Below are 141,476 nucleotides of genomic sequence, written 5' to 3'. Positions count from 1 at the left end.
AATGTCAACAGTTGTTATTCTGGTTGGTGGAATTATGGCTACTTATTTTCTTTTTTACTTTTCTGTACTTGCTAAATATACTACAATTAATGTATTTCTACAAGGTAGGGGAAAACCCCACAATAAATATTTTTATAAAGCCATCTTCAGTCAGTCCTGTTTTCTACAGGACAAAGTCTAAAGGCCTCCTCCCTTCCATTTAAGCTTATCTTTAGTTCCTCCTCAAGATAAACTGTCTTTTCCAGTCAGGCTAATACTCTGTGACCCATCTGTGCCAGTAGGGTTGCCAGATTGAGCAAATGAAAAGTACAGGCCAGCCAGTTAAATCTGCAATTTCAGATAAACAATAAATAACTACAGTGGCAACCCACTCCAGTATTCTTGCCTGGAGAATCCCATGGATGGAGGAGCCTGGTAGGCTGGAGTTCAAGGGGTCACAAAGAGTTAGACACGACTAAGTGACTTAACTTTCTTTCTTAAGACATTATGAAATTATCTGAAATTCAAGTTTAACTGAGATGCCTGATTTCTAGCTGGCAATACTACATGTGTTCTTTCCTCATCTGCTGGAATAATCTTTTTTCCATCTTCCCAAACCTTTCCAATTAAGCCCAAGGGTGGGGAGGAGGAAGAAGAGGTGGGTGGAACAGAAAGCACGCCTGTATAAGCTCAGTCAGCTCCTATATAAGGTAGTCAGGGGGTGAGGGTGGGCCACAGTGAGGGGCTCCCCCTTTACTGGGACTTGTGACTCTCCAGAAGATAAAGAATGCACCTTTGATCAGAGGGCCCTGACCCTGGAGTCAGGTAAAGAGATGAACGTGCCAAGGCTCTCAAATTCTCTCCCCAAAAGAAACTATTTTAGTTTAAAGGACATTTGTTCCAATCTGCTATTTTAATTCAGGTAAAATGTCCTTAGTAACTTTTTTTTAACCTAAGAGTGTTAAAAAAAAAATTACATTTTGCAATGCCTTTTTTTTAGATGTTGAATAACTTGAGGCTTTTAAAATGAACAGCTTTTGTTCCAAACAAGAACACATTTCCATTTGTCTGACCCACACATTGCCCCCTATCCTGTTCCTTAGCTCCACAGGAACCTGAGAGCACCTTAAAGTTGATCTGAGTCAGATTATTCAGTTGACTCAGAGATTCTGCTAAGTCTGCAGAGGGAAAGCTAATACTCCTCTCTCCCACGAGACAGCAAGGTGCTCTGGCCCGGACCTGGCACAGAAGAGCTGCGGCGCCCAGGCTGCCAGAAACCCCCGGGCTCATCTCCAGCATCTCCAGCCCACAACAAATCTAATGCTGGCCGGCTGCTCCAGTGAGTCCAAATCACAAGAGATGGGGAAGCAGCTGGATGAACACCCAGGACAAACTCTAGAAAACCCCTCCCAAATCCACGTGGTAGAAAAAAATTTCCCCTTAAGACAGTGGGAACTAAACGTCCTTACTCATGGCTATGTTTTTCCATCTTTATCACCTCAGCACTTAACCTGGTGCAAGATAATTTTGATGCCATATTAAACTGAGCTGATTTATAAGGGCTGTATGTACTGACAAGACAAAGATAGCTAGGCTATACTGTTAAGTGAAAAAGAACATTATTTGGCAGGCAAAATTTTGCTTTAAAAGAGGGAAAAGTACAAATATATATATATAGTATAAATACTCTTGTATTTACTTCTACCTACATAAACATTGAAACTGTTTACCCCAGACTGGGACTTGAACCCATGTGCTGGGACTCGAACCCAGCCAAAATCCAGTTTGGGACTCGAACCCACATGGCTGGGACTCAAACCTGGCCAAAACCCTGCTTGGGACTTGAACCCACAATCTTTTAATTAGAATCACTCACCCAATGTCCAAACTTATGAGGTTCAGGTTCTTTGTCTCAGAGCAGAAGGAATTCAGTGAGAGGCAAGGTGATAGGCAAGAATTAGATTTACTAATATAGGATGCTTATAAGAGATGCGAGCGGGCAGGCGAGGTAGCTCTGCCCTGAATTGAGTGGGCTACAATTTATAGTGAAAAAAGGGAGAGGGGAAAAGACCATTTTCTTCAGGAAGACATAATGCAGATGATAAGGTATACATCATTAACTCCTCCTTCACTAACTCCTCCTTCATATTAAGTAGGAAACTGTCTGACTCTTTGAGGTCAAACTAGGATTATCATATTAGTAGAAGGGTGGGGGTCTTCCATCTAGTGGCGTGGGGCATATCTTGTGGTTTTGTTTATGGTTTTGTAATTAAGCAATACTGTAATTAAGCAATTAATACCAATAGCTTTTCTGAGCCATCAATGATTTACAAAGGCCTCCCAAAGTTTCCTAGATTTCCTTCTCTATCTATAGGCCCCTTTCGGGACTTCTACAACTATGTGTATAACTATCCTATTCTATCCCTATCAAAAGGACACACAAGAAACTAGCAAAAGTGTTTACCTGTGGGGCAGGGGTGGGGGTGGGTAGTGGCAGATAAGATGAATGGGGTGGATGGTTGCAAATCTTGTACGCATTTCTTATATACTACTTTTTGAACAGGATGAATGTACAACCCTTAAAAATTATATATTTCAAATTACATGCTTTATTTTTTATGTCATTCTGTGATATCAAAAGCTGAACTGGAAACAGGAACTACTGTCTCCAAATCTGTGTGATCGTCACAGATATGTTGTAGGAAGGGGGACCCCTTCCAGGGCCCAAAGTTGGGCTCTTGTCTAACACTCGGAAAAGAATTGTCGGAGGAGACACGTGCTGACAAAGCAAGAGATTTTATTGGGAAGGGCACCCAGGTGGAGAGCAGTAGGTAAGGGAACCCAGGAGAACTGCTCTGCCGCGTGGCTCACAGTCTTGGAGTCTTGGGTTTTATGGTGATGGGATTTGTTTCCGGGTGGTCTTTGGCCAATCATTCTAATTCAGTCTTTCCTGGTGGCGCACGCACAGCCAAGATGGATGCTAGCAAGAGGGATTCTGGGAAGTGGACGGACAGGTAGTGTCTCCTCTCGACCTTTCCCGAACTCTCCTGGCTGGTGGTGGCTTATTAGTTCCGTATTCCTTATCAGGATCTCCTGTCATAAAACAACTCACGCAAATGGTTACTATGGTGCCTGGCCAGGGTGGGCGGTTTCAATCAGTGTGCTTCCCCTAACAGATAGACCAACAAAAGTACGACACTTGAGTCTCCATGACCTCATAACTTCTTTTTAACATCTGCTATGACACTTATTAAAACTCCTGGTTCTCTGCCAGATCTTTCAAGTCTGGCTTGTATCTCCTTGAACACAGCACAAAGTTGTTGGTCTCTGCCTATAATGGCAGTGACTGAAATCCCTGTGAGTCTAATTCTGTCGTCCCTGTTTTCCTTACTGGTGGGGTTTCTTGTCCCTCTGGTGCCTGGTTATTTTTGCCTGTGCGCTAGATACATTTGAAGACATATTTGTAGAAATAATTCAAAGCCTAGGATTATGTGAGCTTCTTCCCAGGATTCTTCTTGATGCTGCAGCCTAGAGTCACCTTAAACAAGTTCAACACTTGATATTTTGGGGGCTTGGGACTCTATTTCTAGTTCTGTAAGCCTTTAAAGTCTGTCAAAAATGCAGTCTGGGAGCTCAGCAACATGCAGGATCAGCAAATGTTCCCAGACAGAAGCAACTTTTAAGTTCTGGGCTCAGATTCACAGATTCCTTTCCCAAACTTTGGCCCAGCCATTCTTTACTGGCCCTTTGAATTTTTAAGATGCTTGAAAAATAGTTTATCCAGCTTTTTCAGTTATCTTCACCTGGAAGAAGTCTGAACTACTCAGTCCACTAATAAGAGCAGAAGACTTTCTGATCCAGGCCTCAGTTTTTGCAGTGGTCTGCTCTTCTCTGAACCTTAGCTTTCAGAAAATGTACTTTCCTTTTTTTTTCCTTTTCCCTTTAGTAATAAAGTCTATGTGGGCTTTTCTTGCTGGTGCACACACACATTGCCCTTTTACCCCCAGACACAGCTGAAATAGAATCTTGCATCCTGCACACCTAATATTCCAAAAAGAGCTGGAGTCAGAGCAGCCCTCCTTACTAGGCTCAGAAACAAAAAGTCTGTTCCCGCATATTGTCAGGTTGGTGCCTGCTTTCATGGCGGCTGTGAGAATTCTAGCTTCAGTGCAACATAAGAAGTTGCATCACATACAGCATAAGGGCTCCCGATAGGTCTCAGTTTGCAGACCAGGATGTGACAAGAGATTGGAGCTGCAGCCAGCTCTAGAGGCAGAAGAGGAGCCAAACAGAACACTCTCAGAGATAATGATGCATTTAAAGTGTGTAAGACAGCTATGGTTTCCGCAGGCCTCACTTCTAAACAAAATTTTTTCATTCCATTGGTTTGGGGTGAGCTGTGTGCCCAGAGCGCTTGCTAAATGGGTCAGCATAGGGCCATCTGTAAGGACTGAGGGTCCTGTAGGGGAAAAAGTTCCGAGGCGGGTTTTCTGAGGCTGCCTCTGTGGTAGGAAATCAAGTGTTAATCCTCCCACGGTCAGTCACTCACAGTACATGCTTTTGGTCACCACTCTCAGGGGTCTTCGGGGCCCGCCTTTCAGAGCCTTCGGTTTCTCCACGGGCAGAACGGAGACGACTCCCCGGCAAGAGGTCGGAGGACCGAAGTGGGGCACCCACGCCGGCACCCTGAAATCCGCAGGGTCAGGAAGAGCCCGGAGCAGGCCGCGCGGGGACTCAGACCACCCGGGGGTGATGTGAAAGGGGTTAGTTGGGTGCTGGCCGCGGTGACCCGCGAAGTGAGCGGAGGGGCGGCTGGGCTGGGAGTGTCCAGTGAGTGGGGCGGCTCGGGGGGCCGTTGGGGACCGTTAGGGTGACTGGGGCGAGGACGGCCGGTGAGCGCGCTCTGGAATGAGCCGGGGCGCGCGGCGCGCACACGCCCTCACATGGGAATGAGCGACAGCGTTTTTAAAAAAGCAACCAATCTGGTGGTTAATCCTGATTATATTGTCTCAGTTGAGGTGGATTTTTTTTTTTAATTCCAAAGCACATTTTTGACCAGGAAAGCCACCAAAAAAAAAAAAAAAAAAAGAAAAGAAAGAAAGAAAGAAAAAAAAAATTTTTTTTTTTTGGAGAGATGGTTGGAAACACTTGAAGGCTCAGTTGCCTGTTGGTGAAGGTTTTCTGCAAATCCCGAGGTCCAAGCCTTGCTTCTGGAATTCTGGAATCTCTGCAAGGAGAGGAACCCAACCAGCCTGAGCGCTTGGAGCCTCGGCCCCGCCCGGGGGACGGTTATGAACTTGCCGCAGGGACTTCTGCGTGGACCGGCCGTCGGGCACACTCGCCAGGGCGGGGACTCGCCATCTCACCTGTCGCTCGGTCCGCGGAGCCTCGCAGCCACTGCTCCCGGGCAACTTCTTTTACTGTTCAGGTCTCCTTTACGGCTTCCTGATGGAAACCTGCGCCCACCTACATCACACCATCACTGCTCCCCACCCCCGGAAAAAAAAAAAAAAAAAAAAAAAAAAAACGCTCCTAGCAGGGATGGGGAGGGTTGGGGGGATTGGGATGGTGGAGGGTGGGGGAAGTGAGGGAGTGGGGCGTTAGGTTTGTGGAGCCTGAAGCTCACACATTGTTGGGGCCTCTTCGAGGAAAAGGACACAAAATTAGAGATGTAACATTAGGAATCAAAGTGAATATTTACTTAGAATGAGAAAAAAGCAATGGCAACAAATTACAAGGTTTAAAAAGCTGACATATCATAAACATCAAAAAATTCAAATTTTTATTTTTTATTTATTTTCAAAAAATTCAAATATTTTTAAATGACTGGTCACCACTATATTTTCCCTGTATTTTTATAATTTTTTTTTTAGTTAGTTGCTCAGTTTTATTTTCTGCAATCACAATCATTTAATCATCTCCCTCCTCCAGCAACAAGGAAATAGGTGGGCCCCAAGCCCACAAGAGCTGGTATAGGCAAAAAAACAGTAGGCTTCAAGAATGAAGTGGCATCTACTGCAGGAAGCAATTCCTTAGGAAAGGAAGCATTGTCTGACATGGAACAGAAGGCTGGGCCTTTTCCCGGTAGAGACTTCAGGGGCAAACAGGGGCCCAAAGCAAAGAATAGGCCTCAGTACCAGGGAAAGGTGGTCAAGAAAGGAAGTGAAGGAAATTCAGAAAACGCCGGGCATCTTCCATCTCACAACTGGGAAGCTGCCATTCACCCACAGTTCCTTCTGAGTGGCCTTTCAGGTGAGGCTCCTCATGAGGAGCCAGGGACTGGCGGGTCATCTCTGCCTCTAGGGAAGACAGGAACAGGCACTCTCAGGGTGGATTCATGCAAGATATGGACCCAGGGTCTTCTGGCTCAGATGTGGGTTCTTGGCCTTGCCCTCACCCAGGAGGGGCAGCACCAGCACCACTGCTTGTGCCCGCACCTGGCCATGCTGGCCACCTTGGCCTCCTGCCTGACCCACATCTCTGGAGGGGTCGGCCGGGGCCTGCATGTCTGCCACAAGGCCCCCTCAGAGGCCAATGCAAGATGAAGGAGATTGAGGTTCTCAGGAAGCCTCGCCCCTTCTCTATACATTTGTCTCCTTCATTTGACAACAACTTTGTAATACATTTTCTCTGGTGAGAATTAGTCATTTTGATAGGGACAGAGTAAAGGACAAAGAAGGTGATTAAATAGTTAATCTTACTAGGGGACTGTAAGTAGAAAAAATATGAGACCCCTGCAGGTTAATAATTACTCAAGAAAGAAGGTTTGCTTCGCCACAAAACCAAGCAGGCTTGTTTAGCAACAAAACCATGCAGCAGAAGCACTGGAGACATGCCCCCCAAATGGTGGCATGAGCCCCACATCCTGCCCAGTGAGCTCAGGAAGTTAAAGATCCCTAAGACATGTTCTCCGCATACATAAAAAACAATAATCTGTGGACCAGCTTGACCACATAGGGACAAGAAAACTCCCCCGCTCAACCTGGAGGAGGAGCTGATGATGGAAGCATGATGTCTGTTCAAGAAAGACAAAGAACTTTTCCCCTTCCCCACTTTTCTTTTGATTATAAAACTGTAGCCCAGGAATTTCTTAGGGCATTGCATTTCTCGTCCATTCTCACCTGTCCGCTTGTAAACCTCACAAGCCTCCTATCCTAATAATCACTTCTTATCTATCACTTTGCCCCTCTCTGAATTCCTTTCTGCACTGAGTTATAAAGCGCTGTGGTACCGGAACTCCTTGGGGTCCCCAGTGAAACAACACCCAGTGGTTTCAATTTGGTGTTTCCTCTAGCTTGGTTAATAATTTTTTAAATTGAAAGTTAAGAAAAATTTATTTCAGTTTCACAATCATTTTTGATAATAATGTGCCAATTTTTAGGTCATTAACTTCGGGGAAACTTCTGTTAAGAGTTTCTTCTGTGAGCTCTAAGATTTCAAACACTCCAGTGATTAATCTTAAATAGCTCTTTAAATTGCTAAAGGTCACTGACCTGTTTATTGCTAATTCCTGTTCTAAAAAGGTATTATGAGTTATAAGATTCTACGTGCCAATATTTCATACCAAATCAACAAGAAATGAAAACTAAAAAATAAAAGTTTTTAAAATGTAATGTGTTTATAGGTTTATTCTTTGCCAATTGATTGTCAAAAAATCTAGGACTCTATTCTTTACTTCTATTTAAAATTCATCTCTTCCCATCATTTATTGATTTTGGCTTGATCCGAATTTTTTTTCTTCCAAATTGTTTTTGATGTCAGAATAACGTCAATTGATTTCATATAGAAATATGTTAAAATAATTTTATTTTGTCATATATACATATTACATATATGTTACATTGTTAAATATATTCCTGAATAAAAGAACTTCCATTTTGACTAGACCTTAGTGAGACTAAATCCTACACTTAAAATTTTCTACATCTAGGGGTGTAGAAGGGATTTATTGACTTCCCTGTCCACAGACGTCTGGTACCTCATGTCACAGAACAAGTGTCATGACATATCCTCTGACCCTGCACTTTAGTCTCTGATGTCAGGTGAGCTGTCTCAGTGGGTGGTAGAGGTGTTCCTGGAAGCCATTTCTACATGGAGGACACCCAGCAATAACTCATGAACTTATTAAGCAATAACTGATGAATCTTAACAAACCTGAACAATGGAAGCCCAACTTAACTCGTCCTTAGCTAGATCTCACCCCTGAAAGTCACCTGATACCAGGAAAGAGACAGCAATCTTACCTACGGTTAAAAATATATTACTTTTGCAAATTTTACAGAAGAGTGTGGCCCTGTTAAAAAACTAGGGCCTATCCCAGAGCACTGGAGAGGGCCAGAGCAGGTAAGGAGCTTCAGGATCCTCCTCTGGGATCCTGTTACTGCGGCAAGATTGTCTCTAAAGTCTCACTACTGGGGTCTCACATCCATCTGCCCCTGACTCTCCATCTCACCTAATGTCACTCTCTGCTCTCGCTGGCTCCTTTTCATTCTTCTTCAAGCCTCAGTGAGTTTGGAAGGTCATAAATTCCCCTATTTTGTTTATCGTATAGTTCCATCCTTTTGTTGAAAACAGGTGTGTCCAACCAAGTACCGACGGTCAGTCAGTCACGTGTACACCTTCCACGCAGGGTGGATTCAGCCCCTTCTGCCACCTCAACAACCAAAGCATCCATACAGTTCCATCTGGCTGTGCTTCTCAGGAGAAGTCTTTCTATAGGACTCAAAATAAGGACTCTATCAATCTGAAGAATGACTAATAGCCTCAGTACATTTCAGGCTGTTTCCTCCATGCCACTGGGTAGAATCCAGGAGGTCCCAACTATAACATGTTACTTTCACTAGCAGCTCCTAAGGCCTCTGCTGCATTCTCCTTTTTTCCTGAGTCTCCAGTCTTGAGCTCTTATTCCCCCTCTTCCTTTTCCATAATCGTGGAGCAGCTAGATTAAGGTTCAGCATTAGACATTCTGCACTATTAAATTCTTGGCTATTTCTGCCATCAGATATCTTTCACTGGCAAACTTTCTTTCTTGGTCCCTGCCTTTTGCTGCTCTGCAGGCTGTCTCTCCTGGGCTATACCCCTCTTCTTATATAGTTTTATGCCCCCTTCTCCTTCCCTCCCTCTTCCTGAATGTGCATATATCAGAGCTAACTTTCCATAGCCAGGTATGTCGTGTTCTGAGGAATTACAAGAGCAGATTTGAAACTCATTTTTTTTTTTTTTGAAACTCATTTTAAAATGAAAAGTCCAGGGGCCCTGAGTCATTCTGCCTTCCAAGAGGTGAAAATAAGATGCGTCGTGTCTTGGGAGACAGCGCCACCTACTGCCCAAAGAGAGACAGCTGTTTAAAGCCTGTTCTGGGTAAAGTTAGTGGTTCAGTCGTGTCTGACCCTTTATCTGAGCCCACCAGGCTCCTCTGTCCATGGGATTCTCCAGGCAAGAATACTGGAGTGGGTTGTCCTTTCTTTGTCCAGGGGATCTTCCCTGCCCAGGGATATAACCCAAGTCTCCTGCACTGCATGCAGATTTTTTTTACTGTCTGAGCCACCAAGGAAGCCCTGTTCTGGGTAAGGTGGCAAATAATCCAGGTAAGAATAATTTAGAATTGAAGTTGAGATGGTAATGAGACATACAAGGATGTACAGGAATTTTAACTCGGTAAGTACATCAAGACCGTAGATAAAGATCTGGATGGCAGTGGGGCTCAGGGAGACTACAGGACCTGTAGGTTCACAGCTGCAAAGTGGTGGAGCAGAGATGGGAATCTGGCCCATCTGCCTTCAAAGTCCATGCAGCTCCACCTCATTGTGCTAGGATGGAGTGGATCCCCTGTAATGCATGGTCAGAGACGTGAAAGGGAATCCGGGAGGCAGCAGAGATGAGAATTTCACGGGAAGGACTGCTTATGCTCTCATGTTTCAGAGTCATCAGTTTGGATGTGGGCTGAGAAAACATCCCTAAGATTTAGTTGGAGCCTTGAAAGAACGGCTTAAGATGCCCATCACTGGGCTAGGCATCGGAAGGTATGTCTCCCACAAGGGAAGACATAGTCCTGTCCCTCTCGGAGCTAAGTATGAGCCAAAGTCAGAGAAGTTGGCAAAAATTTAATGGTAATAAATTAAGAGGTGGCTTGGGGACTTCTCTAGACTTCCCTGGTGGCTCAGTGGTAAAGAATCCACCTGCCAGTGCTGGAGACATGGGTTCAATCCCTGGGTAGGAAAGATCCCCTGGAGAAGGAAATGGCAACCCACTCCAGTATTCTTGCCTGGGAAATCCTACAGACAGAGGAGCCTGGTGGGCTACAGTCCACGGGGTCTCAAAAGAGTTGGAATTTACTTAGTTACTAAACAACAACGAGGACTTCTCCAGTGGTCTGGTGTTAAGACTTGGTGCTGTCAGTGCAGGGAGCGCAGGTTAGATCCCTGGTCAATGGCCAAAAGATAATTTTTTTTAACGAAATTAGGAGGTTGCACAGGAAAAAGAGTGATGCATATAGACCTGCAAGCCCCTCTGACACCTTTGTGCAAGTTAGAATGGACCCTAAAAAGAAAAGAATAAAAAATTTAAAATTTTTAAAAATTTTAAAAAAAGAAAAGAATGGATCCCTCCCCTTTATCAGGGGCAGTGCTGCTATGGGCTGCTGAGGCTCATGGCTCTGTAAGTAGACTGTGGGCTGGGTCTCAGTCCCGACTCATCCCATCTCCCAGGTGTTCCTGTATAGTGCACACCCTGCCCAACTCTAAGTGGAGGCCCTGGAAGGATGAAGATTGAGTAGTTAGGAAGGTTTCATGCAGGAAACTAGAACATGAACTGAGCTTAAACTGATTCTAAGAATTTAAAGCAAAAAAAAAGAATTTAAAGCAGCTACAAGAAGAGGTAAGGAAGCTTCTCTGCTGGAAAGTGTCAGAGCAGAGCCAGTGAAGGAGAGGGAAAAGATGCAAATCACTGGGCCCCTGGCTCATCTCCTGCATTAGCAGGTAGGTTCTTTACCATTGAGTCACAGGGGAAACCCAGGTGACAGTCTCACTTGGTTCCGAATTTAAAAGGTACAATAAGAACATAAAAGAAAGTCCCTTTCCAACCCCAGTTCTCCAGTCATCCTGCCATCTAATTTCAGAGCCATTTTAATGTGCAATTTCTTCATGTAAGAGAGTTTGAGCATCTTTTCACATGTTTTAGAGTCTTTTTCTTTCTATGAAGTGTCTGTTTATATCTTCTGTCCAGTTTCATACTTGTTAATTTTTGTGTGTGTTAGAGAGTGCTCTATGCGTTAAGGGAATTAACCCTTAGATTTTTTTTTTTTTTTTAATAAACTACCATTTTTATTTTATTTTATTTTTAGCTACAGTGGGTCTTCACTGGGGCGTGCAGGCGTTTTCCAGTTGTGGAGCACGGGCTCAGTAGTTGTGGCTCATGGGTTTAGTTGCCCTGCAACATGTGGGATCTTAGTTCCCCAACCAGGGAATTGAATCTGTATCCCATCGCAAGGCAGATTCTTGACCACTGGACCACCAGAGAAGTGCTAACTCTTTGATTTTAACAATAATTCTAAATATGTTTTATTTTTACATTTTCATTTTGTCATTTGTCTCTTGACATTCTTTTGCAATTCCCCCACACACATGCAGATCTTTTAAAATATGATTGAATTTACTTGTCTATTCTATGACTTATATATATATATATATATATTTTTTTTTTTTTCCCCCTTTTTGGCCATACTACAAGTGTGGCATGTGGGATCTTATATCCCTGACCAGGAATCAAACCCACATCCTCTGCAGTAGAAGCCTGCAGTCTTAACCACTGGACCACCAGGGAAGCCTGACTTCTATATTTGAATTATTCTTAAGTTGGCATTAAGTGTGTCTCTACCTTCAAGTTGCTCAATAATCTAGCAGGAAAATCAAGAAAAGTACCTAAATAACTGTAGAAGAAGTTACCATATTGTCAGTAAACCAAAGTGGTACAAAGTGCTATTTTTCATCTATTTATCCAGAATCTAATTATCAATCTATCTGACAATTCATCTTTCCATTTATTAAGACTTTATTGATCTCTTTGTAAGGGCAAGGAACGGTGTGAAAAGATGACATTTTGTGGTGAAGAAGCCCATGGGCTAAAATGACAGACATCCAGATCTAAATCCCAACTCCCTGTTTACCCGTCTGTGGCCTCAGCAGGTTACTTAATCTCTCCACATTTTCCTTTCTCATATTATCTCATGAGACGTGACAAATGAGGAATGTGGAGGGGTCAAGGATTAGAGATTGATGACCAGATGAGGTAGTAAGAAGCTTGGGAGAGAGATGTAAGACAAGTCTGATGCCTGGATTTGTGACTTCGGGTGGTGAAGTCTGTTCTGACAAGGACCAGAGAATGGTCACCAGGGTGGTCCCCAAAAGGAAAGGTCACTGGATGTGAGCAAGTCAAGGGGCTGAAGGGCGTTAGGCCTGGTGGTCAATTACATCGTCCTTGAAATCACCCAGGACGATAGCAGGATTGCAAGGTAGGGCAGGGAAGAGCCCATAAGTGTCATTCACAAGACTCAGTGGCTCATCTGTAACAAATCGGGGGAATTGGCTCTGTGGAGGACAGCAAGGCAGAGGGAGAAGGCGGACAGCCAGAGCTCCACACACAGGTATTTTTATCTGGCTCTGGGGCATCCCGCTCAGGAGGTGGTGGTATGGAGTGTGTAAGATGCTCACTCCACCTGTCACCCCGAGATTTGAGGGAGCCATCGCCTTTGATAAAAAGGCCAAGTAACTGTGGCTATGGTGAAAGTGATTTTTTTTTTTTTTTAATTTTTATTATTTACTTACTTTTGGCTGTGCTGGATCTTCATTGCTCTGCGGGCTTTATTCTAGTTGCTGTGACGGGGGCTACTTCTAGCTGCCGTGCTAGGGCTTATCATTGTGCTGGCTGCTCTTGTGGAGCACGGGCTCTAGACACACAGGCTGCAGTAGTTGCAGCACATGGGCTTTCTAGTTGTAGCTTCCCAGGCTCTATAGCACCAGCTTCATAGATGTGGCACACGGGCTTAGTTGCTCCATGGTATGTGGGATCTTCCTGGATCAGGGATTGAACCCATGTCTCTTGCATTGGGAGGCAGATATTTACCACTGAGCCACCTAGGAAGCCTGGGGAAGTGACTTTTTTATAGGAATCCCACAGCAGACAGTGGCCAGGTGGGATTGAGGAAGGATAGCATGGAGTGAGATTTGAACAAGAATGTTGGACCTTTTAACAAAGCCTCAGGAATTCCCTGGAGGTCTAGTGGTTAGGACTCCATGCTTTCATTGCCAAGGACCCCGGTTCAGTGCTTGGTTGGGGAGCCAAGATCCCACAAGTCTCACAGGGTGGCAAAAAAAAAAAAAAAAGCCTCAAGCGGCAACTCTTTTTAGTGTTATTCCCCATGGGCTCCCCCAGGGTGAGTGCTGAGACCAGCCTGACTGGAAGACAGTGGGTGGGCACCTGGTGTTCCGGTATCATGAGCAGATGCCACGGTTCTGTGTCACCCACACCGACCACACCCGGATCCCGAAGCACCGCAGCTGGGCTCTGGGAGGTCTTCACTGTGTGTCCTGACTCTGACTTCATGTCATATTTACATCCGAGGCACCAAGACTTTCCTCCTTCCTGTGTGCAAACACGCCACACCTTTCGCTGACCAAAGTCCATCTCACCCCTCCGTCAGTCACGCAGCTGTGGGGAGGATGGGCCTCATCACCTCTGCCCCAGTTTTACTAACACGTGAGCATATATAATTCGCACAGTTTAAAAAGAACCAGCTGCCTGCTGGCCATCGCTCCAGATCTGGACCATGAGACATGACCTGAAATCACCACGGGAGAAACTGAGGTAGGATACAAGGGGAGCTTTTCTGGAGGAGGACTAGACAGAGGCTTGGGGATGAGGGATGAGAATCGAATGCAGTGTTTTGAGGGAAATAGGGACGGGAGAGTACTTTCTTCCTTGGGTCTTTGGAGGTGGTTTGAAAGGAAGGGAAAAGGTCTCTGGACTTTTCTCTGTCCTTTTCTTCTTATCTGTCCCTTTGATTGTGGAATTTGTATAACCCTGAAAGAGATGCTGGTTGGTAGAATGAACAGCTGACAGAGATGCTGATGCAAATGTCAAGTCATAATTAACAGCAGTAGCCAAACTCTTAGAGTGTGACCACAAGCCTTCAAGTATCGCAGTGTGCTACTCGACCAGCTCCTGTAGTTTCTCTCAACTGAGAGCAAATCAGAGACTTTCACCTTTGAAGTTTATGAAGCTCTGGCTTCTGACAGGGACACTTTGGCCTCTTAACTTTGAGCTGTAAAAATATTCACAGAAAGCTCTGAAGAGGAAACATGGTCTTTGAATCACCTGCTTCCTCCAGGTGTAGGAAAAAGAGTGATTTTATGTCTACTAAAGACTAGGAAACCAGAGGGTAATGTGAAAGGTGATGTGTTTCTTGAACTTGTTACAGAATGCTGTTTTCTGTGGTTTCCGTCCATGCAATGCTCTGTTGAGGAAGGGCGGGCAGTTCTTGGAATTGGAGGGCTGAGTTGTGTCCTCTGAGCCTCTCCGGGGCTGTCTCCTCCTTATCTGGACTGTCAAGAGCGGCAAGCTGTCCAAAGTTCTTGTGGGGAAGGAGGCCCTAATAGTCAGGACGCTGGCAGTGTGGGGTGGAGGCCATGGGCCCCCTGCGGGAGGACCGCCAGGAAGAGGGCATCTGCCCCATCTGTCAGGAGTGCCTGAAGGAGGCAGTGCGTACCGACTGCGGCCACCTCTTCTGCCGGGCCTGCCTGGCTCAGCATCTGGAGAAGGCCTCAGCCTCCGGAGTCCACAGCTGCCCCCTCTGCCGGAAGCCCTGTTCTGAGGGGGTCCTGGGGGCTGGCTATACCTGCGACAGCCACCAGAAGAAGGTGTGCTGGTTCTGTGAGGAGAGCAGACGTCTTCTGTGCATGGAATGCCGGATGACCCCTGAACACAAGTCTCACCGTGAACTGGCCATTGAAAATGCCATCAGCCACTACAAGGTAACGTGAGGTCATCGTCGCTATCCCCCTGCCCCCACCTTCCCAAGTCACTCCTTTCTACTCCCTGCCCTTGATCCCGGGCATGTCACAGAGGTTCAGTAACTGACACTTGTCTTCCTTTCTTCTGCTTTATCCTGTTTTGGATCTTTGTCTTCATTTCTCTGTGTATATCTTGCTACTGATGTTAAAGTTTCAATATATTAGTAGGAGTCTGAGAGGAGACACTGTCCTGTGACATCAGATTCCCAGGAAGCATGAACTCCTCACATTTCTCATCTGTAGTATGAAGGAGCTGGACTAAATAAGGCAAAACCGTTTTAATATTAATACTATATGGTTCCCTTGATTGACAGTACTAGAATATTGGCCAGAAACGTAATCAGGTTTTGTTGATGTTTATTCGCTAAGTCATGGTCTGACTTTTTTGCAACCCCATGGACTGTAGTCTGCCAGGCTCCTCTGTCCATGGGATTACCCAGGCAAGAACACTGGAGTGGGTTGCCATTTTCTTCTCCAGGAGATCTTCCCAACCCAGGGATCAAACTTACATCTCCTGCTTGGCAGGGGAATTTTTCACCACTGAGCCACATTTACATATGTTAACAGTTATCCTGTAAATACATTGAAACTTGGAAATTAGTACATGATTCTCTCTTTTCCTTCTTCCTTTGTCTTTTTTTCCTTCCTTCCGATAGTAAGTATTTTTATCCTATTTTAAAAAACTTTTGGAGGGGGAGGAGCTAAGATAGCGGAGGAATAGAACCGGGAGACCACTCTCTCCCCTACAAATTCATCAAAAGAACTTTTGAACGATGAGCAAACTTCACAAAACAACTTCTGACTGCTAGCAGAAGACATCAGGTGCCCAGAAAAGCAGCCCATTGTCTTCGAAAGGAGGTAGGACAAAATATAAAAGATAAAAAGAGAGACAAAAGACCTAGGGACGGAGACCCATCCCGGGAAGGGAGTCCTAATAGAGGAAGTTTCCAAACACCAGGAAACCCTCTCACTGGCCAGTCTGGGGGAAGTTTTCAAATTTTGGAGGGCAACCTAACTGGGAGGAAAAATAAATATAACCCACAGATTACATGCCTAAAACCAACTCCCAGCAGAAAAGTACCCCAGACGCCCGCATCCGCCACCAGCAAGTGGGGGCGGAATGGAGAGGAGCCAGCGGCATTGCTTAGGGTAAGGACCGGGCCCGAATGCCCTGAGGGCAATCGGAGGGAGCTAATGCGAGATAGCAACTTAAACTGTGGGATAGCAAGAGAGAGAGAGAAAATTAACCGGCCGGAACACACTGCGGGCCCCTTCGCAGAACAAAGGAAGAACCGAGTGATCCCAGAGAAGAGCTCGCAGGCTGCAGACCGGCCCAGCCCCACCGGAGGCAGGAGGCAGCGGGGAGGGGAAAGGGGCAAACTCGGCCCCAGAGATGGCACCCCTACCAAACTGCAAACAGGCTCCCAGTTTCTAACCTAAGACTTCCTGAGATTCTGGATGGCTGACATCCGCCAGGAGGGTCGTGGCTAGAGGCCAGCTCCCGAGAACAGACACAAGGCGCACCCGACCTGCGCGCGAAAACTGAGGCTGGGACCGCGTAGGGGGAGAGTGCGCCAGTCAAGCTCCTGGCTGTCTGAGCTGCTCGGGCCGGGGAAGGCACAAGACGCAGGCCCAACCGAGTCCGCGCTTTTGTGGAATACCCGAAAACTGGAACCGCACGCAACGCAGGGCCCGCGCCATATAGAGCAGCCGGGAGCCTGAGCAGTGTAGACGGGAAAGCACACGCCTGTGAGCGGGGGCAAACCCAGTGTGGCCGGAACACTGTGAGTGCTCCCCACACAGGCCAGTGATATCCGTCTGCAGCGCCCCTCCCTCCCCGCAGCACGACTGAACCAGCGAACCTAAACAAGAGACCATCTCCGCCTGCCTGTGTCAGGGCGGAAATTAGACATTGAAGAGACCAGCAAACAGAAGCCGAATAAACAAAGGGAACTGCTTCAGAAATGACCCGTGCAACAGATTAAAATCCCTGTAGGTAACACTGACTACACCGGAAGGGGCCTATAGATATCCAGACGTGTAAGCTGGAACGAGGAGCTATCTGAAACTGAACCGAACCCACACTGACTGCAACAGCTCCAGAGAAATTCCTAGATTTATTTTTACTTTAATTTTTAAAAAAAGTAAAAAACTTTTATCATCAAAGTGGTACGTTCAGGCAACATTGTAATGTATAAAGTCAAAACTAAAAATCTTTCTTCCTGTTTTCCCCTATTCTCAGACCCTAGAAGTAACCATTGTTAGATTTTTGTGTATAATTCTTTCAAAAAATTGTGTGTATGAACACACTGTCTAAAACACAGACACACAAGGATTCTCTACATATCTTTCTGTAACTCATTTTTATCATCTAAAAATACATCTTGGACATTATTTCATTTTCCCATCAGTACCTTTGGATCTTATGAATTCAACAACTGCATGGTGTTCAGCTCTATGAATGTACCATAAATTGACTGATATTGAGTTATCTATAGGTTACTGTTTTGTTTTGAGATCACAAGAAATGTTGCAATGAGTATCCTTCAACATTTATTTTAAAGGGCTTAGAATATCCAAGATATATTTTGATGAAAGATTAAGATAGCTTCCAAATTATGATCAGTTTTCCTGTCATCATTTACTACGGAATAACCCATAGTCCCCCACTGATTTGAATCCCAACTTTATAGTATGCCATGGGTGCATATAGACTTGCATATTTTCTTGACTCTATTCTGTTCTGTTCTAGTTCTGCCTGGGTGTAAAACCATTTTTAAAACTGTCCTTTTCCAGTGTATTTTAGTGTCAGGTAGGTCTTAGAACTGTCAGAATATTCTTATTTTTCAGAATTTTTGTGGATATTTATATATGCCTATTTTGCCAATTAGCTTTAGCGTTTTTTAAACCAATCTTCCCCCTCTCCCACCCCCAATTTAGTTTCCATTTGATTGGATGGAAAATTGACATATTTTCACCATGGTGTCTTTCTATCCAATAATGAAAGATGAATTTCCAAAGCCTTCTCTTAGATTCTTGACTTTTTGAACACATTTGAGACAGAATGAGAAAGTGAGGAGTCCAGATCAAGGGTGACTATGGGAAGGGAGAGAAATAACTCAGAAAACCAAAAAGGCCAAGTTCTCTAGTTCTAACATCATTCCCTCTAAGTGCAGGGGATCACAGGAGGGTAGAGGGTGGTCTCCCACCTGCTGATGGGCCAGTGAATAGATGGGAAAATCTATTCACTCACTCAATGATTTATTCAGGTCTGTGCTTTGTGTATGATGTCATGCCAGGCATTGTTGGAACTATAAAGATGATTCATAATCTCTGTCCTCTAGTCTACCTTTAAATTATGACAAGGAACCTAAAGTAAATAAATAACAATATTTGTTTAAGAAAGACTTGAGTAAGTTCCTGCAGTGTATCAGTAACTACCATACATGCTAGGAATACAATGCTGAACAAGTCAGATGCCATCCCTCCTGCCAGGGATTTTCCAAAGAAAGACAGGCAAGAAATCAAACAAATGACAAGTCTTGTATGATCTAGGAAGAAAACAAGCAGGAGTCAGAGATGGAGAGTAATGGGTGACCCATGTGGTCAGTGAGGGCTTCACGGAGGAGGTGGCACTGGTGCTGAGACCAGGGAAAAGAGAAGGTGGCCAGTGGAAAGACTGGGCAGAAGGGAATACAGATTTGGGAGCCCCAAATCTGGACATGTCTTGTTGCACTTGAAGAGTTTATAATTAGAGTGTGAATTGACAGCATCTACTGACAAATTAGAAGTGGGGTGAGGGAATGAAGGGAATCAAAAGATGACTTCATGAGAAACTAGATGGATGATGGAAAGAAAGATAAGGACTGAGGAGAATAGGTTTGAACGAAACATCAAGTTCCACTTAAGACAAGTCGAGTCCAAGTTGAGACACATCAAAGCAGAATCTTAGATATGCAGCTGGCTAAGAAATCTGAATCTCCAAAGAGAGTCTGGGGTAGTATTCCCAGAACCTAGGACAGGGTGCCATCAGAATAAAGATAGTATTTAAGGGAATTCCCTGGCAGTGCAGTGGTTAGGACTCCATCCTAATCCTCCCTGGTCAGGGAACTAAAATCCCACAAATCACGCAGAGCAGTCAAAAAAATAAATGAAAGTAAATAAAATAATTTTTAAAAGATAATATTTAAAACTAAGGGAATTGCTGCAATATCCCAAGGAGAGAGTCTAGGGAGAAGAGAGTTTCCAGGGCAAGGTCCCAAGAAAGGCCATCACTTAGATGCAAGATGGAGGGGGACCCAGTAAGGGAGACTTGGGCTAAGGCACTAGCAAGGCTTGAGAAAAGCTGGGGAAGTGGTGTTCCAGACGCTAAGAAGCGACTACAGAGTACATTGAATGATGCTGAGCCATCTAGTTAGATGGGCGTCAGCAAAGAAGTGGATGCTGGGCTGGGAGGAGGCACACTCTTTCCATTGAAACAGTGGGGAACAAAAGAAGGCATCTGCAAGGGGAGGGAGTCTTGCAGTTTGGGAGGTGACTCACGTGTCTGGATTTATTTCCTTGGTAATATGTGAGAAAGAACACCAGCTGTGTGGTTAGAGGCGGGGATGTGAAAGGTTTGAAAAGAGTGAAGCTGTGGTAGGTCGAATTTGGAAAAGTGAACCTATCTATGAGTGAAACCGAGTGGGACTGGAATGCAGCATGGAGCACCAACTTGATTTTTGAAACTAGGGATTTAGTGTTTTCAGTTCGAAAGTTATTATGCAGTTTTGATACTTATTGCTTTTTGGTTTATTTTTTAATGTAGAGCATCTTCACCAAATAGTAATTTTTGTAACCTGATGTTCTTGCTGTCTTTTCAGAAGGATTTTCTTATGCAATGTTTCTAAGCATTATGGAGAATTCCATGACATTTTAATTGGTATCACACTAAATTTGTTGCCTGCATTAAGAATTATTACTTTTATGGGCCTACATGGTCTTGACCAATAGCAGGATATATTAATATCACTAAGTGTTTTCCTTTATGTTGCTGAATCAGATGTTACATTTCTTAATTTAAATCTCATATTGAGGGTAGCTATATATTTTATAAGAGTAATTTTTTTGGCAATTGGTACATTGTAGATCCAAATGAGAGTCTTTGCTGAATTCATATATCCTTTAACTTAATTTCCTGACATTTTCTATATGTATGATCATGTGGACATTGTCAGGTTTAGTCATCAACACTATTTTTCCTCATAAAATATAATAGATTATACCTTTCTTATCTATATTTTGGGACTTGTTCCGTAAGGAGCATGTTTTTTGAAAATTGGTCTTTTTGGTTTTTTGGTAACTATATTGGGAAATGTAACTTTTTGCCTTCTAACCACTTTTTCTTTGATGCATATTGTTAGTAAGCCATTTGAGAGGATTTTCAGTGTTGCTAAGTTCTCATGTTTCATCACTACTTACTGCTCTTGTCAAAATTTTTTTATTGCAAAATCACATTTTAGGATCACAGACTTTAAAAAAGTATTTATTAATTCAAAACACAGCTTGAACCATTGCTTATCTTTCAGTTTGTCTTTTTTTCCCTCAAACTCCCTGAGGAATATTTTAGTAAGATAAAAGTTTGTGGAATTTTGCTTTTTAATTCTAATGAGTACCTTGTTCACATAATATGCACGCACTAAATATTATCTTAATGCAAAACTGGATGTAATAAACATTTTTCTTAAAAAGGACTTTACCTTATTCATTTTGAATACTGTAAATGATAGATCTGAATTATCTTCGATTATTTCATGCATTTATCTTTATTGTTGCTATCTTTGCATCCTTTTTTATTTACACAATGTTCATAGTTGACTGTAAACTTTTCATTAAATTTTAAGCTACTCCAGAAGACAGGACTGTGACGTTTTGAACCAGATCTTAGGAACAGGCTTGACTTTGACAGGCAGAAACAGATAGCATTCCTGGCAGAGGGAAGTGAAAGAGAGGTGTGGCTGTGTGGGGTGTGTTTGGGAAACCACAAGCAACTCCATTTGGCTCCTGTGAAGAACAAGGAGAAAGTAGGGAGATGGAACACAGAAAATATAATTGGGTTATGGGGGAGAGGTCTTGGATATTGGGTTAAGGAGTTTGGGCTTATCTTTGACAATAAGAAACTCTTTTGAAGACAGGAGTAAAACAGGAAAAAGACAATATATGACTGAGATTTCAAGTTGGATGACAGGCAGAGTAGTGGGTCCAAGGACAGAAATATGGCAGTCAAGAGTAGTGGATTGCAGAAGAGGGTGAGGAAGAGGAAAAGAAGTTTGATTACTCCAGACTGAGTTTGATTACTCCAGACTGAGTTTGAACTGCCAATAGGGCAGTAGAAGATACTTAGGTCTCAGCTAGAAATAGGATTGACTGTTAGGACAAACATCTTTCAGGAAATTATGATAAAATCTGAAGCCTGAAATTAAGGACATAGTTCAGCAAAAGAAACGGGTTAAAGAAAACCTCACAAAGGTCAAGGAAGGACAGGGGGTGGGAGGTGGGGAGAGTGGGGTGGGGAGAATCACATCAAAGAAGAGGAGCCTGAGAAGAAGGCACCTCTGAAGTTTCTTTCCTGGAGTTCACTGGTGACCTTGGAGAGAGCAGTTTCCAAAGAGTGATGAGAAGCAAAGGCAGATGCTGGGGAGCAAAAGGGCCATGAGGATGTGAAGACAGTGAGAATCGCCTACTCCTTCAAGAAATGTAGTTGTGACACCAGAGAGAGTAAATGGAAGGGGTAACACGGTGCAGGTTATTTGCTTGTTTCAACTTTGTGAGACCTGAACTTTCATTACACAATTCCCCACTCCACCTGAGCCTCCACCTTCACCAGCGAGGCCCCTGAGTGAAATTCACATGCCCTTCCTTCTGTTTTATTCCTTCTCTGCTGGGAAATGCATGCAGGTAACACCCAGTGACATGACAAATTTTTAACAATTTCCTAGTGACATCACTGTCTCTTCTGCTTACTCTTTGTCTGCATGAATGTCCTTGCTGATGCCTCACCCCTAGACCCTTGACTTTGGTTCCATCTTCTGAATCTCAGGGCCAGAAAGAACTTTCAAAGTCATCTGGTCCAACCCCAGCCTCCTGTATGTCTCCAGTGATGCAAGACACTTCTTTTCCGAAGAGGAAGTGAAGCAAAATGACAGGGGAAAGAAAAAAAGAAAGAAATATCCCCCATGAACAGCCAACAATAACAAAATCCCCTCTCCCCCATTTTTTTTTTTTTTTTTTTTTGACCTGAGTTGAGATGGATTTACTCACTGAAACACACACTCTTTGGTTAATAGCACACTCTTATCTTTAGTCCAGGCTTCCCTGTGGCTCAGTTGGTAAAGGATCCACCCTCAGTGTGGGAGACCTGGATTTGATGCCTGGGTTGGGAAGATCTCCTGGAGAAGGGAATAGCTACCCACTGCAGTATCATGGCCTGGAGAATCCCATGGTCTGTACAGTATTCTGGCCTGGAGAATTCCATGGACTGTATAGTCCACAGGGTCACAGAGTCAGACATGACTGAGCGACTTTCACTTTCTTTGTTTAGTCCACAAATCCCGTTTTTGTTTGTTCCATTTAATTTAATCACTGTTCCTTTTTCTTCCATGGGTAACTACTTAGTGTTTGTTATATTTTTATTTGTAGACAGTTTACAAAACACACATTGCTGCACTGTGTGTTTATATATTGAATTAACAACATTACATGATGGGACTCATTCTATTTCTTCCCCCCCCCCCTTTTTTTCCGCCTCAACTGGGCCCTTTGTGGGATCTTAATTCCTGAGCAGGTATTGATTGAACCTATGCCCTCTGTGGTCGAAGTGCAGAGTCTTAACCACTGGACCACCAGGGAAGTCTCTACTTCCTGCTTTCCATTCTACCATGAATTTGAGATCAGTTCACATTTTGTGGGTCACGTGGTCCATTGTTTCTGATAGCTGCATAGTGTTCCGCAGCAGGCACCTTCCTCATTTTACCCATCCATTTCACAGGAATGGACTTTACGTGATTCCAACTCTGTTACCACAAACAGCGTTGTAGCGTACATATTATCTTAGAACCTGAGTGAGGAATTCTCTGGGATTTTTATTCAGAAACAGGACCACTGGATCATAGAGGAAAACACACCTAGGTGGCCAAGACCCTCAACAGAATGCTATGCCAGTGCACACCTCAGGAGCCTGCAGTGTGGTCCTCACACCCGCGTACATCCCACCTTTCCCAGGCATTACCCAATTGTCTAATTTTCATTCATCTGATGAGGGTCAAGTAATATTCCATTGTATTAATTTCCATTTCTCTAATCACTGATGAGTTTGGGCATCCCTTCTTCTGTAAATTAACTGTTCATATTCTTTCCAAATTTTTCTTTTGGTTTCCTGTCTTCTTATTTATTTCTCAGCTTTCATTTTATTTATTTATTTATGTATTTATGGCTGCACTGTGCGGCTTGTGGGATCTTAGTTCACCAACCAGGGACTGAATCCAGACCCACGGCAGTGAAAGCACTGAATCTCAACCACTGGACTGCCAGGGAATTCCCTAGGCTTTCCTTTGATGTTCTGTATATAATAAGTCTCTTGTTGGTTTTAGACATTGCAGATATTATCTCCTAGTCTGTCATTTCTCTGTTAGTTTTGTCCATAGTGTTGTTACTGAACAGAAATATTTAATTTTTAAGGTCTTCAAATTAAATCATTGTCTCATGGTTTGTGCTTTGGGGGTTTTATTTAAGACAAATTTTCCCTACCCCCAGGCCACAAATTTATTCTTTAACATTGTTTTCTATTAACTTCATAGTTTTCCTTTCATGCGGTCTTTAGTCCATCTAGAGTGCTGGATAGGCATCTGGCTTTATTTTTCTCTGTTGTTGTAAGCCGGTTTCTCAACACCATCTCCTACAGATTTTGTCTCCTCTCTTACTGATCTATATACTACTTTTGATTTTATTTTATTTCAGTTTTATTGAGATATGATTGACAAACAGTAGGATAAAGGTTTAAGATGTACAGTGTAATGATTTGATGTATATTCATAGCAATATGATTATTACAGTAGTTTGGTGAATATCCATTATCTCCTATAGATATGAAGTTAAAAAATTTTTTAAAAAATTTCTTGTGATCAGAACTCTTAGGATTCACTCTCTTAACCACTTTCATATATAACATACAGCAGTGTTGATTATATTTATTGTGTTGCACATTCATTTCTAGTACTTATTTATCTTATAACTGGAAGCTTGTACCTTTTGACTGCCTTTATCCAATTCACCCTCTTCCTATTCTCTACCTCTGATAACCACAAATCTGATTTCTTTTTTCTGTTTGTTCATTTTGAAAGTGTAATTGAACCTGAGTGAGGTTAGCTCCTCTTACACAACATAGTGATTCAATATTTCTATACATTTCAAAATGATCACCAGGACAAGTTTAGTTACAGTATGTCACTATACAAAGATATGACACAGTTACTGACTATATCCTCCACACTGCACATTTCATACCTGTGACTCATTTCTTTGTACTTTTTCTTTTTAAAGTCTTTTGTAAACATGGGTCTCTCCCTGAGCTCTCTCTTCTTTCATTTTCTAAATGTTCTTGCCCCAGCACCATACTGTTTTATTACTACAGCTTTATATGCCCTTTTATCTAGCAGGGCAAATACATTTTGTCACCAGTCTAAAAAGGGATGACAAGGAGATTGTTTCCAGAATCTTTCGCTGTCACCCCCACCCTGTACCTTTCTTCCATTTTGAGTCATTAAAGGCCCGTGTTGATATCTGTATCAGCTGTGTTTATTTTTGCTTCCTACATTGTTTTTCAAAAACCTGAAAGTAAATTTTTTAGAAACCGAAATCATTCATTATATCCTTAGTTTCCTGGATGCAGTGACCCATCCAGACAATTATTTAAGATTAAGAGAGAGGTCCCATGCCTTCCTGGGCTACAGGCTTACCTCTAATAAAGGATTCTGGTCCATTCCAGCCAGGGTTGGGGGCCTGGTGCCAGAGGCTTTGCATCTCCTCTCTAAGTCAGTTCTAGCTAGATTGGCTTCACTTGTTGATGAGAAGTAGTAAGAGTTGCCAGTGATCAGCATATAACTTTTAGATGTTGGGAGAAAAACACCCTGAAGTCAGAGTAGAAAAGGTTCTGTTACTATCTGTTATTCCTGTGTAGGTAAGGCTTAAAAAAACAATCTCTTTTCACCATCATCATCCATTAACTAAACTCTTGTATTTCTTCCCCCCAGGATGACACATAGAAAGCTGCCTCTTTTTAGGCAGAATTTTCCTTTAGCCTCATCCTGGGTTTAGGACACCCACCACCCTCACCCCCCAACCATGTGTTCCTTGGGCATCACCCTTATCCGTGGTCTGACCATCAAGCATGTCTGTCTCCCTAGGAACGACTCAACCGCAGGATCAGGAAGCTCAGAAAGGACATCTGTGAACTCCAGCGACTCAGAACTCAGGAGGAGGAGAGACTGCAGGAGATGAAGGTGGGTTTCTTAGAGTCTCAGGAAGGACTCCAATCTGGCCATCTGTCTGTCTGGAGCAGCCTGCTGCAGGGGAGGGCCTGGAGGCTGAAACATGGGTGCTGGGCTCCGTCTTAGGGTTTGCTGGCTGAGTGGCCTGGGGCAAGTCAAACCCTCTGAACTTCATGTGGTTTATATGTTCAATGAAAGCCAGTCCTGCTCCACCTGGTTCAAGGTGAAAATCAGAGACAAGCAGACTGTCAGTTGAAAATTACTCTGCAAACCATAGGTCTCTTTCTCTGTCTCTGACCATCTACCTTTCTGTCTCTCTTGCTCACTTCAGTGTGAGGTCTCTCCTCACCTGATGACCCGAGAGGGTTAAAAGGCAGTGGGAAGATATAGCAGAGTCTGTGTATATGTGTGTGTGTGTGTGTGTGTGTGTGTGTGTGTGTGTGTAACATGACACGTGTGGATGTTCACAAGGGTGTTAGGTGGGGAGAAGGTGTCCCTGCATTTTTGAAGAACATGGCTGCCTCTTTAATACCCATGACACATAGAGTCAATGTTATGAAGGGAGGAGGACTGAGAAATCAGCATTCTCACTCAATATTCAGAGGCCGAGGGCTAGGCGGAGCCTTCTGACATCAAATCTTACAGAATTCCTTTACTGGAGTTTCAGGCAGATCATGGGACCCACAGGCTGGAGGCTGAGCAGGAGCAGCAACCCCAAACCAGAAGACAGCAGGATGCCCCTGCTCAGTGGTGGCCAGACCAGCGGCAGGATGTGTCAGCAGAGCTGTCCAGAATGCCTGGCATCTCCAGGGCATTACTTCACCTCAGCAGCCTGGTCACTGATCTGGAGGGGATGGCCAAGAAACTGGACACCAGCCTGCTGAAGGTGCATATCCTGGGGTGCCTTCCACAGCCTGGAATTCTCCCCAAATAGTGGGCAGCCTACCTGTTGTATCCCTCTGGGAGGTGTAAGAAGAGACTTCTCTGTGACACGTGGTGGTGACCTGTCCAAGGCTGCCCAATGCTGCTGCACCCCTTCTGTGTACCCCTCCGGTCCTCAAGATGGCAGTCCTGAGTGCCACCCACTAGTGGGGTGGGGAGGGGACGTGGAGGAAACAGGAACCTAGGAACCAACTGTGACTCTCACTCTTTCTCTCCCCTAGGATGCTAGTGACCTATTGAACAGGTATGAGCTATCCCATCTCCCTTCCTACATGTGCTTCCACACACAAACCCACAGCAACCTAGATGTGTGAGTGGGCTTTCTCAAGGTCAAGGAGTTCCACTGTTCCTTTAACCTGCATCTTCATGCTACATGGACAGTGGAAGAGTCAACAGAATATGCTGAAGGATTTTTTGTTTCTAGGAGCGCTCCAGAGCAATTAGAGGCTATTTATCCCAACTTAGAGAAAAGAATCAACGAATCACTTGTCCAGCCATCCTCAGCGGCTCTGACCTCTTCATCCCTGGGCCATCTCATCTCAGACTCACCTCACCCTCCTGGCTCTCCTTCCCCCAACCTGTCCAGCCTCCCATTAGGTCTGCCCGGTGGCCCCTCAGATCTGCCAGCTCCTGAACATGACCTCCATTCCTCGTCGCTAGAGCTGCGAACTGATGCCTGACCCCCGGACCCCTGGACAATAGTCACAGCCTCTCTCCTGAACCAGGCTTGTACTCTGGCTCCGACTGTAGCAGTCAGGATCCAAGACCTTCGTTTTCCTGTGAACTGATGGTAGCACCCATCTCTCACCATCTCATATTGAAATGGGAGCATCCAGACATTTGAATGGTACGAGCTCACAATGGTGAGACCACCTCTGCATGTGGAGCCCGCACATCTGTTGGAAGGAACATTCCTTCTGAGCTCCTGTAACACCTGGTGTCTGTACCACTCGCCTGGCACTTTGATTATTTTTGTGATGGACAGACTCTACAGTGACCTCTCATAATTCTTCCTTCATGGTGTTCATACCCTTGTGTGATCCCCTCTCCCTGAGTGTGAGCAGAACCTGTGACTTGCTTCTAATCAACGGAATATGGCAAAGGGGATGGGCTGGCACTTCACGGACTGCCTTACACAAATGGGACGCCTCCTTGTTAACACGCTCACTCTTGAGATTCTCCTTGCTGAATTGATGATGTGAGTGAATCTGCGGCCAGCAGGCAGCCTCCAGGAGCTGAGAGCAGCCTCCAGCCTTCAGCCAACAGGAAGCAGAGGCCCTCAGTCTTGCAGCTGCAAGAAAATTAATTCTGCCAACTGCCTAATTGAACTTGGAAGTGGATTTTTCCCCAGTCAAGCCTCCAGAGGAGAACCCAGCCCAGCTAACACCTTGATTGCAGCCTCATGAGACCCCAAGCAAAGAACCCAAACTTCTGATCCACAGAAACTGTGAGGTAATAGATGTCACAGAAACTATAATATAATAAATACAGATCAATGAATAGTACCTTTATATATTAATTATTTGTGCATCACTTCTTTGGGTGAGTAATAACAGCTATCCAACCCGCATCTGTCTCACTTGTTTGATGTATAAAATGGGACTATTTTTTAAAATGGGACTATTAAAGATACCTACCTCATAGGGTTGTTGTGATCATTAAATGAATTAATATATAAAAAAATATTTATTTACAGTGACTGGTCAGAGTGAGCTCTATATGTGTCCGTTATTATTACTAACATTTTTTAAATCTTCAGTTCTTTCTTTGGGAACTACTTGTGTCCCCCCCACCAACCTCACCATAGCTTCCCATGAAGCTTGGTTAGTGGTGGAAGAGTCCCATTTTCCTTATTTACATGTCCAATCTTATAATAAACTTTCCTATTATTTGAACTAACTTGAGTGAGTTGCCATTCCTTTTAATAGAAAGAGCTGCTACAGTGTAAAAAAATCACGTAAATGTGTGGATGTCCCAACAAGTGTGCACAATCCTTTGGGGTGTTGGAGAGAGTGATGGGGAGCTTGGGGCTCTGGACTCCATCACTTCCTGGAGGAGGGAACCTTGAGACCAGACTGTGACAAGCAGAGTGTGGAGGCTCATGGAGCTACCTTATCTTGAAGTCACCATGTTTTAGGATCGATCCACTTCCTCTGCACTGAGTCCACACTCCAAACAAATGAAGTTCAATTACCCTGCAAGTGCTGATAGACCAACATGAGTATTTTCACTCACTAGCAGTTTTATTTCTCAGTGTAAGAAATATAAATTGTCTTTCTGAATCCAAGTCCCTTGTTGAGAGCATGCCCAATAGTAAAATATTCACACCTACCGGGGGACCCATTTCTGAACAAGGTAGCCTGGTGGCTAAGAGCTCTTGAGTCTGACATAAATCAAAATCCCAGGTGCATGATTTTGGCTGAGCAAGTACACAAAATTCACCAGGCCTCAGCTTTTTTAACTTTAAAAGGTAGATAATAATAGGAGCTACCTGGCAGGGTTACTAAGATTAAGTGACATAATATATGCAAAGTCTTTCAACAGGCCAGAATCTCTCTTTAAGTTCTAATGTATATATATAATTTTAATTGGAGGATAATTGCTTTACAATGCTATCTTGTTTGTTTACAATGGGATCTTCATACATTTACCCAGAGGCTAATAGTCATTTTTAAAAACACAACTAAAGCCAGTGAAAAATAAACAGAAAAAGACAATCCACTTTTTGGTGGAATCTCAGGTCTGGGTACTTGTGGTATGTTTTACCATTATATAAGGACTTGAATGTGCCTTTTTTTTTTTTGACTACACATTTTACATGCAATACTGAACACTCCCAGAAAAACCAATTGTACCTTCATTTTCCAGTTCCTCGCTCCTGATCTCCCCATGTTTTCTACTTGCTAAACTGAGGGCTTCCCTCATAGCTAAGCCCATAAAGAATCTGTCTGCAATGCAGGAGACCTGGGTTCAATTCCTGGGTCAGGAAGATCCCCTGGAGAAGGAATGGCAACCCACTCCAGTAATCTTGCCTGGAGAATCCCAGGGACAGAGGAGCCTGGCAGACTACAGCCCATGGGGTGTCAAGAGTAGAACACAACTTAGCGACTAAACCACCACTAAACTGAGGATAAACAACAGGGAATTCCCTGGCAGTCCTGTGGTTAGGATGCCAGCTTTCACTGCCGTGGGCATGGGTTCAATCCCTGGTTGGATAACCAAGATCCTATAATCCTTTTGGTCAAAAGAGGAAAAAAAGAAGAGGGTAAATAACAGAACTTTTGGGGTGGCTTCTGAGCCTGGGCCTCAATACACTGTGCTCATCTCCCCTTAGAGTTTGCACCTGGATGGTTCACTCCTCCCAGAGGCCCCAGTGGGGAGATGATAGAACGTTTTACTTTATGTCTAAGCAGATTCAACAGAGACAGTATTAAAGTGAAGGATACATTCAAGCAGAATAAGTGACACCACCACCAAGAACTAAAAATAAAATATAAGACAATGCTTTTGTTGTACATAGGATTTAAACTTCCTTGAAATGACAGAAATCATCTTACAAACTCAAGGTAGCCACATGTTAGTTCTTGTCCCTGAACCAGCACCAGGCAGGGTGGCTTCTGGAGTCATGAACACTCAGCTTCTTCACACCACGTGCGGCCACAGCTTCTGCCAATACAACCTGCTCCCCTACAAGGTCTCTACCCAAATCCACACATCTTTACAAAGTCCTGATTCTCTCCCTTCTGCCCAGTCCCTCAGATGACACTTCTTATCCAGCCTTGGAGCAGTCCCAGTGCTTTGGGCTACAAGTCACGGGTCCCCCTCTGTAACTCCATCTGGGCAATTCACTCCCTGCCTCTGTCTGAGATTCCTTCCCCAGTACAAAGTTTATGATGGTGCTATCTCTGCCCCCACAGCTGAGCTATTTGGGACTTATTCCTGTTCACCATCTTATTCCTTTCGTCTCATTTCTCAATGTCAGATGGTGATCAACAGATCAGGAAGAGGATTTTCCTGATTTTCCAGGGGATGAGTGTGGACCTCGGGTTGTGGCTTATGTCCACAACTTCCCTGACCCCTTCCCACCAAGGCCCTGCATTTTCATCTCAGCCAGAAGAAGGCATTGAGTGGTGTCAGGGGTGGGTGTCACACGCAATCAGCTCATGAGGACAATGCAAATGACCCAGTGTCCCATGGGTCACAGATCATCCATCCACTTTGCTGCCGCCCCTTCTCCCTAAGATGCTTTTTCCCCTTTTTTCCTCATTGACTATAATCATCTTTTGGTTTTATTTCTTTATTTTTGTCCATACCCTGAGGCATGTGGGTTCTTAGTCTGCTGACCAGGGATCGAACCCACATCCCCTGCATTGGAAGCATGGAGTCTTAACCACTGGACTGCCAGGGAAGTCCCACTATACCCATCTTTTAGACTTCCCCTTTCTAGAAAGCCATCCCCAACTCACCTCCTGCCTCCTAATGGGTTATACCCCTCCTCTGGGCTGTCCTAGTGCCCAGATCAGACTTGTATCACAACACTGTGCTCTCCTTTCCTCCTTATGTCTCTGTCTCTTCTCATGACCTCCTTCAGATACAGGACAAGTTTTGTGGGGATTTTATTGTTTATTTGTTTCTTTTCCTTTTCATGTCACCAGTGGCTACCATACTGCTTGGCTCATAATTAGCACACAACAAATATTTCCTAAGGATATGAGTAGATGAACTCTAATATTTTAGGGGAGAAAACAAGATGAAGAGAGGTGAGATGCCTAGTTTAAGATCATATAATAAGTTGATTACCAGGCTGGGTCTAGAATCCAAGCCTTCCTCCCTCAAATCCAGTATTCCTGCCTCTTACACAGTACTTCTGTGCCTGGTGGGGATGGTGGTGAGGAGGGCTGGCAGTGGTCTGAGTCCCATCCACCCAGCGTTGAGGAAAGGGCTTGATCAGCAGACTGAAGGTCATCCCACCTTGTCCCTCTCCAAAGTCCCAACTCTATCACATCATCTAAAGCAGTCATTTCAAATCTCAGGTGACCCAGCCAGGGTCAAGTCCTTAGGTCCTCTCTTTGAGCCCTGTGCTTAGGACAGGGTATCTGCACCCTCTTGGGAACTCAGGGAGAACTTGGACCCTCGGCCCCAGAGCCCAAAGAAGGGAAAGACCTTCTGGGTGAAGGAGGCAGTGAAGGTGTAAATGGGTTCCTGGGTGACGGCGTTGGCAAAGGTCACCCAGCCCACCTCGTAGTCAATGGACACCCGCACCTGCTGGGGCTGCTCCTCCAAGGTCAGGCGGGTGGGGAAAGAGCTCAGGGCTGAGACGAAGCCCCATGCCAGCCTCACCGCCCACACCCCCTCCTCTGGCCGCATCCGCAGCTCCCCCTTCCGGCGGATGTCCCTACTGACCACGCCCAGGGTGCAGCTGCCCCCGTGAGCCAAGTCCACACTGACCACCCACGTGTGTCTGCCCCCTGTGAAGCCACCGTGGGCCAGGACACAGGTGGCCCGGTCAAAACGCTGGGGGTTGTCCGGTGACTTCTGCCACTTGTAGGAGAAACGAGCCTGCTGGTAGTCCTCGGACAGCAGGAGCTTGGGGTGGGAAGTCCGGGGGTCTAGAGAGATGTGCGCTGTGGGGAAAACAAAAGGGATGCAGATGTCAGCAGACGCGCTATCACCTTCAAGAAAGGTCTAACCACTCCCCTTGGCATTCACGTTAGCATTACTCCCAACAACGTGTAGCGTGCCTACAAAAGGCAGCGTGGGTATCTCCTGGGAACTTGTTAGTGACACTCTCAAGCTCCACCCCAGACCACCTGAGACGGAATCTGCATTTTAGCACAATCCATAAATGATTCCTGAACCTGTGAACGCCTGTTTCAGAGGATGTGTTCAGTTCAGTTGCTCAGTCGTGTCCGACCGACTCTTTTCTGCGACCCCATGGAGTGCAGCATGCCAGGCTTCCCTGTCCATCACCAACTTCCGGAGCCAACTCAAAACTCATGTTCATCTCATCAGTGATGCCATTCAACCATCTCATCCTCTGTCGTCCCCTTCTCCTCCTGCCCTCAGTCTTTCCCAGCATCAGGGTGGTGCTGATGCTAACTTTTCCAATGACTCAGTTCTTTGCATCAGGTGGCCAAAGTATTGCAGTTTCAGTTTCAGCATCAGTCCTTCCAATGAATATTCAGGGCTGATTTCCTTTAGGATCTCCTTGCAGTCCAAGGGACTCTCAAGACTCTTCTCCAACACCACAGTTCAAAAGCATCAATTCTTCGGCGCTCAGCTTTCTTTATAGTCCAACTCTCACATCCATACATGACTACTGGAAAAACCACAGCTTTGACTAGACAGACCTTTGTTGGTAAACTAATGTCTCTGCTTTTTAATATGCTGTCTATGTTGGTCACAGCGTTAGTTAGTTGGTTAGTGTGTTGGTTTGGACATGTGGGCTCTCATCTGGTTCTCTGCAGTCCCCTGAAAAGCACTTCTGCTGCCTGCAAACTGGCTGATGCCCAGAGCTGTGCATGCCTGCTTTCATCTCCTCCTCTGCTGACACATCACATCCTACCCATCCTGTATCTCAGAGGGCGGGGACATCCCCCCTCCCCCCTAGTCCAAACTTCATGATCACTCCCTGGGTGCATATGACTCACACACCCAGGCTTCTTCGCTCCTGTCCGGCTGCCTGACTCACCCTCGGGGTATTCATTCTGCCTCAGTAATTCTACAACCAGGCCGTCTGAGGACCACTTTTTGACATCAAAACTTCTGCAGACCTTTGCATTGTGTTACTGTTAGTATCCATAAGTTGAGACAAATACATGAATTCTGTTATGTCCATGAATTAGAGTTGCTTCCAAGAACCCCATGACTTCCCAGCGTCTTTGGCTGATAGAGTAGGAACAATGGCCTTGAGAGGCGTCCAGTCTTTATTCCTTTCCTGCCCACAGGTTGCACTCCTATCATCCATGAAACAACACCCGAGAGAGAGTGGGGGGGGTGGGTCCTGAAAATTCTAAGAATGCGATTTTAAATCCAGATCAAAGTTCCCCTCACCCAGGAAGCCCTTCCTGATAGACCTTGGCCCAGGCTGATTTAATCTTTCTATCTCGTCAAGTGCAGATCAGAACCTGAACTTCCTGTCAGGTATGTGATATGAGTGTGTGAGTTTTCCTTCGTCATTGTTCTCCTGCAATCCTTATAAAGGCAGTGACATGTATCACTGCCACGTGTTTCATTATGTGTGCATGTATATTTATTAATACATATATGATATACATGTATTTGACTATTACATTGCCCAGTGTGGAACTCAGCAAAATTATCCGTCCTTTTCAACTTTAGATTCCTCACTCCCTCCCATCCTGACAGAGGCAACTTACCTGGCTCATAATCCAACTCAAAGCTGAGTTTTTCTGTAAAGAGGAAGTAAAACAAGATGCAATTTCATTAGTCTTACAAAACCGCACTGATAAGACTGAGGCCCCAGGAAGGGAAGGGCCAAAGAGAAGAATGGCAGGTGGAACCCTCTAGACCAGTGGTTCTGAACTTGAATTTGCACCAGAGCCCCCGGAGCACTTGTTTTCGATTCAAGTGGCCCAGGGTGGGGCCGAGATTTGCATTTCTGGCAAGTTCCCAGGGCATGCTGATGTAGGCTGGGACTTCGTTTTGAGCCTCACTGTCTAGCTCTAAGCAGGCGGAGACCATGTTTACCTTCAATGCCTCACACAGAGCCCAGAACATAGTAAATCCTCAAGAAACATCTAGTTAATGAACAGATAAGTGGGTTAATTTGTCTCTCCTTCTGCTTGGAAATAATTTAGGGGAGAGTCAAAGGTCAGCCTTTGATGAGAGTAAAATTTCCTTCTCTGTTAGGCCACTTACTTGCAGGAAGTGGACTTAGGGGAAAACTCTTCTAAGGTGACATTTCTTCATGGGCAGGTCATTTAGAACTAGGTGGCATCATTCATGATGTCATGTGGGACGAGGGGGAGGTGTTGGCAGCAATCCACATTTCTGACTCTCATTTCAAACCCTCCACGCCCTCACCTATCACCACTGTCCGGGAAAAGAGGGTCATGGTCCCCACATGGGCAGTTCAACTCTGAGAACCAAGCTAATGGGGGAAAGCCAGGGAAAGGAGGAAGGAAAGTCAGCTACCACAGAGCACAGAAAAATACTCTCAGTGGTTATTAATTAACAATTATAAAAAAAGCTCATCATATATTACAAATGCCCCTGTGGCTTTTTAAAATTATTGACAGTGACCAACTTTGTTAATCATTATCTTACATGTCACTTCATGACAAGTGATTAGATCGGTTTCATTCTTTTTCAAAATAGTTAAATTTTTCTGGAAAGCTTCAGCTTTATCATCTCACTTCATTGTCACATTATTCTGAAAGCAGATTTTATAAAGATCGGCAAATAAGGAAAACAAGGCACTGGAAAGGTTTGAGCCTTGTCAAAGGTCACACCAGCATAGGGAAGCATATGGAAGCCATTCATAAGCCCAGGCTTCATGGCCACCTGTGCTCCGTGGGGTCCTCTTACCCAGAAACAGCTTCATCTCCCTCCGCAGCGGGAAGGCTTGCTGGGGGAAGTCCCGAATCCTCTGGCCCAGCTCCGGAGATATAGCCACTGGTTTCCGGCACCTTCTGGTTTCACATCTAGGGGCACAGAAATGGTGGGGTCTGGGATTTATCCTCCTTAGCGGTGCCCCCAGACTCAGTTGATCATCTTCTTCTAACTGAGCTCAGAGGTGCCAGTCCCCATGGGCAGACATCATTCCTCTAGGATGGACCCCCTTCCTCTCCTCACTGCCCACTCTTGGGTAATGTGATGCTGGGTGTGTATCTATGGTTATACATGGAAATGCAGTTGAGGATGTGAAAGTTTACATGTGAGTTTTATCTGTAATGTGAGAACGTATGTTTGGCAATAACCAGGCATGTGCTGCCGGTCTGTTTATGTATGTGGCGAAAGAAGAGACAAACTTACCTGATTAGAGTGCTTCTGATATCCTAGGAGAAAGACAGAAAGCAGAGATTTGGTTTCCACTTCTCCTTCCCACAAGAAAAGACAAAAATACCGTATTCTCAGTCCTAGATAGAAAAAGGACACCAGATCCATGGGGTCACAGCATTTTAGGGTTTATGAGGCTTCAGGGATCTTGGAGCCCAACTCCTTTATTTTATAAGATGCAGACAGTGAAGTGACCTGGCCCTCAGAGGCAAAGACAAGTTCCATCCCAAGGTCACCTGCTTCTCAGTCCCAAGTGTGTCCCGCTAAATCATGCTGTCTTTGTGATGCCATATTGGGACCCCAGTATCTCTCTTCCAGCAAGGCAAAGTGAAATAGACTAGAAAGAACTTCCTGACTGGAGGGTGGTGACACAGAGAATGGTTTGCCTTGCAAATAGCACCTGACATTTGTTGGCATAGTGCATGATGCTTTTCAAAATGCTACTTTCACTTGCATTTTACTGTGGGATCCTCACAAATAAAGTATTTGTGAGATAAATAAAGTATCTTCCCTATCTGAAAGGATGGTAGGATGAAGAGATCACAATCTGGGAGCAAAGTGACCAGGAGCTCTGGGGGAAGCAAGGACTCTTAGAATTCCGAACTTCTGGTCCTGTGACCCATCTTTCACTTGGGGTACAAAGATCTGTGAGTGAAGAGATGGCTCATATGGTAAAGATGCCACAAAGCCTAGGTGAGCACAGGTAGGTGGGGGCAGGCTCAGGTCTCACCGTCAGGAGCTCCCTCGCCGGCCTCTCCTTCTTCTCCTCCAGTTCCTCAATGAGGGTGTTGAACCGGCCAATCTCCCCAGTGACCAGGACATCAAACTCATCCCGATGCTTCAGGATGTCCTCATCCAGCTTCTCCAGCTGGGCTAGGAGGATGCTCTGCTGCTCTTCCAGGAATTGGCTCAGATGTGCAAACTCAGAAATCACCTTTTGTTTCTTGGTGGCCACCTGAGTCTGAGAGGACAGGAGAAGAAAGAGGCCAGGAAGTTATTCCTCCTCTTCTTCCCCTTCCTTTTCCTTCTTTTTCCTTAATTCACTCCGGTCTCCCTCCTGGCCCAGATCCACATGTTCCAAGGTTTGGTGGTACAGTCAGAGCCCCCTGGTCTCCAGGTCCCCAGACAGACTTGAAACCATGGCATAGTTTCCTTTCCACCTGCCCTGCCATTTCTGGGAGGAGATACAGGGAGGGGGTGAGGACACCCTACCTCCTGCCATTTACCAAATGCACACAACATGCGTGTCACTAAAGGACAGTCATTACAGCAATTCAGTGAGATAATGATGATTTTTAATCTTCACTTCACAGAAAAATAAACTGAGCATAGAGAGCTGTTTGAGGTCATAGACCTAGTTTGTTTCAGGATTCAAACTCAGAAGGACTTCAAAGCCCCTATATGCGATGTTGCCTTGGTTTCAAATAGGCACTGGAGCCGAAGGAAGGCAAGAGGGCCAGGAAAGGAATGATACCTACCAGGAGGACTTGTATCCTTCGATTTTCCCTTGACTGAATTTCTTGAATCTCCTCTCTCTCTTTTCTTAGACACTCAAGACACTTCTGTATTTGTTCCTGGAAAGAAGGGGCATAAAATATCTAAGATGGAGGTGGGGGAGGGATAAATTAGAAGTTTGGGATTAGCAGATACAAGCTACCATATGTGAAACAGATAAACAACAAAGACCTACCATACAGCACAGGGAACTAAATTCAATACCTTGTAATAAATTATAATGGAAAAGAGTTTGAAAAAATATGAATCACTTTGCTGTACACTAGAAACTAATACAAAGCTGTAAATCAATGATACTTCAATTAACTTTTTAAAAATATTTAAGATGGAAATAATGATTTAAGAAGTGTCATCTCTGTCTCCTGGAATAGAGTGACCCAAAGGAAGGAGTTGGGTCTCAGCTGACAAAGCCTGGGCTCTTATTGTCCTTAACAGCTGACTCTCTTTGGGTCTTTTTCCTCTTGTTTGGCCCTCCAAGAATTTTGATCAGGGCTTTCCCCCTTTAACCTGTGCCATTATAGGCTACGATTCCATGTTCCCACCTGAGCCTTCCTGTTATCAGGCTGTGTAAGCGTGTGTGCTCAGTCGCTTCAGGCTCGTCTGACTCATTGCAAATTTATGGACTGTAGCCCTCCAGGGTCTTCAGTACATGGGATTCTCCAGGCAAGAATACTGGAGTAGGTTGCCATGCCCTCCTCCAGGGGATCTTGCCAACTCTGGGATCAAACCCTCATCTCTTGTGTCTCCTGCATTCAGGCAGATTGTTTACTGCTGAGCCACCGGGGAAGCCCTGTCATCAGGCTAAACACACTCTAATTTCTTTTGCCTTTAATAAATGGTATCTAGGGTCTGTCCTGAATTTGATATGCCCTTCTTTGAAATTATCCTAACTTTCTCACATATCCCAAGAGGAACACCTCCAAACAACCTCTGTTATGAATGGAATCAACTTTCTGAGTATGATCTGGAGGGAACAAGAAACAAGGATAATGCAAAAATAATCAATGACTTGTTTTAAAAACTTCTTGTTCTTGGGGACTTTCCTGGTGGTCCAGCGGTTAAGACTTTGTGCTTCCACTGCAGGGGGCACAGGTTCGATCCCTGGTTGGTGAACTATTAATAAGATCCCACAGGCCACACCATGTGACCAAAACACCCTCCCAAAACAAACAAACAAAAAATTTCTTGCTCTAGAGAAGAGTTAGGAACAGTTCAGTTCAGTTCATATAAATGGCCATAAAAGTACACTGCAAAACATATTTAGAACTCTTACCAATACATGCTAATTAACTAGCTGACACATATACATAGACATCTACTTGTAATAAAACAAGATGCATAAACAACTAAAACCAGCATACACTCATTTAATGACAGAGAAAATTACACACTATATGTATCTACCCAAGCTGCATATATGTAAACACTAATTTACTCACAAACATGAGCACTCGGTTACACATACACACTCAAATTGTCAGATTCCCCCAAAGATACTGCATCCACTGGGAAACATGCAAACATTAATACTAATACACACTAGGCAATCACTTCCTCAAGTGCAAACCCAGACATCCTCAGACACACCTGACTGATCCAGGGCCCAGACACACAAGCTCGTGTTTTGGTGACTCATTCATTCAGCATGTATTTGTTGAGCTACTATTATGTGTTGGCCATAAGGAAACAATATAGGACATGCTTAAAACATAAACACGTGATCTTGCATACCTGGGCCTATTGCCTGGCTGATGATAAAATAGAGAGTGGCCCAAATTACCCATCCCTCCGCTCTGCTTCTTTCAGTCTAGTCCCATGGAGACCCACCCCCGGAAACCCCTCAGTTTGCCCTTCGTACCCGGTAGGGCCCCGCTGCGTCCTCCAGGAAGCGCACGGTGTGGGCGCGGTGCTCCCAGGCCTCCCGGCACACCACGCACAGCTGCATCTCATCGTCCTCGCAGAAGAAGTAGACCTTCTCCCCGTGCTCGGGGCAGACGTCCTCCTCGTCTGAGTCCATCTGGGTCACCAGCTTGAGACGCTCAATGTTCTCCACCACGTTGGCCAGCTGCCAGTTGGGCCGGAAGTTCCCTGGACGGAAAGGCTCCTTGCAGAGCGGGCAGGTCGGGGGCTCCTCGGGGTCCGGGCTGGTGATCTCCAGGTAGCGGGTGAGGCAGACTCGGCAGAAGTTGTGGCCACAGTCGATGGTGACCGGTTCTCTGAGGGTCCCTTGGCAGACGGGGCAGTTGACCTCATCTGCCAGGCTGGTCACGGAAGCAGCTGAGGCCATGGTGCTGCTGCTGCTTGTGACCTCTTCAAGGTCACCCTCTCTGCTTGGCTTGGGGGGCAGGGCTGGGAGAACAGTGAGGACACACAGCGCACACTCACGCACCCACGTGCACACACGGCCAGACACAGGGGCATCCTACATACCCAGTGACAGCCTCATGGTCACACACATACACACCCGCACTTGCACACAAGAGCAAGGAACCCTCTTGCATGTCTGGCAGCCAGGGTTCTGCTTGCCCCCTCCCAAAGGAACAGACACACACCTCCAATGGCAGAGACAGAGAAATAGCAGAGGAGGGGGAGAAGAAGGCGTGACAGCCTCCCAGAGATGACCTCAGTTACTGTCTGAGCTGGTGCCCGTGACCAGCAGGTTGCTGCTTCGTCCCATCCATCCAGAGACGCTCACGGTAGAAGGAAAGTATCTTAACCACCCACGGGTGGAAGAGACTGTTCTTCTTTGGGGAGCAGAAGGGAGACTGGTCACAGAGCAGTGATGCCACCCAGCCTCCCTGCAGTAGGACCAGCTGTCTCCAGGGAGATTGAGGGTATCAGCCAACCCAGGGGAGTGTGGGGACCCAGATAAGGGTGTTGTGCCCCGGGCGGGGGCGGTGGATCAGGGCACAAGCAACTTCACCAGTGATGCTCCAACCGGCCTGCCGTCGGCTGCCCAAAGGGTTGGAATGTACTCTGTGTGGGGGAGGAGAAAGAAAAATAACACCAGCCAGCGTTTATTTACGATAACCATATTCCTCATGCTGACATAAGCAGTTTAAACATGCCATCTTATTTATTCCTCCAGTCTGCTCCATAACATCAGGGCTATTAGGATATTAGCTGGGCTCAGCCAGGTTACTTAGCTTGCTCAAGGCACACAGGTAGGGAGGTGAGAGGCCATAATTTGCACTCAGATTTGTGAGTCTCAGAGCCATGCTGCCCACCAGAAATATCATGTGAGCCACACATGGAATTTTAAGTTCCAGTAGCCATATTTTTTTATAAGTGAAACTAATTGTTGTTGTTCCGTCACTCTGTTGTGTCCGACTCTTTGTGACCCCAAAGACTGCAGCACGCCAGGCCTCCCTATCCATCACCGTCTCTTATAGTTTGCCCAAGTTCATGTTCATTGCATCAGTGATGCTGTCCAGCCATCTCATCCTCTGACACCTTCTTCTCCTTCTGCCCTCGATCTTTCCCAGCACTAGGGACTTTTCCAATGAGTTGCCTGTTCGCATCAGATGACCAAAACACTGGAGCTTCAGCTTCAGTGTCAGTTCTTCCAGTGAATATTCAGGGTTGATCTCCCTTAAGATCGACTGGTTTGGTCTTGCTGTCCAAGGGACTTAAAGGAGTCTTCAGCCCCACAGTTCAAAGGCATCAATTCTGCCTTCTTTACAGTCCAGCTGTCACAACAGTCCGTGACCACTGGAAAGACCATAGCTTTGACTATACGGACTTTTGTTGGCAATGTAATGCCTCTGCTTTTCAATACACTCTGAAGGTTTGTCATCACTTTCCTGCCAAGAAGCAATCATCTTCTGATTTCAAGGCTGTAGTCACCATCCACAGTGATTTTGGAACCCAAGAAGAGGAAATCCGTCACTTCTTCCACCTTTGCCCTTGCCATTTGCCATGCAGTAATAGTGCCGGATGCCATGATCTTAGTTTTTTTAATATTTAGTCTTAAGCTGGCTCTTCCACTCTTCTCCTTCACCCTCATCAAGAGACTCTTTAGTTCCCCTTTGCTTTCTGCCATTAGAGTGTTGTCAGCCACATATCTGAGGTTGTTGATATTTCTCCTGCCAATCTTGATTCCAGCTTGTAACTCATCCAGCCCAGCGGTTTTCATGATGTGCTCAACATACAGATTAAACAAGCAGGGTGACAGGAAACTAATATTTAGCCCCAAATAGTACCAACGTGTGTAATCCATAGAGAAAATTAGTCATGAGACATTTTATATTCTTTTTATTTGGTGCTAAAGTCTTTGAAGGGGCTTCATTGGTGGCTCAGTGGTAAAGAATCCACCTGCCAATGCAGGAGACATGGGTTCCATCCTTGGGTCATGAAGATCCCCTGGAGAAGGGCATGGTAACCCACTCTAGTGTTCTTGCCTGGAGAATTCCATGGACAGAGGAGCTGGGCAGGCTATACAGTCCATGGGGCTGCAAAGAGTCAGACATGACTGAGCAAGTAAACAACAAAGTCTGAAATCAGGGCGTATTTTACACATATGGCACATTTCAGTTGGGACCAGCCACATTCAATGCCCAACAGCCTTGGGCATTTGGAGGCTCTTGTGCTGGACAGCGCAGCTCCAGGGACTGCGCTCTTGGGGGCAGAGGGTGTAGGTGGGGGGAAGGGAAGTCGATACATGAAGTAGCTGGAGTGGAAAGGGAATGAGACAGGGTGGAGGGCTGATCTCCAGTGGGATGATGGGAGGCGTTTTCCTTGGTTTTAGGCACAGATGCATGTGAGCGGATGAAGACCCATGACTGTCTGATCCCCTTGTCCTGGCTGGGAGTTCAGGAACGGCACACAGCTAGAAGCCGGGAGACCTGAATTGACTGCAGCCTTGCAGCTTTCTAGCTCTGTGACTCAGGAAAAGTCACTTTACCTTTCACTTTACATTTCCTGTAATCATCACCTGCCCTCAAGGGCTCTTATCAGATTGGATGTAATAATACAAAAATACTAAGCCTTAGATAAATGTGGTTGAACCTGTTCATCTTTTTTTTTTATTAATTGAGTTTTCTAAATTGTATCAACACAGATCACTTGTATTATGCTTTCTTGCCTTCTCCTTGCTGCAGTTAAAAGCTAAAATGGAAGTACAGTGTTACCTCCGGTGGGGATGCTGATGCTGGGAGGTGGTGGGGGCAGGAGTTTAGGAAAGACCAGCCAGAGTCAAGGAGGTGAGACAGGGAAGAGGGGCAGAGGAGGGGACCTGGTGAGTGATCATCACACCTGCAGCATTGAGCAGAGCCCCCGGCACAATGTCCCGGAAGTGAGCACTCCCACTCCGGCTGGACTTTGCTGCTGTGTGCACACCTCAGAGCCAGAAGTTTATGGCTCCCACCTGCTTAGCCGGAGAGGAAGCAAGGTCTCCTCCCCAACTCTCCCCACCCCACAGCGGTCAAGGGAAGGATTCCAGGAAACCCCATCTCCCTGTGACCTCATGGGGTGCGCTATGTTCCCCACCCCGGGGGCGGGAAGGACTAGGACGAGGGGAGAAGGCGCTGCCGGGGCCGCTGTCGGGGAATGCTGGGTAACTCGAGATGCCCTGGAGTTTGAACCCACTCAGCTGATAAGTGGTGGCCGGGACTCTGGGAAGCACAAGGGGTGGAGCCCGGTGGCTTTTCTGTCCGGACACCCCTGCCTTCCCCTCTCTCAGCCTCCCATTCCTTTCCTCTGTGACTCATGTAAAGTGATTCAATTTCAGGGAAAGAGGTTCATGTGGACTGAGGCAGAGGCCTGAGAGGACGGGCTGGGGAAGACACCGTGATGCCCTCGACCCCCTCCCACAAAGGGGCCGCCTGTTCCAAGTGCAAAGGGCCCCTGGAGGATGCAGTGACCGCCGCCTGCGGACACACCTTCTGCCGGCTGTGCCTTCCTCCACCCTCCCAGATGGGGGCCCAGCCCTCCGGCAGGGTCCTGCTCTGTGCCCTCTGCGAGGAGAAGGAGCCGAGCGAGACCCTCCTGGTCCCCATGCCCCTGGGCCCTCTCGGGGAGACTTACTGCGAGGAGCACGGCGAGAAGATCTACTTCTTCTGCGAGAACGACGCCGAGTTCCTCTGCGTGTTCTGCCGGGAGGGTCCCTCCCACCAGGCCCACGTTGTGGGCTTCCTGGACGAGGCCATCCAGCCTTACCGGGTAAGAGGCGTGGGGTCAGCTCGGGCCATCTGGGGCAGGACAGTGTCCTGAGGTGGTGAAGGGGACGGAGCCGAGAGCTCCAGGAAGAGTCATGGCTGGATATGGCCATGGTCCGTATCAGGAGACCAACCAAGGCTGCTGGGACCTGGGGCAGCCCCGGGCTGAGTGGGACGTGGTTCCTTCCACTTGGATGTGTGGCTGTTCACAGTCTTGGAGAACTTCAGCTCCAGCCCTGAGGGGACCCCACAGTGATGGAGCACAGAGCATTGTAGCCACGGCTTCACTGGGAAGGAAAGCAAGCAGCTGTCCTCCTGCAGGTCACGGGCAGGGTGGCCTTGGTCTCCCCAGATCCAGACTGGGTATGGGATCTAGCGGCCCTGATGGCTGGGGCTCAGAGGGAAGGCAGGATGGGGAGGGAATCCTACAAGCGCTGCTCTTCTTTTCAAGAAGTGGGGTGTGGCAGTACAGTAGTCCCTCTGGTCCTGGGACACTATCCACTCCTATCTGTTCCTCAGGTCCCTCTTGTCACCCCGTCACCAGGCCTGGAAGTGGCCTCCCTGGAACCATTTCTCATCTTTCCTGTGGCATATCCCCACAACCACCACAGAATCCAGGCTGTCCCCGTCTGTCACAGAGGCTCCATCAAGGGCCCTGTCTGCACTCTCACCTTTCCGGTCACCCTCCAGTCTGTTTCGAGGCAGAGCCTCCCAAATCACAAAGCCCATCGTGTCGCTCCCCTGCTCACAACCATCTTGGGGGTCCTGATTCTGTGTCTGAAGAAAGCCCATGCCATTAGCTTTCAAGGCCACTTGCATTCAGGATCCTGGCTTTATCTGCCAGCCGCCTTCTCCAGGCACAATGTGTCCAGACAGACTGACCGTTATGTACCTGCTGTTTGCTCAATTAACACTCTTTCCTGCTTCTAATACTTTTCAGTAGTTTCTTCTTCTTGGAAAGCTTTCCACTCCCCTTACTCTTTTTTCCCCCCCTTAGTGGTTTTTTTTTTTTTTTTTGTATTGGGGTATAGCCAACTAACAATGTTGTGATAGTTTCAGGTGAACAGTGAAGGGACTCAGCCATACACATACATGTATCCAGTCTTCCCCAAACTCCCCTTCCATCCAGGCCGCCACATAACATTGAGCAGGGTTCCGTGTGCTATACAGCAGGTCCTTCCTGGTTATCCATTTTAAATATAGCAGTGTGTACCTGTTGATCCCAAACTCCCTGACTATCCCTTCACCCCACACTTCCCCCTGCCAGCAACCGTAAGTACACTCTCTAAGTCTGCTTCACTCTTTTTTTTTAAAGCGATTTTACCAAATTTTAAGTGTACAGTTCAGAGGCATTAAATACATTCCTCCCCTTCTCTTACCTAACTGAAAACTTGTCTTTCATGGCCCATTGTAACTGGTAGCTGCTTTCTACAACCTCCCCTTGTCCCTGGAGGCAGAATTGTCCCCTCTGCTGTGCACCCATCTCACGTGTACACACCTCAATTATTGCATTTGTCTGTATTTCATTCACTTGCGACAGACTCCATCTCTATATGGTGGTCTTTTTTTTTTTTTTTCAATTTTTGAGCTGAGCAGCATGGCTTGTGGGATCTTAGTTGCCCAACCGTGGATCAAACTCAGGAACCGGGCAGTGAGAGAGCCAAGTCCCAACCACTAGACCAGCAGGAAAGTCCTGATGGTGGTCTTATACAGGCAAGAACTGGGTCTTTTTTTACCATTGACTTCTTCAGTCAAATTGTGAACTAAGCCACCTCTTTCTGCCCATTCTTCTCTCTGCAGGACCGTCTCAGGAGTCGGCTAGAAGCTCTGAGCACAGAGCGAGATGAGATTGACGACATGAAGAGCCGGGAAGACCAGAAGCTCCAAGTGCTCCTGGTAAAGGCCATGTCCCCATAGGCTGTCTTCTCCTTTGGGGATTTTCTTTTCTCATTTTTTGTTCATTCTCAACTCTGTTAATTTTCATCTCAGTTTTCACAGGTATTTCTATTTGGTTGTTTTCCAAATACAGTTTTCCAGTTCTTTTTTTTTTTTTCTCCTCCATATTAAGTTTTTTTCCTATTTTTCCCATGTCTTTAAACCTTACTGTTAGTATCTGAAGGTTACGTGATGTTTAATTTCTTTTAACCCTTCATCCTGGTAACTTCTTTCTTTTTTTTTTTTTTTTGGTAACTTATTTTCTTGTGAGCTTTCCTGTGGTTCTCACATTTGGGGGTCCCACATCTGGGGTGGCTCTAGTCAGCACCTTTATTTGTTTATTCCAAGGGGGCAGGGTGGGGGACGATCCACACGGGAATGAGGGCCATGTGATCAGTCAGTATCTGGATGGAGCCCTGGCCTCTCAGTTTGATCGCTCTTCTGGATCCTGCTCTTAATAACTTCTGGTCCTGAGAAGTTCCCCAAGTTTCCCATCAGCTCCATCAGGCATTTTAAAGATCTTGTAACCAACCTTTGAGAATTTTTTGTTGTCTGCATTAAACAGCTTTTGGGAATAAGTATAATTTTGTTCTAAATCATCAAATATCCACCTAGCATCCACGAATAAAATATCTCACAGAGACATTTGGGGCAGAACAGCGTCTCATAAGAAATCCTGATTTTCTTCATTTAGAACACCCCACCCCATATATCATATAATAACATCATTTGTAGAGTGTAATTATTTTCTCTATATTTATTTTTGGCTGCCCTGGGTCTTCGTTGCTGTGTGCGGGTTTTCCCTAGTTGCGGTGATGGGGGGCTGCTCTCTAGTTTCACTGTGTGGACTCCTCTTTGCAGTGGCTTCTCTTATTGTGGAGCATGGGCTTAGTTGCACTGTGGCATGTAGGATCTTCCCCAACCAGGGACTGAACCCATGTCCCCTGCATTGGCAGGCAGACTTCCAACCACTGGACCACCAGGGAAGCCCTGTAATTATTTTCTTAATACTTGAAAGTGTTTTTATGATTTGCACAAATTTCTGATGTGATAATCCTCCACGTTAATGAATAAAGCATGTACATGGCCTGAATTACTGTTTTTCTTTTCTGTATTTAAAGGGTGCATTTTCTCCTTCCACCCCAGCTTTTATTAAGGTATACTTGAGAAATAAAAATGCATATGCCTAAGGTATGTAACATGATGTTTTGACCAATCTATACACTGTTTCCTGTAACATTAAGGTAGTTTTGGTAGAAGTAGGTGATTTATCTCTAGTCTCAATGCTTCCTCCTTAGCACTCCTTTGACTCTGCAAAAGTATTATTGGTTTGGATTTGCTATTTAATCCAGTAGCTATTTAAAATGATCCTAAATTCAATTTTCTTGCAGCTATTTAGTACTTATTGCATGCATGCATGCTAAGTCACTTCACTTGTGTCTGACTCTGTGTGACCCCATGGAGCCCACCAGGCTCCCCTGTCCACAGGATTCTCCAGGCAAGAATACTGGAGTGGGTTGCCATTTCCTTCTCCTATAGAACTTATTATCTATATATTAACTGATATTTTTATTATCACTCCCAGTGCTGAGAAAATATGACCTATAGGATTTCTGCTGTAGGATTTCATTAAGCTAATGATACATTTTTAGGCCTAAAACCTTGCAATATTAAAATACTATTCTCTAGTACTTGAAAATTATGTCCATATTCTGATAAGTGCTCAAAAATGCTTCTCATAAGTCTACCTGACTAGTCAAACTTTAGAATAAAGTTATTTAACACTTTGTGTTTATTTGTTTTTAAAACTTACTCTATTTAAACAAAAAAAGTTTACCCATTTCTCCCACTTGGAAATCCCCATTTAGGGGTTTTCTTAGCAGACTCTGGGGCAGCTTGTTGTCTGGTGTCCACTGTCTGGCTAGGAAGAATGGGCAGACTGTTCTTATTCACCTCCCTGACTTGCCTCTGCCTCTGCCTCTGCAGAAGGGCATTTAGGAGCCAAGGTTGAGGAATCCCTGAATATCAGAGCTGGAAGTGGTTCTGATGTCTTCTAATCCAAGGTCCACCTTGCCAGCCATTATGTTTCAGAGCAGAAAATTGATGTCCAGAAAAGTGATGCTCCCAAGGCCACATGGCAAAGTCCAAGTTCATGATGAAATGACTAAAACCTGGTTCTCTTAACCCTTAATCCATTGCTCTTCCCATTACAGTCTGTCTACCTGAAAGCATTGCCTTCATATAGGAAGCTTGGGGCCAGAAAATATATACCAGTGTCTCTATGCTAGGACTGATCACAAGGCTGACCCTGAGGACAGTGGGCTGATGGTGTGGCGATATCTAGCTCCCTCCCATCTCTTTTCTTGTGCTACAAAGTTCTCCAGGAGGAAATCCACACTGTGGGAATCTCTGACCAAGGAGAGAGAGCTTGGGGATGGGAAGATCTCCAGCATCCCTGAACTCCCATCAAAACATGCCCTGTAGTTAGCGACCTCGGTGGTTAAGACCAACGCCACACCGTTCTTCTGTCATACAGTGCGTGCATGTTCAGTCATGGACACGAACCCATGAACTGTAGCCCACCAGGCTCCTCTGTTCATGGGATTTTCACAGCAAGAATACTGGAGTGGGTTGCCATTCCCTTCTCCAGGGGATCTTCCCAACCCAAGGATTGAACCTGTGTCTCCTGTGTCTCCTGCGTTGCAGGTGGATTCTTTAGCGCTTGAGCCATCGGGGAAGCCCTCTCTTCTCATAAGCTGTGCTCTAATCACAGCCTCCTCTAGCTTCAGTTGCTCTCTAAGAGATCATCTCCACCTGACTCTAGAGATGGTATGGGAGGGTTAGGATGATATTGCAGTTGTGGAAGGATGTTTGAAAATCCTGGCTCTGAGAGCATGATGTGCATTATTATTAGAATCTCTAGGTGAGATGAGAGCATGATTCTCATCCTTGGAAACTTTATCCTGACACCTACCTACTTGTATTAATACCATAATGTTATTTGGGAGGATGAATCTTGGAACTACTTATTCTCTGTCCCTTTTAATCAACAGTAAGTATACAGATGAGGCTCCGGGAACCCAGCACTGTGAGTTTCTCCCTAACCATGCCTGTCTTTCTACCCCTTGCAGGCTCAGATTGAAAGCAAGAAGCAGCAGGTGGAAGGGGCTTTTGAGAGGCTGCAGCAGGAGCTGGGGGAACAGCAGCGCCTCCTGCTGGCCAGGCTGACGGAGCTGGAGCAGCAGATATGGAAGGAGAGGGACGAGTATCTCTCCAAACTCTCTGAGGAAGTGGCCCGGCTGGGAGCCCAGGTCAAGGAGCTGGAGGAGAAGTGTCAGCAGCCAGCAAGTGAGCTTCTGCAAGTGAGAGACACCCCACCAGCTCGTGGGATAGGAGAGGGAGCCCACAGGAAGGGGGGCTGGAAGATGCTGGAGAGAGACAGGAAAGGGAAGCGGAGATGATGTGTGATGAGAGGCACTAATGGTTATTGGAAGCCCAGGGAGGTTACAGAGATGAAGTCCCAGAAGGGCTGGATGACTTTCCCATGTCACACATGGTGGTCATGCCAAAGGCTATGGAGTCTGATGGTCTTGGGCTTCAGTGTCAGCTCTGCCAGCTGTGTGACACTGGCAAATCTCATAACCTCTCTAAACATGGGGAGATGATAGTACCCCCCTCATGGGGTTGTTGCAAAGGCCATTAAAATTTTTTTCAGGCAAAATGCTTACCATAGTCCCTGGCTCACTGAAAGGACTCAGAAAAACAGTGCCTGTTGTAATTATCACTATATTATCCTGTTTCATATCTTCTGGCTGGTAACTCAAGGCCTGGTCCCTGCTCTCCACCATCTCCTAATGGTTGGAGGCAGAACACACTCCTAGGATGAGGCTGAGACAGAGGAACCAGCTAATGAAGTGACAACACAGTCCCATGTGAATAAGGAAGCATGATGTAAATGAACAGTCTATGAGCAGGTGATTAAACAGATCAGCTCTCTGGAGGGGAGAGTTTTGAGCTGACATGAAAAGGAAGAAAGGATGTACAGAAGCCCTGACGGGAAGGATGTATGGAAACTAAGTGCATTTTTTTTCTTTTGTAGGATGTCAGAGTCAACCAGAGCAGGTAGGGCCCACTTTCCCTGCTCTGTGCTTGACAGTGAGACTGAAGGGGGAGAGGCACGCATGGTGGGACTGAAGGTGCAGGTCCTACACCTTGCCCCTACAGGTGGTTACACGGAGAAGCAAAAGCACTTCCATAGACACACTCTGTCATCCTCTTACACATAAACAGCCCCAATTTACTCAGGTCTGTATCCTAAGGTTCCTTTTTAAACTAGTACTGGGGACACATTTTTCCCCCCTTAGAAGCGAAGTTATTAATAATAATCATGGGGAGTTCCCCGGCATAGAACTCCATGCTCTCACTGTCTAGGGCCCGGGTTCAATGGCTGATAGGGAAACTAAAATCCCACAAGCCGTGTGGCACGGTCAAAATAATAATAATTTTAAAAATTAAATAATAATTTTGTTGAACTAATCCAGGAACATCTTATTTAATTCCTGAAATTATTAGTGTTTGAATCAGTATTTAACACCATGTAAAATGTCAAGGAGAAATATTTAGTACAGAATATGAAAAGCACAAAACTTGGGAAGACCAGTCTATTCTTTCAATCATTTTTCCCACTCAACTTGAGACACAGTGACTAGGGAAGAGTTCTCATATATCGTTGCCCATGTGTGTGTAGGGGGGCTGAACTCAGGTGCCCATGAATCAGGAAGTTCTCTAAACATACTTCCAGAGAGTGTCGGAGATTTAGATCTAGAAGAGTTTTTCTGAGGTCTTCAGGTCTGATGAAGACGCTAAGACCTAGAGGAGAAGTGCTTGTTAGTCACACAGAGACTGACAAGAAAAGACTGAGCTGGAACCAGCACTGAGGGCTTTCTCACTGAAGTATAGGATTTCTTTCACCTCAATTTTTCCCTCCCTCCTCAACCCCTTTCTCTTTGTACCAAATATTATGCAAACTAGATTGGTTAAGGCTGTTTTTCAAATGGCACTGTACCGCCCTCTAGAGGCTAATAGGGGTAGTGATCTTTTCTCTTTTGGTCCCTAGGGGTACATTCTCTTAAAGCACCTGTATCTAATTCTTGAGGAGTGGTTACCATTAGTTCCTCTTAGGTCCAGCTGAAACACTCCTTGCTTTAGTAGCTACACATTTCCAGCAAAGATAAGAGATGTCACTCAATCTAATTATTCACCACAGATGCCAAGATTCTTGAGTCTGATTTTAGCCTCATTCGGGCTGGATGACCCAAACATTATTTTTGGAATTAGAACCTAACTGGTTACCAACTTGTCTGCAGGTGTGAGATGAAGACTTTTGTGAGTCCAGAGGCCATTTCTCCTGATCTTGTCAAAAAGATCCGCGATCTCCACAGGAAAATACTCACCCTCCCAGAGATGATGAGGGCTTTCTCTGGTAAGCGAGAGGGGACAGCAACTTCCCCCATTCCCATCAGTCTCCCATCTGCCTACCAAGAAGCTCCATCTTCACCTTCCCAACCTGGCTCAAGACGTCTCCCATCCCTTAAGGCTTCCCTTAGTGATCCTACTCTGCCCAGAGAGACCATTCCTTTGAGCATCCCCTCTCCCCAAGGATGGGCACGGCAGAGTCAGGAAGGTGAGGACGTCATCTCTTTCACAGCAGAAGACATCTCTCTTCTGTCCCTGTCCTCACATTGTTCCCAGGACACACTGCCCTTATTTATTTGAAATAAGAACTAATAAATCCTATAAGTCTAATAATAATAAGGCCTATAAGAAATAATAAGTCACAGATCTTTCTGTTCTTGCTTTCCTCAGAAAATCTGATGCATCATTTGGAAACAGAATCAGGTAAACACTTGGGGGCTTTGGGAGCCATTCTTTCATTTATCCCTTCGTACATTCATCTGTTCACTCCAAGACAGAAGGACAGAACAATTAAACATATGAACTCTAGAGCCTGGATGTTTGGGTTCTCTGTTCTAGCTTTTGCTAGTTCTGAGACACTGGCAAGTCATTAAGCCTCTTTGTCCCACAGTTGTATCTGTAAAATAGAAAATATAATAGTACCCATCCCATAAGTAGTTGAAGGTAAATGAATTTGTGTATGAAAAATCTTAGTATAATACCTGGCACATAGTAAGTGCTCAATTAATGTTAGATGACACATACATATTATTTATTTAAAATACTTATCAAATGCTTGGTCTTTTTGCCGAAACTTGTACTAGGCTGTTTATTAACCTGGACAAATATTGTAACAATTCTTTGAATAGCATTTACTTTTAAGCTTCCCTGGTGATTCAGATGGCAAAGAATTCGCCTGCAATGCAGGAGACCCGGGTTCGATCCCTGGGATGGGAAGATCCCCTGGAGAAAGGAATGGGAATCCACTTCAGTATTCTTGCCTGGAGAATTCCATGGACAGAGGAGCCTGGTGGGCTGCAATCCATGGGGTCATGAAGAGTCAGACACAACTTTTAAATTGTTGTTTCATTTAGAAACTATTTCCAAAAGCATCACCTTATTCTGCTTCTCAAATTTAACTTGCAGAAAACTCAACTGGGGGGTCTTAGTAAAATGCAGATTCTGATGCAGTAGGTCTGGCTTAGGGCCCAAGATTCTGGATTTCTAACAAGCTCCCAGGCAAGTGGATGGTCCTGATTCATGGACCCCACTTTGAGAAGCAAAGCCTTGCAGCGCTCCTTGCCGGTCAGGTATAGATGTCATCCTCTGCCTCTTGGAACAAAACTGAGGTTCTGAGACGCGGGACAATGACAGGCTGCACAAGGCGGATGCTCTTTGTACCTCACACGCACAGCCGCCAGTTCTGATGTGCACGCCTTCCTCCTAATAGGGGTCGTCACTCTGGACCCTCAGACGGCCAGCGGGAGCCTGGTCCTCTCCGAGGACAGGAAGTCTGTGAGGTACACCCGGCAGAAGCAGAACCTGCCCGACAGCCCCCTGCGCTTCGAGGGTCTCCCGATGGTGCTGGGGTCCCCCGGCTTCTCCTCGGGGCGCCATCGCTGGCAGGTGGAGGTGCAGCTGGGGGACGGCGGCGGATGCACGGTGGGGGTGGTCGGGGAGGAGGTGAGGAGGAAGGGGGAGCAAGGCCTGAGCGCCGAGGAGGGCGTCTGGGCGGTGGTCCTCTCCCACCAGCAGTGCTGGGCCAGCACCTCCCCGGAGACCGACCTGCCGCTGAGCGACATCCCGCGCCGCGTGGGCGTCGCCCTGGACTACGAGGCGGGGCGCGTGGCCCTGCTGGACGCCGACACCCAGGCGCCCATCTTCACCTTTACCGCCTCCTTCTCCGGCAAAGTCTTTCCCTTCTTCGCTGTCTGGAAAAAGGGTTCCTGCCTAACCTTAAAAGGCTGAAGCGGGCCGTCCGATGGGCAGTGCGGCTCCCGGGGATCCAGCGCCGACACCTGGATGATTTGTTAGGACACGGGATCTCCGAGTCCCTATAGTTTTGTCATTTTTTTCATTTTATTTATCGTATGTCTTTCAACTCCCAGAAGTCCCTGGTCACCCCACTGACGCTCCTGCCTTCTGTGCATCCCCGAGAGGAGAACCAGAGATAGGCAGGTTGCGACCAGGACAATCAAGTTGAGTAGTCAGTGGGTTTTTTTGGGGGGAAAAAAAAACCAAAATAAAATTTTTTTAAGTTTCAAAATAACCGTCATGGGAAAAGCCAGAACTGTGTGGAACTTGCATTAATGTATCCGGTTGACTGTTTTTATTTGGACATACACATGGAGATGCTTCTACCTCTCCGATCTTAGAGTCTCTTCATCCAGCCCCAAGTGGACCCAGGTCCCCTTTCTTTCTGGTCCTTTCTCTTGTAGGGTATGTCCTAATTTAGTGTGCAACCCAACCATCCTGCGTCTGGAGTGTCTAATCGGTGCTGATGGGGACAGAAAGGCCAGTGGAATCTCTGTGACCAATACATATCCTGTCCCTTTTACTTAGGATTTGCCTGAGGGCAGGCTAGCCAGACCCCACTGTTCAATAAGAGGAGGCTTGTGTTCAGTTCCAACTCACCTCTTAAACATTTATTATTGTTACTGTTGTTATTGGACACAGAATCTGACTACACATTCAAGTAAGTTCACAAAGTGTGAATCTCTGTAGTAATGACGATGATTCACACACCACCACCATCACCACCTCCACTCTACTTTCTGATTCTAGCTCTCTTTCCTTTCAAGTTTAACACTTATTTTCCCATCCTCCCAGCCCAACCCTGGAAAAAAATCTACCTTCTTCCCCTATCAGGGTCTCTCTAGTAGAAATCTATGTACAAGATTACCTTTTGTATCCTATGAGCCCTGTTCCTGAATGTGGGGTCAGATATTTTCAAGATACTCCAAGTGCTTGTACCCTATGTGAACTGCATTACAAAGCTGTAATATGAATCATTGCTATGTGAATAATTACCGCCAATTTCAGTAGATTAATATAAGTCCTTGATACAAAAGAAGCAAATCCGAGGTTTTCTGTCATCACAGGCAGAACCACTCTGTGTATAACCCAGAAAAAAATCAAATTGTTTGATAGTTTAACCTAGTACTAGTGGTAGGGAAATATGAAAGCTGAGTTCTATTCATGGAGCCGAAGAATGAATCCTGCTAACTTGCAAACACTCACGCAGGCAAAGTTTATTTTAGAAGTTAGAGATACAAAGCCCTCAGTATAGACACTGAGAGGGGTAAAGAGCCCCCAAAAGGCAGAGATTACAGTAGTTTTGTATCTTTACTAGTATTGATCTGTACATTTTTGGTTGGCTCATGACTTTAATGTATGTCATTTTTGACCAACTGTTTAAATGTCTCAATGTCCAGTTTGTCAATTTATGGTTTTCTTGGATCCCTCAGTTTCTCAGTTTCTCCAGACATTGCGACGCCATCCCTTGACACTTTCTCAAGACCCCAGATCTTTAGTTAGGGGCCAGATGTCTGTTTAGGAGCTAATTGTAGCTAATTGTCTACCTGGAGTTTTTCTCTTTGATAAACTGCTGCTGCTGCTGCTAAGTCGCTTCAGTTGTGTCCGACTCTGTGCGACCCCATAGATGGCAGCCCACCAGGCTCTACCATCCCTTGATAAACTGGACAGCAGTTAATGATTGTCTTGTCCTGGGTCTGAATGTTTTATGACGCTTCAGACCAGGGAGGCATTCCTCTGAATGCCCGGAAATTGAGTGAGATGCTTACTTGAGAAGAGAAAAATTGAATTGAATAAAAATGAATTGAGGTCTCAAAATCTTACACTGTCTAGCAATTTCTGCCTCAGTCGTATTACCTGATGTTTATTATAAAAGTAGTATCAATATATACTCCTGGTTTTTAAAAGATTCAAACAGTTCCAGAGAGTGAAAAGTCCCACTCTTCTCCTCACTTCCTCTTATCACATCTCATGGAACCCTGGTTAAACATTTTGTGATACTGCCAGTTTTGTAGACAAGTGTATTTAACTTTTTTAAAATGAATTTATGAGATTATGCCATAAATGCTCTTTGCAATCCCCCTCTCAAAGAAAAATGATATGCAACAAATGCCTCATTGCAACACTTGTCACATATTACCCAAATCAAGTTATTTTTCAAAAATACATATCTTCCTTTGAACCTTTTGACAAACCTATGAAATACAGAGGACTTACTTTGTTTTTCTCATTCCATGGCTGAGAAAACTGGCACAAGTGAAAGGAACTGTCTGACAGGCTTCTCAGCTGGTCTTTGTAACCTGCAGGAAGTGGAATCCTCAGTTCCTGGTCCTCAGTGCCTCAGTCCAGTGGCCTGATAAAGAAGTTCAGAATTTCCAGACAGGTCGATGGGGCTTTGTTTCTTTTCCTCTGTCCTGAACTAGTGTTTTAGACAGACGAGACTTTTTTTGGTTGGGTATGAAATAGAAAAAACAATTGAACGACTTACACTGTATTTCCAGGCCTCTAGTACTTCTCATTTTAGGGTGGACCAGCAGACAGAGGGCTGTGGAAATGCACATGTGGAGGTTCTGGACCAAAATAAAATTGCCCTGAATGAAGAAAAGAGGATTCAGAAGCCTGAAGCAGAGGCTTAGGAGTACATAAGACCCAAGGATGAGGACTGGGAGCTGTCTGGAGGAAAGGCAGAGGGAAATAATCCATTTGCTGACCCCACTGGAAAGTTGGAGAATATCTGTGTTGCAGTGTCTGTGCTGTAAAGCCATCGTTTATCTCCTCTATGGGATCTTTGGCACAACCTCCATTGATCTCGGTATTTCTGTCAGCACTGCAGTTTTCTGGGAACATGAGAATGTTGAGTTCTGTCCACTACTGAGAGTGTGCTCAGTCGCTGTGCCGTGTTCGACTCATTGCGAGTCCATGGACTGTAGCCCACCAGGCTTCTCTGTCCATGGAATTTTCCAGGCAAGATTATTGGAGCAGGTTGCCATTTCCTACTCCAGGGCATCTTCCTAACCCAGGGATCAAACCTGCATCTCGCATCTCCTGCATTGGCAGGTGGATTCTTTACCATTAGCGCCACCTGGGAAGCCAGTCCCCTACTGGGAAGGAGACAAAAAGATCCCACAACTTCCTTACCCAGTCCTCTGTTGCTGGATGTTTAGGTTGCCTCCATATTCCAGCTATTGTAAATAGTGCTGCAATGAACACTGGGGTGCATGTATCTTTTTGAATTGTGATTTTCTTTCCTGGGTATATGCCCAGGAGTGGGATTGCTGGATCATATGATAGTTGTTTTTAGTTCTTAAAGGAAACTCCATATTGTTCTCCATAATGGCTGTATCAATTTACATTCCCACCAACAGTGTACAAGCATTCCCTTTCTCCACCCCTTCTCCAGCATTCATTGTCTGTAGATTTTTTTTTTATGATGGTCATTCCGAAGATGTGGTACATATATTCAATGGAATGTTACTCAACCATAAAAAGGAACGAAATTGTGTAATTTTCAGAAACATGAATGGACCTAGAGACTGTCATACAGAGTGAAGTAGATCAGAAAAACAAATACTGTATATTTACACTTATATGTGGAATCTAGAAAAGGGGTAGAGATGATCTAATTTGCAAAACAGAATAGAGACACAGACCTAGAGAACAAATGTATGGATACCAAGGGGGCAGAGAGGTAGCATGCAATAATTGAGAAATCGGGCTAAAGAAAAAAAAAGGGGAGAGACAAAGAATCCCACAAAAGAGTTGCCAGGCTGCTGGGATTACATACACTCAAGGTGCCTTAGTGAACTGGAGGGGTGATTATAGGGAACCTGAAGCCCAAGAATGGTGATTATAGTGGGCTGGCTGTGATGGGAACAGGAGCCATGGCAATGCATTGTCTCTGATTCTTGCCTTGCCCATTTTTGAGCTTACCAGTGGGGCTTGCTGTCCTTACTCGTGTCCTTTATTTTCCTGCTCATTTCAGTCCTTTCCTTTTTTCTGGCTTTCAGTGCAGAGTTAACTCAATCATATTCCTTCATTCTAGGAACATAATCATCAGCCCATGCAAGGTCTTCTTGTTTGATTTATATTTTCTCCTGTATCTCCATTCTCACTCTCATTGTCCTCACCCCTGCAGGCAGTTAGTTACTCTCTAATGTTTTCCATGTATCTTTGGATACAGAAGAATCTTTGAATATATCAATAGTACTGTACTAGATCTGTTTCTTACTTTTTAAAACCCAGTACTATGATTTTTAAAATCTAATAGTGTTGCTGTTTATACATCTAGTTTATAGCTTCTAATGGTACAGTACACAGTACCATATTTTATCATATTTTATTTTGGCAAAGGGTTTCTGGGTTACCTCCATCTGCCTATGACAATAAGCAACATGTGATGAACTTCCCTGGCGGTCCAGAGGTTCAGTCTCCGTGCTTCCGTAGATCACTGTTCAGGGAACCAAGATCCCACATGCCACAGTGTGGAGGAGGCTGGGGAAGCAATATTGGGATGAGCAGCCTAATACCCCTCCCCGTGTAAGAGGCCTCAGATACAGCCCAGAAGAGGATGGCCGGTATTTGCACACTTAAGTTTCTTAAGTATCACCAAATTGCTCCCCAGAACTATATCTGTTACAGGGAAGAACAAAATCTGACTCCATGTTGGATCTGCTTCTTTTCACTTTAACCTTTGCTCTCCATTGATTTATTATTATAACCACTAAAAGGATGGTCTATAGCTGTAAACATACATAATGGCCTGTTTTGGGAAACCCAGCCCTTCTGCCTGAATGTTAAGCTAAAGTGCCTTTGTTCAGCTCCCAGGGAGACATTCAGACCCTGCCCACCTGTGAATGGTTGCAGAAAAGAAGAAATCCCTCCTTGATGCTGTCTGGCCAGGAGATATTTTGTAAGATTTATGGCCTTTTTACTATATTTCCTCATCTCTTCCTGCTCTGTTCTATAAAAGAGACTGGTGTCCAGACCCTGATAAGATGGTACTCTAGGACATTAACCTTCTGGGACACCCAGCTTTCCAATAAAGTTGATATTCCTCGCCTCAATGCATCATCTTCCAATTACTGGCCTGTCTTGCAGCAAGCAGACCAAGCTTCAATTTGGTAATATACCCGTTTACACTTCCACCAGAGGAGCTCTGAGATTCTTGCTCCCCCATCCCCACCCCAACAACAGGTGCTATCCAACTTGCTAATTTCTGAAAATCTCCTGACTGTAAAGTGATCTCTCACTATTGTTTTATTTTTTTCATTTTCTGACTACATGTGAGGGTGCCTATCTCTTCTGGAATTTTCTCTCAGGTCTTCTACTCATTGTTCAGTTTTCCATCTTTCTTTTGTTGATTTCCAGGAATTCCTTGCATATTTTAGACATTTATCTCCTGCTCATTTTAGACTTGAAACTGACTCATTAGCTCTGATAATGGTGTTATTTATTAGGTTAAAATCTTGAGTTTGGTAATACATTTCATAAATTTTCACTTTGCTATTTATGTTTTTAAGGCCTTTTTTCATCACCACAAGATCACAACTCTTACTCTTCAGGTCCTACCTGAGCTATTCAAACTCCAAATTCCAGAGAAAGGCTTTTTTGATTGGCTCAGTACTGATTTTTGTGCCAGGTTGCAGATCACTAGCAAGTGTGTCTGGATGACCCTTGATAACGTTAGGGGAAGCACACTGACTGAAACCGCCCACCCTGGCCAGACTCTCTAGTAACCATTCGCATGAGTTGTTTTACAACAGGTGGCCCTGGTAAGGAATACGGAACTAATAAGCCACCACCAACCAGAAGAGTTCCAGAAAGGTCGAAAGGAGACACCACGTGTCTGTCCACTTCCCAGAATGCCTCTCGCTAGCATCCATCTTGACTGAGCGATGCGTGCACCAGCAGGAAGGACTCTGAGTCAGAATGATTGGACAAAGACAACCCGGAAACTAATCCCATCACCATAAAACCCAAGACTTCGAGCCAAGCCACGTGGCAGAGCAGTTCTCCTGGGTTCCCTTACCTTACAGCTCTCTGCCCAGGTGCCTTCTTCCAATAAAGTCTCTTGGTTTGTCAGCATGTGTCTCCTCGGACAATTCTTTTCCGAGGGTTAGACAAGAGCGCACTCTTGGGGCCCTGGAGGGGGCCCCCCTTCCTACAACAATAAGATAGCCATCTCAGGGCCAATCATTATAGCCAGGTCCCTGGTACAGTTAAAAAGCCCTTTGGCTTCATTATTAAGAGAGTCCAAACTCTCATTCTGCTAGAGGCAAGTTACTTAAGGCCTCTGAATCTTAGTCTCTTTAAGTGAAAAAGATTTTATTTAAAAATGGATTAACAATGTAATATGATTCTGGAACCTTATTCCAATGTGAAGCAGCAGCAGGGGGATGGGAGGGTTTCAACACATCAGCAATTCTCTGGACACCAGCTGCGTGTCCTACAAGTTGGCTCAGTTCTGACACTATCTACCTGGAAATGGCACTGAAGGAGGAAACAGGCAGAACAGGCTCCATCTTGAAAGCAGGACTCCATCTTGGACCAGACTGTGGACTTTGAGCTATATGCCCATTATCTATGGAAATGAGAAACCAACTGGAAAATCAGACCCCCAGGATGGAAGAGCCCCAGGGCTCATACTTAGACTCTCTGTCACCTAAAAGAATACCCTAATTATCTGTGTAACCGAATAGAATTATAAATTCTATTTTGCTTATTGGGGTATGACCACAGGCCTATTGATAACTGTCCACTGTTAACTACCTAGGCTTAAGGCATACAAATCATGGGTTAACTTTGATTGTATCTTTCTTTCCTTTTGTTCAGACTAGTTTCAGAGAATTTGGGGAGGTGGATTTGAGCATGTACACTTAGGGTATATAAGGTTTTCACAAAAAGCTGGTCGAGGTCCTTGGCTAAGAGGAGACTCTGCCCTGGGCCCGCCGGTGTAATAAACTGCACTCCACTATCTGCATTGTCCTTCTGAGTGAGTTTGTTTCCCGGAAAGCGTGGCTACAACATTGCAAGACTGAAGACCCTTTCACTTTACTTCCCCACTGCATCTCCCTCTCTATTCTGCCTCTTGACTTTAGTTCCTCATTGCTTCCTTCTCTCTGATCTACAAAAGAACGTGGCATCCAGATCCCAATAAGATGGTTATTTTGAGGTGCTAGCCTGTCCTCTTCTTGGTCTGCCAGTTCCCTGATTAAAGTCTCTTCCTTGCCTCAGCACCTCGTCTCTCAGATTCAATGGCCTGCCGTGCTGCGAGCAGAGAGTTCGGACTCAGTAACATCACCAGTGAATATTATTTTTGTAAATTCTCTCCCTCCCACCCCTCATTAGAAAGAAGACACAAGAGCTAATTATCCTTATGATGACAATAAAGCCATTGCCACCAGCATCATCCCCTCATAGCCGTCTCTGTATAGGGATTCTGAGACTGGGTGAATGGCCCCAAGAACAGAGGAAACAGTGAATGCAAACAAGTCAAGGTACCCACCCTAGGAATGTGAAGGTTTCCTGTTCTGGTCTTGGTTCAGCCAATGACTTTGACCTTGGAAAAATCAACCGATTTGCCCAGGGCCTAAAGAGCAATGGGATCCCTTCCGAGACCTCATGACTTACCTCCTATCCCCAGGGAGCTGCCAACCTGAGGGAGTGAAGAGTGAGTGCTGATTCCACCCCTTGTTTCTCATAGGAATTGGGACAGATTTCAGATTCTTCCTTCTAGGTCTCTTGGGAAAGCAATGACCTCATACCTTTGTGCTCAGTGAAAACCATGGGTTCTAGAAACAGGGACATCCTGATTCAGATCCTGACTCAGGTTTCAGTTGTGTGACCTTAGGGAGGTTTACTTTATCACCTTGAGCTTGTAGACTCCTGGTCTGAAAACTGCGAACAAGAACCTGATTTCAGAGGTAGGCAGCAGCAAGTAGCAACGAGCAATAGCTGGAAGCAAGACCTTCGTTCCCTGGACTGGGAGTCCTTACCACTGGACCACAGGGGCCAGCAGTTACGGTCTGAGTCCCTAGTTCTTGCCTGCTTTGTCATGAAAAAATGCACTTGAGAAGGCAGAAGGTAAGAGTTAAGTAGAAAGTTTATCAAAAAGAAAATTATATTGCAGAAAGACAGACGGGCGAACTCAGAGAGAGACACTCACCTTTGGGAAGTTTAAATCTTATTAGGAGGCAGCCTTCCACGTATTTGTCTTCTTTTGGCCAACTGTATTGTTTTGACCCCACCGTTAATTTGCCTCTGGACCCTCCCCTGGATACTCACGCATCCTTCAGTTAAGATGGATCCCCTGGTTGGGCCAGTGGGGGCTACTCTTTAGTTGCAATACATAGGCTTCTCATTGCGGTGGCTTCTCTTCCTGTGGAGCACAGGCTCCAGGGAGTGTGGGCTTCAGCAGTTGCAGCTCCTGGGCTCCAGAGTACAGGTTCAATAGTTGCGGTGCACGGGCTTAGTTGCCCCAAGGGATGTTGGGGTCTTTGCCGACCAGGGATTGAACCCACGTCTCCTGCCTTGACAGGCGGATTCTTTACCACTGAGCCACCAGGGAAGGCCCTGTTGCTGGTTTTTATATTGAGGTGTAGCTTTGCAAACCTGTTCCAAGGTCACACGATAAAAATCTCTGGAACTGACCAAGCTCTGTAGCAACAGTTGCCATGGGCCTCCAGATCAAAACCAGCCAGTTCCCTGACCCCATATTATGTAAAATATCCACCCTACTATCCACCTACAGCATCCTAACCAATCACCTAATGTCACTATTCCAGTAGGAATTTTCTCTGTCTTGAGACTATAAAAATTGACTGCAAGCTGTTGAAAGTGTTCAGCTCTCCTTTTGAACCAGCCTGCTATTCTAACAGCCTCTCCCACTCTAGTAAACTTTATTCTCCTCTCATTGTGCCTTACATCTGGAAACTCTTTTCCAACCCCCGCACAGACCACGACATAGATTTCAAAATATAGACAGGAGTTCAGTCACAAACATACAGTCCTAGGGCCCATTTGAAGCAGGAGTCCTTCAGGATTTGTAAACAGGGGGCTGCTGATGAATGGACAGCCTGGGGCTCATCTTCTTCTCACCCCAGGTGTGCAGAGGAGGCCAGTTGTAAATATCTAGCTTGGAGCCCATCTATCTCCTACCTCAAATCCACTTTAGGATTGTTATCAGAAATCAATACATGTAAAAGTGCTGGGCACACTGCCTGGTGCAGTGTAAGTATCAACAATGCTGCTGTGTGCTCAGTCGCTCAGTCATGTCCAGCTCTTTGCAACCCCATGGACTGTAGCCCGCCAGTCTCCTCTGTCCATGGGATTTTCCAGGCTGGAATACTGGAGCGGGTTGCTCTTTCCTACTCCAGGGGATCTTCCCAACCCCAGGGATTCTAACTTCTCCTGCAGTGGTCTGGGAAGCCCTGCTACTGCTAACAATGACTTAAAATCTTGGAGCTGGGAAGAGCCTCAAGGGATGATCAGATCCAGGCTTCTATCTTCAGGCAGAATCTAATGTCCATTTTACAGATAAGGCAACTGAAATAAAGAAAATCTAAGTACTGAGAAAAATGGGTATTTCCTCCAATGAGACCTGTTGCAAAAAAGATCTTTTTTCCCCTAAGGAAGTCAAGAGCTATTGGGGCTGTGTTCCTCAAAGGCCCCATTCTCTCCCCCCTGGAGCACACGCTATGATCATAGAGGCACTGTGGACTTGCTATGGGAGCTTTTGAAATTTTCATCTTAAATTTCCAGCTGATATGTAGAACTCATCCTCAGCTTCACCATATTGTAAGCTAACTATTGTGTTAAAAAAAAACAAAAATAACATTTCTTCCAGTTGCACTGTGAATTAAGTGGTCAGAACTGTTTTCAGTTTCACAAGAAAATAGATGAGTACGCTGACAGGCTCAAAGAATTTTCATTTTGCTCTTTAAATCCTTGGTGGCTGTGAGAAATGGGATATTTCCTGTCATATCAGTAGACAAGAATGTCACAGTCATCAGTGACTGCAGCCCTCAGATGTGAGCTGGTGAGCCCTAAAGGAACTCAGCAAGGAGTATACCTGCTATCTAGCAGCCATCAGACTACAGTCCCTCCCTGCAGTGAGCCCTGAGGAAAGGGAGCTTAGGATGTGAAAATGGGATAATGGCCCCAGGCAGCTGAGATGTCTATCAAAGGAATGAGTTCAGTAAGTCTAGACTTTTGCATCTTCCCTTACTTTAGAAAAGTGCTAAATTCCTTAACTTGGGACATCTGGTTTTCTTTAATTAACAATAATCTTTTGATGTTCAGACTACTTGCCCTTTGTTATAAAACTTATCTATATAACCTGGCTCATCCTCTCATCTCTCTGGAGCAGTCCTCTCAGGGTTACCTGAGATCCTGTCTCCCGGGCTTGGAGTCCTAAAAATTCCCATAGAATAAAATGTAACTCTCAACTTTTAGGTTCTGGAAAACTCACACTTAATGTCTCTTAAAATATTACTTTTCTCAATTTCTCTCTTTTCTCCTCCCAGAACTTTGTAAGTTGTCGACATAGATGTCTGGGAGGAGAGAAGAGAGAAATTGAGAGAAGTAATATTTTAAGAGACATTAAGTGTGAGTTTTTCAGAACTGATAAAAGCTACCAAGCATAGATTCAAGAAACACAGGTGCTAAACAGGATAAAGACAAACCTACCCCTAGAACAGAACGTGAACAAAAGAAAGACAGGGAAATCTGAAAAGTAGCGAGAAGGAGAACATGTCCCAAGGAACAAGCAAGTCAAACGTCAGCAGACTTCTCAACAGCAACAAGGGAGTTTGTGGAAGAGTCCCTGAACTTCTGAAAGAAATGCCATTAAATTAAACGACCACTCAGTTAAACCCTAGCTCCAGAATAAGAAAAGAAAACGTAGTTTACCACAAACCTTTGCTGAGAGATCTAACATTTTCCCCTCAAGAAAAGCAAAGTTAAACCCACGAGGAAGAGGGAGGTGATGTAAGAGGCAGCCATAAGCAGAGGCAGAGATTAAGCCATAAGCAGAGACAGAAGCAGAAGGAAGCATTAACTCTGTATTAGAACAATGACATGGTGACTAATTGGGGGTATATTACAACAAAGTGTGTACAAGATTGTCTTCAGACATCAAAGTTTAATTTCAGACATCAAAATATTAAAGAAAACCTATATGGAAAGTGAAAGTGTTAGGGGAAGCATGCTGATTGAAACCTCCCACCCTGGCCAGGCACCATAGTAATAGAATAGGTGGTAAGTGAGTGTGTGTGTGTGTGTGTGTGTGTAATGAGGAACAGGGAGAACAGAGCTAAATCTTCCCTCTCCACAGTGGAAAGCTAGAGCCCCAAATCTATACTATTTACAAAAAATGAAGGTGAACAGTGAAGTAGTCTGCCAAAAAGGATGAACTGGGTGACTGGGAAGAGGAATAGGGCAAGGCACTGTTTCATAAAGAAAACAACTTAAGAGAAAGAATATAAAAAATTTAAAAATTCAAAAACAATCTGTTGAATAAATCTTGCTGGCAACTTTCTGTACTAAGATGGCATCATACATTTTTATTATCACACATTTTTATTATTTTGCAAGGGTCTTATATGCTGACAATTTATCTTCTATAGTTTATTTTAGACGTATGATACTCATAACTCATTAAAACAACAATGACCTGAAGGCATTAATATTTTGCTCAAATGGAAATGTTCCCTATTTAATAAGTATTAGCTTTTATATAGTGATCACCTTAGAAAGTTTCAAAAGTCTCTCATTGTATAAAAGCTCTTTTTAAGAAAGGATAAAAGGCATTTTGAGAATGATGAAATTATTTCATAAATAAAGGATTAATAGTGTATTTTAGGGGACAGTTCATATTAACCAACAAATTTAAATTTTCAAGGATATGCTAGTAATCAGAGAAGACAAATATCATAAGATATCATTTATATGTGGAATAAGATGATACAAATTAATTTATTTACAAAAGCAGACTCACAGTCTTTGAAAACAACTTTATGGTTATTAAAGGAGAAAGGGATGGGGACAGATAAATTAGGGAGTTTGGGATTAACATATACACACTATATATAAAGTAGATAACTGGGACTTCCCTGGAGTTCCAGTAAAGACTCTGTGCTTCCAATGTAGGGGCTGCAGATTTGATCCCTGGTTGGGGAATTAGGATCCCTATGCCACATGGTGTGGCCAAAAAAATTTTTTTAATTGAAAAAATTAGATAATCAACAAGGACCTACTGTTTAGCACAGAAAGCTCTACTCAATATTCTGTAATAACATGGGAAAATCATCTGGAAAACAGATTTATGTATAACTGAACCACTTTCATGAGAAACGCTGGGCTGGAAGGAGCATAAGCTGGAATCAAGATTGTGAGGAGAAATATCAATAACCTCAGATATGCAGATGACACCACACTTATGCCAGAAAGCAAAGAAGAACTAAAGAACCTCTTGATGAAAGTCAAAGAGGAGAGTGAAAAAGTTGGCTTTAAGCTCAACATTCAGAAAACTAAGATCATGGCATCTGGTCCCATCACTTCATGGCAAATAGATGGGGAAACAGTGGAAACAGTGGCTGATTTTATTTTTCTGGGCCCCAAAATCACTGCAGATGGTGATTGCAGCCATGAAATTAAAAGACACTTTCTCCTTGGAAGATAAGTTATGGCCAACCTAGACAGCATATTGAAAAGCAGAGACATTACTTTGTCAACAAAGATCCGTTTAGTCAAGGCTATGGTTTTTCCAGTGGTCATGTATTGATGTGAGAGTTGGACTATAAAGAAAGCTGAGCACCGAAGAATTGATGCTTTTGAACTGTGGTGTTAGAGAAGACTCTTGAGAGTCCCTTGCACTGCAAGGAGATCCAACCAGTCCATCCTAAAGGAGATCAGTCCTGGGTGTTCATTGGAAGGACTAATGTTGAAGCTGGAACTTCAATACTTTGGCCATCTGATGTGAAGAGCTGACTCCTTTCAAAAGACCCTGATGTTGGGAAAAATTGAGGGCAGGAGGAAAAGGGGATGACAGAGGATGAGATGGTTGGATGACTCAATGAACATGGGTTTGGGTGGACTCTGGGAGTTGGTGATGGACAGGGAGGCCTGGCATGCTGCGGTTCATGGGGTCACAAAGAGTAGGACACGACTGAGCGAGTGAACTGAATCACTTTACTATACACCTGAAACTAACATTCTCTCAAGATTCAAATGTGAATTAAGACATTATAATTAATGCATAGCATTTCTAGTAATCAACACATTTTACATATATGTATTTAGAAAGAAAAAATAAATTCTTTTAAAAAGGAAAAACAGGGGTACTCTTTTGCCCCCTTCTGATGCCTATGTCAGAAGCTTTCTCTATCTCCTTTATACTTTAATAAAACTTTATTACACAAAAGCTCTGAGCGATCCAGCCTCGTCTCTGGCCCCGGATTGAATTCATCTCCTCCGGAGGCCAAGATTCCCACGTCTTATCGTTCAACAACAACCTTTCATCTTGGGGGCTCGTCCGGGATCCTTCAGGACAAGATGGGCCTGACAATCTATGTGAGCCTACTTCTGCTGACTCCAGAAATCCTGAGTCTGCCGTTTGATCCTCAAGACAATGCCTTCATGTCCTGGGCTCACTCCTATGCTGCATTCCACAATCGGTCTAACTGCTGGGTCTGCGGAGCACTCCCCTCTTCATCAGTGGAAGGCGTCCCATGGTGGACATCTCCACTTCAAGGAAAGGACTTTCTCCAAGTCTGCAAATACCTTCAACAATCCCATGTGATGCCTCTTCTTAAACTGATGACATCTAACAACCTTAAGATGGACTGATGTAACTATGGACATAATGTGACTTCATTTTGACTTTAACTTGGTTTAATGACTATTTTGCTTTACATCTGTAACTATATAATGGGGTTTTCTAACCGTCTAAAGGCTTTTAATTTACAAATAGTTGTCCGAGCTCCCATGAGTGCCACAGCCTCCTTCGACTATTACTTGGAGCCCCTGGATCAGACATCCTCACTATGAGGATTAGGAGAATATGTTGCCTCACCAATTTAGGGACAACGCCCCTTGTCAGCTCGGAAGCAGTTATGGAATGAGAATGACGCCCCTTTTCCCTTGGCAACATAATTCTCCTAAAAGAAAAGGGGGGAATGAGAGAGTCATTTCCTAGGCAGGGTGATAAGAAGTCTGGGGGTCCCCAAGGAGAGACAGGTCTGGGATATTCAAGGAGGAAGAAAGGACAAACTTTTTTACTTTTTTTCCTTTACATTCCTTAGAATTGTATAACAATAATGTATCCTGCCTGAGGACAGTCCTTGGATTAAACCCTCTGGCTAATTCTGTTATCTTAAAACATAAATTATGGGAGTAGGTCTGGTCTTTACAAGGATGTATCCTGCCTGAGGACAATCTTTGGATTAAACCTTCTGGCCAACTCTGTTATCTTAAAATGTAAATTATGGGAGTAGGTCTGGTGAGGTCTTTACAACCTCCAGACATTCTTTGGATTCATTGGAGAGTATATAACTCATTGCTAACACTAGCAAAGGGGGTACTCTTTTGCCCCCTTCTGATGCCTATGTCAGAAGCTTTCTCTATCTCCTTTATACTTTAATAAAACTTTATTACAAAAAAAAAGAAAAACATTAATGAGTCCACATATGAGTTCAAGGAGGAAATATGGTCTTTGCCATTTAGTATAATCTTAGAGGTACTTTCTGTAATCCTCCCTCTCCTACCTTTAAGATGACAATTTAAAAAAAATCAAAAAAGGACAGACAAGAAATGGTGAAACAACTGAATGTCAGGAGGGGAAATTGACTCTGTAGGTTATATCTCTGTTGGAGCACTTTCATTTTTCAGGGAAGGATTGTGGGGGTCCTGTACTGGATGTCACCCTTCTCAAGGGAGCCCCTGCTCTACAGAAGCTGGATCTCAGCACCAGGTCACCATTGCAGGAGAGGAAGAACAAGCTGGAACCTTGGCAGTGGCTGGTCTGTTTCCCAGGCGAAGCTCTTCTTTGGGGACTTCCAGCAATGACAGCACGTGTGTGCAGAGGATAGTGAACAAAGCTGCAAAGTTTTAAAGGACCTAGAAGGGGCACCGTAGAAAAACCCTGGCCTACTGCTATCAACAGAACCTTTCTGTGGCCACAGACTGTGAAGGTCTGGTGATATCTGAGTCACAATTAAATACACATGAATCCAGGCTGTTCATTCAACAAGTTTTTACTGAGCACCTACTCTGTGCGCAGCACTGAACTAGGTGTCATGGAGAATACAAGAGAAGCAGAAGACGTGGTATCCGTCCTCGATGAGCTTACAAAACTAGAGGCAGAAATCAGAATGTACATGTGACTCAGGCAGCATGTGAAACATACAAAGAGCGCAACTTCAGACAATGTGGCAGCTAAGAGACCCTGAGATCCACAGCAGCTGGGAACAGTCTCCTAGAGCAGCGGAGGGGTTAAAATTAGTTAGCAGGAGATTGGCAGAATGCCTGGAATGGATAAGAATAAAGGCTGCGAGGTAATCTGGCTGGAGCACGAGCTTGTGCTAAACTGTGGGCACAAGCAGAGCCTGGACAGAGGTGGGGACTGGGGGTTGGGCCTGTGGGCAATGAGGATATGCTCTGAAACCTCTCTTGACATGCAGACCTGGTGGGTTGCCGGGGACCCCTGCTGCCCTTCTCACAGCCCCATTCCTAGGAAAATGGGACCTGGATATTGAGAGGAGCTAGTGACAGAAGCGTAATATCCCGCTGCAGCACCCACCAGGGCTTCCAAGGCAGGGGAGGTTTTGTTTGACTGAATATTTGCCTTGGTGCTTCTATATGAACCAACCAAGAGCAGGGTATTCTGGATTCTTTAAGAGACTTTCCTCATAAGGACCAACTCACAGAGATTATTTACCGACCACCAACCCCACTGTTACCCCAAAGATGTACGTACCTAGATTCATTCCCCTGAGGCAACAGATGGCTTTAGGGAGCCCCGCCTCCTAGTGATGGAAACCTCAGCCCTGATATCACAGAAACATGGACTTCGCCCTGCATCTTACGAGGAGAGGCTTTCTATTTGCACTCCAGGTGGCTTAAACGACCTGGGACATTTTCATGTACACTTAACTCTGAGTTGGGGTGGCGGTAGGCGTTCCAAAGTGCTACGGAGGCAGGCAGCAGAAGGGGATTTGGGCAAAGCAGAAGCCATGGGATTGGAGGGCAGTAAAATGGCCTTGGGGGTAATAGTCAACTGGTCTTTCCCAAGAACAGCTGGCAAGGGATGCCATTTGGGATGAGGGAGGGCAGAGCTGGGTCAAAGGCAGTGGGGAGGAGGAGGGAGGAGCCCTTCTGGACTTCAGGGTCAGAAGTCAGCACAGGAACCCCGGGGCAGAGAGAAGACCCCAGGGCAGGATGGATGGAAGAGCACTGAAAGAGGTCCCAGAGGGGCCACAGGGAGGAAACGGCAGCAGACATGGGGCCCCTTCCCTCGCCTTCTCCAGGTGCTCCGGCCAGACACCTCCCCTCCCGTCAGAGCCCAGAATTCCAAAGAGAAGCGTCAGTGGGTGTGGGGCCGGGAGCTGGGGCTCAGGGTCTCAGCAGGAGGCGTGTTCCCGGCCACTTGAGCCACAGGAAGGGGAGCAGGCGCCGGGTGAAGGTGGCAGTGAAGGTGTAGATGAGTTCTTGTGACTCCGCGTTGGTGAAAGTCACGGTGCCCCCTTCGTAATCCAGGGCGATGCCCACTCTCCGGGGCCGCAGCGCTGGGAAGAGCTCAGCCTCGGGGCTGGTGTTGGCCCAGATGCCGGCGGAGGAGAGGCGCAGCGCCCACACGCCGTCCTCCGGCCGCAGGGAGAGGTCTCCCTTCCTCTTCACCGAGTCTCTGGCCACCCCCACCAAGCAGCTTTCCAGAACTTCCTCCTCCTCCTCCTCCGCTTCTTCCTCTTCATCCCCCAGCGACTCCTCGTCCTCGTCCGTCTCCCAGTCGTCGTATCCGTCCCCGTAGCCGGCCTCCTCTTCTTCCTCCTCCTCCTCCCCTTCTTCCGCCTCGTCCCCCTCATCCTCATCCTCGGACCAGCCCTCCCTCTCCACCTCCACCTCCCAGTAGACCTTGCCCCAGGTGAAGCCCTTACTGCCCAGCACCCCCGGCTCACAGTCAAACTGCTGGGGGTGCAGGTACGCGCCCTGGTACAGGCCGCTGTAGGTCACGCACTTCCAGTCCTTCGACAGCTGCAGGTACCCGCTGGCCGACTGTGGGTCGAGGGTGACACTCACTGTGGGGACAGAGGAAGAAGCAACGGAGTCACCAGCAGGCCGGGAGGGGACCCCAGTCTCCACGGCAGGGGTGCCACGCTCCATGATCCAAGGAGTATGTGCCACACCTGCAGCAGTGTGACCAGCCCCCTCGTGGGTCTGCGGTGAAGGCAGGGCCAGAGGGAGCACACGGTGGGGCTGGGGCAGAGAGGTCTCTGGGCTTACGAAGCCATGGCAGCTTGCTGCGAACACAGGAGCCACGTGATCAGGCTGATGAGAAGGAAGTCAGTCACAGGGACTTAGTCAAAGGACTGGTGGCAGGACCTCCAAGGACAAAATAACCAACCTTGGGGCAGGAGGGGTCAGACTATCAAGTGGAGGCCTCTACTCCCCACTGAAGAGCAGCAGATGGGTCAGAAAAGACAAGGCGGGGGCTTCAGATGTGCAGCTGGGAAACTGCCCCTGCTGGATGAGAGGGCGGGCAATCGGGGGGCAGGACGCTGTGGGGAGAGTACTCTTTGTGATAAATCTGGGAACAACTGTTTGGATACTCACCGGTCTTATATTCTAGGTCTCTCAGCAGCTTCCCTGGAGAGGAAAAATGAACAGCAATGACCCTTGAGCTCAGCAAATGTAGGAGCCTATTTCTCACTCAAACAGTACTAATTTTGTGCCAAGGGCCCATCTGTGAAGAAGACGGAGAAAGAAAACCCCAGGAGACCTCAGAGGAATGAGGTCAGACACACACAGTAAGGAGCCATGTACCCTCTCCTCAAAGCGGCACCCACCCAGTCGTGATCCCACCCCAAGACCCTCCCCAACCCTTACCCTGGAATTCTCGTAGGCCTCGCTGCAGAAACTGAAGTTTATCTGAGAATTCTCCTGTCTTTTTTTTAACTACTCGAGCAATGGGTTTCCCAATCCAGAACTTCTTCCGTGGATACCTGAGATGACAGACAAACCTGTTACTTAGCTCTTCTTACACTTCTCTCAATCTTTGTGACAATTTATGAAAGAGGAGGGAAAGGTATGATTATCCCAGGTAACAGAGAAACAGGCCCTCAAAGGTACTCAGTCCAAGGCTGAACCAGGATTTACGACCACCAGCAGACTCAACATCCAGAGCTCTTTTTTCTACCAAGGTGTGTCCTCACACCATCCTGTCATGTCTCAGACAAGGCTAGTGGGCCCAGGAGTGGAGATTATACAGAGAACTTGCTCTGGTACAGACCAAGTCTCCACCAGTTCTCAAGGATGTGTACTTGCTTCCAGGAGACAAGGTCATCGTGATGAACCCTGGGATGTGGGTACCTCTGACCCCATATCACATGCCACTAATTTGGATCATGGCCAAGGAACAGGGGAAGGGACACGGGCACAAGGGAATGAGGTGCACTGTGAAAACAAAACTCTGTTACCTGTTTAAGAAGTCTCTGGTGTCCTGGAAGGGAAGAAAGCACAAGCATCAGTGTGAATTAAAGAAGACTTCGTCCTTATGTACCAACACTATTAGAGACCAGGCTGCATCAATGAACAAATACTGTTTTTTCCTTATGAAGCTGACATTCTCGCAGCAGCAAAGGATAAAACAAAAAGAAAGCAAACAAAATAATCACAATGACAGAGCGAATGGAGGGGGGCCAGGGGACGACTGAACCAATTTCTCTGAGAGGATGACACTTATGCTCAGATGTGAAGGAGAAGGTGCTGGCCAGGTGAAGAGTGGGAGGAAAGCAGGGTGAGAAACGGCTTGGCAAAGGTGGCAGGGGCCGAATCATGCGGGGCTGGGCAGGCACAGTAAGGAGTTCAAATTCTGTGCCACATTCAGAAGCAAGCCACCAAAGAGTTTCAAGTAGGGGAGAGATTGTATGTGATCTGCTTCACAGTGGCTGAGACGGCTAACAACCCTCTAGAATTCATTCTCCCCTTCTTCTTTGTAGTAATAGAATCTGTGAAATAACAGCTGGGCAGTGTTACCGAAAACTACATTTCCCAGATCCCTTTGCAACCAGGTATGGTCATGTGACTAAGTTCCAGCCAATGGGATATAAAAGGAAGCAATGGCTATAATTTGGGGGTTATGTCCTTAAAAAAAAAAAAAATTCCATTCGTCTTCCCCTTTTTGCTTGGCTCAGTTTTGAAAACAAGGGTGAGCCCAACTTCAGCTACAGAGCTGAGGACAACATCCCTTGAGGTTGGTAAAGCCACCAGATGGAAGTAACCAGCTCCCTGGCTGACTACATGGACAGCTACCCTGACAGCTCTAGACCCCTCATGTCTGAACTGTCACTGGCAGAAAAGTAACTTGTTTGGTATAGTAGCTAGCCAAAATCCTAAGTGATCAAGCACTTGGCCATCCTGTACAGAATGGATTGATTAAGAGAGATAATGCCAACACGGGGGAGCAGTCTGGAGAAGGGTTTGTGGACCGGCAAGAGTAACGATGCCCTGACTAGGGCAGTACAGTGTGGCCAGGGAGGCAGCACACGCCAGGTGTGAGACAGACCGGGCATACTGGTAAAGAACAACTAAGGACAGGCCACAGTTTGCGCAGGATGGAGAATGGTGCTACCTGAGTGATAGGACATGGTAGAATGGGGAGGGGGTGCTTGTGAGACGCTGGTTATTTCCTTTTTGTGAGTCTAAAGCCTCCATAACACTTGATGGTAATTTTTGCCTTCCTTTCACTAATTCCACAAATATTAAGTGCTTCCTGTGTGTCAGGTGCCACTCTAGAAGTGGGGATAGAGAAAGAAAAAAAAGAGACACAAATCTCTTAACAGGGGGAAGCAGACAGCAAAGAGTCAACCTAACAAATCCATTAGATGACGCCATTAAGTGATGGGTGCTATAGGAAGAGAGTAGCCTGGAGGGGGACTGGGTAAGGGTGGGGGCAGAGTGACCTCTGAGAGAGTGAAATCTGGGAAACAAATGAAATCACCGAGTTGTGCCTACAGCGGACTGTTTCAGCAAATTTCAGGAAGAACTTGGGGTCTTGCTCCCGAGAGGCCATCAAACAGGTGAGAGCTACATCAATGTGCCACCATGAAGCAACTGCCCAGAGACTTGTTGCCCTTCTCCTTGGTCCTTCAAAACAAGTCCAAGCCAGTTCCAGACTGGTGATAAATCTGAGACAGTATATGTCAACAACTCTGCCAAGAAAGTGAAAGTGAAAGTTGCTCAGTAGTGTCCAACTCTTTGCGACCCCATGAACTATACGTCCCATGGAATTCTCCAGACCAGAATACTGGAGTGGGTAGCCTTTTCCTTCTCCAAGGGATCTTCCCAACCCAGGGATTGAACCTAGGTCTCCCACATTACAGAAGGATTCTTTACCAGCTGAGCCACAAGGGATACGTGGCATAAAAAGGCAAATAAATGGGCAGTTAAGTGGGCAGGATAAGGGAGCTAAGAGGGTGGACTATGGGACACAGGAGTCGCTACTGGAGTCTGAGAGAGAGAGACTAAGGCTCATCTAAGGGCAGGTTGTGAGCGCCCAGAGAGGATGGGACCCAGAGCGCCAATGCAGGAACCCTTCTCCCAAAGGCCGCCCAAGGGGAGACCTGGGAGTCCTGAGATGACCTGCAGCCTCACACCCGGGGCCTCCACAGGGAAGCAACCCGCCCAGGGCTCCTGGAGGGCCCCCAACCCCCACCTCCAACTCCTGGGGCTGTGGTGAAAGAGGCAGTCAGAGCAGCAAGCCTGGGGCAGGAATCACAGCAATGCTGGGTAGTAAGAACCCAAAGGTTCTTCATGGGCGTGGATGGCGCCCACAGTGGAAGGCAGAGTCGCCAATTGCCACTCGACCCTGCAAGGCCCACCCTGGGCTGAACCAAGGAGCTGGTTCCTGGTACCCTCCAGAGGTGCTCCCCCCTCCCCTAGCTCCCTTAAACCTCCTCCTGACAGTGATGCTCTAGAGATCTTTCCTATCACCTTTGTCAAAAGGCCTCTGTATTTATCTCCTGTCCTGCTGCTTCTCCCTCACCTGTATTTCTTTACCAGATTTTGGATCAGGGCCCCCATCTTAGTAGGGCCTCATCCTTACTGTCCACTGACAGTCTATCTCTGGAGAAATACTAACACCAGGACAGGAGTTAGCTGTCCAGTTTCCTTCAGCAAAGGCAGACCCAAACACGCAGAGAAAAAACTCACCAGCGCCACACTCCCGCGCTGACCTCCAGCAGACACCCACTTTCTCTCCCTCTCTCCTCCCACTCAGCCCCAGGGGTGCCTTCTATCTGAGTGGTCTCAGAGGCGCTGAAGGCTGGGCCTCTGTCAGTCCACAAAGCTCTTCCAGGCGGATTGGGGAGAAGCTCCCCTCTGGGCAGACGCAACCGGATCCCCGCCCCCCGGCACCCTGGCTGTGTCCCTCTCTGGTCCACAGGTGCACACCCACACGGTGGCCGTGGCTGGGGCTGTGGGGAGAGGAAGGATGCGCACCCCTGAAGGGGAGGGAGAAGGGAGACAGCAAGTGATCTAGTCAGAGTCAGAGAGAGAAACCTGAGGGAACAGAATGACAGAGGAGGAAAGGAAGGAGCCAGAGAGACATTCTGGACAAAGTTGAGAGAAAAGATGAGCAAGAGGCCAGAGGCCTGGGAGTCAGGACACTGGGGCTGGAGCTCTGACTCACTTCCTGATCTGCCTCACGGCCTGGGACGAACTCTTCCACCCGCTGGTCCTCTGAGACTTCATCACTGAGGGCTGGAGCGGAAGAGTTCCCAATGCTTGAGTCAGAATCCACAATGACAGAGAGGCAGGCAGAGGCCACCTGTGCGGCACACGTACCTGGGGGCCTCGCCATCTCCCCTGACATCCCGCCACCGACTTGCCCTGCCACAGGCCAGGGCCAGTGTTTCCCTAGACGTCCTGGGTGGTCCCGCTGCCGACAGATAGGCCAGCCACCCCCCACCATGCAAGTGGAGGAGCTCATTATACAGGCCGTCTCCGGGCCTGTGGGCCGGGGGGCAGAGGGATCACACATGATCCACCCAAAGGCAGTTCAAAGCCCTGTTCACGGCAGTGTGACTCCTGTGAGAGGCTCCCAGTGGAAGGGGTTGTGGTGTCATTGCAACTTAGCAACCATCCATGACTCCAACCCATGACCCTCCCTTTTTCAGCATCAAAGCTGCCTTCTCCAGCAGGTGCCCCAGAGGCACCCTGCCAGCTCACCACCTGATTCTGAGGCTGATGCCACAGGCCCAGAGAAAACCTCTGTCTTCTGACTCCCTTCCCCAGCTGCCCATCTCCTCCAGATCCCCTGGGTTCTTAAGAGAAGCCACCGTTCAGCCGTCCCTCAGCCACCCCCGACCCCAAAGGCTTCTTCATCTCCAGAATCATAAAAAGCCTCCCCTGGACCAGCGTCTGCCAGTGACTTGTTAGAAGACAGGCTCATGACGGCAGTGATGAGAATGCAGGATAGTCATGAAAATACTAACAAGCTTCCCTTCCATTTCTACAGCACTTCTCAAGACTGTAAACTCTTGCTCGTAAAAAGTTTACTTTTTGAAGTGACACTGTGCCAATTGTCTCATTTTACGCTCATGCAATCACTACAGTGAGTGGTGGGGATAAGGAGCATCGTCTCCATGCTTCAGATGAGAAAACGGAGGCCCCGGGAAGAAGAGACTCTCCAAGGTCCCGTGAGGGAGAGGCAGGGCCATGCCTGCCGTCCTGGTCTCCTGGCTCCCTGCCCCAGGGAGGTCTCTCACCTGCATGAGCTCTGCAGCCGGCTGCTGCGCCTTGCCCTCCAGCTCAGAGATGACCTGCGCCAGCCGGGCAAGCTCCCCGACGCCCCTGGTCTTGAACTTCTCCCTGCCCTCTGTGAGCTCCTGCTCCAGCTTCGCCAGCTGGCCCAGCAGGTGCTGCTCCCGCTCCCTCAGGAACTGGTGGCCCTGCTCAAACTCAGCCACGATGCACTGCCTCTGGTCCTGGAGCTTCTTCTGCAGGGGTGGGAAGGGGGAGAAGGGGGTGACATCTCTGCCCCGGGGGGGAAGACCCCTCCAGGATCTGGTGTGGGGGTGTACACGCTGGCTCTTTCACTCCTCGCTAACCCCATTCATGAGTTCTACAGTGTCCGGGCTGGAAGCGGCTTTGGAGCCTTCCTGGGGCAACCTCCTTTCCTCAGGGAAGACATGGTAAGTCAGTCAGGTCAGTTCCCTCATGGGACTGGAAGCCTGAGTGCCTGCCATCATCAGCTGTTCTAGGTAAACCAGTATGTTCCGGGGCCCTCTGAGCAACACTGTAAGCCAACACAGTTTCCAACTGGCGTGTGCTGCCTCTTCCAGGATGTTTCCCTTGATTAATTTTATTCAAGCCTGACTAACCCTCTCCTCAGCATCCTCCCCAGTATGTGTAAAATATCTGCATGCACACTATCCTTGCCACACAGGACTATCTCCTCTTTCCTCAGTGAAACTCTGGAATGTCTACAACTGGGGTAATGTCCTTTCTTGTCTCCAAGTCTCCCTGCTGAGTCCAGGCTGGGACCTGGTCAGCATCCCCGCACACTGGGCGCCTGGAGGCACTGCCCGGGTTGGGCCATCTCCTACCTCACTGTCCCTCTCCCGGGGCCCACCTGCTCACCGCAAGGACTGGCCCCAACATCCCTCCACCCTCCAGTGCCTGCTTCCCCAACAGACTTTCCCCAGAAAACTGGAATCTCTATCAGTTTTTTCCCTTCCTGATCGCCTCTCTAACCAAGCACTCAATGCGCTGCCTGTTTCCTAACTACTGGTAACCATGGACTCACTACACACAGCATCCTCAGAGCTGGTCATGCCTGGCAGAGCCCACTCCTCTCAGTTCTCTTCTTGGAGCCAGTTCCCTCCTTCCAAACCCTCTGGCTTCCCTCACTCTCAGGAATAATGTCTCTCTTCCGCTCTTTGTAAGGAAGGACGAAGCCAGGCCTTCCTCAGTTCCTCACACCCTGACTCTGCTGAGCAAACAGGCCCTGCAGCTGAGGTGAATCACAGAAGGACCTTAGCCAACATCCAGGCAACGCCCTCACTTGTGAGATGAGGAAGCAGGTCAAGCCCGCAGACCTTAGACTGGCAGGGCGTGGGCCAAAACCCAGGTCTCCCGCTGCCAGTCCGGTCGGGGCTCCTCTCCCAGGGAGCCAGCGGCCTCCCAGCCGTGTCTCTACAAGCTCAGAAGCTCCTGCCCCGCGCGGCAGATCGCCCGCCTCAGGGCTCTCTCTCCCTCGACAGCCTCACTTACCAGCGCAGCCAGGATATCAGCTTCGCCCTTGGCCTGAAAGCCCTGAATTTTGTCTCTGTCTCTCCTTAGGGTACTCAGGTGGTTCAGGATTTTTTCCTGCAGAAAGACAAGCAGTGGGGATGGCCTGGGCTGAGGCAGGAGGGTGGGCTCGGGCCGAGTCCCTGGCCAGCGAGAAGCCTTCCGAGGGGCCTGAGCCAGGCCTCGCCGCCGGGTGGGCGCCGAGCAGAGCACCCCTCCCTGCGGGCGAGCAGAGGGCTTACCCTGTGGGGCTGGGCCGCCTTCTCCACCAGGACGGCCGAGTGCGGCCTGTGCTCCCGGGACTCCCGGCACATGACGCACAGCAGCTTGCCGTCGTCCTCGCAGTAGTAGTGCAGCTTCTCCCGGTGCCGCTCGCACAGCCTCGCGTCCGCCTGCTCCTGGGCCGCCTCCCCCGGCTGCCGGCCCCTGTCCACCTTCAGCCGCTCAATGTTCTCCACCAGGCTGGCCAGCTGCCACACTGGCCGGATGTTCTCCTTCTTAAATGGCTTCTTGCACAGGGGGCAGACGGGGCGGCCCCCTGAGACGGAGCGGATGTCAGTGGTACAGCTGCGGCAGAAGACGTGGCCACAGTCAATGGTCACTGGGTCCCGCAGGTAATCGAGGCAGATGGAACAGGTCACCTCCTCTTCCAGACTCCGCAGCGGTGCCGACGCGGCCATGGTGTCCCGAGCTCAGAGGGGCCCTGTTCACCGGCTGGGACTTCTCCTCCTTGGGGACCAGACACGGAGTCAACAGCAGGCCCAGCAGAGGGGCAGGAGTGGCAGCCTCACATGGGGCTCCCCGCCCAAGCAATCGACCAGTCAATTGCAGCTCCTATGAGGCTCCCCCAGAATCAGAGGGAAAGGACCTTACTGATCCTCAAGTCCAACACCCTCGTTTTACAGATGAGGAAACTGAGGCCCAGAGTGTGTAGCTTGGAAGAAGGGAGAGCAGCGCAGGTACCAGCCCATGCTGTACTCTTGGGAACACACTCCTATCTCAAGACCCTTTCCTTCCATCTGCTGGAAAATTGCTCTAATGTACCGATTATGAGAGAACAAGACACCAGATAACTACCTGCTGAACTGTCATAATATACAAATCCACAACACCTACTATGTGCAGTGCTCCCTGACTTGTGCAGTGCATGGGCTGCACAACTGTTCATGAGGGGCCTTGACAGAGTCTAGAGACTCCTTTGTTTGCCCTGCAGACTTCAGGTTTCAAAGACTAAGTGCATTGAGGTTCTTTACTGAGACTCAAGGAGCATCAAGAGGTTGAGTTCAGGTGTCCTCCTTTACAGATGTTTCCTTGGGCTGTGTGAGTTTTTGACGGTTCACTTGCCCTAGAGAGTTGGTCCCTACCTACTCAGTCTGCTGGCAGAGCACTGCAGGGCCACAATGGACTCGTTCTCAGCTGTGCCCCTCCATGCAGCTGGCCTAGCAGCTCTCCTGCTAACAAGGGTGACTGAAACCAACGTGGGAGGAACCTTCAGGTGGTTCTGACAGGAATGTGTGGATGAGAGCGTGGCTCTCAGAGGGAGCACAGAAGTTGAGCACAGAGGACTTTAGTCCTGTTTACCTCTGCAGCCCTGGCACACTTACAGTCTGAGGTTAGAAGCCTCAGCACACCTAAACCAACAGCTGCATCCTGCCCTCACACTGTGTAACAAGAGAAAACTCATTTAAGTACTCTGAGCCTCAGTTTATCCATCCATAAAATGGGGAGAGTCATACTTGCCTTCAAGGATTTCTACATGGGTTGAGTAAAAGAATTATGCTAAAAGTATTAGGCATAAGCATGGTATTGAGGGAGAATCTAGAAGAGAATCCAGAACCCTTGGCTCCCAAATCCAGTGAGTATTCAAAGCACAAGTAAAGCAAGAGTGAAAATTTAAAGTGGCAGCAAGAGAGGAAGTAAGGATGAAACGCCACGGTGACACATGGGCTCCAGAGTTAAAGTCTTGTGGGGTGGAGACCCATCGTAGGCCACCGGGGCGGTCTCTGGGAAGACAGCCAGCAGACAGGGCGCACAGGTAACTGCCAGGCTGGAACGAAGCCCTTGGAACCACAGGCAAATCAATCTGATTACTTATTATGTACGTGAAAGTCTATTACAACAGAGTTCAGTGGCCTTCAATTTCTTTCACTGTAGTGACATGAATGAGCTAGAAATATAGCCCCAAAGAGAAAACAACATAGGAATACAAAGTCTACTTGAGCAATATATAAAAAGTGCTTTATAAAGTGAAAGTACTGTACAAATGTAAGGGATTATTTTACTACTGACAATGGACTCCAACCAGAAGCTCCAACAGAGTTAGAGATGTGTGACTTTAAGAGATGTAACGGGTGTGGAAAAGACCTTTATCTACAAAGCTCAAATGAAATGATTATAAAGAATTTAACTGGTAAATGCAGGTAATAAAGTTTTTAGAATGTTAATAAGGATGGTAAAAAGTCTAGGATTGCCTGGTGCAAGTCCCTGGTTTGTCTGTTGAGGAAGTGAGCCTAACCCAGCACTCGGAAATGTAACACAAGGTTCAGTTCAGTTGCTCAGTCATGTCTGACTCTCTGCGACCTCATGGACTGCAGCACGCCAGGCTGCCCTGTCCATCACCAAATCCTGGGGCTTGCTCAAACTCACATCCAGCAAGTTGGTGATGCCATCCAGCCATCTCATCCTCTGGTCAGCAGTGTTGGTGATTCCTGTGGGCCACTGGAGCCCTTCACCAATCACTTTGCTAGGGGCTTGAAAGTTCAAAGGTTGAGGTTATTTGTTTCTTTTGTTGTAATGGGGGATGGCATGTGTTTAGGGCTGGGAAATTAATTCTGTTGCAAATGACCAGATGAATAAAAGGACTATGAGGAGCTTAGCTATGGCTCCCAGTTCACACAAAACCTGATACCCTCATCACTTGGAGCAGGGGTTCTTAACTCAGGCTCCATGCTGGACTTTGATGGATCTTTAAACCCCCAACATTATATGAATGATCGCATATGTACTAGACGAACAAACCTGTCCAGGGATTATGGAAGAACACCAGGGAAAAAGTGCAGGAGGGATGATAGAATTAGAAAAACATCATCTTGCAACCCCACTATATAAGACAAGGATCATCATCTAATGCTAAAACCATGAGATGAAAGGTACTAGGGGATAGGACAGTTCCATGATGCCAAGGTACGGCGCAGTGGGTTACTCCCTAATGTACCTTGATAAGGGAGATCTGGTGATGGCTTTAAGCCAGTGACCCAATCCAGCATCACTAATAAAGGGACAGACTGGCATATATTTCTCAATGTGGTGCCACAGGAATTGTACAATGTCACCTTTGCAGTAGTCCTGCGAAAAATGTTTGACAAGAATGAATCAAATCTTTCTACCTACCTTTCAGTTTACCAAAAATACAAGGGATAGAAATGAGCTATAAACCACATCATCAGGAAATAATCAGATAAATCAAGAACATGAGACATTCCCCAAGACAACTGGCTTGGTCTTCTAAAAAGTCAAGCTATGAAAAATAAAGCAGGAGTGTTCTTGATATAAATAGACTAAAGGGAAATAACAACCAAATGCAAATACTTTGATTGAATCTTTGCTTTTTTAAAAAGTTATAAAACAATCTGGGGACAATTAGGGGAAACTTGACTAAAGACTGGGTATCGGATCATATTGAGAAATTATTATTGATTTTTAATGGCATTTATTAAAGTTATGTATGAGAATGTCCATATTTTTAGGCTATACATGCTGCAGGGTTTAGAACTGCACAGGGGCTTTCCAGGTGTTGCTAGTGGTAAAGAACCCGCCTGCCAATACAGGAGACATAAGAGATGCGGGTTCGATCCCTGGGTCAGGAAGATTCCTTGGAGTAGGAAATGGCAAACCACTTCAGTTTTCTTGCCTGAAAAATTCCATTGACAGAGGAGCCTAGTGGCCTACAATCAATCCATGGGGTCACAAAGAGTTGGACACAACTTGGCGACTGAGCACTCATGCACATATATAATACCACTACAACTTAATTTTAAATAGTTCAACAAGAAAAAATAAAAGTCAGAAAAATTCTGAGGAGAGGGGCTAGAATTTTCCATCCTTTTTAAAATAATCTGTACAAGGGTCTGTAACTACCAAAGACCCTGAAAATCATAATAGAGAGATGCTTGTGTCTGACACTTGTAGAAGCTCAAGACACAGGTGTTGAACAAACGATCAAATTCAGAGGACTGGAAAGCCATGCTAATTGCATACGCATTTGTGTGACAGTCTGCTGAAACTAACAGAAGAAACATGGTACATTTCTATGTTCAATCCCTTTGTTTCATCATATAGGGTCCATCGCAAATGCATAACAAATATTGAAGAGAGCTTACTCTGGCATTGCTGAAAACATGTAAGATCCAAGGTGTAAATCTTAGATTGAATCCAGGTTCAGGTTTGGGTTCAACAGCCTGGTGACTGTCAACTTCTTGGTGACAGTATTTCTGTAGAACCCACCTTACTGGCCATTTACACACCTCATATTATTTAACATTCAGGATACTCTTCTCAGGAAACTGAGGTTCATAGAGGGAAGCAACCTGCCCAAGAGCACGCGGCAAGGATGCAGCGTCTGGTGCTGACGCCTCGGCCCAGTCCGCTACGCTCTCTTGTTCACCCAGGCAAACTGCAAAACTGGCCCTAATACCAGCTCCTTTGTCAGGAGGCTCCGATGAGGTCATCTCAATGGAAGGGCTTTGTAAACCGGAGTGTGCTGACAGAAGTCAAGGGGCACGTGTTACTGCTGACGCCGAGTGAAAGCACCCTCCCCTTACATTCGACAGGCAGTGCGCTTCCTGAATGAGATGCGGGTGGACCTGAACACCTACTCACACCTCACACCCAGCCCTTCCAAACCAATGCAAAACTGACCCTCCCGCAAACCCCTCCCTGGCTTATCACGCTCCCCTGTGATTCTGCCCCTTCTATCACTTGTGCCTTCAGCACAGCCTGATGACCTCAACAGGTTTGCACAGTAAGGGGTAAAACTATCACTCTCCTTGCCATTCCTGGCTCTCAGGTGGACAGAAAGCATAGAAATAAGAGCCAGCAAAAGTCTTCGCAATGACATGATCCACCCTACTCCCTTTACCCAAACGAGAATCCTGAACCCCGAGGAAGTCATTTCATGAATTACCTTCTACCAGCAGCCATTCATCTCTGCTCAGGGTGGACAGGTCCTCTAACCCTTCAATAAACCGGAAGCTGGCTGTGATTCCACCGAACCAGGTAGAACTGGAGACACCAGTGTTTTTACTGTGCAACATAAAGTCACTGCTGAGATCAAGAGTCACCAAATTGGTTTCTTTTGACAATTGGCTATTATGCAGGAAAAAGCCAGTTTACCAAATTTAGTTTCTTCAAGATCATAAATGGAGTCAGTGAAATGAACAACTATGGGTTAGTGAGATAGAGACAGTCTTCCCATTCAATCTCCAGAGGCAGAAGGGCCTTAAGCCACCAGTTAGGGAGTTACTGCTTTATGTCAAATTTGAGTCACCTATGTCATCACATATTTGCATCTTTCAAATGTGGTCAATGACATGCCATAATATAACTGGCAAAAGATATTTTCTATGTGAAACATAAAATAATGGATGCCATCTTAGATTTGATGAAACGTAGCGTATCCTGTATAAAGTGCTGCCAGGGTCATCCAACATGTGCAATTCATCCTGTCACCCTCCTGCTTCAAAACTCCTGAGGTCAAAGCTGTACTGCAGGACACACAGGCCCCCTATAATCTGGGCCCCACTTACCAACCAGCCCTGAATTCTGCTTCAGCCTAATGTTAGAGACAGTGAGCCAGAAAGACAGCCCTTCTTCACCACCCCTACTCCCCACCCCATGCTCCTGTACATGAGTTTGTCAGCTCCAGCTCATCCTTGAAAGCCTGAATTAGATATGCCCCAGTATCTGTGGTCCTTCTAGTGACCATCCCACCTCTGAGCTGAATGAATTTCCTCCCTCAGGAAGCTCCTACAGATGCTGTTATTATAGCTACAATCACACTGCTTCCCAATTGATATTTTTACCCATCTTTTCTCCCAACCAGGATGTGAACCCAAGGGTCATGTCTCACTGATCCTTCCATATCTTCAATATCAGACATAAAATCTGTAAATGTTTGTGAGGCTAAATGTTATCCTATGATTCCAGAGTCCTGTATCTTCTTCATTCTCCCGTCACCACACTTCCCTTCCCACTTTGCAATCTCATTTCAGCAGGAGGCTCCAAGGGCTCCCCTCCAATTATAGACACTCCTGGCCACAAACATTGCCCAGATCTCCTCTCTTCATGCAGATAGTTTGGGAGTTGTGGAGGTGGGGAGGGTCACTGCACTTCTACCAACCTGGCAAATTTGAACTCACTCTGAGTGAGTGAGTGAGTGTTAGTTGCTCAGTAGTGTCCAATTCTTTGCTACCCCATGGACTGTAGCCCACTAGGCTCCTCTGCCCATGGAATTATCTAGGCAAGAATACTGGAGTGCGTTGCCATTTCCTTTTCCAAGGGATCTTTCTGACCCAGGGATCGAACTGGGGTCTCCCGCATTGCAGGCAGATTCTTTCATCCTGGATGCCAGCCAAATTAAGCCTTTGCCTTCCAAAATTAATTTCTTCCCATTCTCCATGTCTTTTTCTATTCAGAGCCTAGTCTGAAGTCACCCCAAGAAGCCTCGATTCCAACTACAGGCTCTCGACTGCAGTCGCAAGGTCTTCTGCAGTAGTTTGAGCCCAGCCTGTCACTCCCTCCCCACTTTGGGGGAAGTGACATCTAAGAAGCCACTTTCTGCTTCTCAGTTTCCTGACCACTTAACAAGAAAGAATAATGTCAAGTTTGCCAAACTGACTTCAAGCGAGGTCACACAAGTGAAAAGTGTTCTCAACAGCAAAATACACTATAAACATACATCCTAGAGAGGAGCAGAGAAGCCAACCGAAAAGAGCTCCCATTGGTTAAAGTTGCAACAAAATGAAGTAGTACTGAATTATAACCCTGAGTATAAAATAAATATCCATGAGTCCCCACTGATACGAATAAATGAATAACTTAATAAATAAGGCAAAAGAGACAAATCTCTCATGCAGAAGAATTGCAAAATAACACAGGTACAGAGTTGACCTTAAGGAGGGTGGCGCATACTCCCACTCCTCTGCACAGGGTCTGACTACTTTCCATAGATTACAGTATGGAAGGGAGGAGTGGGCGAGGGGGTAGGAGAAAGTTTACGATGGAGAAGCCTGACAAGCACTACCTCAGCCAGGTAATGAAGACCAGCATCAAGTCATAATGCATGTTCCCTTGATGTGAAGTGATGAAAATGGCAATCTACCTCTGTGGTCTTCCTCCCAATAACCCGTAAGCCAGTCTTAGGAGCAGCCTATAATATAACATAATATAATATATATGGGGAGTATTCCTCCAAACTCTCAAGATTATAAAAAAAAGTTTGAGAAACTGCCACAGCCAAGGGGAGCATGTAGTAGTAGTACTGAAGTTGCTCCGTCGTGTCCAACTCTTTGCGACCCCATGGACTGTAGCCTACCAGGCTTCTCTGTCCATGGGATTTTCCAGGCAAGAGTACTGGAGTGAGTGGGTTGCCATTTTCTTCGGCAGGGGATCTTCCCGACCCAGGGATCGACCCCACATCTCCCCCACTGCAAGCAGACACTTATACCCTCTGAGCCACCAGGAGCATAATGAGAACTAATTGGAATATGGTAACTTGGGTAGAATCATGAGACAAAAAAAGTACTTAGGTAAAAACTATGAAAATGTGAATTCAGTATGTATGTCGGCCAATAATAACATATCAGTACAGGTTCACTAATCGAAGAAATGTTCCGTATTAATGTAAGATGTTAATAAATGAATAGGGGAAAGGTTTGGGGGTACTGGGAACTCTGTACTAGCTTCCCAATTTTTCTATAAATCTAAAACTGTTCTAAAAAATAAAGACTATTTAAAAAAACGGAATTGCAATTTGAGGTACAAAACAAAGTCAATTTTTAAAAAGCTGATTCTTTTAAACTTGGGGAAGGGGTAACTCTAGGAATTATGATTTTTAGCTCAGGGTCCCTGACACTGACATTTGTTGTTGAATGAACCAATATCATTCTCAGGAAGCGCACACAAACCGTCGCAGTGCCAAACTCTGGAATGTACTGGGAATTTGGAGCTGTTAGCTTCTCATTTGTTCCACAAAGATAAATTTACACATTTTTCTAAGGGTGAAAAGCAGCAGGGAAAATGCTAAATTGCTAATGGGCCAGAGGAAGGAGTGAAGGCAAAACTCCAGCTATACGTGGCTAAACCGGTTTATTCTGACCAATTAAACAAACAAAACAAAAAATACCATGACTTTGGTTCTAGGGCCAGACTGGCAGTTTGCACGGCTCCAAGCAACGAGACCGTCATCTGGGCCCCATTACTTCTGGCTCTGGAGACAAGAATGGATGGGTGCCCGAGCTGGACACGCGAAAGCGAGGAAGACCCACGAGGAGACAGCGAATGGAGGCCCAAGCCAAGCAGGAGGATTAGGCTGGGAGGGAGGACGGCGCGAACTTCACCCTTCTCCCGAGCGCGCCCGGCGGCCCGGCCCCATTCTGCCCGCGCGGCGCAGGGCGCGTGTATGACTGCTGCTCTGCAGCATTCCTCACCGGGCACCCCCTACTCACCGGTCCCCGGCTCCGGGCCGCGAATCCCGAGCTGGGGTCGATCTTTCCGCAGCGGTCAGTTCCGGGTCGTGCTCCTCCGCCTGCACCCAGGGAGACGGCGCGTCCCCGCCCGGTAATCTCCCGGCTTTTCGGAGCCCTCCACCGAGATTTCCCCCCGGACCAGCACCCGGATTGGTCGCTGCTGAACGCCTCCTCCCAATGGGAGCCTTAGTTCCCTTACGTCACTGATCACTGGGCAAATCCCCGGGCCGTCGCGGGGGGTGGGGCAGCAGGGGCAGAGAAACGAAACTGAAATGCTGCGGAGCCTAGGTTTAGCGCCAGCTGTATTCTGAGTTTGGCGCGTCGTGCCCGCACCTGCGCTGCAGGATGGACGGAGGCGAAACTTAAGGCCTCATGAGACCCCTTTGTAGGACTCTGCAATGGGTGAAACCCTCCCCGCCTCCCGATTCCCGCCCCACCGGGAGGGCGTTTGGCATCCAAGTGGCGTTTGCCAGGTGCTCAACATTAAATAGGACTCCCTGACCCCAAAGCTTCCCGGGTGGCTCAGAGGGTAAAGCGTCTGTCCGCAATGCGGGAGACCTGGGTTCGATCCCCTGGTAGACTACAATCAATGGAATCAGAAAGAGCTGTACACGACTGAGCAACTGCACTTCCCTGACCCAACCCCTGGCCTAGATTTGCTTCCTGGACCAGGCAGGATCTTAGCAGATAATTACCGTTTCCGAGGTGACTACGAGGAGTAAGGCGCTTTACGTAAACTATCCTTAAACCAGGCAGGCATTTTTGTCCCCATTTGACAGAAGGGAAAACTGAGATTCCCAAGAGCTTAGGGGCCTGGGCTGTTTCCCTCTTGGGTGCTGGATTCAAACACCACAGAGCCTGAAAAACGGACGGGCATTCAGGATCCCAGGATCCTTGGTAGGGAGATTTCCTAGAAGCTCATGCAAGTCCACCCCCGCGCCAGGCGGGGAAGCTGACCAGCCCCAGCGTCCGGGCCGCTCGCTCCACTGCTGTGCGGCGTCTCCTATGCAGTCGTTACTGTGTCCCAGGCACAATCTCCCCTGGGCCGGCGGGACAGTCACCGCGGTCAGCACATAGGCCTCCAACTACCTACTCTTTTAGTTAGTGTTTTGGAAGACATGTTTAAAGTGTTCCTTAAATGATTTCATGCTACTAATTTGTCCTCTCCCTGTCTCTAGGACTTCCCTGGTGGCTCAGACGGTAAAGCATCTGCCCACAATGCAGGAGACCTGGGTTCAATCCTTCGGTTGGGAAGATCCCCTGGAGAAGGAAATGGCAACCCACCCCAGTATTCTTGGGTTGGGAAGATCCCCTGGAGAAGGAAATGGCAACCCACCCCAGTATTCTTGCCTGGAAAATCCCATGGACTGAGGAACCTGGTAGGCTATAGTCCATGGGGGTTGGGAAGATCCCCTGTAGAAGGAAATGGCAACCCACCCCAGTATTGTTGGGTTGGGAAGATCCCCTGGAGAAGGAAATGGCAACCCACCCCAGTATTCTTGCCTGGAAAATCCCATGGACTGAGGAACCTGGTAGGCTATAGTCCATGGGGTCACAAAGAGTCGGACAGGACTGAGCGACTTCACTTTCACTTTCTGTCTCTAGGAGGTACTTGCCCAACCCACAGGCCATTCTGTGCACCCTCCAGGCACAGAGGTCCTTTTCCCCTGGTTAAAATTCTCAGACATCTTCCCAGCCAACCTAGAGAGACAGGAAGGCCTCTGCAGGGCCTGGGGGGCTGACACAACCGGCCTGCTTCTCTCTCTGGCTTCCCTCTTGCCATTTCTCCCTAAGGCCCCGTGCTGCAACCTCTCTAGTCTTGAAACTCTCTGCCATAGCCCCTGGCATGGCTGCCAGCTTCTTGTCAGTCATGTCTCTGCTCAGCTGGTATCTCCATAAGGCTTTCCTCCATCAACCAGTCTAAATCAGTTCATGACACAGCATTCTATTTCACTTTCTTTGTACATTTGTCATCATTGGAAAGCATCTTGTTCATTTCTTTGTCACTCACCCCCCACCCACCAATGTAAGCCATGAGGCTGGAGACATCACCTGTGTTCCCTGCACATGGTGAATGAATGGGCTCTTCTTGGGCATTTCTGGAAGCTTTCTAAAACCCTGTGGCTCTGCTTGGCTACACTGTCGCTTACACATTCCCCTCTCCCACCACACTACACCTTGGTTGATGCAGCTATTCAAGATCAAGTAAGGGCAATGGTGACTCCAAGACTTGCTTTTATATTAATTAATTTACTTATTTGACTGCACAGGATCCTTAGTTTTCAGATGCAAACTCTTAGTTGCAGCATGTGGGATCTTGTTCCCCGGCCAGGGATGGAACCTGGGCCCCCTACATTGGGAACATGGAGTCTTAGCCACTGGATCACTGGAGAAGTCCTTCCAAGGCTTGCTTTACAGTCAATGGGAGTTTTGGAGCAGCACACAGAGATAACTGCCCATGTAGCTGCTGGCTGCTCAGACTCACTGCCCCTCGAGTGTCTCAGGGCAGAGCCAAAATTCCTTCCTCCAGCTCTCCAGCCATACCACCTGAGACCAAAGCATCATATGGGGCTGGTTAGGAGTTTGACTTTCGAGTCAAGTCTCTGCATGAGTGGAAATTCTCCTCTCTACCACTTTTTTCATGATTCTTGGAGTTGCTCAGCCTCTATGTGCAGTAGATTCTTTCTCTGAAAAATAGATATAATAATTATATCCATTTCATAGAATTGTTGTGAGGATTAAATGAGATAATATATAAAGCCTGTGAATCAATAAGTATTGACTAGTGCAAAGGATATCACTATTTGCATTTGAAATGAGAATCTTGAATCAAGCAAGAAAATTTAGTAGATATGTTCCTACTATTTATGGTATTTATTGAGTTAAAATATGACTTTCAGAAATTTCAAGGTCTTAAGAATGTTAGAGTGCTTGGAAAGAGGCCTCTAAACCAGAATACTTAAAAATATGAATCTCCCATTGGTAAAGGGGAGAAGGCAATGGCATCCCACTCCAGTACTCTTGCCTGGAAATTTCCATGGATGGAGGAGCCTGATAGGCTGTAGTCCATGGGGTCGCTAAGAGTTAGACATAACTGAGCGACTTCCCTTTCACTTTTCACTTTCATGCACTGGAGAAGGAAATGGCAACTCACTCCAGTGTTCTTGCCTGGAGAATCCCAGGGACAGGGGAGCCTGGTGGGCTGTCGTCTATGGGGTTGCACAGAGTCGGACACGACTGAAGTGACTTAGCAGCAGCACCATTGGTAAAGAGGCAAAGAATTAGAATCTTTTGTATGAAGGATAACTTGTTATCAGGGCCATGACATATCATGAATAAATGACATATCTAAAGGAAAAGCTAAAAGTTATGTCAACTAAACAGGGCTTTAAACCTATATGTCTGTTTTCTAGCAGAGGTTTAACGAATAAAGAAATAAATGTGTGCTAACAAAAATGTGTGCTTTTATACTAAGACCTGGCTATAGGCTAAAAAATCAGAGGCTTCACTGTCCCTTTTCAGAGGAAAAAAAGGCATTTTGAATGCTAACAGCATTAACTGCTGGGTTTTGAACAGAAAGAAGGTGTAGATTGAGCCAATCTCTTATATGACTTGAGTAGTTCTTTAAAATACTTTATATTCCATTTATATTATATTTATATTTTAGGTATGTTTACATAAACATCTTTTTGTTCAAAAGTTAGTACAATTATGCTGTTTAGTAAACAATGAGAAATTCATCTTTTAACTTTATGATTAAGAATTCTAAACCTTATGTGGTAAGGGTGCAGTTACCTCACAGTGTGAAGTAGAATACTATCATGACATATTTTTTGAAAGTATTATGGAATTTTTCAAACCTACATAAAAATAGAGGAAATATTATGAACCACTTGGCTTCAACAATTATCGACATGTTAGTTTATTTTATCTATTCCGTCCCCCTATTTTTTAATTCAAATATTTTAAAGCAAATTACAGACATGTTTTACTTGACTTGACCATATTTAAACTCCTTGATTTTCTCAAAGGTGTTTTTTGGCAGTTGAGTTGTAGGAATCTAAGTGCAAACAAAGTCCATACTATTAAGGGAAAAAAATCCCAAACTTGGACATAGGCAAACTGATGATTGTGTGTCCTTTCTGTGTAACACTGGCATATTTTCCAACAGGCCCATGGAAGAATTATCTCATTCTCTAATGTAGCTTTACTGTGACTTGTTATTTTAGAGTATTTAGTGTACTCTTTAAGGAGAGATGTGAATTTATAGAAAAATGACACAGATGCAAATGCTTCTTGGTCAATAGCAATATAAATGACTATTGGTCCGTAGAGATATAAAAGAGGTACATCCAGTGCCCATGTATGTTGAGTCTTTTGAATTCTTTTTTGCAGTAATTTTTTTTTACTGGTTCCCTTTATCCTTCCTTGATAAATGCTCACTTGATATGTGTATAGGACCATTATTTTTAAGTTTCTAAAAATTATACTTTGACAATACAATGTGTTTTATTATTATGCCTTTTAATCCTCCTCTTATTTATAGCAATCCACCCTCCCTTTAGCTTCATACTATTAATTTGTTGAAGAAACCAGTTCATTTATCCTGTAAAGTGTTCCAGTCTGGATTTATCTGGATTCTTCATAATGTCCATTAACTTGTATCTCTGTCTTTTGTATTTCTTGTAGCTCATTCTTAGATCTAGAGGCTCTATCAGATTTGGGTCTCATTTACTAAGACAAGAAATATTTCATAAGTGTTCCTGTACCTACTGCGGCACAGGAAGAAGTATATGACCTCCACCCCACTTTGAATGATGGCAAGTTTGATGAAAGGTTCAGGTATTGTCATCCTCATCACTCCTTCCCCATGGGATTTGTTATGAATTTATTGTTTCTCAGCTCCAAAAATGCACCTGAGCCCTTTAAATATTTTTCCTTTGACAGCAGGCAGAGAGCTTGGGCACTAGAGGGCAGTAGAGAGTCATTGCAGGAAAACGATTTTGGCTTCCTGTGTTACACACACCTTCTGAGTTTCTGGCTTGTGTTGATTTTGTTTGACAAAGAGAAGTTCTTCATTCTAAAGTAGCCAAAGTTGTCGGTCTTTATGTTGTGGACTCTGTGTCTAGTTTAATAAATTCTTTCCTGTCCTGAGATCACAAAAATAATCTCCAATATTATTTTATAAAATTTAAAAGTTTTGTCTTTCAAATTTAAGCCTTTAGTATGTCTGGATTAATTCATTTTTATGTTTGGAGCAAGATATGGATTTGTTTCTGTCTTTCCTTGATGATTATCTGATTATCCCAGGACCATCTGTTGCCTAGCTCCTCATTGCCCCACTGCCAGCTCTAATCGTATGCTATTTATCCATTTAGTTATTCTCCAATACTTACTGAGCACCTACTTTGTGCTAAGTCCTTCCATAGATGCTGGGGCTCCAGCAGAACAAGACAGACAAAAATTTCAGGGGAGCTAGCACAATTGGGGGAAGACAAATAATGGACGAAATATAAATTAAATATTTGTTATGTTACATGCTGATAAAGGAGCCCTATGGACAGTTCACACAGCAAGGGAAAACAAAATAGCCTGAAAGATGAAAAAAATGCTCAACCTAACTCATAATAAAGAAGAAGCAAATAAAATAACTATACAAGGAATTTTTTTCTTCTGTCAGAATGGCAAAAATTGAAAAGTTTGGCATATACTTGATGGGCAAGGCTGTGAAGAAACAAGCCCTCCTTTCATTTATTGCTTGTAGAATCCAACTTAGGACAAACATTTAGAAAAGCAATTGGCAGTGCATGTCAAAATTGTAGATGTATATACCCTTAAACTCTGCAATTTCCATAGTTCCATTTCTTGGAATTCATTCTACAGATATGATTGTATACACGCAAAACATATAACTTTGTTCATTGCAGTTTGTCTTAACAAAAGATTGGGAATTATCCATGCATCCATCAGTTTTAGACTGGCTAAAATTTTATGCACACACACACACAGGAATACTACGCAATGAAAAACTAATCACAATGCAGGAGTTCTCTGTGTACTTTTGATAAGATCTCAAAGATATATTGCAAGTGGAAAGAGTAAGGTAAAAAACTGTGTAGAATAGGTTAGCTTTAAAAAAACAAAAACAAAGACAGAGAGATGGGAACCAAGAGTCTCTTGATATTTTCATAGCTGGAAAGCACACAAGAAACTAAAGAAGGTGGTTCCCTATTTAGGATTGAGGCTTGAACTGGACAGATGATGGGCGGGATTGTAAGCAAGACCCTTCAGTGTCTCTACTGTGGCAAAGAGTGCTTCTTCGGGCAAATAAACAAGGGAATGGTGTCAGCATAACGTGGAATCTGCATTGTGCCGCGTGTATCTGTCCCAGTACGTGAATGTTTTGCGCTGAGTAGCAGCAGCTGAATGCGAAGTTCCAAATGCAATAAAGCCGAACATGCTGAGGGGATATGATGCTTAGATGATGCCATTCACTCCGCCTCCTTCCTCTCCACGTGGATGAACACATTCTCTGTCTTGAAGTGCTTATGAAATAATTAGCCTGATCTTCTTGAATTTTTTGAGGACAAGACTAGTAAAGGTGCTGCTGCAGTCTGATTCTACACAGGAGCGGCAACAACTCTTTTTGCTGATGCGCTCCTCAAAAGCACGGGAGAAAAATGTCATCAGGCTGTCTTTTAAGAGCTTTCCTAGGTGTCTTCTGCTGAGATGCATTTGCAGTGATAGAAAAAGATGATTGTGGTGCAGTCTGTGCTTTGTGGGAGAAGATTGTATTTGAAACTCTGTAAGCTGATTCTAAATGAAAGAAGGTAGTAAGACAGCCCAGAAATGCTAGTGCAAAAGAAACAACCACAAACAATGAGCCAAAGCCACCAGCATCCGCACCTACTTTTTATGCAAAGTCTCAGCTGCTCATCCTGCAGCTTCTGTTGGTGATGACCCCCTGCTTTGTTTCCATAAACCACCAACTTCCATCTGTCCTCACCTAGTCAAAGTAGCTTTACCCCCTTTTTTTTTTCAATAATGGTAAAATCCTTTACCTCATATTATAACCTTTGTCTATTAGCTGTTTAACGAGTGTTTTAAAAATGATGCTAGTGTTTTTATTTGGATTGTTATGGACTGTTTTGTTACTGTTATGCTTACCAAAATGTGGAGATTCTGAGCTGTTGGCAAAATCCTATTTTCCTCATAAACCCTGTTATTTCTATGGTTTTATATGTATACCATCAGATTTTAGAATCATGTGAGTCCCTTGCTAGTCAAAAGTTTTAAACAAAGAAAATGAATAAACTATAGGAAGATTTAAAAACTAAAAAGTCTGTACTCCCACCACAGTAGAACTAACACATAGGAGGATGAGAACGTCAAGCTGAAGAGGAACAACCTTCCCTTTGAGCAGAGGATCAGCCTTCCTTGTGGCCCGTGAACAGCTGGCAGCTGCTGTGCAAAGGCCTGTCCTGCTCCACAGGGAGAAAGTTCATGAGGTCCAAAGGCTGGGAGCTGGCAGGTGCTGGAAGAATCTCATTGCCAGAGACTCTGGGGAGGTTGGTTACAGATGCCCACCGTTCTGTGAGGCCTGAACAGGGCAGGGAGACCAATGGCAGGACTTTCTTTTTTTTTTTAATATATATTTATTTATTTGGCTACTTCGGGTCTTAGAAGCAGAATGCAGGATCTTTGATCTTCATTGTGGCACACAGGATCTTTAGTAACAGCATAAGGGATCTGTAGTTCCCAGACCAGGGATCAAACCTGGGCCCTCCGCAATGGGAGTGCAGAGTCTTAGCCACTGGACCACCAGGGAAGTTTCAGCACTCCCTCACTGTTGCTTTTGCGACTTCTTGTTATTAATACCAGAGTCCCCTTCAAACTTTGTTATTTATCTGGGAATTCGATAGAAATGTGCTGCCCCCAAAATAAAAACAGGTTAATCAGATACTGGCAGGAGGGTGAGGGCACTTTTTTTTTTAGTTGGAGGCTGTAGGGCTAATAGTTTATCCTCTCTGGGTTGTGGAATGTCTCTTCAGGCTCTACCTAAATGACTGCTAAGGAAGACACAGAACCCCAGGTTTTATCTTCACTCAAGGCCCACCCAGCCTTAACTAGAGACTCTAGGAGAGAGTCTGTTCCTTGTCTATTCCAGCATCTATTGATTCTAGGTGTTTCTTGAATAGTGATTGTGTCACTTTAAGCTCTGCCTCTGTCTTCACATTGCCTCTTCCTTTTCTCCGTGTTTCTCTTATAAGGACATTTGGATTGGATTTAGGGTCCACCCTGGTAGTCCAGGATGGTCTCATCTCAAGGTGTTTTTCCAAATAAGTTAAACTTCACGGGTTCTGGGGATTCAAACATAGGCATATCTTTTTTTTGGGGGGGGGGGTGGCCACCATTCAACCCACCACTGGGGAGGACAGCCCATAACAGGAAGGAGTGGGCCACTTCTCTAATCCAAGAAAATGCAGAGGAATCTGAGTAGTCAAGTCTTTATCTGGCTTTGGTGGCAGGATAATGCTGGCTTCACAGAGCCTGATTAGGCTGTCTGGTCTAGAAGTAGTAGAGATGTAAGTTTCCTGCAAAAACGCTTTTTCATGACTACTCTGATCTTTTTATCTTTTGTGCCCCTATTTGGCTTGGGGATTCATATTTGTCCTCACAAATCTGAATTCGATTAGCGAGGTCATATGTGACAAGACAGGATTAGTTTGTTATAGGTGACACTGCACTTCGCCAACATGCATGCTTAGTCTGAGGTAAAAAATAATGGGGTTCCTGGCATCATATGAAGAGTCACTAAGACTTCAGGGGAAAATATCAAAGAATTCTGGGATATCAATAGGTATGGCTGTTCAGATTGGTGGAACTCCAGTGGTCCATGAGCTCTCCAAAATGCTGGGATTTTGAGGTGGGGTGGAGCACTCGGAATTTTCAAATGGGCAAAGACAAATGAATGGTGAAAAGGCAAGAAGCACCTGACTCTGGATGGGTGAACCCCGCCTCGGGCTGCCCCCCACCCCCACCCTGCACCTCTCCCACGCAGTACAAAGGGTAAGATCTTCACTTCTAGGTCCAGGAAACCAGAGGCCTGCCTGGGAGAAAGAGGGTCCTGTGTTGCCAGGCAACCATAGGTTTCACCCGAGGTAGCCCACAGGAACTTAGCAGACGTGAGGGCCGCAATCTTGGCCAGTTGGTCTCTGCTGCGTTATTTTCATTCTTCTGACTGAGTTGTAAAATAGGCCTATCAGTGTCTTTGAGCCCTGCCTCACAGGACTGTTGAGGATCACAACACGGTACGGTACAAACAACTTATTTTAAAAGCATTCGTAGCCAGTGAATCGCCCTGGTGTCTCTGGGTTTTCCTTTTCCCCAGCTGACCTGGGCGCCAGCGCAAGTCCGAGGACACCGGGGTCCCTGAGGAACCGTTACACCTTGTGGTCTGCCCGGTGGAGGCCTTTCTGGACGGTCTGACAAGGCAAGACTGAGGGTCTGGGGTCCCGGAGGCGCCGGCAAGGCTGGGGTTGCCCTGAAGGGCCTGGCAGTGGTCGCAGAGGCTCCAGCAGAGCCCAGTTACTGAGGTCTTGTCCGTGATTACCTAGGAGCAGGCGGCCCAGGTGAGTGCGGGGTGGGCCAGGTGCTTTGCCGGTGGGTGCACTGCAGAGGAGAGAGAACCAGCATTCTGTAGGGTATTTTGCTTTCCAGAGTGATTTTCACTTATTTACCTGACCTCATTGAACCCTTTCTGCAGTCCTCTGGGATGTACAGGTTATTATTATTATCCCCCGTGTATGGGAATGATGGTGGTGCTGGTGGAGAGCTTCATGGCTGGGTTAAGGCCAACTGATGCCCTAAGGACAGCTTTACAGTAGTACCCCCTTGGCTTTTCCATGGTTTAACATGGCATCTTAAGAATACTGAGCCTTTCTATCCTATTTATATAGTGTATTTCACCATTTACTTAGATCCTCTTTGATTTCCTTCATGTTTTTTGTAATTTATTAGCTTACAGCATAGAGATCTTACACATATTTTGTAAGATTTGTATTTAAGTATTTCATGTTTTATGGTATTGTTGTAAATGGTACTTTTAAAAAATTGTCAATCTTCACTAGTTCATTTATTTGTGTATATTAACAAACTATTTTTAAAATACTGACCCAGTATCCTGTGATTTTGTGAAGCTCATTTATTCGGCTTCGTTTTTATAGGATCTTTGGCATTTTCTTTCCCCCCACCGACTTTATTGAGCTATAATTGATATATAAATTTAAAATGGTTTCCAGGGCAGCACAGCAGTAAAGAATCTGCCTGCCAATACAAGAGACACAGGTTAGATCCCTGGGCTGGGAAGATCCCCTGGAGTAGGAAAAGGCATCCCACTCCAGTATCACTGCCTGGAAAATTCTATAGACTGAGGAGCCTGGTGGGCTACAGTCCATGGGATCACAAAGAATTACACACAATTGAGGGACTGAGCACAAGTTTAAAGTGGGCAGTGTGCTGATTTGAAACAAATATATCACAATATGATTACCATCATTGTGTTAGCTGCATCACATAATTACCGTTTATTTTTTGTGGTGAGAAGATTTAAGATCTACTCTCTTAGCAGTTTTCAATTATACAGTACAGTACTGTTACCTGTGATCACAGTGCAGTGCATTAGGCTCCCAGAACTTGTTCATCTTTTAACTGGAAGTTTGTACCCTTTGACCAACATCTTCCTGATTCCCCTACTCTCCTAGCCCCTGGTAACCTCAATTCTATACTCTTATTTCTGTGAGTTGTGATCTTTATATTCCCATAAGTGATATAATATAGTATTTGCCATTCTCTGTCTGAATTATTTCACTTAACATAGGTCCATCCAAGTTGTCACAAATGGCAGGATTTCCTTCTTTCTTATGGCTGAATAATATCCCATTAGATATATTATACTGTATATTAGGGCTTCCCTGGTAACTCAGTGGTAGAGAACTCACCTGTAATGCAAGGGATGCAGGTTTGATTCCTGGGTTGGAAAAATTCCCTGGAGAAGGGAGTGGCAACCTACTGCAGTACTCTTGCCTGGGAAAATCCCATGGACAGAGGAGCCCGGTGGGCTGTAGTCCATGGGGTCACAATAGTGTCAGACATGACTTAGCTACTAAACAACAACAAAATTTTATATTATATTAATATATGGAGGGCTTCTCAGATGGCTCAGTGGTAAAGAATCTGCCTGCCCATGCAGGAGACACAGAAGTAGGTTTGATCCCTGGGTTGGGAAGATCCCCTAAAAGAGGAAATGACAACCCACTCCAGTATTCTTGCCTAGAAAATTCTATGGACAGAGGAGCCTGGCGGGCTACAGTCCATGGGTCACCAAGAGTCGGACATGACTGAGCAACTGAGCACACATGCCCACTTATATATATATCACACCTTCTCTATCCATTCATTCACAGATGGACACTTAGGTTGTTTCCACATCTTGCCTATCGCGAATAATACTGCAAAAACATGGGAGTGCAGATATCTCTTCAATATCCTGTTTTTATTTCCTTTGAATATGTACCCAGAAGTTGGATTGCTGGATCTATTGGCAGTTCTATTTTTGCTTGTTTGAGAAATCTAATAAACCAAACTAATAGATACAGAGAACAGATGGGTGGTTGTCAGAGGTGGGAGTAGGGTGGACAAAATGCATGAAGGTAGTCAAAAGGTACAAACTTTCAGTTATAAGATATGTAAGTTCTTGAGATGTATTATACAGCATGGCAACCAAAAAAAAGTATATTCTGCTACTGTTGTATGTCTGTTAGGTCCATTTAGACTAAAGTATGGTTGAAATCCAATGTTTCTGATTTTCTGTCCAGATGATCTGCTCGTTGCTTGCAATATTGAAGTCCCTTGCTATTATTGTATTGTTATCTGTTTCTCCCTTCAGACCTGTTAGTATTTGCTTAACACATTTAGGTAGTCTGATGTTGGGTGCATATATATTTATCATTGCTGTATTCTCTTGAAGAATTGGGCTTCCCTGATAGCTCAGTTGGTAAAGAATCCGCCTGCAATGCAGGAGACCCTGGTTCAATTCCTGCATTGGGAAGATCCTCTGGAGAAGGGATAGGCTACCCACTCCAGCTTCTTGGGCTTCCCTTGTGGCTCAACTGGTAAAGAATCCACCTGCAATGTGGGAGACCTGGGTTTGATCCCTGGGTTGGGAAAATCCCCTGGAGAAGGGAAAGGCTACCCACTCCAGTATTCTGGCCTGGAGAATTCCATGGACTGTATAATCCATGGGGTTGCCAAGAGTTGGACACAACTGAGCAACTTTCACTCACTTGATGAATTGACCCCTTTATTATTATATAATGCCTTTATCTATTATTGTTTTCAGCTTCAAGTCTATTTTCTCCGATACAAGTAAAGCTACCTTCACTCTCTTTTGTTTTCTATTTGCATGGACTATTTTTTCTGCATCCCTTTACTTTAAGCCTATGAGTGAACTTACAGCTGAAAGGGAGTATCTTGCAGGAAGCTTATAGTTGAATTTTTAAAATCCTTCCAGTACATTTTGATTGAAGAATTCTATATGTTTACCTTTAGGGTAATTGTTGATAGGTAAGGACTTACTGATGCCATCTTATTGATTGCTTTCTGGCTGTTTTGCAGTTCCCTTTTTTCCTTGCTCCCTTCCTCTGTGAATTGGTTGTTTTCTGTAGTGGTATACTCTTGATTTCCTTCTCTTTATCTTTTGTGAATCTATTGTAAGTTTTTGTGCTTTATGGTTACCTCAAGGCTTACATAAAACCTCTTGTAGATGTTATCAGTCTGTTTTATACTGCGAGCAACTTAGTTTCACTAACATGCAAAAACTCTACCCTTTTACTTCTCACCTACTTACACTTTTAATGTTAGATTTTACCTCTTTTGGTATTGTATATTTATTAAGAAATTATAGTAACTGTGTAGTTATTTTTAATGTTCTTGTCATTTAACCTTTATACTATAGTTAAGTGGCCAACACACTATCATATTACAGTATGAGAGTTTTCTGAATTTGACTCTTTATTCATTCTTTACCTATATGTTCTATGTATTTGTATGTTTTCATATTACTAATTAGCATCTTTTTATTTCAGCTTGAAGAACTCCTTCTAGCATTTCTCGTAAGGAAGATCTAGCGGTGATAAACTCCCTCAGTTTTTGTTTGTCTGGTGAAGTCTGTCTTTTTTAAACGGTGTTTTGTAAACATTTTGTGTGATTATATTATTTATTTATTGGGCTGCACTGGGCCTTTGTTGCTGTGTGTGGGCTTTCTCTAGTTGCAGCCAGCTGGAGTTACTCTTTGTTGAAGTGTGCAGGCTTCTCATTGCAGTGGTTTCTTTTGTTGTGGCACTTGGGCTTAGTAGTTGTGACATATGGGCTTAGTTGCTCCACAGCATGAGGGATCCTCCTGGACCAGGGATTGAACCCATGTATCCTGCATTGGCAGGTGGATTCTTAACCACTGGACCACCAGAGAAATCCCATCTGGTAAAGTCTTTTTTTTTTTTTTTTTTTAACCTTTTTGTTGTAAATTATGTTTTTGCTAATTTTTAAAATTTTCTCATTGAAGGATAATTGCTTTACAGAATTTTGTTGTTTTCTGTCAAACCATCTGGTAAAGTCTTTGTTGTTGTTTAGTTGCTTAGTCATGTCCAACTCTTTGTGGCCCATGGACTGTAGCCTGCCAGGCTCCTCTGTCTGTGGGATTTTCTGGGCAAGAATACTGGAATGGAGTGCCGTTTTCTTCTCCAGAGGATCTTTCTGACCCAGGGATCATACCCACATCTCCTGCATTGCAGACAGATTTTTTACTGCTGCACTACCAGGGAAGCCCAGAGTCTTTGTTTCTCTTAATAAAGGACAACTTCGTCAGATAGAGAATTCTCAATGTGTAATTGACATCTAATTCTTGAGTATATCATCCAACTCTTTCCTGGCCTATAGGATTTCTGCTAAGAAATCCACTGCTAGCCTAATAGGAGCAGCTTTGTAGTTTACAGTCTTCTTTTTTCTTGCTGATTTTAGGGTTCTGTCCTTGTCTTATATTTTTGGCAGTTTTATTATAATGTGTCTTGGAGAAGATCATTTCAGACTGAAGTAATAGGGTGATCTAATAGCTTTGTGAACTTGAGTGTGCAAATTTCTCCCAGGTTTGGAAAAGTTTTAGCCATCGTTTCTTCAAATAGTTTTTCTGTCTGTGTCTCCCTCTCTTCTCCTCTGAAACTCCGATGATTCAGATTTTGTTTCTTTTGATGGTGCTCTGTTGTTGCACACACATTTGTGATTAGCATATTTTCTTGAAGAAATAACCCTTTTATCATTATGTAATAGCCCTATTTATCCCTTGTAACATAGCTTGTTCTGAAGTCTACTTTATCTAATATTAACATAGCTACTCCAGCTTTATTTTGATTAGAATTTGCTAGATGGTACACTTTTTTCAATTCTTTTACTTTTAGAGATCTATATTATTATATTTAATATCTATCTAACAATAATATAGATATTTAGAGATTTTTATTATTACACATAACATTCTATTTGGAGATAGAACATAGTTTTGTCTTTCTTATAAACCAATTTGACAGTCTCTTTTAGTAGGTGTGTCTAGACTATTCACATTTAATGTAATTATTAACATTGTTGAACTTGGGTCCACTATTTTATTATTTCTATTTGTAACCTATTTTTTTTACTCTTCTATTTCATTTTCCTTGCCTTCTCTTCACTGATTTCTAATGTTTTAACATATTCCAAGTTATTTACCTGATAGCTTTTGACTATATCTCTTCATAGTATTTTTTGGTGTTGGTATCTGGGTTACAGTATATAGACCTTACAGTTAAAAAGCTAAGCAGAATTAAAAGTTTGCAACTTCAAGTAAAATGCAGAAGCCTTACAACCATATGGATCACTTTCCCTATAATTGTCGTATGTATTACATCTACATAATCTAACAATGTTATAATTTTTGCTTCCAATTGTCCTACATATCTTAAAGAACTTGTGAGATGTAAAATAAGCTACTGTATTTACCCAAATGGTTACCATTTCTGTTGCCCTTTCTTCTGTTTTCTTGTTATTCCTGAAGTTCCAAATGTCCCTGTGAAATTTCACATTAACCTGAAGAACTTCCATTTAGCAGTTCTTTTAGGACAGGTTTACTGGTGATACATTTTCTCATTTTTCTTTCATCTGAAAATATTTATATTTTGCTTTCATTTCTGAAGGATATTTTACTGCTGTTGAACCCTGGATTGACAGGACTTTTCACAGCACTTTCCAGATGTTTCTCCCACTGTCTGTTGGCCTTTATGGTTTCTAATAAGAAATGTGCCAACATCTGAGTCATCCTTCCCCTCATTGTGATGTTATTTTTTTCTGATTGCTTCCAAGATTTTTTTCTTCATCTTTGCTTTACAGCAGTTTGATGGTGCTGTATTTGTGGTGGTTTTTCCTTAAGTTATTCTCTTTGGCATTTGTTGAGCTTCTTGAATCTGTAAATCTGTGTCTTTTGCCGTACATACTTGAGAAGTTTTCAGCTAATTTTTTCTCTGTTTTTTCCTTTACCAATTTCTTTTCCTTCTCTGGTATTCTAATGGCGTGAATGTTAGACCTTTTGATATTTTATAAGTCACTGAGTTTCTGCTTTGTTCTATTATTAAGATTTGATAATTTTTATTGCATCTTCTTCAAGTTCATTGACTTTTTTTTCCCCTGTCATCTGCATTCTGCTGTTAAGACCATGCAGTCAAATTTTTATTTCAGATATTCTATTATTTAATTCAGTGACCAGATATGGGAGGTGGTAGTGAAAGAATGAGGTGTCTAAAATCACACCTAGGTTTTAGCTTGAGTAGTGGGGTAGTTGTTGGTAGCTCTTACCAAGGAATAAGAACAATGAGGAAAATAATGCAATTGGAGATGTGAATTTAAGCTGCAAGTGATGACATAGTAGGCGTCTGTAGTTCCCTAGAGTTTGCATTTCTGGGTAGAAGTCAGGGTTAGTGATAAAGTTGGTGTGGTTTAAATCAGTGATTTTCAAATTATCGATTGCAATAGCTTATATCATGGCATCAATTTTGTGGGTTATAACCAGCATTTTAAAAATGGACTGCAGTTTTAAAAGTCAGAGAAAATGATATTGAACAAAACTTGTGTTTTAGTATGTGTGTGCATATGCATGTGCATGTGTTAATTTATTAGACTGGGATGTGAATGCATTTCTAACTGTGGTGTTTCCAAAAATGTTTGAAAACCATTAGTTTAAATCATAATGATGTTTACAAGCCAGCATATGAATAAAAGACCTATGGTTGAACCTAATGGTTTCTAATAATCTAACTCTCATGTTCTCAGATAAGTTTAAAATATAGACCTAAAGTTTTTATAATTATAATTTTTTTGGCCACACCGTGTGGCATGTGGGATCTTAGTTCCCCAATCAGGGAATGAACCCATGCCTTCTGCAATAGGAATGCAAATTCTTAACCACTGGACCTAAGCCCTAAATTTTTGTAATTCCTATTCTTTACTATTGAATCATTTACAGCAAATATTTTCACTAAAGCTGATCTACTTAGAGTTAGGGAAATTCCTTAGACTTTATTGGGTATTTACTTTCCCAATACTACAATCTTCTAGAATACTCACCACTTAATTACACGTATTAGTACCCCTTAAAATGTTTACAGAAAAGCAGACTACCTGAAACTAATGCCAGTTTAGCTTTGCAGGCTGGAATCTGTTCTGGATAGTGGTCTGAAAGGAACTTTGGATTTAGAGGGAAAAGGTTGGGAACAATTTGAACATAAAAACTATTTTCTCATGAGTTCCATTTTAATGTTGAATAAATTCACAATTTCTGTTTTTCCTTTGCATCTTCTTAGAAGGTCGTTCGTCATTTTGAGAAGGAACGCTCTGCAGGGTTTCAGCGTTGCTATCATGGCCACTGCCTCTCCTCTGACGAAACTGGAGGACGAGGTGCTGTGTTCTATCTGTCTTGACTACTTGAAAGACCCCGTTACCGTCGACTGTGGTCATGTCTTCTGCTATCACTGCATCATTAAGGTCTGTGAATCTGCTCAGCAGCCATTATATTGTTCTCTCTGCAAGACAGCCTTTAAGAAAGAGAATATCCGCCATGTGTGGCAGATGGCCAGCATAGTGGAGAACATCTGGAGGATGAAAGTAGATGAGGAGAGACAACCCAGAGAGGACAGACCGCTCGAGCAGAGAGCGGAGAAGCTGTGCGGGCAGCATTTGGAGCTGTATTACCACTGCAAGGACGACCGGCAGATCCTGGGTGTCGTGTGTCGGGCGTCCCGGGAGCACAGGCACCACGCTGCTCTTCTGCTGGAGAAAGCTGCCCAGTCCTATCGGGTAAGAAGCTTGCTGGACCCCGGCTCTGTTCTTGGAGCCAAAAAAGTTCTATTGTACCTTCAGGATAAGGTCCAAAATTTGTTTAATAAACACTTTATTGAGGTATGATTGACACATAAAAAGCTGCCCTTATATTTACTGTATGCTACTTGATGAATTTGGGGATCAATATGTCACTACCATCAAGGCCAGAGACATATTCATCACCTCCCAAAGTTTCCTCCCACCTGATTTATTATTGTCTTACTGTGTGTGAGAAAGAGAGAACACTTAGCATAAGATCTATCCTATTAGCAAATGTTAACTATACAACACAGTATTGTTATCTGTAAGCACTATGGTGTAGACTAGATCTTCAGAATTTATCTTGCATAACTGAAACTTTTACCCTTTGACCATCACCTCCCCTTTACCTTCCCCTCCAGCTGCAGGCCACCACCATTCTACTCTGCTTCTAAGAGTTTTAGATTCCTCATACAAGTGAGATGATATAGTATTTGTCTTTTGTGCCTAGCTTATTTCACCTTGCATGATGTCCTCCAGGTCCATCTGTGTGGTTGCAAATGGCAGGATTTTCTTCTTTTTAAAAGGCTGAGTAAGATTCCATTGTATGTATGTACCACACTGTCTGTATCCATTCATCCATTGAATATTAGGTTGTTTCCAAAGCTTGGCTGTTGAGGATAATGCTGCAATAAACATGGGAGTGCAGATGTCTCTTTGAGATCCTGATTTCAGTTCCTTTGGATTAATACCTAGAAATAGGATTGCTGGATCATATGGTAGTTCTATTTTTAATTTTTTGAGAAGCATCTACTGTGTTTTCCATGACTGTGCCAGTTTCCATTCTCATTAGTAGTGTACCAGGGTTTCCTTTTCCTCACATCTTCACCAATACTTGTTATCTTTCATTTTTTTAAATAATAGCCATTCTAACAATTGTAAGGGGAAGGTTCAAATTCTATAGCATGGTAAGTTGTTGGCAACATGGATTCTTTTAATTTGAATAATAAAACTGGTTTGTTTTCATATCTTTATAATAGCAAACCTATCCCATTGCTTTGATGTTTTAGTTTCTGAAGCATCTGATCAAGCCTCAACCAGCAATATGGAATACTAGTGCTCTTGATAGCCGTCTTGATACTTAGCTTCAAAGTGTGTGCTTCATATGTATTATAAAAATATTTGTGAGAATATTGCATCTTGTATGAATTTCCTTTCAGAATTTAATCTCAGGGAAAACATTATTTTTTTCTGACATACCAGTATTTTTCCTTCTGTCTGCTAAAGGATTACATGAATCACTACTTCCCTTTTGTCTTTGGTTAACAGGACTCTTAAAATTGATTTAGTCATTCCCTCAGTGATTTGGAGTTAGTGTATATATTTTCCTTCATTATTTTGTGTTGATTTTCTTTTTTATTTCCATGTTATCCATTAATTTTAATATAAATTATATTTGTGGTGGAAAGAAACAGTGTAAATATAAAAACTACACTATAAGTCTTAGTAGTTGTAATGATAATAAATTTTATCTCACTTATTTTTCTCCCAGTTTTATTGAGATGTAATTGACATACAGTACAGTATAAGTTTAACATGCATTTTATCTCACTTCTGAGAAGCTACTCTAAGCTAACATAGCACTCACTTTGTTTCTTCATCATTAACTAGGATGAAAACTATTCCAACCTAGTTATCTTATAACACTACATAAGATCAAGACTATCTGATTTCACTCTGAAATCATTTTTCAGGTGTCTTTTCTTATTGAAGGCATTTTCATCTTCATCTTGAGATTATTCATGGTTTTTTTTTCCCCCCATAGGGTAGAATTCTAAACCATCTGAAGATTCTGAAGGGAGACCAGGACAGGATTCAGAATTTTCAATCTACAGGAGAAGATGAGATTCAGGCCCTGTTGGTACGAGACATTTCGGGTGAATGTTCTGTGTACCTGTGTTGGGTGGGAGAGAGAGAGAGAGAGAGTGTGTGTGTGTGTGTGTGTGTGTGTGTGTGTGCGTGTGTAGGTTGAGGGGAGGGGGCATAATGAGGGATGAGGAGAAAGTGGGTGTGATAGAAGGGATTCTTGTTCTGAACTTATCCTCAGATCTCACAAATGTTTCCAGTCTCTCAGGAGAAATCCTCTTTGTCTTTCTGCCTTTACTGTAGGCAAAATTCCAGAACCACAAGCAAGACATAGCATCAGTGTTTGAGCAGGGCTATCAGTTCCTGAGAGAAAGGGAGCAGCACCTGTTGGAGTGGCTGGAGGGAATGGAGCAACAGCTCACTGAAGGGAGGAACAGCCATGTCACCAAGGGCTCTGAGGAGGTCATCCGGCTGAAGACCCTGATTTCTGAGCTAGAGAAGAAGGCTCAGCAGCCAGCACTTGAACTTTTGCAGGTGATGGACCAGTTAAATTGTACCCAAGTCCTCTTGCTCCAGGCTGCAGTCTGGCCCCTCCATTAGCATGAGATCTGGACCAGGAGTCAGGAGAGACAAGGTTTTGTTCTCCTTTGTTGAGTTCATTGACAAGTTAATGAGCAAACCGATAGGTTGTAAGTCCCAAATCACAGTGGGCAGGAGACTGCAATATGCACAGATATGCAATATGCACTGAGATAGTAAGATCTGTCAGTCAATTCAGTTCAGTTACTCAGTCATGTCCAACTCTTTGCAACCCCATGGACTGCAGCACGCCAGGCTTCCCTGTCAATCACCAACTCCCGGAGCTTGTTCAAACTCATGTCCATTGAGTTGGTCGTGCCATCCAACCATCTCATCCTCTGCTGTCCCCTTCTCCTCCTGCCTTCAATCTTTCCCAGCATCAGGGGCTTTTCCAATGAGTCAGTTCTTTGCATCAGGTGGTCAGAGTATTAGAGCTTCAGCTTCAGCATCAGTCCTTCCAATGAATGTTCAGGACTAATCTCCTTTAGGATGGACTGGTTTGATCTCCTTGCAGTCCAAGGGACCCTCAAGAGTCTTCTCCAACACCACAGTTCAAAGATCAATTCTTTGACGCTCAACTCTCTTTATGGTCCAACTCTTACATCCATACATGTACATTTATAATTATAAGAAATAATTGAGTTTTAAATCTTATAATCAGACTGGAAGCCACAGGAATTCTGGAAAAGGCTAGTCAGGAAAAGCTTCATGGATGAAGCAGCTTGTAATGGTAGCCTTGAGGAAAATGTAAAGATTTGGGTTAGCAGGAAAGAGGAGTTGAACATTCCATTTGTGGAGGTACATTGGTTAAAATGAAACACATGAATGTGATAATAAACTTAATGTGTGATAATAAAAAGGTGGGTGTAGGTGCAGCATGCATGTCAGTCCTTTCCGACTCTCTGCGACCCCAGGGGCTGTAGCCCGCCAGTCTCCTCTGTTCATGGGGTTTTCCAGGCAAGAATACTAGACTGGGTTAGCCATTTCCTCCTCCAGGGGATCTTCCTGACCCAGGGATCGAACCTGAGTCTCCTGTGGCTGTTGCACTGACGAGAGGATTCTCTACCATTGAGCCACCTGGGAAGACCGCAGGTGCTGAGGAAGAGAGTTTGGAAGATAGGAAGGATACATAGAGTGAAAGGGGCCACCTTTCTGGAGGAGTCAGCCTAAGTGAGGAAGAAATTAAAGGGAAGATGGGCTAGGTAAGATGGAGCCAGCTGAGTAGAGGCCTTCAAAGGCATTCTGAGATTTCAGTCTTAATCTGATAGACAGTAGAAGTCTTAACAGATCAAGAAAGTTTTCCTGGAGAGGATATTCTAGACTCAAATGGAGGAAAGGAAGGGGAAACATGTGTCCTCACAAACTGATACGACAGTGGAGAATAGCACAGGTCCAAGCCCACCAGAAAATTCTCTGTACAGTCCTATTGTGTACCTATTCCCAGCGAGCTCATCGTAAGGAATGGTGTCAGCTCCTGGGAACCTTATTTCCATGACAGTCTGTCTTCTCTTCCTTTCTAGGACCCAAGTGACATAACAAGCAGGTAAGTGCTGCTTGCTTTATTTTTTTAACCACTTAGGTGTTCCTTTGTTTTTTCTTTCTATCACCAAAACTTATTGAAATTTGGTAAGGGCTGAAAGGGGTTATTTGGAAGAAGAGAGGTTCCTCTAGAAAGTGTAATATGAAAGGTATTCCATAGAACATCCTAGAAAAATTATTGTCTTGGAACTTAGGATGCTAAGAGGATAGGGAGAATTGAAAAATTGATTATGGCAGAGTATTTGAAAAAGTTTAAAACACACATTTGTTGCTAAGACCCAGTGTCCTTTTGTTCTTTTTATTCCTGTTTGGTTCCCAGCCGCCTCTCCTGGCTGCACTTCCCTCACATTTTGTAAAGCACATTTCTTCATCAAGTTGTTGTCCATGCTTGTTAGTGATGGTTTCCTGCTGTCTGCTGGATCACAAGAAGAAGATACTTATATGAGTCACAGAAATAATGGTTTCTTTGACAGTGGTTCTCAATGTGTTAGGCATTAAACACTGACAGTTTTCAAAAACCATACCCATAACGATATGCAGAAGCTTTGAACAGAGATAAAAGCCAAATATTTTGAGAATACACAGTTCATCCCAGAGACACCCAGGACTGTTGACATAGTCTGAGCATTTACCATGGACCAGTTACCAGGTGGGGAAAGGAGATAGGATGCCAGATTCTGGCTAGGGAGACCAGACAGAGACAGTTGGAGATGAGTGATTATATAAGAAATGAGAGTGATACAGAATGTGTAAGACTTCTTGCCCGAGAATATTTTGTCTGCTATCAGTAGTTAGTCTAGTTTTCTTTTGATTAGTGTTTGCATACTATTAAACTTTTTTTTTTTTTAACTATTGAACTTTTTATTCTCTAACTCTCAACCTATCTGGGCTGTTATTTTTATGTATCTCTTATATGCAACATAAAATTTTGTTTTCTTTTAAAATAAATTCATCTGACACATTTTAATTGGAATATTTAGTATTTATAACTCCTGGAAATCACTTTCATTTATATTTTAAAAAGTATTTGCAGTGTTTCACAAATAATATCCTTACATTTTATTGTTTATATATGAATATGTTTTGTTTATATCTATTTTTGCCTTCTCTACTTGCCTTTCTCTTTTTTCTCTTTTTAATATTTTATAATATTGTGTGTATATATTTATGAGCCTTGTTTTTGAAATATGCTATAATTTCTAGTCCATAGTATTTTTCATTGTTTTCTAGATATTTTAACATTTTAAATTTCATTTGCTATTTAATATAAGATTTGTTTAAAAAAGAGGACATCTGTCAATGGTGCTGTGTTTTTTTCCCCAACAGTTTTATGTTTCATAGTTTTTATATTTTGTGATCAGACAAGTGTGTTGCCATTTCTACTATTTTGGACTTTATCGAGGCTTTCTGTATTGTGTGTTTTAACTATTTGGACAGTTGTATGCACTTGAAAATAAGGTACTTTCTTTGTGTTCTTGGAATAGGATTGATATATCTCCATGAGGTTTTCCTTAGTAATTTTGTTATTTAAGTATTTTGTATTGATATACTTAAGAGGGCCCAGATAGCTCAGTCGGTAGGTCAAACAGCAGACTTTTAATCTGTTTAAGTCCCTGTTCATGCATAGCTCTAGGTTTTTGGGCTTCCCTGGTGGCTCAGTGGTAAAAAAAATCTCCCGCAGGTTGATCCCTGGGTCAGGAAGATGCCCTGGAAAAGGGAATGGCAACCCACTCCAGTATTCTTGCCTGGAGAATCCCATGGTCAGAGGAGCCTGGAAGGTTGCAGTCCATGGGGTCTCAATAGTCCGACATGACTCAGCAACTAAACCACCATAAATGACATGTGGGTGGATAGAGAATCCTTGGATCATGGCCCTTTCTTCAGATCTCTATATTCTTCTCTCTGATGTCGAAACCAGCCACTTGGAAAAGCCTCTTTGGTCCATTATTGGTATTTGTTCACATGTGTATACTCTGACAGTGGGAAACCATGCCTTTCTCTCAGGAGTACTTACTGTGACTTCATTATCTCTAGATACCGCTGGAAGAAGTTCTGGATTGAAAAGCCTATCAGTCCTGCAATCAGAAAACAGATGGAAGAATTTTCAGATAAACTTCTTTGTTTAGAGAAAGGACTCAGAGGATTCCATGGTAAAGGAGGGAGTTCTGAGCCTAGAAAACCTTCTTTCTTTCTCTGTAATGTTTCTTTAAATTTTGATCATGGCCGCACCTTCTCAGAGTTCCTGGCTCTTGTGCATGTCATTCACACCAGGCAGGGACACTGGGGAGGAAATTTAAGTCCAAACCATGGAGGCTTCCATGGGATAGTCTAAGACTGTTCCATAATGTAGAATCATAGTTAAGAGGTCTCAGAGTTGGTAGAAATATATTTCATATCCAACAGTGAGGTAAAAGAAGATTGGGAGGCTATGGAAAACAGTATGGCATTTCCACAAAATTTTAAACACATAATTACCATATGATCTAGCATTCCCACTTCCCAAAGAATTAAAAGCAAGCCCTCAAAGAGATATTTGCACTCTCATGTTCATAGCAACATTATTCACAATGGACAGGAAGTATAAGCAACCCAAATGTTCATCACTGGATGAATGGAGAAATGGAATGTGGCATATGCAGACAACTGAATACTATCCAGCCTAAAAAAGGAAGGAAGCTGTGACACATACTCTAACATGGATGAAACTCAAGGACAATATGCTAAATGAAATGAGCCAGTCACGAAGAGACAAGTACTGTGTGATTCCATGTACATGAGGTCTCTGAAGCAGTCAAATCCATAGGAACAGAAAGTAGATTAGTGGTTGCCAGGTTAGAGAGGAGGGGGAAATGAGGAGCTGTTGTTTAATAAGTATAGAGTTTAAGTTTTAAAAAATGCAAAAGTTCTGGAAATTGATTGCACAACAATTTAGACATATTTAACATTAATGAACTATACACTTAAAAATGGTAAAGACAGTAAATGTTATGTGTTTTAATGACAATTGAAAATAAAATTAAAGAATAGTGAGCAAATGACTCTAAAGAGGTGTCTTTGAGAGTGGAGAGAAATAGTGTGGTTTAGGACTAGAAGTTTAGGACTCAGTTTAAAAACGGGTAGTATGCCCAAAGGTACTCTTTAATGAAGCAAGGTGGGTTCAGCACGTCTTGTCATGGACATTCACATGAACCTATTTGGACTGGACAGCTGTGGGTGTCTCCTGAATTAATTCCTCTGTTTCGCTTGAACTTTCATGATCCCCTGTTAACTGTTAAAGTTATATGAGATACCGTAAGAGAGTCTGACCGAGAAGCTCTGGTGTCAGAGCCACTTACTGTCAAGAATTCCCTTGTGGTCCAGTGGGTAGGACTCTGTGCTTTCACTGCCCTCAGCCTGAGTTCAATTCCTGGTCTTCCCGAAACCAGAGCAGTGTGGCTAAAGGGAAAAAAAAAAAACAACAAGAAAGAATTGCTCACTGTCCTTTTGTTCTTTTACTCTAGGAAAATTGACGAGGGAGCTGCAATATAAGACAAGTGAGTATCTGGAGGGGATAGTGGCTGAAGTTTGCAAATTACCACTTTCCTGTGAAGCTCTTATTACTTATGGGTCAGCCCATTTGTTTTAACGAGGAAGGTCTTCATGTGACTAACGTATCCAAATTCTTTATCCTGAGTTCAGAACCATAAACCATTCCCCAGATTTGCTCAGCTGTAGTGATCCCAGTTCTTATCTTTTTTTCCTCTCCAGTCTCTTCGCACTGCCTGAGGCCTTGAATTTTCTGTGTTCTTTATACTCTCTAGATATGGTTGCTAATAGTCTGAACACAAGGTCAAAGCAGTCTTTGTCCTGGTCCCCTGAGGAGTCTCCCACCATTGTCACAAAGGCCCCAGAACCTATGGGACAAATCTCATTTGGTATCTTTTCTAATGCCACACCTTTGTCTCCTTGTCCCCACAGTGAGGATCATCCTGGATTCCCAGACAGCCAATGGCTACCTCTCAGTGTCTCCAAATGGGAAGAGTATGATGTTCACTGGCTTGCGGATGAACAAATGCCAGCGTGGTCAGCGATTTGATCCACAGCCCGGGGTGCTGGGCAGTAAGGGCTTCACATGGGCAAAGTGTACTGGGAAGTGAAAGTGGACCGGATCTGGTGAGAAGCAGAGGAGGAAGAAGACGCAAGGAGAGACAGGGCTGGAAGCAGAGGTGTGTTCGGCAGTAGTGATCTTGGTGGATTTATAGGCATCACTGATGGGTGTCATTCTCCTGGATATAGAGAGGAGAATGAGGAGTTGGAGGAGGAATGGTCTCAGGAAAATGGATTATAGCCAAAATTCTGCCTGGTAGGGGTGGCAAGAGAGTCAGTAGTGAGAAGGGGATTTCTCAACTTCACCCCCGAGGAGGGGTTCTGGACTCTGCAGCTGTCCTCAGCTGGGGTGTTTATATGCACCAGCCCTGAGCCCTTCCAGATCCTGTCCTACTGCCCCCAGCAGATTGGAGTTGCTCTGGATTATGATGGTGGGAAGGTAACTTTTACCAATGCCAGAACTCAAGAGTTCATCTATGAATTCTCATCTGCCTTCACTGGGAGAATTTTCCCTTTCCTGTGGCTTAACTGCACGAGATCCAGACTTACGCTGAGACCCTGAGAGAAGGCCTCCTGGCACAGCCCCAGGCTTTTTCATTTAGCCTTTGTTCCTTTTCCTCATTCCCAGCTCTGCCTCAGCCGGACGGTCCTGCTGGGTTTCTGAAAGCTCTCAGATGACAGGCATTATGGCAGTCATGAGTCTCTTGTCCTCGCTGCTCTGTCTCTGAAATGGGGATGGTAATAGTTGATCTTCTTTCTCTAAGGGGAATGGTTGGAATGTCTTCAATGTGTTTATTAAAATGTGTGTTAACTGATTTATCTCTTCTGTTGCCTTTGATTTGGTTCTTCACCTGCCACTGAGACAAAGGTATGAGAAGGAGTGACTGTGTTACAGAATCTCGGCTCCTGCAACAAATAGTAATTGGTGACAACATCCATATTGATTTCTGAAGCACCTTTTCTGCCCCATAATTTCTCCTGCCATCCTTCTAAGCAGTTGTTGTTCCGTTGCTTAGTTGTGTCTGACTTTTTGCATCTCCATGGAGTGCAGCAAGCAGGCCTCCCTGTCCTTCACCATGCCCCGGAGTTTGCTCAAACTCATATCCATTGAGCCAATGATGCCCTCCAAACATCTCATCCTCTGTCACCCCTTTCTCCTCCTGCCCTCAATCTTTGGCAGCATCAGGGTCTTCCAAATCATCTAAGCAGCTGAGGAAATGGTAAATATTTGGCAGTTCATAACTGTTTAACCTTTGATATACTGTAAGATTTGAGATATCTGGTGTAAGAATTCCTTCATTTATCTGCCACGTTCTGATAATTTTTTCAATGGGAAGGCAAGAGGGGAAGCCATGTAAGGTTCAGGTGTATATGAGTTTTTGGAACTCATTTGGTTCTGAAGTCATGTCTTATGTCAGCTGTGTTTTGAGATGGTAGAAATAGATACTAAGCTTAATGTTAAATTAGCATTCTTACATATAAGCAGCAGAAAACAAATGGGCTGATTTTAGAAAAAGGGAAATTTTTTTAAAAAGGGAAATTAATTAAACATCACTGGGGCATGTGGAGTGCGAAGAGGGAGGGATACATACACCTGCCTGCATGCAAATTCTGGAGGCATGTCCATGTGACCCCCAGAGAGTGGGAGCTGCAGTGAGAGGGGGAGGAGGTGGAGTAGTCAGCAGGGCTTGAGAGGATGGTTGAATTGTCAGGATATAGACAGAATACATCATGCACGAGTCCAAGCTACTGGGCAGTGTATATAATCTGGTGGGGAACAGAAGAGGAAGAAGAACGAACACTTACTTATGGAGCCAGAGGTGTGTTTGGCAGTAGCTATCTTGGTGGATTCATAGACTCAACTGATAGGTCAAGTTTTCCTGGATACAGAGATGAGAATGAAGAGTTGAGGAAGGAATGGGCTCAGGAAATTAGTGGATAGAACAGGCCCAAGTTCTTCATGTAACTAACCCCTAAATCAAAATCTGCCATTAAGCACACCAGAGTATAGGATGCCTGCCTGTGCCCAGCAACAAAAAAGGTTAGGAAAGTGTGTTTTTAGCTTCTGTAATAAGAGGTGGTCTCATCAAGACTCATGTAGTTCACCTTTCTCAAGACATGGGAGCAGATGCTAGTTGCCAAAGAACTTCCCATACTTAAACTCCTGGGTTCAAAATGTGGGAAAATTTGCTCTGATAGCTCAGTTGTTTAAGAATGTTTTGGTGAAGGACTTCTCTGGTGGTACAGTGGATAAGAATCCCCTTGTATTCAGGTTCAACCCAGGGACACAGGTTCAACCCTGGTTGGGGAAGATTCCGAATACCTCAGAGCAACTGATCCTGTGTGCTGCAACTACTGAAGCCCCTGGGCCCAGAGCCTGTGCTCTGCAACAAGAGAAGACATGGCAATGAGAGGCCTGTGCTCTGCAACTAGAAAGGAGCCACCCCCCAGCCCACTGTCTGCAAGTAGAGAAAGCCCATGCACTGCAGCGAAGACCCAGTGCAAAGATAAAAATTAATAATTTAAAAAACAATAACAAAATCTTTTTCACTGAGGAGAGACAGCTTTCCCAGGACTACAGCCCAGCCAGGAGCAAGCCTCTGATATGAAAACTAACCAATCCAGACTTCCATCCCACCCTGCCACCACCCCCCTTACCCCCTGATCTGCCTTTATACCCTAAGAGGTAATGTTCCTTTGCCTTAATGATTCCAGGGCCAGGTACCAGACAATCAAAGACCACTACTATAACCCAAAGCCTGCTGATACTTATTCATACCAGCCAATCCTAATCTGTTTTCCCTGCCCTACCTTGACTTTCCCAAGAAGACCTATTAAAGGTCTAGCCTTTATTTTCCTTTCATCTTTGCCAAGCTGACAGATATAATTTTTCTTCCATTTTTCCTTTCACATTCCCACTTTTCCCATTTATTAATAATGAATTTATTTGGTATTTACATTTCTTTTCCAAATTGTTTTTTTAATAGTCTTTATTTTCCAGTCTTGATGTAGGAATTTTAAAATATTGAATTTAAGGGAGAAAAATCAGCCTCCTGACCCCAGGGAACAGGTGTGACCCTCATAGCTAGACCTCAGAGTTACTTGAAGCTGGTCTGGTGCTCACAGCTATGCCATGTTGTTTTCTTTGGAATAAATCATTTTATAAAATAGAAACATCAAATGAGGATACACTGAAATCATAATAAAGGGAAACAAAACAAGACAACACTATACATAATTTCATTTAAGCACAGAGAAACAGGGCACTGTGCAAGTCAGAAAGTACTGAACATCTCCCTATCCTGGGTAACACGACTAATGGTTGCAAATGCTCCTTTATCCTTGCTCTAGCCTGCCCTCTTTATAGATGTGATTGATTGGGACGCCCAATCATGTAATTGACCATGCTTCCTGGCAATACTCAGTTTGGAGTAAACCCCTCTTTTCTCCAACCAAAGCCCAAATCACACAATAACACATTCTTTCTTATACCCTCACTCTAAGATGCCTTGTGGTTCCCCACAGTGTGCATTCTCCCTGGCTGTATCAAGTAGTAAACACAGTGTGTTCAACTAGGTGTGTTCCTAGTGGTCTTTCGGTGAAGAATATCGACACATGCTAATATTTTGTCTATCAGAGTTTTTAGGTGTCTTTAAATTTGATTATGGACACGTGTTTGCATGCTTGTGAAAATTCTTCATTCAACAACTGTGATAATTTTATATATATCTTCATTTAGGTAGAGATGATGAGGAGAGTGGGGTCCAAGGGTAAAAGGAAACAAAAAACTGAAATTGGGGGTAAGTATCACTTTACACACCCTATGGGGAGGAATAATAGGTAAACAATTCAAAGGTGGTGGGAATTCTAAGGTTTTCATCTTCTGTTTTATATTTTTATAATTTTGCAGGACCAACAGGGTATTTTATAATGGGGTATTCAATAAATACCTTCTTGTGTCTAAGTGAAGACATAAGTGCTTGCTTATGTTTACCAGGTTAACAGAAATGACATCAAGAGTCTCAATGTAATGTAGATAAGAAATAGCTCCAATAATGAGTGTTTTTGAAAACTGATGACCTTGAGGTGATAAATTATGTTTAGGTTAATGATGTTAAAGAAAGTGAAAGTGTTAGTCACTCAGTGGGTCTGACTCTGCGACCCCATGGACGGTAGCCCGCCAGACTCCTCTGTCCATGGAATTTTTCAGGCAAGATTACTGGGTGGTAGCCATTCCCTTCTCCTGGGGATCTAGGGATCAAACCCAGGTCTCCTGCACTGGAGGCAGATTAAATTTTCTTGGGCCTGCCATATTTTACAGTAATGTCTAAGACCCACCTAACTAAATGTATGAAGATAATTTCAATGTACTTCAATCTATAAGTCATACAGTATCTTGGGAGAATGAAAACTAAACCACTTAGATATGCTCTGTCAAATACAGTAGCTACTAGCCACATATGGCTATTTAAATTTAAATTTAATTAAATAAAAATTCAACTACTCAGTGATGTTAGCCACATTTTAAGTGCTCGATAGCCATATAGAGCTAGCACCTACCACGTGAAAAGTGCAGACCTACAACTTGAGTAGCACTGTTATTGATGATGATAGTGGGCCTCAAGTAAGGTACATTAGACACATTTAAAACCAAGAGCCAATATTATTTCTCACACAGATTACATCAGATTTATTTCTGGGATATGGATAAATATTAAGCTGGTACCAACAAATCCAAAATGGGTCAGGAATGAATTTCTCTCTTGTGCCTTCAGGCACAAACTATTCCCAGTTCCAAAGGGGAAACACCTGTCTCCCAAGTCCCTTCCTAGATGGAGACACTGGCATCAAATTCCTAGGGGTAAGTTCTCTTTCAGATGAACCAAGAGGCAGAGCCCTAATAAGTAAAAGTTGGGAAGCATGGAGTCCAGTTCAGGAAGAGGGAGTCTAGGAGTGAAGAGGAGGCAGAGAGGTGGGTGCTAACTTGTAGTCTCCCTGCTTTACTAAGAACAGTAGTTCTCAAACTGTGATCTGTGGAACCCTTGAAGTCTCTGAGACCCTTCTATGGGATCCATGAGGTCAAAGCTATTTTCATAACATTACCAAAAATTTATTTACCTTTTTCTTTTAAATATGTATTTCTTATTTTGGCTGCACTGGATCTTCACTGAGGCATGAGGGATTTCTCTAGTTGCAGAGCATGGGCTTTAGGCTCAGCAGTTGCAACTTGAAGGTTTAGTTGTCCTTTGACACATGGGCTCTCAGTTCCCCCACAGGGATCAAACCCTTGTCCCCTGCATTGGAGGGCCACTTCATAACCACTGTTCCACCAGGGAAGCCCCTACCTTTTTCACTGTGTTGACATTTACACTAATGTAAAAGTTAGCAGAAATTAGCCTATTTTAACAAACAGCAATAGCAGTTATGAATTCTTCACCACAATTTAATTGAAGAATAAAAAAGCAAGTTTCACTGAAAAATATCCAGGTTGTAGTATTAAAAATTATTGTTTCTACAGTCATCATTCTTGAGTCCACATTTTAGAATATCTGATAGGATGAAATGGGAAATACACATAAAATACTTCTGCTCCATTTTAAAGTACTATGTCCCAAGGAAAATAGTTTTTCTGAGCTGACATAGCTTTTTTTTATGGAATACTATTTTCACTTTAAGAATGAAGAACAGGAAAGCTATGATTTTTTAGATTTAGTTATTTGGCATAATGAACATGAGTTTCTCCCTAGCAGGAAATCAACTTACAATATTTATTGCCAATGATAAAATGCAAGCTCTCATTAGAAAATTAATCTTGACAGCTTCCCAGTACTGACAGACTTTTCTAGTGTAAGCTGTGGTGACACTAACAAATGTGATTGTTTGATAACCTTAAACATCAACACTCTAAAATCTATACAACTTGGTAAAGCAATGCATTACTTTAAAAAAAATCATGAATTGATACAATATTCATTCAATGTACAAAACAGACCTATGGACTCTTACACAACAGATTTGGAAATATTCAGTTATAGTTTCAAGTTCCACACTGCAAAATATTATTTATGAAACCTAACACTTGTGTAGTTTTAGTGTTGTATCAAAGATGAGTAGCCATAATTATCTGAAAATGTTATTCAAAATACTTCCCTTACCTATATTTGTGTGAGGCTAGATTTTTCTCATTTAGAAAGAATGTAAAATCTAGAATGTAAAATCTTCTCACTATACTATTTCATTTTTGAAAAGAGATTTTTCATAAAAATATTTCTTTTAATGTAATGGGTTATTAATATTACAACTGGATCAACCGATTTCTGTTGTTTCAATTTCTAATATGGCCAGATATATTATATATGTGTGTATATATATATATAATACTCACAGATATAACACAAATAAGTGATACTATCTTTGAGGTCCCAAGTCGTATAGTCATACACTGATTCTGAAACCAAAAGTTTGTAAACTTCTGACTTACAGGGTCCTCCAGGCGGTAGGAGAGTGGTCAGGGCAAAGTCCCAGGTCCCTGGGCAAGGCTCTCAGGGTCTTAGGCCAGAAGGTGATGTCTGGACGGGGGAGTCAAACCTCAAGGGATTCCCCACCTCCCTGGGGTTTCTCTTGCTCGCCGCCCAAACTGTGTCGGGTCTTCCTGCCCGGATACTCATGACGAGGTCCCAGTTCTCACTCCCATTGCGTATCCGGTTTCTAGAAGCCAATCAGCGTCCACTCCTGGCTTCAGGGTCTTTACCGACCAGCCCGGCCTGATTTTCTCAGGCTCAGATGGTAGGGGCCTTAGGAACTCAAGCAGTCCGCAGCTCTTACGGTCTCGGTCTCGGGGTCTGACCAAGATCTGGGAGAGGGGGATTCTGCAGCGGGAGGAGCGCTGCCTGCTGCGGCGCAGGACCTCCAAAAAAGGCAAATTCCCCGCACACGGCCCAGACTCCACACTTATTTGGGCTAAGAAGACTCCTGCAGCGATTTGTTCTATATTTTTTTTTTCGGGCTTTCGCCAGAACCAGCTGAATCTACGCAACTGGAGGCCTGGTTCAGCTGTGGCCTGTGGGGCCCTGGGAAGCCTCCCCTCTGGGACCCATGACCCCAAACCCTGGGTCATTCTCGGAGCCAGAAATTAGATTTGGGTACAGGAGCTCAGAACCTTTTCATTTCATGGTTTGGAGGTGGAGGGATCAGGCCTGAGGGATCCAGACAGCAGGTCTCTCTCTATTAAGTCCATGAAGGGGATGAAGAGTCAGGAGGCTAGGGTCCTCGGCTCTTAGAACTGGGAGGAGAAGAAGGCACCCTGAAGGTTTCAGAGGGTGGGGAGGGTGATGCTTGGACCGGAGGGTCCACCCTTGGTGTCCTTGGTATGGTGTTGTATGTCTGGGGAGGGGGAATGTCGCTTTCATGTCTCAGGAAAATGTTAGGGGGACCCACGGCCCAGACTCATGGTTGATCTCCTTGTCACCCTTGTGGCCTCCAGGCTCCAGTTCACATCCTGTCCTTTGATCTCCAGGAAGCATCTTCATGGCCGGCAGCCGGACAGGTCTCTTTTCCAGGCTCTTGGGCCAGTGTATTTGGCACAGTGGTCCCTGCTGTCTCAGCTCATAAAGAAAGGATGTCTAAGTAGCCCCCGACTGTGAGCTGAGGATGGGCTCTGCCTTCCTTAAGTCTCCCTGTCCCTCCCCCTCCCCCAGCATCATGTGTGTGGGGTGTAGAGTGGGGACTGGCGTGGGAGTATTTTTCTGGAAGAGAGGAATTCCTTTACTCACCTCTGCTGTCTCTTTTCCCTTCTTTCACGTGTATTTGAGTCATGTCATATCTGTAATTACAGAAAAATACCAAAAACAGAAGTATAATTTCCCAGCAAAATATGGAGCTGACACTGTGTGATTATCATCCAGGTGGAAAATAGAGCCTCTACCAGCACCCGGGCCAGAAGCCCCTGTGTCTCTCACCACATACACCCCACCTCCCTGCATAGGTATCCACTAAGTGACCGTCCCTAACTCCTCTCCTTTCTGGCCCCTCCCCTCCACTCCTGTGGCCTCCATCTCATAATGTCACTGTTTCCTCCTTCTCCAGGAGCCTCCCCATATTTCTAGGGGATCTCTCCTCTTCCTCCTCCCCACTTCCTCCTCCTCCTCCCCGCCCCCCAACTCTTATACCCCATCCTAGGGATAGAGGTTCCAGAGTTGATTCCCTGGAGGAAGACTCTATAACCTTGTCAGTGGCCAGAAGAAATGACAAGTACTTGGGGTTCAAGGTCTCATCCCTTGATGACTAGAACACCCTGTATGTTTGTGAGCTCCACCCTGGACCTGGGAACCAGGTGTTACAGCCTTGATATCTGATCCCCGCTGAGGCCAAAGTCTTTGGTTATTTAGTGGAGAGAGAAACATCCATGTCAGCGTGTATTTTGGAAAACAACTCACACTTTGAACTTGACACTAGACGGACACCAGCTTGTGTGCACAGCACTGACCCACCGCTGGGAGCCTAAGGAGAGCCTGGGCAGGTCTCTGGGAAGGAGTTCAGAGGGGAGTGCAGGTGTCCAGGCATCAGCCTTGTGGCCAGACGGGGGCATGACCACTCTTCCCTCTCCAGTTCTGCACAGGGAAGGCAGAGGGTGCATTGTGGTCTGAGTCAGACAGAGAGGGCTGCCCTGGTCCAATGAGGGATTGAAGATGCTTTCTGAGCAGCTCTGGGGTCAGGCTCAGGGTTTAGGCAGGGATTGGAGGAGAGAAGACCCCAGGAGCCCTCCCTGTATCTCAGGTTTCCATCTTTCCTCTCCATGTCTCCTCTCTGCAGCTCATTGATGAAAGACCCTGGTAATCTCAAAGTCAGTAATTGATTCTTGACTCCCTGTTTGTTTCTGGTTGATATTAAAATGTGTTTTAATTTTAGTATAGTTTGCGATTTACAAAAAAGTAGCAAAGTTAGCACAGAGTTACTATATATCCCACACTCAGTGTCTCTATGGGAACATCTTATACCACCATCATACATATGTTACAGCTAATGACCATTATTTGATCCAATGTTACTAAACTCCAGAATTTATTTGAACTTCATTAGTTTTCCTTTAACCTGATCCAGGATCCTATCAAAGACACATATTATGTCTCCTTCAGGTTCCTCTGGCTGTGACAGTCACACAGACTTCTCTTGTTTTTGATGACTTTGATGTTTTGGGGAGCACTGCTCAGAGACATAGTAGAACATCTTTCGATTTGACTGGAGCAAAGGGTTTTGGGGAAGAGGACCACAGAGATGAGTGACATTCTCCAGTCACCAACGGTGTACACTGTCCACTTGGATATGACTAATAAGTTCACCTCATCACCTGGCTAAGGTAGCATTTCCCAGGTTTCTCCTTGTGAACGTCTATTTTTACTTCCCCACATTCCACACTATAGTCTTTAGAAGGAAGTCACCATGCACAGCCCACACTTAAGCGGTGCTCTTCTATCAACAAGTGTTGCAAGGGGTTGTGCAAAAATAAGTTTTCAAATGAGTTGAACAAGTACTAGATTGATGAATAGACTGGATGGAGAGTCTCTGAGTAGCTTCAGAAGAAACTGCTGATTCATTTCTAGTGGCCGCGCTGCTTCCTATTCCTGCCCCAGTGAGTGAGGGTTTCTGCTGCACCATGTCTTGGTCAGCACTTGGCATCACCTGTTCTTAGATTCTAGATATTCTATTAGGTGTGATGATACATTACTGTCATTTTTTAATTTACATTTCCTAAAAACATAAGATGTTTAGTGTCGGGAGCCGCCGGGATGCTCCCAGTCCGTGACAAGGTCACCGGACGAGAGAGGAACCTACAAGGCAGCTCTTCCTCACACGGGGCTGCCCCGGGGGCCCAATATGTCCCCTCGGGAATCACCAGGATGTGCTCGGGCCGGGACAAGGTCACGGGATGAGAAAGGAATCTGCAAGGCAGCTCTTCCCCTCAAGGTTGTCCTGGGGGCCCAGCATGTCCCTTTCCTCCTTCTGTCTTACTGTTATTGGGCTTTCTATTAATTTTTGGAAATATAATATATAGTAATAAGGCCTCCCTGGAAAAATCCAAGCCTTTTTGGAAATGCTCAAGATTGCTCTGGCTCAGGACACGACCATAAACATCAAGCCAAAACAAAAGACAAGACCACAGGTATAGTTTGGCTGCTTGCTTAAAAGGTTATAACGTCCTAAAATAGAAAAGAGTAGCGGCATTTAGATTTAGAAGTAGATATACTGCTTCAGTTTACTTACTCCTTGGTTGAGAGGGTTTTCATTATTGCTATTTCCTTGCTGCTATTTGTCCATTGTTTCCCTTTCTTTAAACAACATGGGATATTATGGGTATTTTTGTAGAATTAGAAAATGGGATACATAGGATTTCAATAGAAGATTTATATTAACCAGCTTCACTGCCATTATCTCACTATTAATAGAGGTGTTTCGCTGCTTTAGAGGTGTTTTTGTTGTTTAATAGTTAATCATTGTAAATTGAGGTTTTGTGGTTTCAGGTAAAGAAAAATATCAAGGTTTTTCTCATGGTACTATTCTCAGAAATGTCAAACATGTTACTGTGACCCTACCCATGTATTGTTTTATTGTCCAAAGAATTTACACTATACCTGAGATTTGTAGAACATTGTTTTGTTAGAATGAAAATGTTAGGCCATTGAGGCAAGAAGATTACGTACGGGACATTCAAGAGAAAACCCTGTAATCATAAATGTTCCAGATGAATACATAGGGGAAAAACATGGAGAAGAAAAATATTGACAGAAGCACAAAACCAATATCTGATGTAATATGTGGTGACTTAAGGGGGAGGTGACGTTCGTTCTATAAAAACTGAGCTGTCCTAAAAATAAAAAAAGAGCTACCTCTTCTACACAACCTTCTGTGTGTGTCTGTCTTCTTCCTCGCTGACACCAGTCACCCCTTGGGTATTCCTGGACCCGCTGGGGCTGGACCCCAACCGTTTAGCATCTTTTCATATGCATTCCCATTGTTATGTCTTTCTGAAGAGGTGTCTGTTCAGACTTTATTTTTAGAAGGTTACTGGTTATTGTTTGTTGAGATTAAGAGTTCTATGTGTATTTTAAAAGAAGTCCTTTATTAGATACGTGAATTTGCAATGATTTTTCCCAGGCTGGGGCCTGAGTTCTCATACTGACATAGCAATATTCATTAATGAACAAATAGATTTTTCTGGGATGGAAAAATGAGAAATTTCTAACTGCAATCATTTCTGAGTAGAGGACATGAGTGAGTGGGGAATGAAGGGAAGAACATGAATTATTTATTTTTGTATATTCTTAAGTATCTTTTCAATTCTCTTGTGTGCTGGTAAATAATGCTTTCAAAAATTACAGGGGATTAAAAATCCCTTACATTAGTAAACACTTGACAGATCACCTTCAACTCAGACACTAGGATGTACATTCTGATCCTCTAGCTAGGCTGGTGCTCTAGTCTGCCCTCCCTACAGGGAAGACTCACTGAGATGCCCAGTGATAGAAATACCCCCACTTCCTAACAACAACCAATCAAAGTAAGCCAGTCTTGCATTTGAAAGTGAAAGTGAAAGTCACTCAGTCGAGTCCGACTCTTTGCATAGTCCATGGGATTCTCCAGGCCAGAATACTGGAATGGGTAGCCTATCCCTTCTCCAGCAGATCTCCCCAACCCAGGAATTGAACTGGGTTCTTCCTCATTGCAGGCAGATTCTTTACCAACTGTGGTATCAGGGAAGCACAGTCTTGCATAGATGCCCCTCAAATTCACCCAGCCAAACTCCACATCCTGTATGTCAGCAGTCCTCAGCAATTTTGGCACCAGGAATTGATTTCATGGAAGACAATTTGTCCACAGACCAGGGGAGGGGGGAATAGTTTCAGGATGACTCAAGCACATTACATTTATTGTACATTTTATTTCTAATCTAATGTTGGCACTGATCTGACAGGAGATAACAGCCCAAGCCCAGAGCTTGGGGGACCCTCTGCTGTATATGTTCTAACACATCACAAGAGATGCCATGGTCCCTGATGCTGTGTGATCTCCCTTGCTGTATTCAGTATAAATCCAACTTGATTGCTCACAGCTTTGCTCCTGTTGGTCTTTGACTGAAGAACATTGAGACATGTTACCTGTTTGCCAAAAATTTTGATGTGTCTTTCCATCAGAATAGGGGCATATGATTGTATCTTGTGAGTGTCTGCTTGACATGGGAAGATTTATGTGTTTTCATGGCTTTTCATCTGTGGGTCATAAAATGCTTCATTCCACAGGAGTAAAAACTTCATGTATATTTTTGTCTAGGAGAGAGGTGTCCAAGGGTGAAGGGAAACAGAACTGATTGAATTTGGAGAGAAAGTATAGCAGGAGTAGTAAGTAAAAAGTAATAAGGTGGTGGATTCTAATGTTACATCTTTTGCTTCATAACTTTACAAGTATGTACAAGTCCTATGAAATATTGATATCTGTTGTGTTCAGCTGATAACTTCTGTGTGTCCTTGTGTTTACCAGGTTAAGAAAAACACCAAGAGATCAAGGATTATACCCATTTATCATTATCGGACAACTAGCAGTGATGGGCAGTTTTGAACACTTATGACCTTAAGGTGATAAACTTTGGTTTGGCTAATGTCTGAACACTCTATCTGTTAAAATACACATTAAAGAAACTTTCAGAACATGCTGTATTTTGAAGATATATCTAAGACCTGCACAGACAAATCCATGACCTCAATATTAAGATTATTTTAGTATGTATCAACCTATGAGTCAGAGAGTATCTTTTAGGGAAAGAGACAGCAGATTAATTAACAACATTCTAGATATGCACTGACCAATATGCTAGCTAGTAGCCACATATTACTATTTAAATTAAATAAATGTGCCCAGCACAACAGACACTTTAAGGTGCTAAGTAGCCTCATGTAGCTACTGGCTACCTAACTGGACAGCATAGACATAAAACAATTCTTTCACCACAAATGTTCTGTTGGAATGGACTGCTCTTCATGATTTGTGGGCCTCAAGTCAAGTGCATTAGACCACGTGAGATGCTGCTGCTGCTGCTAAGTCGCTTCAGTCGGGTCCGACTCTGTGCAACCCCATAGACAGCAGCCCACCAGGCTCCCCTGTCCCTGGGATTCTCAAGGCAAGAACACTGGAGTGGGTTGCCCTTGCCTTCTCCAATGCATGAAAGTGAAAAATGAAAGTGAAGTCACTCAGTCGTGTCTGACTCTTCACAACCGCATGGACTGCAGCCTACCAGGCTCCTCCGTCCATGGGATTTTCCAGGCAAAAGTACTGGAGTGGGTTGCCATCGCCTTCTCCTCCATATGAGATGAAAGGGCCAATATTATTTTTCTTAGACACTCTGTCAGATTTCTGTCTGGGATATGAATACATATTAAGCTGGTGTGTAACAAAATCAAAGTAGGTTATGAGTGGGTCTGGCGCCTTCAGGTACAAACTGTCCCCAGTTCCAAAGGGGAAACACCTGTCCCCCCACCTCCCTTCCCAGACTGAGGACACTCTCTGGCATCACTTTCTAGGGGGTGAGTTCTCTCCTAGAGGAGCCCAGGGGCAGGGCCCTCAGTTAAGTTTGGGGAGGTAGGGAGTCCAGCTCAGAAAAAAGCATTTTCCAAAATAAAGAGGAGGCAAAGGCAGGGATCAGTTGAGAGACGCCCTGGTTCATTCAGAATAGCAGTTCTCAGAGTGTGGCCTGTGGAACCCTTGATGTCACTGAGACCCTTTCATGAGATCCCTGAGGTGAAACCTACTTTCATAGCATCGCTCAGATATTATTTGACTTCTCACTATGTTGACATTTGCTTTACTGTATCACTTAGCAGTAACGGACTATGGTAGCAAACTGCACTAGTAATTATTTTCACCAAAGCATTCTTGTAGAAAAAAAGAAAACCAATAATCAGGTTTGCTTTAAAACATCCAGAATGACACATTAACAATTCTTATCTGTCCTTAATAAACCAAAATGGAAAAAAATATGAAAAAATATATATATATACACATGTATAAGTGAGTCACTTTGCTGTACAGCAGAAATTAACATTATAAATCAAATATCCTTCAATAAAATAAATTTTTTAAAAAGTAAATAAAAATGCTTGTTTCCTAATTATTATTCTTAAATACACATTATAAAAGTATCTTCTGTGATGACATGGAAAGTGTACTTCGAGCACTTCTACTACATTTCAAAGTCTTATGGCCCAAGAAAAAATTCTGTTTGCTCTGAACTACCCTCTTTTTCATGAAAAACAACTGTTCTTGAAAGAATGAATGAGCAGAAAGATCCGTATAATTTAGTGAAACAATGTATTACTTTGTAAAAATCTTGTATTAGTACAAGAGATGTTCAATGAGCAAAATAGGCTTATGGATTTTAATGTAACAGAATAGAAAATACTCAATGATATTGTTTCTGGTTCACTGCAGAAAAAACCTTTGAGAAACTACAATTTGTATAGTTTTACTTTTGTATCCAAGATGAACATCCACAATTATCTGAAAAGATTATTAAAAAAATACTACTCCTACCTATGTGTGGGTTTTTTCAGTTTCACAGACTTCAATCAAAATAACAGATTCAATGCAGACGCAAACCTGAAAAACCAGTGATCTTCTAGTGAAAGACACAAGAAAGATACTTGGAAAAAATGTAAAAAGCTCTATGCTTCTCACTACCCTGTTTATTCTGGGAACTAGTTATTCATATTAAACACATGGGTTGTTAATAGCCAGCCCTTAGGACTTCCCTGGTGGCTCAGACGGTAAAGCATCTGCCTACAATGTGGGAGACTCGCGTTCAATCCCCGGGTTGGGAAGATCCTCTGGAAAAGGAAATGGCAACCCACTCCTGTACTCTTGCCTGGAAAATCCCATGGACAGAGGAGCCTTGTAGGCTAGATTCCATGGGGTCGCAAAGAGTCGGACACAACTGAGCGACTAAACTTTCTTTCTATTAATATTATTCTAAATAAACAAACAATAATCTTTAAAGTGTATTATTTGTAGTATGGAAAATATGCATAGAAGTGGTCACATAATACTATCCTTAGGGTCCTCACTAATTTGTAAGATTGTGTAGATACTTTAATCAAAATCGCAAACAGCCCCAGAGCTAGGACTCAGGGAGACAGGGGAAGAAAGAGCTCTCAGAGGAGAGCTCAGTTCAGTTCAGTCGCTCAGTCATGTCCGACTCTTTGTGACCCCATGGACTGCAGCATGCCAGGCCTCCCTGTCCATCACCATCTCCTGGAGCTTGCTCACACTCACGTCCATCGAGTCAGCGATGTCATCCAACCATCTTATCCTCTGTCATCCCCTTCTCCTCCTGCCTTCAATCTTGCCCAGCATAGGAGTCTTCTTCAATGAGTCAGTTCTTTACATCAGGTGGCCAAAGTATTGGAGCTTCAGCTTCAGCATCACTCCTTCCAATGAATATTCAGGACTGATTTCCTTTCAGATCGACTGGTTTGATCTCTTTGCAGTCCAAGGGACTCTCAAGAGTCTTCTCCAACACCACAGTTCAAAAGCATCAATTCTTCAGTGCCCAGCTTTCTTTACAGTCCATCTGTTATATCCATACCTGACTACTGGAAAATACATGGCTTTGTCTAGATGGACCTTTGTTGGCAAAGTAATGTCTCTGCTTTTTAATATGTTGTCTAGGTTGGTTGTAGCTTTTCTTCCAAGTAGCCAGCATCTTTTCATTTCATGGCTGCAGTCACCATCTGCAGTGATTTTGCAGTCCAAGAAAATAAAGTCTGTCACTGTCTATTGTTTCCCCATCTATTTGTCATGAAGCAATGGGACCAGATGCCATGATCTTAGTTTTCTGAATGTTGAGCTGGAAGCCAACTTTTCCCTCTTCTCTTACACTTTCATCAAGAGGCTCTTTAGCTCCTTTTTGCTTTCTGCCATAAGGGTGGTGTCATCTGCATTCTGAGGTTATTGATATTTCTCCTGGCCATCTTTATTCCAGCTTGTGCTTCATCCAGCCCAGCATGTCACATGATGTACTCTACATGTAAGTTAAATGAGCAGGGTGACAGTATACAGCCTTGACATCCTCCTTTCCCAATTTGGAACCAGTCTTTTGTTCCAAGTCCAGTTCTAACTGTAGCTTCTTGACTTGCACACAGTTTTCTCAAGAAGGCAGGTGAGGTGGTCTGGTATTCCCATCTCTTGAAGAATTTTCCACTGTTTGTTTTGACCCACACAGTCAAACGCTTTGGCATAGTCCATAAAGCAGAAGTAGATGTTTTCTCTCTTGATTATTCCGTGATCCAGGGGAGGTTGGCACTTTGATCTCTGGCTCCTCTGGCTCTTCTAAATCCAGCTTGAACATCTGAAGGTTTGGGGTTTAGGTTCTGTTGAAGCCTGGTTTGGAAAATTTTAAGCATTACTTTGCTAGCGTGCCACATGAGTGCAATTATTGGGTAGTTTGAACATTCTACCTAGCAGGAGGGGAGGGATCAGGGCAAAGTCCCAGGTCCCTGGAGGGCGAGCCGCTCCGCATCTCATAGTCAAGGGCGGTGTCTGGGGCTGGGACGCTCCCTGTTGGGGATTCCCCGTCTCCCCGAGTTTCACTTTCTCTCTCACAACCTGTGTTTAGCCCTCCTGCCTGGACACTCGTGATGCGGCTCCAGTTCTCATTGCCACTGGGTGCCCCGTTTCTAAAAAACCAATCAGCGTCTCCGCGGTCTCCACCGACCCGCCCAGATGCTTCTTCCCAGACCCAGAGGCTGCGAGTCATGGGGCCGCGAACCCTTCTCCTGCTCCTTTCGGGGATCCTGGTCCTGACCGAGACCCGGGCTGGTGAGTTCGGGGTCGGGAGGGAACGGCCTCTGCGGGGTGGGTCGAGGGGACCTCCCGGGAGTCTGAGGGGCAGTAACCCAGGGACTGAGCGACCCCAACGCCCCTGCCCAGACCCGCCCCCTCCCCGGGTCCCGGCCTGTCCGTCCCTTGCTTCCCGACCCCTCCTTTCTACCCCTTTCGAAGATCGGGCCGGTTCTCGACCTCTTCCATCTCACTGGCCCTACGCCCCCCCGCCCTCCCGGCCCCATCACCTCGGACCCGGGATCCGCGCCGGGAGGAGGTCGGCCCGAGTCTCACCCCTCCCCGCCCCCAGGCTCCCACTCCCTGAGGTATTTCCTCACCGCCGTGTCCCGGCCCGGCCTTGGGGAGCCCCGCTTCATCACCGTCGGCTACGTGGACGACACGCAGTTCGTGCGGTTCGACAGCGACGCCCCGAATCCGAGGATGGAGCCGCGGGCGCTGTGGGTGGAGCAGGAGGGACCCGAGTATTGGGATCAGCAGACGCGGATAGCCGAGGACGTCGCACAGAGTTTCCGAGCGAACCTGAACACCCTGCGCGGCTACTACAACCAGAGCGAGGCCGGTGAGCAACGTGGGCCCGGGTCCAGGTCACGACCCCCATCCCCAGGGACCGGCGGGGTCGCCCCGAGTCTGCAGGTCCGAGGGTCACCCCAACACTGCGGAACACGCCCGGCACCCCCACCCGGGAGGAGCCGCAGGGACTTGACCAGGTTTCATTTTCAGTTTGGGTTTAATCACCGCGGGTGGTCGAGGGGGGTCAGGGTCTCACACCCTCCAGTGGGTGTACGGCTGCTACGTGGGGCCGGACGGGCGTCTCCTCCGCGGGTACGAGCAGCTCGGCTATGATGGCAGAGATTACCTCGCCCTGAACGAGGACCTGCGCTCCTGGACCGCGGCGGACACGGCGGCTCAGATCACCAAGCGCAAGTGGGAGGCGGCAGGTGTTGCGGAGGAACACAGGAACTACCTGGAGGGCGGGTGCGGCGAGTGGCTCCTCAGATACCTGGAGAACGGGAAGGACACGCTGCTGCGCGCAGGTACGAGGGGCGCGGGGCCTCCCTGATCTCCCCTCGGGCTGGAGCTGGCTTCCCACGAGGAGAGGAAAATGGGGTCCCTGTGGGAACAGCGCCCCAGGTTGTTGTCTGGAGAGCGAGGAATGCCCAAGTTTTCATATTCTGTACAAGACAGTCACCAGTGGTCCCACTTCTCTGAAGGACAATTAAGGAATCCAGTGTCTTTGAGGAAGAAGCAGGAAACAAACCATCCCTGAAATAGCTGGTCAGCAGTGCCCCTTGACCCTGGCCACCATCTTGTGATCCATGACTTTCTCAAAACATGTTCTCACCTTGAGAGCATCTAAGGAGGCCTGACTCCAGCTTTTCTGAGTCATTCAGCCTCCACCAGTCTGTATCCTCCCCCTCAGATTTTTAGACCTCCTATCCTAGTCTCTCATTCTAGAAATTTCCAAGGACTAATATAGATCATCCCTGATCTCTGATTTGAGGCTGTTATCTAGCTCTTGTGTTGCTTTTTTCAACACCATGGTCTTGAATGTTCCATAGCTCAGAGGGTAAAAAAAGTCCATAATACATCTGGGGATCTGATGTACAGCCTGGTGACTATAGTTAATAATAATCCTGTATTGTATACTTTAAAATTGATCTTAATCATTCTCATCACCCCTGTCAAACAGACACACAGATAAGGTAAGTTGATGGATACATTAATTACCTTCACAGTGTAGACATATATGAAAGCAACATGTAGCACACTTTAAATGTGTACAGTTTTTGTTAAGTATATGTCAGTAAAGCTGGGGGAAAAATCACTGTTCTGTCCTTTCTCAGGATGGTCACATGATGCTGCTTCAGTGACCCATGGAGGTAACACAAACTGTGAATTTTCTGATTCTTCCTCAGACCCTCCAAAGGCACATGTGACCCATCACCCCATCTCTGACCGTGAGGTCACCCTGAGGTGCTGGGCCATGGGCTTCTACCCTGAGGAGATCTCACTGACCTGGCAGCACAGTGGGGAGGACCAGACCCAGGACATGGAGCTTGTGGAGACCAGGCCTTCAGGGGACAAGACCTTCCAGAAGTGGGCGGCCCTGGTGGTGCCTTCTGGAGAGGAGCAGAGATACACATGCCGTGTGCATCACGAGGGGCTTCAGGAGCCCCTCACCCTGAGATGGGGTAAGGAGGGCCGTGGGGCTGGAGCTTCCTTCAGATAAAGCAGGAGCCCTTCAGGACTCAGTTCAGCAAGGTCAGGACTCAAGCTGAGGTCAGGGCCTCATCCCTTTTCCTCCACAGAACCTCCTCAGACCTCCTTCCTCACTGTGGGCATCATTGTTGGCCTGGTTCTCCTCATGGTGGCTGTGGTGGCTGGAGCTGTGATCTGGAGGAAGAAGCGCTCAGGTAGGGAAGGGAGGGAGGGATCTGAGTTTTCTTGTCTCACTGGGGGTTTCAAGCCCAGGTAGAAGTTTACCTGCCTGGTTACTGGAAAGTATGCTCCACAATGCATGGAGTATGGAGCTGATGCTAGCATTTTGCTTTTCTAAAGCATGTGTGAAAATGAAAGAGAAAATTTTCACCTTCCTAATTCCAGTTGGGGACCAGGTTTCCAGCACTTGAAGGTCAGAGGGAGATCCTTGCTGAGGACAGACCTCCAGGAGGGCAGATGACTCAGTCCTTACACGTTTCCTTTCTCTGTGTTCCTGATCCTATCATGAGTTTTGAGCACAGTTCCAGAAAGTTCTCTGGGGTCCAGGACTAGGGGTTCCTCTAGGGTCTCATGACTCAGCCTTCTTCCTGGCCTCTCATGTGATATTTTCTTCTCACAGGTGAAAAAGGACGGATCTACACCCGGGCTGCAAGTAAGTATGAAGGGGATGATTCCTGAGACCCTTGTGAGGGTGCAGACAGGAGGCCCTGGGGGACTCACCCTCCTCAAAGTTCCTTCTCTAGTTTCTCTCCTGTGGGTTCCGACCACATCCTGGTCTTGTTCTTCCCCAGGCAGTGACAGTGCCCAGAGCTCTGATGTGTCTCTCACGGTTCCTAAAGGTGAGATCCTGGAGGGTCTAGATTGGAAGGGGGATTGGGGCAGAGGGGACACATTGGGCAGCTGGGATCTTTGAGTGGGACATGTGAGCATGTGGGGGGCTGTGGAGAATGTGAGTGCTTACATGACCGACCCGAACTGGTTCCTGATTCTTTTCTCTCACAGTGTGAGACAGCTGCCTTGTGGGGACTGAGTGATGCTCGGTCCTGCTTTGTGACATCAGATCCCAGGACCCCTCTTTCTGCAGCTGCATCAGAATGCATCTGTGCTCCTATTAGCGTAACGTGAGGAGATGGGGAGACTGCCCACCCCTGCCCACCACAGCATCTCCCCACCCTGACCTGTGTTCTCCTCCCTCATCCACTGTCCTGCTCCAGCAGAGACGAGGCTGGGCCGTCTGAATCCATGTCTGCTTCATGTGCACTGAGTAATGATGTTATATTTCCTTTTTGGAAATAAAATCTGTATATATGAATTTGTTTTTTCTAATTAGTGCCATGAAACGGGATCAGATAATAAAAGTGAGGATTTCTAATATTTGAAAGAGGAAATAAATTGAAACACTGAGAACTTTCCAGATCCATCCACATTTGCTGTGCTGAGTCAGCTGCAGGAGGGACAGGAGGAGGCTGTGAGGAGCTGAGTGTGGACAGGGCCTGTGCGCAGTCAGTGATCAGGGCCTGGTGGGCATGCACGCACTGCCCATGCACTGCCTGTGGTCATCCTGGACTACGTCCCCTTCTCCATTCCTTTGTCCTTGTCCTTTCAGTAAATCCTTGTCCCACCAAGGACCTGTGATCATGGACTCAGAAGTCACCTGGGCCTTGTTGTATCTCCAGGACCATGGGCAGGGTGCATTTCTTAAACAGTCAGCCTAGGATTAGGCCTTGGACCAATCCTTAGCTCTTGTCATTTTTTTAATGTGTTTATATTTTGCTTATTTAGTTATTGCTATTAGTGGTGGTGGTGTAATAACTGTTTTCTTCATGTGTAGAGTCCTGGTCTCATTCTTCTCCGGGTGACCCCATCTCTGACAGCAGCAGGGGTCACCTTGCCTGTCATTGTCCCCACAAGTCCAAGGGGTTCGTGCATACAGGATTCTCAGTGGTTCCAAGAGAGAAATTTCAGAGTCATCCAGCTCTTGCCCTCCTTCTAGAGATTTTGCTGGATTCTTCTTTCCAACTTTTCTCCATTTTTTAAAGGAACCACATTCTGGAACTTGCAAAGAGGAGGGACCCAATACTTTCATATCTTGACTTAATCCTTGCTGGATTTCTCTCATCTCTGCTGTCTGCCCCCTCTTCTGTCCTTGCATCTTCTAAGGCTACTGTTGGCTCCCATCTCAACTCATGGGTTTAGAAAGCAGAGTCTAATAAAATCACAGCAGGTTGACTATAGGAGCCGGGAGAGAAGGATCTTCCTTTCTGAAGAGATAAAGAGTCTTGTGTGTGGTGTGCAGGTTGATTGGTGTGGGAGGGAAGGGAGATCAGCCTTTGTGAGTAAAATGCAGGCAGTATTGAGGGCAGTGCGAATGGATGTTGTGCTGTAACTGCCACGAGACAGCATGTGGCCTGATGTCACATTAATAAAGACACTGTATCTAGAATAGGGAAGTGCTTTACTGACCATTCATTCAACTGATATTTGTTATGTGACAGAGACATGACACCATCTTTTGCATCTAGGAGAACTCAATGAACTAACAACAGACAAACCTTGTCCACCATGTGCGGTGTGTTCTAGGGAAGGGGGCAGAGCATGTACTATCAGCCTAGTAAGTGAGGGAAGTGTTTCCCTTAGAGGTTGGTAAGTGCTCTGAGGACAGTGACCCAGAGTATAAGTGTGTGGGGACAGAGAAGGTGGCTGTGTTACTAGGGTGGACAGTGGGCCTCTTTGAAAAGGTGACCTTTAAGTAAAGATGTGAAGAACGAAGGAATGTCCACAAGGACACCTAGGGGAGGTTCTCGCCAGGCAGTGGAGCCTCCATTGCAAATGCACGAGGGCAGGAGGGTGTCTGTGTTCAAGGGAGAGCCAGGAGGCAGCTGTGGCTGAAGGAAAGGAATTGCCCTGACATCCCATGTCCGGCCAGATCCTGTGGGCCTCCAGGGTGTTAGAAGGAGGTTGATTTTATCTCAGTAACCTATGGAGTTATAGGATGTTATGAACAGAGGAGGACCTGGTGTGACTGCTCTCTAGAAGCGTCAGTCAGGCTGCTGTGCAGAGTCAGGAGGTGATGGTTGAGGGAGGGGTAGAGGAGCTTGTAGGAAACAGCGCAGGGTCCAGGGTGGGGATGCTGGTGCTTGTCCGGGGTGTGAGCAGGGAAGATGATGGGGAGTGAGTGGATTCATGATCTATTCCAAAAATGCATTTACAGCACTTCCTAGTGGATTAAATCTGAGTTATGAGAAAGAGTGAAGGAGGACAGCAAAATTTGAGATTTGCAAGTAAGCATATGGGGTGCCTACTGTGGAAGTGAGGGGACTCTGGAAGGAGCATATTTGAGGAGGCATCACCATCATCATTTTGTTTAGGAAAGTGGCAACTGAATTGGGTTTACTCATCTAGGGTTTAGGTGAGATGACTCGACTGGAGAAATAGATGGAAGAGGTGACGCTATATAACTGATGTTTAAAGCCTTGAGAACAGATGAGGTCACAGATGAAGGGAGAATTGGCTACAGAAGCAGAAGGGCTAGGACTGAATCCTGAATCCCTCATGCTATGGGAACTGATTAGACCACACACCTGCGCAGACGGCACCATTCTGACACCGTCTCTAGATGGCACGTGGAAAGGGGTCCTGAAGGACATGAAGGAATGTCCTTCACCTGCACTCCTCTTAGAGACAGAAGGTCTGGAATAGACTTATAACACGGTTGGTGCTGATCTTCTGATCACACATTTCAGAGCAAGAACACAGATCTGGATTCCCACCTGGCTGTGCACCGCCTCCCCTTACGGCTTGTTCATAATAGATTCCCAGACTCCGTGCCCTACACTCTGAGATGGTGGATCTGGGAAGAGTCCTGAATATTTTGTAACAATCTCTACAAGCAGTCCTGAGCAGACTGGGATCCACTGACATTAAAGATCAGAGAATGATTAAGGTGGGGAGGGGTCTTAAACACACATTTAAATGTTTTCTTCCTGAAAGGAAAAAGACAAAACATTAGGTGTGAGTTACATGTTGTTTCTGCCGTGTGCTATCATCAGGCTGAAAATTTAGGAAGTGATTATCAGCTCACCATAAAGAGAGTCTCTGAGTTGCTAAGAGAGTAGATCTAAATTTTCTCCACACATGCAGAAGAAGTAATTATGTGACATGATTCAGTTGTCAGACAAAGCTATGGTGGTGATTATTTTGCAGTATAGAAGTGTATCAAATCAGCAACTGTACATCATAAACCGACTCAATATTGTATATCAATCATAATAAAGCGGAAGGAAAAGTCTCTGAGTCCTTGCTCTCTGAGATTTCCCTACATGTATTCTTAGGTAGTCTGGGTGGGGAAAAAAAAATTTCGAATTGTTCTAAATGGAACAGAGAGAGGCACACTTGTGGTTTGGGGTTTATTTCAGGGAAAACCACTGACCAGCCCTGAGGCACAGACGAGAACAGAATCCTCACCCCACCCGGGTCAGGTCCCACACAGGAACCCCTTCCCCTCACGTGAGCACAGACACCACTCTTCACAGCACCGTCAGCCCTGATGCTGGACAATGGACCCTGTGGCTGGACCTGCTCTCTGCTGCTCTGACGCCTGGACGACACACGGCCGCCTCTGCCACGCGTGCCATGTGTGCCTAAAGCATCCGGTGCGGTTCCCGTCTCTCTGTGGCACCATGTCCTAAGTGAGAGTCCAGCATGTGGTCACCTGCCTGGTGGGGCCTCAGCCTCTTTCTACCTGCAGGAATACTTAGGAAGCAAGGTTTTCTGTCTAATGGAGGAAGGTGTCTCCCTTCTACCAAGATCATCAAGTGTGAAATTCCCCTCATTTGGGGAGAGGGTACAGATTCTGGGGTTGGAGAAGGAGACTGAAGGATGGGGAAAGAATGACAAATTCCAATTTTTTTGAGAAGTGATCTAGGTCAGAGCTTGGTCTGCTACATTGTAACCAGTCAGGTTGGATGAATGAATCAATGAAAGTTCTTTCAACTTCTTCTGTGGTTGCGTTATGAGGGCCAGTTCCTGTCCACTCTAGTTTACACTCTCAGATTAGGGGAGTGCACTTCTGAGTGATGAAATGATTACTCAAAATGTCCTCCAGCTTGCCGTTGTCTCTTTCCAGGCTTAAAAAAGAAGATCTATAAGTCTTCATGGGACCCATACATATATACTGACATTTTATTGCATGTTAACGTTTGTACCTTAGGCAATGCCAAAGAACGTTCAAACGACTGCACAATAGCACTCATCTCACATGCTAGCAAAGTAATGCTCAAAATTCTCCAAGTTAGGCTTCAACCTAGAACTTCCAGATGTAAAAGCTGGATTTAGAAAAGGCAGAGGAACCAGAGATCAAAGTGCCAACATCCGTTAGATCATAGAAAAAGCAAGAGAGTTCCAGAAAAAGATCTACTTTTGCTTTATTGACTACACCAAAGCCTTTCACTGTGTGGATCACAATGAACTTGGAAAATTCCTCAAGAAATGAGAATACCAGAACACCTTACCTGCCTCCTGAGAAACCCATATGCGGGTCAAGAGGCAACAGTCAGAATTGGACATGACACAACAGACTGGTTCCAAATTGGGAAAGGGGTACGTCAAGGCTATATATTGTCACCCTGCTCATTTAACTTATATGCAGAGTGAAAAGTGAAACTGAAAGTGGCTCGGTCGTGTCTGACTCTCTGCAACCCCATGGACTGTCCATGGAATTCTCTAGGCCAGAATACTGGAGTGGGTAGCCTTTCCCTTCTCCAGGGCTTCTTTCCAACCCAGGAATCAAACTGGGGTCTCCTGCATTGCAGGCAGACTCTTTACCAGCTGAGCCACAAGGGAAGCCCAAGAATACTGGAGTAGGTAGCCCATCATTTCTCCAACGGATTTTCCCAACCCAGAGTCAAACTGGGGTCTCCTGTATTGCAGGTGGATTCTTTACCAACTGAGCTACCAGGGAAGCCCTATATGCAGAATACATCATGCAAAATGCTGGGCTGGATGAAGCACAAGCTGGAATCAAGATTGCAAGGAGAAGTATCAATAACCACAAATACGCAGATAACACCACCCTTATGGCAGAAAGCAAAGAGGAACTGAGGAGCTTCTTGATGAAAGTGAAAGAGGAGAGTGAAAAAGTTGGCTTAAAACTAAACATTCAGAAAACTAAGATCATGGCATCTGGTCCCATCAGTTCGTGGCAAATTAATGAGGAAACAATGGAAACAGTGACAGAGTTTATTTTGGGGGCTCCAAAATCACTGTAGATGGTGACTGCAGCCATGTAATTGAAAGATGCTTGCTGTCTGGAAGAAAAGCTATGGCCAACCTAGATAGCATATTCAAAACCAGAGACATTACTTTGTCAACAAAGGTTCATCTAGTCAAAGCTATGGTTTTTCCAGTAGTCACGTAGGGATGTTAGAGTTGGACCATAAAGAAGGCTGAGCGCCAGAGAATCGATGCTCTTGAACTGCGGTGTTAGAGAAGACTCTTGAGAGTCCCTTGGACTGCAAGGAGATCATACCAGTCCATCCTAAAGGAAATCAACCCTGAATATTCATTGGAAGGACTGATGCTGAAGCTGAAGCTCCAATAATTTGGCCACATGATGGGAAAAACTGACTCATTGGAAAAGACCCTGATGCTGGGCAAGATTGAAGGCAGGAGGAGAAGGGGATGACAGAGGATTAGAAGGTTGCATGGCATCACCGACTCAACGGATATGAGTTTGAGCAAGCTCCGGGAGTTGGTGATGGACAGGAAATCCTGCTGTGCTGCAGTCCATGGGGTTGCAAAGAGTTGGATATGACTGAGTGACTGAAATGAACTTTTGTATTTCTTTGTATATGCATTTTTATGGGGAAAGTATCTATAAAATTGATCAATTTACATGTGACCCACCCAAAAGTCTTTTAAGTACTAGTTTAGACACCAAGCTATAATCTCTATTCCATGAGGACTAATAATCCAACAGTCTTAGCAGATCCAATGACATGATAAAAATGCTCGTCTTTTTCTTGGCAATTACCATTCTGGGTCAAGATAAGTTAGTTTACTTGCTTATGTTCACTTGCAATGTCTGTATGTTTCTTATTGTGAGCTGATAACAAGCATGTCACAAACCAGCACAGGCTTACAGAAGAGATAAAGTATCTTTTGTTTCGATAGACTTGTATTCTGACAGCTACCCTGGTGCCAGAAAAATAGCAGGATTGAAAAATTAAGCCTTGGAGATTCCATTTTTAGTAACAGGGTTGGCCTGGTTTTAAGGCTTACTTGTCCAGTGAAAACAAATAAAAATAATAGATTTAGTATAAAAAGCTTCCATAAGCACAGTACCAAGAGAATCAATGTTTAGGCCAAAATATAAATGTGGGTAATATTTCAGAGGGAGAAGTTGTTTTTATCCTTAAGGCATTAGCCAAATCTGGGAAAAATCTTACCTTTGGTTTTCTGAAGCTTATGAGCTGTAATAGGAAATGTAATCCAGAGATTATTCATGTGGGGAGCATAGGTGACATCCCCTCCTTGAAAATTCAGAAACCAAGAGTCATATCCTCAGAGAGGATGTGGAGAGTTTGGAACCATGGAACCAGCTAGTGGGAATATAAAATGGTGTTGGAAAACAGCCTTGAAGTTCCTCCAAGTTTGAATCTAGCGTTACTCTAGGACTCATAAATTCCATTCCTAGGTATTTACCTTGGAGAAATGAAAATGGTAGTCTACACTACCATGTTTATAGCTGACATTCATAGCAGCGTTAATCATGACAGTCAAACAGCAGAAATAACTCAGATCTCCATCCCTTCATGAATGAATTAGTAAAAGTGGTACAAACCTGCCTTGGAAAATTATTTGAAAATGAAAAGAAGGAAGTACAGACATCTAGTACATGGATGCCTAGTGTGGGTGAACTTTGAATACATTATGCTCTGCAAAAGAAAACAAGAATAAAAGATCATATTAATTGTTGAATTTTATTTATAGGGTTTATAAGCAAATCCCTTTAGACAGAAAGTACCTTAGTGTTTGTCTAGAGATGAGGGAAATGTTGAAGGGAAATAGGGGCTGACTGCCCAGGAATAAATTGTTACCTCAGTGCATGCTCAGTTGCTCATTCATGTCCAGCTCTTGGGGACCTCTTGGACTGTAGCCTGCCAGGCTCCTCTGTCCATGGAATTTTCCAGGCAAGTATACTGGAGTGAGTTGCCATTGCTTTCTCCAGGGGATCTTCCCAACCCAGGGCTCTAACCCATGTCTCCTGATTCTCCTGCCTTGCAGGCAGATTCTTTACCACTGAGCCACCTGGGAAGTTGGTACCTGGATAACAATATTCTAAAAACACTTCTGGGTAATGAAAACCTTTCAAAAATGAATGTGACAATGGTCACACCTCTCTATAAGTATGCTATAATTGCTTCTTTTCAATCGGTGAATTATATTTCAGTATTGTTGGGAAGATCCCCCGGAGAAAGGAATGGCTACGCACTCCAGTATTCTGCCCTGGAGAATTCCGTGGGCTGTATAGTCCATAGGGTCACTAAGAGTTGGACACGACTGAGCGACATTCACTTAAAGTTGTTCTGACAAATGTTATGTTGTTTTTGCTCAGTTGCCTAGTCATGTCCGACTCTTTGTGACCCCATGGATTGCAGCATGCCAGGCCTAGTTGTCCCTCACCATCTCCAGGAGTTTGCCCAAGTTCAAGTCCATTGCATCAGTGATGCCATTCAGTCCTCTGAAGTCCTCTTCTCCTTCTGCCCTCAATCTTTCCCAATATCAGGGACTTCTTCAATGTGTTGGTTGTCCACATAAGATGACCAAAATACTGGAGCTTCCACTTCAGCATCAGTCATTCCAATGAGATTTCAGAGTTGACTTCCTTTAAGATTGACTGTTTGATCTCTTTGCTGACCAAGGGACTCTCAGGAGTCTTCTGCAGCACCACAGTTTGAAAGCATCAATCCTCTGGCACTATGCCTTCTTTATGGTCCAGCTCTCACAACCGTACCTGGCCACTGGGAAGACCATAGCCTTGACTTTACACACCTTTGTCAGCAGAGTGATGTCTCTGCTTTTCAACACACTGTCTAGGACTATCATAGCTTTCCTGCCAAGAAGTAATCGTATCCTGATTTTATGGATGTAGTCACTATCTGCAGTGATTTTTGAGCCCAAGAAGAGGAAATCTTTCTGTGGAAAGCTCTTAAAAAGATGGGAGTACCAAACCACATTATCTGTCTCCTGAGACACCTGTATGCAGGTCAAGCAGCAACAAATAGAACGTTGTGTAGAACAACAGAGTGGCTCAGGATTGAGAAAGGAGTATGACAAGGCGACAACAGAGCTTCCCACAGTTTGTCGTGATCCACAGTCAAAGGCTTTAGTGTAGTCGACGAAACAGAGGTAGATGTTTTTCTGAAATTCCCTTGTTTTCTCTGTGATCCAGCGAATGTTGGCAATTTCATGTCTGGTTCCTCTACCTTTTCTAAACCCAGTTTGGACATCTGGAAGTTCTTGGTTTGCATTATTCTGAGGCCTAGCATGCTAGTTTTTAAACATGACCTTATTAGCGTGGGTTGTTGTTCCGTTGCTCAGTCATGTCTGTCTCTTTGTGACCCCATGGACTGCAACATGCTAGGCTTCCCTGTCCTTCACCATCTCCCAGAGCTTGCACCAACTCATATCCACTGAGTCGGTGATCCATCCAACCATCCCATCCTCTGACATCCCCTTCTCCTCCAGACTTCAATGTTGCCCAGTGTCAGGGTCTTTTGTAATGAGTCGGCTCTTTGCATCAGATGGCCAAAGTATTGGAGCTTCAGCTTCAGCATCAGTCCTTCCAATGAATATTCAGGACTGATTTCCTTTAGGATTGACTGGTTGGATCTCCTTACAGTCCAAGAGACTCTCAAGAGTCTTCTCCAACACCACAGTTCGAAAGCATCAATTTGTTGGCACTCAGCCTTCTTTATAGTCCAGCTTTCACATCCCTACATGATTACTGGAAAAACTATAGCTTTGACTAGGCAGACCTCCCTTGGCAAAGTAATGTCTCTGCTTTTGAATATACTGTCTAGGTTGGTCATAACTTTTCCTCAAAGGAGCAAGCATCTTTGAATTTCATGGCTGCAGTCACCATCTGCAGTGATTGTGGAACCCAAGAAAATAAAGTCTGTCACTGTTTCTATTGTTTCCCCATCTATTTGCCATCAAGTGATGGGACCACATGCCATGATCTTAGTTTTTTGAATGTTGAGTTTTAAATCAGCTTTCTAACTCTTCTTTCACCTTCATCACGAAGCTCTTTAGTTTCTCTTCACTTTCTGCCATAAGGGTGGTGTCATCTGCATATCTGAGCTTATTGATCTTTCTCCCTGCAATCTTCATTCCAGCTTGTGCTTCATCCAGCCTGGATTTTCACATGATGTACTCTGTATATAAGTTAAATAAGCAGGGTGACAATATACAGCCTTAATGTACTCCTTTCCTGATTTGGAATCAGTCTGTTCTTCTATGTCCAGTTCTAACTGTTGCTTTTTGGCCTGCATACAGGTTTTGCAGGAGGCAAGTTAGGTGGTCTGGTATTCTCATCTTTTTGAGAATTTTCCAGTTTGTTGTGGTCCACACAGTCAAAGGCTTTAGCGTTGTCAATGAAACAGAAGTACATGTTTATCTGAAATTCTCTTGCTTTTTCTATGATCCAATGGATGTTGGCACTTTGACCTCTGGTTCCTCTGCCTTTTCTAAATCCAGCCTGAACATCTGCATGGGAGATGAGTGCAACTGTCTGATGGTTTGAACATTCTTTAGTACTGCTCTTCTTGGGAACTGGGGTGAGAATTGACCTCTTCCAGTCCTGTGTCCACGGCTGGGTCTTCGAGATTTGCTGACATATTGAGTGCAACACTTTGAGAGCATCATCTTTGAGGGTTATGAATAGCTCTCCTGGAATTCCATTGCATCCACTAGCTTTATTGACAGCAGTGCTTC

At 44.9% G+C, this 141,476-nt stretch overlaps 5 protein-coding genes, 1 long non-coding RNA gene, 1 other non-coding gene and 1 pseudogene across 23 annotated transcripts; 4 read left to right on the top strand and 4 right to left on the bottom strand.

Moving 5' to 3' along the window:
- The first annotated feature begins 13,696 nt into the window (after positions 1-13,696).
- Positions 13,697-28,204, top strand: TRIM40 (tripartite motif containing 40). 3 transcript variants are annotated; one of them, XM_061147274.1, is made up of 6 exons: positions 13,705-13,839; positions 14,453-15,005; positions 25,484-25,579; positions 26,229-26,453; positions 26,731-26,753; positions 26,934-28,204. In XM_061147274.1, the coding sequence occupies exons 2-6, from the start codon at positions 14,661-14,663 to the stop codon at positions 27,187-27,189; spliced, it is 945 nt and encodes a 314-aa protein (XP_061003257.1). In that variant the 5' UTR covers positions 13,705-13,839; positions 14,453-14,660; the 3' UTR covers positions 27,190-28,204. The 3 variants fall into 3 exon arrangements, with proteins under 3 accessions (XP_061003259.1, XP_061003257.1, XP_061003258.1); XM_061147275.1 differs by having other exon boundaries at positions 13,719-13,839; positions 26,235-26,453; XM_061147276.1 differs by lacking the exon at positions 26,731-26,753 and having other exon boundaries at positions 13,697-13,839.
- Positions 28,205-28,890: 686 nt separating this feature from the next.
- TRIM10 (tripartite motif containing 10) lies at positions 28,891-40,015 on the bottom strand. Of its 2 annotated transcripts, XM_061147271.1 has the most exons (7): positions 38,904-40,015; positions 37,009-37,104; positions 36,261-36,491; positions 35,507-35,529; positions 35,060-35,175; positions 33,889-33,921; positions 28,891-32,133 (listed from the first exon to the last, which is right to left on the bottom strand). In XM_061147271.1, exons 1-7 carry the CDS (start codon positions 39,330-39,332, stop codon positions 31,592-31,594), a joined length of 1,470 nt encoding a protein of 489 aa, XP_061003254.1. In that variant the 5' UTR covers positions 39,333-40,015; the 3' UTR covers positions 28,891-31,591. The 2 variants fall into 2 exon arrangements, with proteins under 2 accessions (XP_061003254.1, XP_061003255.1); XM_061147272.1 differs by lacking the exon at positions 33,889-33,921.
- Positions 40,016-42,632: 2,617 nt separating this feature from the next.
- On the top strand, positions 42,633-54,361 carry TRIM15 (tripartite motif containing 15). Of its 4 annotated transcripts, none has more exons than XM_061147267.1 (8): positions 42,633-43,204; positions 45,001-45,096; positions 48,267-48,497; positions 49,235-49,257; positions 50,502-50,617; positions 50,976-51,033; positions 52,040-52,221; positions 52,345-54,359. In XM_061147267.1, the coding sequence occupies exons 1-8, from the start codon at positions 42,836-42,838 to the stop codon at positions 52,647-52,649; spliced, it is 1,380 nt and encodes a 459-aa protein (XP_061003250.1). In that variant the 5' UTR covers positions 42,633-42,835; the 3' UTR covers positions 52,650-54,359. The 4 variants fall into 4 exon arrangements, with proteins under 4 accessions (XP_061003250.1, XP_061003253.1, XP_061003248.1 ...); XM_061147270.1 differs by having other exon boundaries at positions 42,635-43,204; positions 51,001-51,033; positions 52,345-54,361; XM_061147265.1 differs by having other exon boundaries at positions 42,636-43,204; positions 52,040-54,223.
- A 13,497-nt stretch (positions 54,362-67,858) lies between these two features.
- Positions 67,859-85,989, bottom strand: LOC133059735 (tripartite motif-containing protein 26). 3 transcript variants are annotated; one of them, XM_061147262.1, is made up of 11 exons: positions 85,851-85,962; positions 82,310-82,428; positions 77,370-77,856; positions 77,110-77,205; positions 75,603-75,833; positions 74,525-74,595; positions 72,836-73,046; positions 71,313-71,335; positions 70,723-70,838; positions 70,450-70,482; positions 67,859-69,914 (listed from the first exon to the last, which is right to left on the bottom strand). In XM_061147262.1, exons 3-11 carry the CDS (start codon positions 77,805-77,807, stop codon positions 69,232-69,234), a joined length of 1,902 nt encoding a protein of 633 aa, XP_061003245.1. In that variant the 5' UTR covers positions 77,808-77,856; positions 82,310-82,428; positions 85,851-85,962; the 3' UTR covers positions 67,859-69,231. The 3 variants fall into 3 exon arrangements, with proteins under 3 accessions (XP_061003245.1, XP_061003246.1, XP_061003247.1); XM_061147263.1 differs by lacking the exon at positions 82,310-82,428 and having other exon boundaries at positions 85,851-85,989; XM_061147264.1 differs by lacking the exons at positions 72,836-73,046; positions 74,525-74,595.
- Positions 85,990-93,626: 7,637 nt separating this feature from the next.
- TRNAG-CCC (transfer RNA glycine (anticodon CCC)) lies at positions 93,627-93,699 on the bottom strand. Its single transcript has one exon. It is a non-coding gene; the product is annotated as a tRNA-Gly (tRNA).
- A 9,121-nt stretch (positions 93,700-102,820) lies between these two features.
- LOC133059731 (tripartite motif-containing protein 26-like) lies at positions 102,821-111,939 on the top strand (annotated as a pseudogene).
- LOC133059732 (uncharacterized) lies at positions 104,815-128,716 on the bottom strand. Of its 6 annotated transcripts, XR_009693611.1 has the most exons (9): positions 128,579-128,716; positions 126,693-127,799; positions 119,150-119,199; positions 117,859-118,981; positions 113,184-113,257; positions 111,927-112,101; positions 110,627-110,726; positions 109,306-109,366; positions 104,815-107,706 (listed from the first exon to the last, which is right to left on the bottom strand). It is a non-coding gene; the product is annotated as an uncharacterized LOC133059732 (long non-coding RNA). The 6 variants fall into 6 exon arrangements; XR_009693610.1 differs by lacking the exons at positions 111,927-112,101; positions 113,184-113,257 and adding an exon at positions 119,813-119,986; XR_009693613.1 differs by lacking the exon at positions 111,927-112,101.
- Positions 128,042-138,398, top strand: LOC133059719 (BOLA class I histocompatibility antigen, alpha chain BL3-7-like). 4 transcript variants are annotated; one of them, XM_061147225.1, is made up of 8 exons: positions 128,042-128,237; positions 128,551-128,968; positions 129,111-129,295; positions 130,178-130,453; positions 130,571-130,675; positions 131,101-131,133; positions 131,273-131,320; positions 136,410-138,398. In XM_061147225.1, the coding sequence occupies exons 1-8, from the start codon at positions 128,057-128,059 to the stop codon at positions 136,427-136,429; spliced, it is 1,266 nt and encodes a 421-aa protein (XP_061003208.1). In that variant the 5' UTR covers positions 128,042-128,056; the 3' UTR covers positions 136,430-138,398. The 4 variants fall into 4 exon arrangements, with proteins under 4 accessions (XP_061003208.1, XP_061003211.1, XP_061003210.1 ...); XM_061147228.1 differs by lacking the exon at positions 136,410-138,398 and adding an exon at positions 131,484-131,793; XM_061147227.1 differs by lacking the exon at positions 136,410-138,398 and having other exon boundaries at positions 128,551-128,820; positions 129,020-129,295; positions 131,273-131,409.
- Positions 138,399-141,476: the final 3,078 nt, after the last annotated feature.

Source organism: Dama dama, chromosome 7 (assembly GCF_033118175.1).
Source record: "Dama dama isolate Ldn47 chromosome 7, ASM3311817v1, whole genome shotgun sequence".
Taxonomy (NCBI): domain Eukaryota; kingdom Metazoa; phylum Chordata; class Mammalia; order Artiodactyla; family Cervidae; genus Dama; species Dama dama.
Note: the sequence above shows the minus strand (reverse complement) of the source record. Positions and strands in the feature narration are given on the sequence as shown.

Bases quoted from the DNA above. Each gene is read 5' to 3' on its own strand.
- TRIM15 (XM_061147265.1), top strand. From the start codon at position 42,836: ATGCCCTCGACCCCCTCCCACAAAGGGGCCGCCTGTTCCAAGTGCAAA. The intron at 43,205-45,000 runs GTAAGAGGCGTG...TTCTCTCTGCAG, and splicing joins AGGCCATCCAGCCTTACCGG to GACCGTCTCAGGAGTCGGCT. The intron at 45,097-48,266 runs GTAAAGGCCATG...TACCCCTTGCAG, and splicing joins AGAAGCTCCAAGTGCTCCTG to GCTCAGATTGAAAGCAAGAA.
- TRIM10 (XM_061147271.1), bottom strand. From the start codon at position 39,332: ATGGCCTCAGCTGCTTCCGTGACCAGCCTGGCAGATGAGGTCAACTGC. The intron at 35,530-36,260 runs GTGAGACCTGAG...TCTTTCTCCTAG, and splicing joins CGGCGAGGGAGCTCCTGACG to GATATCAGAAGCACTCTAAT. The intron at 35,176-35,506 runs GTAAGTTTGTCT...CTGTGCCCCTAG, and splicing joins ATCAGAAGCACTCTAATCAG to ATGTGAAACCAGAAGGTGCC.
- LOC133059719 (XM_061147224.1), top strand. From the start codon at position 128,057: ATGCGGCTCCAGTTCTCATTGCCACTGGGTGCCCCGTTTCTAAAAAAC. The intron at 129,296-130,177 runs GTACGAGGGGCG...ATTCTTCCTCAG, and splicing joins GGACACGCTGCTGCGCGCAG to ACCCTCCAAAGGCACATGTG. The intron at 130,454-130,570 runs GTAAGGAGGGCC...TTTCCTCCACAG, and splicing joins GCCCCTCACCCTGAGATGGG to AACCTCCTCAGACCTCCTTC.
- TRIM40 (XM_061147274.1), top strand. From the start codon at position 14,661: ATGGGCCCCCTGCGGGAGGACCGCCAGGAAGAGGGCATCTGCCCCATC. The intron at 26,454-26,730 runs GTGCATATCCTG...TCTCTCCCCTAG, and splicing joins TGGACACCAGCCTGCTGAAG to GATGCTAGTGACCTATTGAA. The intron at 26,754-26,933 runs GTATGAGCTATC...TTTTGTTTCTAG, and splicing joins GCTAGTGACCTATTGAACAG to GAGCGCTCCAGAGCAATTAG.
- LOC133059735 (XM_061147263.1), bottom strand. From the start codon at position 77,807: ATGGCCGCGTCGGCACCGCTGCGGAGTCTGGAAGAGGAGGTGACCTGT. The intron at 75,834-77,109 runs GTAAGTGAGGCT...CCACCCCTGCAG, and splicing joins CTGATATCCTGGCTGCGCTG to AAGAAGCTCCAGGACCAGAG. The intron at 73,047-74,524 runs GTGAGTCAGAGC...CTTTCTTGGCAG, and splicing joins GCCGTGAGGCAGATCAGGAA to AGTTGTTGACATATACTGTC.